A 143,611-nucleotide genomic window follows, 5' to 3' on the forward strand; every position below is an offset into this window, starting at 1 on the left:
ATTATCATGTTTTGAGAAATAGGAGGTTTTTCTGGGAGATATGTATCCACTATCATGGATTTTATCAAATGTGGACACAATGAAATGTATCTACGACTTGTACATTAATATTTAATTACTGGACAATTTTCAGATCAATATACATTTATTGTATTCAAATTATTCTAATTGTAACGATTTCACATGTAATACAGTTGCAGATTTAGGGGTACGGTTGCGGGAGGTGACCCCCATTTTTTGACGAGCCATGCATTTGAAAGGGGACAAATGTTTGGGTTCCCCCTTTATCTTGGGTTTGAAATCTCATTTTGAAAATAAATGGATCGGACCCTGTAATACCTATAATCACAAATATAACATCTGACAATAAAATGGTCCATCTATTTTATTCATTGTCTGTGCTGTTTTGATACTATTGCAGTTTGCACATTTCGTAATTGACAGGCCACAGAAAGGGCCATAAACCATACACGGAAAGATAAAATATTGATCTAAGTGTAATCAAGACCATAAATTTGGTCCCTATGATCTAAAGTTAGAAAATTAATAAAATCAAATCCATATATACTCGGCATATGCAACCTACTACCACTTCATCAACAGACCACAGCTCACGTGGAAACTTGCTTCGTGGCTTAATCCACAATGCACACTAACAATTTGAAACAAAAGGGTTCTCATTTTATAATGAAGTTTGAGGGCTTCATAGCTAGTGTAGAATGAAGAACAGCAATCGAAGTGTAGTTAAACATTAAGGTATGCTAGAAGATATGTTTCAGGTATTTGTTGAACCTGTGACATTTGTCGTAGAAAGCTTGCTACAAAGATAGGGCGGCGACTACGGCGGCGGCGTTATCTGACTTCATAAAAGCTTTATTTTTTAGAAATGGAAGACCTGGATGCTTCATACTTTGTATATAGATGCCTCATGTTACGAAGTTCCCGTCTGTTACATGTTCATTGTCTTTGACCTTATTTTCATGGTTGTGTGACAACTTGAAATTAGTTAAGATTTTTTTTAATGTTAATTTCTCTCTTAATAAATGAATATGAGTAATATGATAACTATATTTGGTATGTGCGTACCTTGCAAGCTTCCCATGCCCGTCAGACAGACTTCACTTGACCTCAACCTCATTATTTTTTTTATCAGGGAACAAGGTTAAGTTTTGGTGGTCAAGTCCGTATCTCAGATACTCTAAGAAATAGGTCTTGTATATTTGGTGTATGGAAGGACTGTAAGGTGTACCATATGCAACTATTACAGTCATAATAACGTTCGATAACTCTGCATGTGACTGGTTCAATTAGGATTTTTTTCTACTGGTTACCTGGTGAATTAAGTAAAGAAAATTGAAAAATATATTTAGTTCACCTCGGTTTATATCCATTCGATGTCTTCTTTTATGAATATAAAATAATATTGCAAAAAATGTCATAGCTAATTGGACAACACTAACCGGCATAGTTCAGTTCAGTTTCTTGTATATTCCTCCATTAAATGTGGAGCACTACCCAAAGGGTATAGTTTGAGCAACTATTTACACCTTAAAACATAGGGAAACAATTAATTTAAATTATATACAGATGACTGAATTAGGTTATAATGATCACTAAATAATAGATATCATAATTAATTCATAGGATTGTCATCATAAAGTTTTTAAAAAATATATAATAATTTATATGTGCTAGGGTGTAGGAAAGTGTTAAAAGAACAACAACTGCATATACATGTATTTACAAGAATTAAAATGGTCAAAAGTTTAAAATTACTTATAATCATAGCTGAGAGTGCTATACATATATCAGGAATAATAATGAAAATTTCCTGTAAGACTTATGTAAAGTGGTTGGGGTTTGGACAAAAATTAAGGTATAATATATACAAAAATTTTCTTTACAGTTTAATTTCTATATGGAGATCTTGTCATTACTCTTTTTAAATTATAACTGATATCTTACAATTTTAAAGTGAGGATTTATTTTTAAAAACTAATAAGCCGTAAAATCGTTAGGATGGTATACTATTTGTAAGTAACAATTTTAAGAAGTTTACTTATACTGTACTTGTGATCAGGTTTTTTATCCTTTTTTGTGCGCAGCAAGTGCATCTCATAACACATATTTCTAGCCAGAGTTTCAATGTTTTCATACACAGTTTGGTAACAGTTTATGTCCTTGCTAGTACAGTCTATTATGAGCTGCAGTAAATTCCCTTGTTGTTTGATCTTCTTGTATGTTGACGTATCAATTTCATCCATTGTCTGTTCGATTTTTGAGCAGTATTTAGATCTTATTTGTTCTAGTTCTTTGCAGTGTAGAATAAAATGTTCTAGATCTTCATTTTCCTGTTCGCAAATTGTACACATAGGGTTAACTTTTGGATCGAACTTAGCTCTTTTGGCTTGGAATATGTACGTTTGAGTACTTATTCTTGCTTTTATTTCTCCTGCCTTTACATCTTTACTATTGTTTTTTACACTTTTCCATATATTGTGAGCTTCATTTAATGGATTGTTCTGTATCTCTATGTATTTAAGTGATGTTTTTTCCATTTTTTCATTATGACATTCATTTTTCCAGTATTCCTTGATCTTTATTCCTACTAGTCTTTTCCATTCCATTTTATTCTGTGGATTTTCTATGTAGTAGCTACTGGATTTCAAATTGTATTTTGATAGAGTTTTTTCTACTCTGTTGATAAAGTCTTTTCCTCTTTGGTCTGATAATACTATTTGTCGGCGCAGAATTTCACATTCTATGGTCCCTGGATTTCGAACAATATTCATGAAGAAGGTAAGTACATTTTTGTCTAATGTGATGGCAATAGGTTCTGCTCCTACCAGGGTATATACAGCCATATTTGCTGTATTATTACATAGGTATTGTCAAAACATGCATCTACATAGGTATTGTCAAAACTTACATCGTGATTAGGTGCCATGTTTGTTTTCTTTGATCACGTTGATGTTATGACTTAATTAATATCTCCTTAATTTAGCTTTGTCTAAGGCTATTCTTATAGTTACAATAACGTTTCATATTTAATTGCAATATAAACAGTGAAAAGAAATTGAATCATGTGCATTAACAAAATAAGTGTCGAACATCCTCTACGTTTGAAAATTATTTGTTCGCCATTTTTCAAAATTTTATAAAAATAACAACAGCATGTTTAAGCTTGATAAAAAGGAACTAATTTTTGATTACATACTGCTTTAAGGTAAGGCAATGATTGAAAACGCGAGCACCCAACAGTTATTTAATTTTCATTGTAAAAATCGTACAAATTACATTTTTACCATGTCGCCCCACGCTGTCAATTTGGTCGCCATCTTGAAAAATAATAGTAGATTTTCTGAAAATAGCTTATTTTCAAATCAATTTGGAAGGGACATAATAGAAAATTAAACTATTCTATATACGGTATTTCAAATATTTATGAATATAATAATAAGCACAAAGACCCACAATTATTCCATCTGTTTTGTTTAAATCGCAATTTAAGGTTAAAGACGACAGAAAATCCAATATTTATCGTAGTTGTATGATTTAACAGTGTGAACTATCGAGGCAACAAGACAAATTTTTAAAAGCATTTGGAAGGGAGAAGATCAAAAATTAAACTATTTCAAAAGGAATATTTATATTTCTAAATATACGAGGAATTACTACAAAGACCCACACTTTTAGTATCATGAACTTTAAGTAATGTATTTCATCGATTCCAGAAAGTCCCTATTTCAATTTTTTACAATTTACTTGGGCTTGATACGGGTGATGTGTGACGTCACAAAAGTCACGTGATGACTGCTATAGTTGGATATGACGTCAAACTGACAGGTGTCATTTGACCTTGACTTCATTTCCTTGGTTTAGTGGTTATAATTATGTTTTTGTGTTTTGGTCTGGTTTTTTTTTTTATCTGTTTGCAATAGGTCTACTATATGTGATGTATGGAAGTATTGTAAGGTGTACATGTCTAGCTGGCAGGTGTCATCTGACCTTGAACTCATTTTCATGGTTCAGTGGTCACAGGTAAGTGTTTGAGTTTTGGTCTTTTTTTCTATTACTATATGCAATAGGTTAACTATATTTGTTGTATGGAAATATATCATTATGTATTTGTCAGTCTCGCAGGTTTTATGGACTTTGACCTTATTTTCACGGTTCATTGATCAGTGTTAAGTTTTTGTGTTTTGGTAATATTTTCTTTAACTATAAGCAATAGGTCAACAATATTTGATAATTCTATAAACCCTGAGTTTTCTATCGATTACATGCCAGGAAATCATCGCTTAAAAATCCGGTTGACCTCCTACGGCACCCATTAACAGATAAAGATTTGATTTTAATTAAAAAAAAAAATATGACCTGCATGTAAGTGTCGCTTAAAATAGTGTAATATACAAAACGATCAATATAAATTTATCCGAGGCAATTTCTTTGCATGTATAAATTATATATAAATATACTAAATAAATAAATGATTTGGAAAATACGTTGAAGGTATAAAAAGTCATGAGAATTCCGAATGCAATAAGGTTCTATCCGGGCACTCTGGTTCTAAACCCTGGTTCCATCTGGGTTGTTTGGTTCTGAACCTTGGTTCTTTGGTTCGAAACCATGGTAACTGGTTCAACATCCGGGTTGTTTGGTTATAGCAACCCGAATTCCTGGTTCCATCTGGGTTCTTTTCTAGATTATTCTAATGTTCCCGTTGAACTTGAAGAAGATAACCACAAGTATCCGAATAAAAAGGTAAAGTAGGTCAAAGACGCTAAAATTGTTTTATAACATTAAACATTTCAGGATCGACGGTTAAAGAAGCTGTAAGGTATTTATTTTCTCATTCTAATGATTAGGAAACTAGATAAAAATAAAGCATCGTTTAGATTTTAAAAATAAATCGAAATGGTTCATTATATCGAACATTATTTTATTTAATTCAGTCGTTCTGTTTTTATTTATTTCCTTTAATATTTCTAGACGTTTTAAAACAACAAAATTTGGAGACCTGTCGTTCAATTGGCCAACGATATATGCATCTAGCCACTTCACCAGTTGACGACTTGCATATATATTTAAAGGCACATTTAAAGTTCGAATGCATTTTATTTAATAGTTGCTTTGTAATAATATCAGATTTGATAGAAATACGTATGAAGTATATAATATGTAACAAATCGTTTTGTTCAAAACGGAATCTTAAAAGACATATAAAAAGAAAGTGATGATCAATTTAAGTTTAATTGAATAATAAGTTATAAAATATAACAAAAATGTATATGTACAATAAATTTGTCAAATTTTATACTACTTGTGAAATTAAGGCATGCATATAATCATTATAGGCCAAAAAGAATCAAATCAAAATGAAGATTGAATAGTTTTATAATAGAATTGTGTGTATGTGTGTTAATGACAGTGCTGGTGGAATGGGTAGCACCAGCACACTAGTCAGAACTTCTGTGTTGGTACCATAGAAAAGGAACATAAACTGCGGAGTTACTCTAGTCCGTTCGTCCCGAACGTCAAAATAAAAGGGTTCCGTTGTTTTAACTTTAGTGGCCCCAACCAAATACTACAAAACTTATACACAAAATAAAAAGAAGATGTGTCATGAGTGCCAATAAGAACACTCCACAAAAGACTAAATGATACAGAAATTAAAAGCTATAAGTCACCCTATGGCCTTAGACAATGAGCAAAGTCCGTACCGCATAGTCAGTTGTAAAAAGCACAGAGAAAAGAAACGGACAAATTATGTACAAAAAATGAACAAAAACAAATATGTAACACATAAACAAACGACAATTCATGAATTAGAGTCTTGTGACTTGGGACAGGTACATACAAACAGAATGCGGCGGATTAAACATGCTAGCAGGATCCCCACCCTTCACCTCATGTGGCATGAGCGCCAAAGAAGAACTCTCCACAAGAGACCAGGTAACACAGAAATTAACAACTATATGTCACCATACGGCTTTCAACAATGAGCAAATAGGTATAGAAGATGTTGTATGAGTGCCAATGAGACAAATCTCTATATTCAAATAACAATTTATAAAAGTAAACCATTATAGGTCAATGTACGGCCTTCATACGGAGCCTTGGCTCTCACCGAACCACAAGCTATAAAGGGCCCAAAAACTACTAGTGTAAAACAATTCAATGGAGAAAACCAACGGTCTAATCTAAATAAAAAAAACGAGAAACGAGAAAAACGTATAAATTTCACAAACAAACGATAACTACTGTACATCAGATTCCTGACTTAGGACATGTGCAAACATTTGCAGCCGGATGAAACATTATTGTAACATCACAACATAGAAAAAAACACGATAAAACGAAATTCAAACGATGGCACATGCATACTAAATAGGGCGGGGTTGAACATGTCAGCGGGGTCTTCACCATCTCCCTAACCTGGGACAATGGTTATTTCCACATACAAAAAAATGAATTTGAAATTTGGAAGCGTCACTTTTACCGTTCAAGAGTTATCATGTTCCTTTAAAAACATAGAAAATCCTGAATTTGCGTTTTCGTTCTTTTAAATAAGTTTGACTCAATCAAATTTTATAAACCTTATACGTAATGCGTATTACCCCATAACACAGCTCTATCAAGTTCTATATGGGGTGGTGTTACTGTTCAATAGTTATTAGATATAAGAAGTTGATACTAGTACTAATGATACAGATATCAACACGTAGACTAAAGATAGGAAAGATAATGCTTAATCTGTTGTTTCTGTTCTTTAACTTTAGTTTGCCTCAACCAAATGTTTTGAAACTTATACACAATGCTTATGGTCACTTAACAGTCAAAATTACGTGAATCCTGTTTCTATATGTGGAGTATACTTGTGTCTTCTTTTCACAAGCAGGGACATCTGTGGCCCATAGACGTATTGTACATATATTTCAGTAAACGGCTGATTTACTTCCTTTGGCTTCCACTTCTATTAGAATTAACTTGCATATTTTTTTTAGGATTGCGGTGCAGTTTGATAACAGACAGTGACCAGCATAAAAAAGTGTTTCACTAGATTGAGCTCTTTGTCTAAGTGTACTTTAAAGGTTCTTCGCACTGAGTTCAGTTTATTGATATGCGAATACCTTCATGTGATTTTTAAGATGCTTAAACAGACTATCCATATCAACATGTCCATCAAATGAAATCCAAGGTAAAATGATTGAACCAGTTTGAATTATCAATCTATCACAACTTGCAGTACATGGTGCTACTAGAGCAGTAAATATTCTTTCTAATTTTCACAGCAATAAAAAGATTTAGTTTTCATTTGATCAAAACATTCTTCATATCAAAAATTGAGAATGGAAATGTGAAATGTGTTTAAGAGACAGTAACATGACAAAAAAGCAAAAAGCAGTCAAAGGTCACCAATGGGTTTTTAACAAAGTGAGAAAATCCCTCGCCCGGCGGCGGACTTCAGATTGCCCCTTAACAAAATGTGTACTAGTTCAAACTCCAATACATAAAACCGATCTTACAATTAAAAATATACAAATATATCTAAATATTTAATATAGATATAAATATATTAGATATAAGTGCAATCAGACGATTCTCCATATACTTCAAACAGAATATACAAGTTGTACAATGAGGACAAAGGTCAAGATCATATAAAGTTTCTCGTGCCACAAGACTCACCATCTTATGACAATACATCGTCATGTTACATATTCAGAAGCAAGGTCAATTTAGAATTATACTTCTAGGTCAGGGTAATATACAAAGGAACACACTGTATCATGATTATACACCCACACTGCATAGGTCAAGAGTCAAAAAGTCATAGTCTGGTCAGGAGTTCCATGCCAAAAAAAAACCACAAAGCAGTCCTGCACGAAATTTCATAACGTATCAATGTCTCATGGCATGATGCACTACACATGCCGAATACAGCAAACATAGGTCAGGGACCGAAACAGAAGACATGTATCTAAACTCAATAGAACAGTACTTGTATTTCAGGTCACTATATGCAAGTGCCTTCAACATAGAACATAAACTCTTGCAACAATTCAAAGTTAAAACGTCTTTCACAAAAGTTTGATTAGGATTTTTTGCAACGATTACCTTACCACTGTTAATCGAAAATCGGATCTTAAAACTAGGGTTTACCATTAATTTCTAATCTTACCATGTGATATCACTATGGTAAAGTGATAGAAACACTTGATGCAGTCATGAAATTGAATATTTGCAATAGTACGACGAGAACAATACAAGACAGAGTAAGTAACAAATGAAAGTAATTATACATACGAACTTTTTATCACAATGCACAAACAAGGAACCGTAGTTTTCATTCATTTTATTCATTTAAAATGTACGCTCTCGTTAAACAATGGAAATTAACGCTGTATATTTATATAAACGGCCAATCTTGTAAATAAATAAATAAATAAGTAATTACACCTTTTTACTAGAATGAAAGATATGGCTCTTTTTATCCTAATTTTGCCATATTGTTTGTTTTATGGGCAATGAAGAAAAAAAATCCACAGTTGTGTACCTTTCGGCAGCCTGTAGGTATAGTGTCCGGCAAGGATCGATTTTTTTCGAGTGATTCGGTCCATTTTTTTCGAGTGATAACACATGCGATAAGATCAATTAACTGCCATTTCGTAATTATAATAGGTTTTTTTACATTACTACCCATCTTATATTGAATACTTTACATGTTTCAATCAAAGAAGCACAATTTCCTTGTATTTAAACCAAACATTCAGTGTTTGTTATTGTCCGGGTTTCACGAGAGCAACTGTGAAATCGTCCGGGTTTTTAGTCAAATGGTCCGGGGTTTTTACAGAAAATTTGAATAAGAAAAGGGTATTCTAGACTTTAAAAAATGACTTTTCTAGTTTATACTTGTAATTAAATGACTAAAAATATTTTCTATTCTCAATAAATATTGATCAAAACTAACCTTTTTGAATTTAATTTAAGTTTTCTGTTCGGAAATCGTTCTACCACAACTTTCCAGTATTAAATTAGAAATTATTGGATCCTTTATAACCAGACAGAAGCTAGCGAACTTATTATGGTAAAGTCTGTATCGCAGATGCTATAAGGGAACGACCATTTATCGTCAAGGGTTTTTTGTTTTTTTTCTAAAAAAAATATTGAGATGACCAATTAAATTAACCTCCTGAATCCAGATTTCCCCCATACCGTATACATGGTATAGTTTTATATTTAATGAAAATAAAAACAAATCATGCTCCATTGGTTATGCAATGTTGTCTAATTGTTACCGGTAAGTTTGGTGGTTTTATCTGTTTTTCAGCTTCTACATGATTAGTAGAGCAGTGGCTCATGATCACTGTACGTGCTTAAACGGCCGTGGGTAACTTAACTTAATAAGTTACCCACAGCCCAAGATGGAGCCACCTGGCTTCGGTTAGGAAGTTTGCTATATATGATTACAATACCATGAATACAAAAGTAATGTTCAGTAATTAAAAAGTTATATAAATCTCTTAGGGAAACTCTGCAATGTAAAACGTGGTTTGTTACTACAAAATAAACCGCGGCCATTACAGCACGATTTCCAAAAACACTTATGTAACTTCAAAACAAGTTTATCATTGACTAGTATAGGTGCCAGTGGCGGATCGAAAATGTTCATAAGTGGGGGCCCACTGACTGACCTTATAATTTATAAGTAAGAAAAAGTCAATCACCTAGCATAAAAGATTTAAAAAAATGTTTGAATGATCTTGAATTAAACATGCATGCTTTTGAAATAAATTACTATTTATTAATTAAGAAATAATTCCTTCATGTCATGCTCTATGCTCATTTTAAAATGGGTAGACATTATATTTTCGATATTTTACACTGAGCGTTAGCCCCCCCCCCCCCCCCCCCCCTCCCCCCCCCCCCCCTTTTTGGGAAAAAAATGGTTGCTTATATAGGGAATCACTGAAGCGTGACTGGAGCGGCCCCCCTCTTAGGTCAGTCAGTGGGTCCCCACTTATGAAAATTTTCGATCCGCCACTGGCACCTATACTAGTCAATGATATTTTTTTTAAAAGCACTGTTCCATCAAGTGTGCGGCACTCTTGTTTCTGTCGGTATTTGCAAGTTGGTATTTGCATAAGTCAACAGCATTCTTAAGACAAAGAGATACTGGGTAAAGTGCAAAAAACTATCACCAAGACAAAGGTCCTTTTCTTTAATATTTGAATAAAATCTTATCGTATATTTTTATGTCCACGGTCATAGTTTTAGTTTAACACTGCCCTTATGTCTATCCTGCGCTCCATAGGTAAATCCTCAATTATCTCCCTTTTTATTTTGTCACAGTTTAGTGTGTTTACACACCTCAGAGTTCAATATACATGTACACAGTAGTCAGAACAGGTGAACAAGGCAATGAAAAAAGTAAACTAGTAAATAGAGAATGGTTAGGCATTATATTTGACCATATTTTACACCTCGCTTGCTCATTTTAACATGGGTAGGCATTATATTTGTCGATATTTTACACTCAGCGTTAGCGAGGTGAAAAATGTGGTCAAATATAATGCCTACCCATGTTAAAACGAGCATAGAGCATGACACGAAGGAATTATTTCGATTCTAATAGGACAAATACAGTATTTTTATAGGTCGAAGCGTCGGGAAATACTGTGAAAATGTTTGGCTTTTCCCATTTCCTTCCCGAGGAGTCGGTGCATTACATTTCATATAAATGATAAGTTTAAAAACTACGAGCAGGGTAAATATATGTTGTTTTATAAAATGTATAATAAATAGTCATGCTAGCTGCTTAAATGTATACATTTTAAAGGATAACAATGGAAATAATGTTAATATACACAGTAAGCCATGTAAGTTCGTGCGCATGTGTCAAACATATTTTTTATGCTCTGACATTAGAACACGGCTTTGTTTACAAAGAGTAATAAGGACATCATTTTAGAATTTCTCTTAAAAACTAACACGGGCCCTTTGAACCAGTGGCGGATTCAGAAATTTTCATAAGTGGGGGCCCACTGACTGCCTCAGAGGGGGCCGGCTCCAGTCATATATAATCTACTTTATCGATTGTGACCGCCGTTTCTAGTTTTCATTTAACAAACAACAAAGTTTTAATATGTTTAATACCAAAGTTCTTGAACATGTTTGAATCGGTGATAAACATTTTGACATACAATGTACAATGTATTAGGCCAAGAACAATAATATTATAATAATCTTAAACGCAAATGTCTATATATAGGGAATATAGGGTGTGCAAATCATAACAAAATGATCATGATATTCATTTTTAATAGCATTTATATTGCAACATTGACATAATAATAATATTTATACTGCAATCGTTCTATTTGAGCAGTCAAAATGCGTTGACCGTATATTCCTATGTCATATACAGTCACTGACCTGATATCACTTTTCCTCATGAATATTTAAATAGAAATTGTCGAAATTATTCATACGACCTCTTCAATGTGTTTCATCGTGTTGTATATTTCTCCGCATGTGTGACATGAGGCTTTTTTAAAGGGGGATTTTTCCAAATATTTAACATTTTAAATCAAATAAATAACATTAACTAACTAAACAACCATTGAAAATGTTTTTTTAGATTGCAGTATAAAGACAATAAAAGTGCATTGACTTGACATATCAACGATATAAGGATTCGGCCCGAAACGGGGAAAATGCTCGGCACAGCCTCGCATTTCCCCGTTTCTAAGCCTCATCCTTATATCGTTGATATGTCAAGTCAATGCTTATTGTCTATTTATTCTCGTAAACCATAGTACACATAGTCTTTCATTTCGAGGCACATTGTTACATGTACATGTATATCTACCAATTTCAATGGTGAGTTTAAGTGAACCACATCTATGTTGTGTCATTAAGAGTCTAACATTAACATCAAGAAGTAAATATTTTTCCAAACAAAAGTCAATTTTGAACATTTTCAAAATATCCAATTATTCACAATCCAACATACTAGAATGCCAGCTTTGTATAAATTGATCATAGAGGCGTAGTTTCAAAACATCATATGAAAAAATGTATATATATTTGTACAATTTCAGGTTTTTTACCATTTTAATTTTCAGTCAGGGGTACTACTTGTACAAGTGTATTTTATTTACTTGAAGAAGTAAAAAAAAATATACACATATAAGTAAATTTGTAGGATACTTATACAAGTGAGTTTTATTTACTTGTATAGGTAAAAAAAAAATTGGCTGAGTTATATCCCTTCCACAATCAGATTTTTTTACTTGTATAGGTAAAAAAATCATCCTTTCTTCTTTTCTTGAATTCTGAAGATTTCTTTGCTCTAATAGAATTTTAAATTGTGTACCCTTCGCAGATATCTTTACTAATCATTCAAGTGTAATTTCATGGACAATGAAAGTCCCATTTGTCTGTTATCTTCTTAACACTGCTCATTTACAAGCCCCAAAGGAGCAATTTTTGATTGCCTTGCGCAAATATTCAAGATCTTTGCTCAATCAGTTTCTTTGGTGAATTAATGAGATGAAACATTGAACTTTAATGAAAAAATTTGAGAAAACCTGGGAAAAATCATTAAAGGCATGATTTTACATCTCAAAACTTGAGGATTTTTGTGGGATTGTAAGAAAAATTTACTTGTACAAGTAAATTTTTCAGAAAATTAAGGGGAGATTATTCAAACATTATTTATTTACTTATATGTGTATATTTTTTTCCACTTCTTCAAGTAAATAAAATACACTTGTACATGTATAAGTAGTACCCCTGACTGATTTTGTTCAAACAGAGACTTAATCTTACAAGGGTTTATAAAAGAATGATTATATATATTATATAAAAATGATTGTGAAGATTATTCTTGACTAATCCTTGACTTTTCCTTATAAATATGATAAATAATTTGTTAATATTTATTTCAGGATAAACTCAGATTCATCAGTATGGAGGGAAGTGTTGGGGAGAAGATTAAACAGGAGGAACAAGAAAAAACATCAGGTTATATTTTTAATAACAATACTTTATCTTTGTATTTTTTTTACTATAAAGCATGTTCAAGGGAAGTTCAGTCCAAAGGACAAATTATTTAATTATCTTAAGTTAACTTAAGATTAACTATATTTTGTGATGCAGAACAGTCTTATATTACAACTCTAGCTTCCCATGTATGGTTTCTCGGTGCATGTTTCTTTTTAAATTTTAATACCAAAACATTCACTAAATATTATAATGGATGATGGAAGAACATCATTCACAAATATCAGTCAGAGGTCAGACATAAACAAGTTGATTTTTGTTTTGGACTTAAAGAAGTCAAAACATGTATCTATCATAAAAATGTGTTTTCAATTTAAGACTCATCTAAGTCAGAAAATGACAGACTTGTTTTAAAAGGTCTATTTAATATGTTGATGAACAAACATAATTTGACTTGGTGGCCTAAACACCACCTACATGTATGACAACAAAAACCTGTCTAAGAGTTCACAAGGACTTGAGCTATCTATATTTAATTATGTAATTGAACATCCTTACTAAACACCTCATTAAGTGTGGTTCCAGGTGGTTGCATTGTAAGGTTAATTAACATTATCTTTGATTTTTTTACTCTCATTTTTCTTTAGAAGACAAAGCATTGTCTTTCAATGTTGTCATTATTTGATTTAGATGCATGACCTTTTTATGAATATGTATGGGACTTGAAATAAACCAATTTTGATAACTTTTCGAATTGTAGGAGTCCATATTTGCAACTTTTTGATTCTGGTCAATTATTTCTTGGACTTATATTGGACTTATTATAGTTGTATATTGTCTTGCATTTAAATTAGACAACTCAGACAAATCCTAAAATTTTCAAATTTAGACCTCTATGAGTCAAAAGCAGATTCAGACTTATTAATATCTGAGCTCTGACTGAATATAAATCAAAATGTAGACATCTTTCCAAGATGTCTGCATTTTGATTTAAATTCGTTACTTACACATCATTTGCACATTCAGGTATTTCACATCCAATCTAGATCTTTTATGGTAATACATGTGTACTATACAAATCACTAGAATTTCGTTATTCCTCAAAAGCTATATGTTTTCCCTTTCAAACATTCCATAATTTTGTAGTGGCAGTTTAAATTTCCTGTCCCTATACATGTATTTAGGTTGACTCCTACCTTGCAGAACCTGCAGCCTATTGTATTTATTGTTAACTTGTCTTGTCTTAGAAATTATAGGTCACCGTACAGCCTTCAACAATGAGCAAAGCCCATACCGCATATAGTCAGATATAAAAGGCCCGTATGTATGCATTGGCCACAGGTACTTAAAATAATTTATTGTTATTAAGAAAATACATGCAAAGTAAAATGGCTGTCAACCAATCAAAATCCACAACATTGTTATACGACCGCAAATTTTGAAAAAATTTTCGTCGTATATTGCTATCACGTTGGCGTCGTCGTCTGCGTCGTCGTAGTCGTCGTCCGAATACTTTTAGTTTTCGCACTCTAACTTTAGTAAAAGTGAATAGAAATCTATGAAATTTTAAGACAAGGTTTATGACCATAAAAGGAAGACTGGTATTGATTTTGGGAGTTTTGGTCCCAACATTTTAGGAATTAGGGGCCAAAAAGGGCCCAAATAAGCATTTTCTTGGTTTTCGCACAGTAACTTTAGTTTAAGTTAATAGAAATCTATGAAATTTTGACACAAGGTTTATGACCACAAAAGGAAGGTTAGGATTGATTTTGGGAGTTTTGGTTCTAACAGTTTAGGAATTAGGGGCCAAAAAAAGGGCCCAAATAAGCATTATTCTTGGTTTTCGCACAATAACTTTAGTTAAAGTAAATAGAAATCAATGAAATTTAAACACAATGTTTATGACTACAAAAGGAAGGATGGTTTTGATTTTGGGATTTTCGGTCCCAACAGTTTAGGAATTAGGGGCCGAAAAGGGACCCAAATAAGCATTTTTCTTGGTTTTCGCACCATAGCGTTAGAATAAGTAAATAGAAATCTATGAAATTTAAACACAAGGTTTATGACTATAAAAGGAAGGTTGGTATTGATTTTGGGAGTTTTGGTCCCAACAGTTAAGGAAAAAGGGGCCCAAAGGGTCCAAAATTAAACTTTGTTTGATTTCATCAAAATTGAATAATTGGGGTTCTTTAATATGCCGAATCTAACTGTGTATGTAGATTCTTAATTTTTGGTCCCGTTTTCAAATTGGTCTACATTAAGGTCCAAAGGGTCCAAAATTAAATTTAGTTTGATTTTAACAAAAATTGAAACCTTGGAGTTCTTTGATATGCTGAATCTAAAAATGTACTTAGATTTTTGATTATTGGCCCAGTTTTCAAGTTGGCCCAAATCGAGGTCCAAAATTTAACATTGTTTGATTTCATCAAAAATTGAATAATTGGGGTTCTTTGATATGCCAAATCTAACTGTGTATGTAGATTCTTAATTTTTGGTCCAGTTTTAAAATTGGTCTAAATTAAAGTGCAAAGGGTCCAAAATTAAACTAAGTTTGATTTTAACAAAAATTAAATTCTTGGGCCTCTTTGATATGCTGAATCTAAACATGTACTTAGATTTTTGATTATGGGCCCAGTTTTCAAGTTGGTCCAAATCAGGATCTAAAATTATTATATTAAGTATTGTGCAATAGCAAGTCTTTTCAATTGCTCAGTATTGTGCAATGGCAAGAAATATCTAATTTCACAATATTGTGAAATAGCAAATTTTTTTTTAATTAAGAGTTATCTTTCTTTGTCAAGTATAGTAAGCAAGAAATATCTGCAAGAATTTTTTTTAATTGGAGTTATCTTTCTTTGTCCAGAATCAACTTAAATCTTTGTTATATACAATATACAATGTATATTCACTTTTTACTACCAACTGATAAATTTAAATAATCTTTACCATTCAGTGATAACAAGCAGTTTTTTTACATCTTAATATTTTATGATGTATTTAAATGAGTAGTTATTGTTGCAAACTCCATTAGAATATTTTAATTGAAATTAGTTTTGGAATAAGGGAAAGGGGGATGTGATTAAAAAATTGGGTTCAATTTTTCTCATTTGAAATTTCATAAATAAAAAGAAAATTTCTTCAAACATTTTTTTGAGAGGATCAATATTCAACAGCATAGTGAATTGCTCTAAGAGAAAACAAAAATTTTAAGTTCATTTGAATACATTCATTCTGTGTCAGAAACCTATGCTGTGTCAACTATTTAATCACAATCCAAATTTAGAGCGGAATCCAGCTTGAATGTTGTGTCCATACTTGCCCCAACCGTTCAGGGTTCAACCTCTGCGGTCGTATAAAGCTACGCCCTGCGGAGCATCTGGTATATTTAATGAGAGTAACTTAGTTGGTGAAATTTTTTTAAACTGTTTGAATTAAGTTGAGTGTAGGATAAAAAACTATCCCAAACAACTGATTAGTGTTTAAAATCATTTATCATTTTTATGTCACTTTATAATACACTACCTTATAAATATATTGTTTGATATTGTAGTTGAGGAACCAGTCATGCAGAGCCAAAGCAACACAGAAAAAGAAGCAAATGATGAAGAAATCACAGGAAACATATTACATGATTGTGATATATGTGGTAAACAATATACATCTAATTATCAGTTCAAGTTACACATGCGACATCATGCTGGAATGAAAGTTTACACTTGTGAAGTGTGTGGTTTTGCCGTTTTAAGGAAAAATGCTTTGGAAATACACATGAGAACTCATACTGGTGATAAACCTTATCAGTGTGAAAAATGTGGAAAAGGGTTTAAAGAAAAAGATCATGTGTTGAGGCACATGATAACACATTCTGATGATAGACCCTTTGTTTGTGACATATGTGGTAAAACATTTAAGCATATTCAAAACTTAAAAAAACATGTAAAACAACATGCAAGTGCCAACCCTTACAAATGTGATGTGTGTTGTAAAGGGTTTAGTCAGGCTGTTGAGTTAGAGGAACACATGAGAACACACCCCGCCCATGATGGTCCTTTTAAATGTAATGTGTGTTATAAAGTGTTTAGTCAGCATTTTGATTTAGAGGAACACATGAAAACAGACCCTGACGGTGATGGTCCGTATAAATGTTATGTATGTTGTAAAGAATTTGAACGGAGTGAGCAATTACAGATCCACTTAAGAGTGATGCATAAATGCATTAAGTGTGGAGAAGTGTTTAAAACTTCAGCTCTCTTAAAGATACACAAGAAAATACATGTTGGTGAAAAATGCTTTGTATGCAGCATATGCGGTACAGCCTTTAAGGAGAAGGCAACCTTACAAAAACATTTTACTAGACATTCTGATGAAAAACCTTTTAAATGTGATGTATGTGATAGATGCTTTAGGCTGGATAAACTCCTAAAAACGCACTTGAAAGTACATACAGGTGATAGGGCTCAATTTATATGTAATGTATGTGGTAAAGTGTTTATTAAGAGGTGTTCCTTAAAGGAGCACATGATACTACACAGTGGTGAAAAACCATATAAATGTGAAACATGTGGTGATACATTTAGTCAGAATAGAAGTTTAAAAGGACACTTGAGAAAGCATAAACTTTATAAATGTGATGTATGTGGTAAAGAGTATAGTCAAAGTCATAGTTTAGCAAATCATGTCATGACTCACACGGGTGAAAGTCCATATAGATGTATTGTCTGTGATAAAGGTTTTATTGTTAAAGCAGCCCTTCAAAAACACATGAGAAAACACTCACAGGATCATGATGATAGACCTTACAAATGTGGAGAGTGTGGGAAGGGATTTACAGGGCCTTATTTTTTAGAGACACACTTGAGGTCCCATACGGGGGATAAACCTTATAATTGTGATATATGTGGTAAATATTTTATTTGTACAAGTAGTCTTAACACACATACACAGAGATTACATACTGCAGTCAAACCTTTAAATCCTGATATATCTGGTGAAAATTTGAGTTCTTCAACTAATCTTAATCTACAAACTACTTACCATGCTGACAAACATCATAAATGTGATATTTGTGGTAAAAGGTTCCGTATGCCAAGCATTTTAAAAATACACATGATCACACACACAGGTGAGAGGCCATATAAATGTGAAATATGTTGTAAAGGACTCTGTACTTCAACCAGCTTAAAAAAGCATATGAAATTACATACTGACCCAACCAAGATAAAAAGGCACATGAGATTACTCATCGATGCAGCCGACATGAGAAAGCACATGAAATTACACATTGACACAACCAACTTATAAAAAGCACATGAGATATCTAACTGACCCAACAAACTTAAGAAAGCACATGAAATTACTCACTAATGCAACCAACTAAAGAAAGCACATGAAATTACTCACTGATGCAACCAACTAAAGAAAGCACATGAGATTTTTCACTGACACAACTAATTTAAGAAAGCGCATGATGTTGCTCACTGATGCAACCAACTTAAGAAACCATTCATGATTATAAACTGACAAGACATCTTTGAGATGTGATTTACTTTTTGATAAAGGATAATTAGGCAACTCACATTTGAGACCACTAAGACCTTGATTAATATGATACCATTAGGATATTCGTTATAAGGTTTGACTAAAACATTACAAACACTAGCATGATTGTACACTGATCACAACACACAGTATTCTTTTCAACATAATATATTCCACCTGATATGTTTTCTTGAATCCTCTCCCCTTTTTAAAAAAAAATATTGGATCTGCCCCTGAATAGGACACATTGAAATCTGCATTTATGTAAAGCTTTTATTTTACCTCACTTGTTTTAAGAAAAATGTTTGTTATAGTCCGAAAAACCTGAATCTCACAGATGTGCTTTACATGCACAGCCAAGTTTGAAACATGTGATATATTGACTTAACGTTAAGCAGCTTTTGTATGAGAGAAATTAATACTACACTTTAACTATGTATTATTTATGTAAGTAAATGATGTTCAAATTACTTTTTTTGTCGTAACATTGTTTGAAAATAAATGTATAAACAAGTCATTTTGTTACTCAAAATAATGTATCTATAAAAATGGCAATTATATATACAGTATTTCAGATTTTTTTTAAATTTCATGTACATTTAGAATAAGCTGTACTTCATTTGAATATTTAACAGATCACAACTCGGTGCTGCTTTATACAATCGCAGAGGTCTAACCATGAACATTTGGTTCAAATGTGAACACTACATTCCAGCTTAATTTATTACAGCTCATTCTAAATATCAAACAAAGACCTTTGATTTCGTTATACTACATACATGTTGTAGAACGGTGCATTACATTTGCACACATTACCATTACATTTGCGCGCAAAAATCATTACATTTGTGCGCAGATTTTGTTTACATTTGCGCGCATTTTTGGGGGGTGAATCAGGTAAAATACAGGTTATAATGCTTATTTATTTATTAATTTGTTCAATTATTTACAAGTATATCAGTCATGTCAGTACCAATTCCGTTAATTTAAGTATGTTGTCTCTTTGACACATTCCCCATTTCCATTCTTTATGTTATCATAAGGCAAATGTAAGGCACCTATTTTGAAAGAATTTAATCAGTATTTTTTAGGGGAAATACAAGTAATAATGCTTATTTATTTATTGATTTGTTCAAATATTTACAAGTAGCAGTACCCCTTTCGTTAGTATATGTCTCATAAGGCAGGGAAAAAAGAGATAATACCGCAGATGTGTTTCGATTTTCAGATACAATTCAATAAGCCAATGGTGTATCCAAAATTTAAAGAAAATCCGTGACATAGTCCATGCATTGCAACTTGACCTCAAGCTATAACGGGGTTATACTTGGTTTTAGAATTCAATATGAACAGTAAATAATTTGATAAACAAACTATTTTCAAAATTAATAATTGATAGTCACATCCGTTATGAAAAATACAAAAAAATATAGTTATTTATAACTTAATATAATTTGTAATTATATTTTACTGGAGATTACCTTTAAAATAAATGCGCGCAAATGTAATCAAAAGCTGCGCGCAAACGTAAAATATTGTAATCCTTAATTACGCGCAATCGTAGTGTGCCCTTGTAGAAAGTAAATATTTTAATTTGATAGCAAAAAGAAGCCAGATCATTTAATGTAATATTCGGAGTTTCGTTAATATATGACCTTCCAGAACAAGAAATTAGAGAGAAAAAAAACCAGAAACAAGCTTTTTAGATTTATACTTTGGATACCTATCATTTGACTTAAGCGGTCATATCAGTACCAGAATCCATGACAAACGAAACGATTTTTATTTTGAAATAATTAATCCCCCCAGAAGCAATATACATGTAACAACTTCACTCGAATATGTGATCAACAGTTCTAAACTCATTCGGCGTTCAAGGGCTTGCAGCTGCAACCCAAGACTTTCTAAAAACGCCACAAGTGTCTGACAAATATTACAAATTTAAGTAGGACCTTAGTCCTTGGTATTGTGTCAGGTAATGTTAATGTGGAAGATTTTGATAGTGTTATGATTTATTGGGTACAAAATTTAAAAAAAAAATCGAGCGGCTTAGGAAGTGCTACGAATTTACATTTTATGAATGTTACATTTTATGCAGTTATATATCTTCCGATATATCTATGAGTTTTCCCCATATGATCTTTTTATAGTTGAAAACGGCGTAAAAAATCATCCCTTTATCCTTGTTGGCTATACGACGCTTTATCTGGCTGTACAGTTATTGATAGGGTTCTCTCTTCGAAGTCCGCGCCGCTTATATAAGTAGTGGGTAGCTATTCAGTTCCAGTTGTCATTCAATTTGTACAGTAAACAGCAGACAGTTGGAAAGGAAATAGTTTATAGCAGGCAGAAGGTTTAGTTTAAATGAAGTACTTTAAATTGTTTTCTTACTATACTTTTGTACATTTAGGTTTCAGCAGATGGAGTTTTCTAGACCGGTTCCATACACTGAGGTTACAAACTAGTGCCGTACATTGAGGTTTCATACATCGAAGGTTAGGCCAATAGTTCCAAACAGTTGGTTAAAACATGTATCAGACTGAAAGGATTTTAAACAGTTTTTATTTTCAGGTTCGGGTTAGGTTGATAGGTGTTGATCATTTCATGTAGTATATGTTTTATATTAGGTAGTGATAGCGTAAACTGTTTGACTTAAGAATTTTTGAGTTGCTTTTCAAATCCCGGGAAACTGGTACGAACTCCGGGATAAAAGTATCCAAATGTCCCTAAGGGTACACGTTACAAATGGTGGCAGCGGTGGGATTTGTCGAGCATTTAGTACGTACTTGTATTTTGTAATGAATTCATATAGGAACGATAGTGTTTTATATGATCCCGACATTAGTTTAACTGAGGAACAGTTAGTGCCCAGGAAATATCTGTATGACATTGCTGAATGCCATGGGGAAAATATCTGTATGTGAAAGATGAAAATTTATTTTGTCATGTTGAAACATCCGCACAGTTTTAAGACATAGTGATTCGGTGTTGGTTTGAGACATGCGTTCCGAACAGTGGTCAAAACAAACACTCCCCGAATTTTGAAAAAATAATGTTAGTAGTATTGTAAACGGGATTGGGAGCAAGATTTTGATCTCGGTCAGGTTTGGAACATCAACACCTGCTGTGGAATATAACAAACGTCGAAATCTTGTTTTGACCAATTGCAATTACCAATTAGTGACAAATCGGTCACAAAAAGAGCAAGTTACACTGGTTTAACTCGTGGTACTGGGTTTTATTGAGATAAACAATTCTATCTTAACAAAAATAAAACATAGATTCCTAAGTTAAGACTGCTACCTATAATTTGAAAGGCCCTTGACCTGACTTTAGGTCACATGTTCCCGAATTATATATATTAAATGGACAAAAAGAAAAGTATGTGTTTGGTCATTCCTCTCAACGGTCAGACTCAAGGTGATTTGGGTAACTTAACCCAGGAGTCTAGACAAGATTTCAAAGAACAGGTTAAGGCATTAGCAACGGTTTTTTCCCCCATTCTAACCAAATAGACCTAGAGCTGTACAGAACACAGTTCAGAGAGAGACACCAGAAGCTGTAGAGAACTTGCTTGAGTTAGGTCAAGAAATAAGAAGATTAACTAAATTTGCGTATGCAATTGCACCAAATGAAGTGTGGGAAACTTTGGCAAAAGAACAGTTTATAGACTCGTTAATCGATTCTGATATAAGGCTCTGAAAAAAAACAGGCACGACCTACTGATCTAAATGACATGCAGTTGAGCTAGACTTTCAACAAAGCCGAAGGATTGAAGGTCAGGGATTTTTACAAACAACGTTTGAAAATACATACAGTGCTGACAGCATGACACGTCAACTTTTAAAAACCATGTCGGAGACCCTTATAGAGTAATTTGAAACACAACAATAAATGTTAGAAGCAGGGTGGAGCCCCACAGCCGTTACCATTTAGGTGTTTTGGTTGTGACGAGGTAGACCACAGAGCATTTAATTGTCCTACTTATCCAAACTTTCAATAATAATATACTAGTAACAGTAATATATTCAGAACCCAGTATCAGAACAAACCGAAAACAAGGTATTACGACTTTTAAGAGAACTAATAAAGCATTAGTAGGTAGGGCTCTTGTTGAAAGGAAGGTAGGTGTTTCAGATAGGGGATAAGATGATATTGATCATAATGATCCTGGAAACCTTATAGAAAATATGTCTAATTACAGTAGCAGTTCAAATTTGGATACCTCGGTTGATTCAAATAACGATGGGCAAGTACAGAGGGATCAGTTATAAATAAGGATGAGGAGAAGGAAGCAGCTTCTCATTATAAGGTATATTTTTAAAAAGACACATCACAACAGTAACAAGGTATATAGATCATACGCTGGAGTACACAAAGAGTGACACTGCAGCAAGGCAAATGTGTGTCCCATGCCATTACCAGTGTTGGCACCAACGAAGGAAAATCTCAGTCCTTCATACGAGGGTACAATATTGAGAATGAAGCGAGTAGAAATTAAATTGAAAGTCATAAAACAGAAGTGTGTTACAGAAGAAAAAGCTACACAAACCAACATGGCAAAAGAAAGGATAATGATTTATTGAGTTCAAAATTTTAAATTGAAGTTTAAGGATGTTATAATATTGCTACAGCTACAAAATGTATATATTTTCCGATGTCTATGAGTTTTTCCCATATGATCTTTTTAATGTTCAAAACGGCATAAAAATCATCCCTTTATTCTCGAATAGGTTGATATAAGAGTCTTTACTTGTACAGTTGTTCCTAGTATGCCTCTTTCGAGGTCCGAGCTACTGGTATATAATTATCTCGGGTAGCTTTTCAGTTCAAGTTGATATTGGTACCGAAGATCGCAGACAGTGACCATCGGAAAGTTTGGAAATGAAGTAGTTTACAGCAGGCAGTAGATTTAGTTTAAGAGAAGTGAAAGGCTTGGAACCTGCTGACAGTATACAGAAAGGCTGAGAAAGTTGGTTCGGTACAGATTGTTCAAACAGGGATGTTACTAAGGTTTCGCGTCTTACATCTCTCACTCTTTCAGTAAAAAGTAAAATAAAAAATTACTGAACTCTGAAGAAAATTCAAAACGCAAAATCAAAAAATAAAGCAAATCAAACGAATGGTGCGTGAACAAAATGTCACAAAGAGAGGTACAAAACCAACACGAACCCCATAAAAATGGGGGTAATTTCAGGTACCCCAGAATGGTTAGCAGATCTTACTCCATATGTAGCACCTGTCGTGTTGCTTATGTTATTACAAAGCCGGTAAATAGTCTAATTCGGTAGGTCACATTCGTGAAAAGGGAACGGGTAATCATATGTATAACGGATATTCCATAACGGTCAACATACTCATGATGGCGTCCGTATAATTTACGAGGTGATGATTTCAACTTCATGAGTTGAGTGTTTTCTAACATACCACCTCTTCGTGCTACCCTGTTGGTCCGACAGTTATAGGCATGTTTGATTAACAAAGTTTCATACGAATGGAATTTTTTAAATGATCTGCAAATCTCAAGAAACTGGTACAAACCCGGGGATAAAAGTATTAAAACGTCCCCGCTCGGTTACACGTTACACAAGCATAAACAAAGGTTTATGTCAAAGAAGGATCGTTCTTTTTCTTATTAAACCGTTCATCGGAAGCCAAATTCAAGTATTCCGTATTAATATAACTTCATAAAAACATGACGGGCTTGGAGTATAGATAGTAGGATTCTGATGATGTTTATCTAAGTACCGTTTAATTTGTGTTATAGTGTTCTGTTTGTTCAAAGTTTCATATTTGCTTCTCTGCTGTTTAGTCCGTTTTGTGGTTATATATATTTGGCGTGGCTCGGTATTTATACAACTCGCCATTGTGAGATTGTGCTTATGTATACTAGTTTTTGATCATACCATCAAACCCATCCTATTATACAGCTGTGAGATATGGGGGGCCTTTAACCCATTGTCGGCTAATAAAATATAGAAATCGGATTTTTTTTATTTTACCATATTTACTCCAGATTACCTGCTGAAACACTTCATACTAAATTCTGTAAATTTATTCTTGGAGCTAAAAAATTAAGCACCAACTTTGCAGTATTAACTGAGTTGGGAAAACTACCAATATATTCTAACATGATTAAAGCAATGACTTAATACTATTACAGACTAGAAAAATCAGAATCTTATAACTTTCTATTGTTATATAATGCATTTATAAAATCAAGGAAATTGTATGAGTCAAAGAAACCGTCGTGGTGTACATGTGGTATATGTCATCTGAGAAACTTCTTTCACTGATTAATAATTATTATCAAATATCCTCAGACAGGGTTAAACCAATTGACAACAGAAAACTAAGAAATGCCATGTTGAAAGATTGGGGGGGGGGGGGGAGGGGGTCTCAAATCTCAGTCAGAAGAAAAACTATGCACATATGTTACCTTTAAATCAAATTTTGGTTGTGAAATATACCTTAATATTGTTAAAAAATTTGAAGAAGATAGACGGAGTCAAACAAGTTTTCGCATATCTGCTCACCATTTACTTATAGAGAGAGGTAGATATAGTAATACTCCCCAACACAATAGAATAAGGAAGAGATGTTGTAGTATTGAGGTCGAAGCTGAACCACATTTTCTTTTCAACTGTGATAGTTTATCGGACCAACGGAAAGACATGATATATGATAACAATGATAAATAATTCCTGCAAGAATTTTTAAAATCATGACCCTACCCAAACCAAAAACTGATGTGGTTAATAAATAATGAAGATGAGAATTTATTATCAGAATTATGCATGTTCATTGGATAGAGGAGGAGAATCACTATTAGAGTAATCTCATATCTGTAGCTAGTTCTGAAGGATCTCCCCTTGATGACCTTTACATTGTTGTAATGCAAAAGTCCCTCACTGTTGTGCACTGGTCATGAGAACTACTGCAGAATAATATACTATATTTCTGGTTCTATTTTTTGTCGAGCCTGCAACTTTTGTTGCAGAAAGCTCGACATAGGGATAGTGATCCGGCGGCGGTGGCGGCGGCGGCGTTAGCTAACTTCTTAAAAGCTTTATATTTTAGAAGCTGGATGCTTCATACTTTGTATATAGATGCCTCATGTTACGAAGTTTCCGTCAGTCACATGTCCAATGTCCTTGACCTCATTTTCATGGTTCAGTGACCACTTGAACAAAAATTTCAGATTTTTGTAATGTTGAATTCTCCCTTTCTATAAGTAATAGGATTACTATATTTGATATGTGCGTACCTTGCAAGGTCCTCATGTCTGTCAGACAGTTTTCACTTGACTTCGACCTCATTTCATGGATCAGTGAACAAGGTTAAGTTTTGGTGGTCAAGTCCATATCTCAGATACTATAAGCAATAGGGCTAGTATATTCGGTGTATGGAAGGACTGTAAGGTGTACATGTCCAACTGGCAGGTGTCATCTGACCTTGACCTCATTTTCATGGTTCAGTGGTTATAGTTAAGATTTTGTGTTTGGTGTGTTTTTCTCATACTAAATACAATGCAACAGGTCTACTATATTTGTTGTATGGAATGATTGTAAGGTGTACATGTCTAGCTGACAGGTGTCATGTGACCTTGACCTCATTTTCATGGTTCAGTGGTCAAACTTAAGTTTTTGAGTTTGGTCATTATATCTAATACTATATGCCATAGGTCAACTATATTTGGGGTATGGAAATATTTCATGATCTTTATGTCAGTCGCGCAGGTTTTATTTGACCGTGACCTCATTTTCACGGTTCATTGCAGTGTTAAGTTTTTGTGTTTTGGTATATTTTTCTTCAACTATAAGTGACAGGTCAACTATATACATGTATGTTGTATAGAAGCATTGTTAGCTGTACATGTCTGCCTGGCATGGTTCATCTGACCTTGCCCTCATTTTCAAGGTTCATTGGTCTTTGTTTAGTTATCTTAATTAATGTTAAGTTTATGTGACAGTTGTAATAAAGCTTTATACTTAGTACTATCAACATAATATCAAGGATTAGTACAGAAGGCGAGACATTTCAGCGTGTGTACTCTTGTTACTTTTTTTTGTTTCCCTACTAATAAACTTTATAGCATTAAATCGGCCTCATTACACTCAATGCCTCTTACCATAATTATATCCTACATTGCTCATATTATCACTTTATTACTTTGCGTATTACGTATTGTGTATTTCACTAATGTTTTATATAATCATTGTATTGTGAAGTTTTTGTATCTTGCCCGACAAGGGCCCATGATTGGTATAATAAAATAATGTTTAATGTACTTTGTCTATAAGTGTCTAAATGTCAATTTGGTTTTCCGTGTTGCCGGAATCTTTCTTTATTTTCATAGTGATAAAGATTAGATATTACACAATGCTGACTGCTGTACCGCAATTTGGACATTTTTATCTGTTATGCCTTGGTTTGTATATTTGGGTTCTCACAATGTTGTCACAATGATGCCATTCGATGCGACTGTCATACTAGTTAGAGGTAAACCAGGTTAAATCCACCATTTTCTATTAAAAGGAAATGCAAATACCAAGTAAGGAATATGACAGTTGTTTTCCATTTGTTTGATGTGTTAGTGCTTTTGGCACATGACATAGGAATTTCCGTATAAAATTTTCCTCAGAGTACGGTATTTTTGTCCTTTTACTTTTTGATTGATGTTTATCGCAACCTTCAGCACTTTCGTGGTATCTCGTTATGGTATTTTTTAATTGGTGGAATGGTCACGGTGCCATGAGAGATCAAACGACCTTTGGTAAGAAAAAGGATAATAGTTGTGATTGGAGTCGACCTTCCACATGCGAGATTCGAACTCAACCTGAGTGTTGACAGGCTGGTGATACATTTACGTATCAATATTTATACTACATATACCCCTTATACACCTAGGTCCCTGAAACACACACGTAACTCACGTTTTTCTCAACAAACCATAAATATTTTCCAGTAAAGATTTCAAATGACGTGTATTTAATTTATGGATTGACTGTTGTTTCTAATCAATGACCAACATCTAGTTGCAAACATTTCAAATTGAACTGTGATGATATCAATTTAACAAAAATCAGTTATGAGTTTCTACAAAGTAATTTTGACAAACGTGAAGAGTCGAGTCTATGTTATATGATGTATAATAGACCACCAACAATCGAACTGACCGTTGTCGCTGAAGTTTTACAAACAAATAAATACAAGGCGAGGCATGTTGACTACAACACAAGACATCACACGTTAAACGTCACCATTTAGTCCTAACGTACAGCATCAATCAAACGGACCCCTTTTACAGGAGTCAAAAATTCTATTGATGTAATTACTAAAGCAGACAATATCAACTAACATTGCAATTATATATTTGGTCATAAGTACAAGTCATATCTAGTATAAATATATAAACACAAAATACATTTTGTTTTACGTACACATTTTTTATAGCATCAAACGCAGTAAAACTGATAGATCTGATTTATAAAGTATACATGATTCGTTGCCATAAATAAATGTTCCAATTAATAAACAAATATGCCATAAAAAGTGTTCCAATTATTAAAACAATACTTAACTAAGAATAAAATAGTTTTGCTCTGAAAGGGGTCACTTCAGCTTGTTGTGGTACTAGTATATTGAACCTTCAGATAATTTAAAGACATTTAATAGTCAAATTAAAAATAAGGCACAGTAAAATTATTTAGTATGCATTTTTTTTCTAAAATGTAAAACAGCAGTATTTGAAGTTATAATGAACCTAGCACTTTTCTTGCATCAATAGTTATGTACATGTATGTAGTCCACTGTATAGTGAAATTGTAACTATGTGTTCTGAAATAGTAACCGGGATCCAAGGACTTGCTTTAAAAGGGATATGAGGAGTATGAGTACATTTCCCGACCTTTGACCTTGAGTTACAGATGAAAATGAACGAAGAAATGATTCTATTACTTTTATTGTCAAGTTTTCATTTTTCTTAACAATGTCAACTGTTTTTGCTTGACATTAATAAAAATAAAAGGTTTTCATGCGGATACATATTGCATTTACATAAGAAATTAAAAAAAGTATCAATGATTTGGACAAAATATTTGTGTGACTGATTTCTTGTTAAGTAATAAAACGCATTGCTTAATATATTAAATACTGAGCCATTTCCCACAACCCCTACAGAGGTAAATTCGTATAATAATAAAATATTTCATATTAGTGTTTGTGTTCTTCAGTGTGTTCTTTATCATGGTGTCCATGGTGATGGTGATCATCTTTATGACGACAGACGATAACTGGCACGTGCGAATGGTGTAATACATAGTCACTAACGCTTCCTAGTAAGGTTCTTCTGACCTTACCGTGACCTCTACTCCCAACAATGACAAGATCAGCATGGGCCTCCTCCGCTGCTTTTACAATTCCTTCTCCTGGTCTCTCGGCATGGATACTCTTGACCGTACCATGCACCTGAAATGAAGAACGAGTAGATATACAGGATGTCCATTTGTTATAACAACATATCAATAAGGAGGCGTGGTCTGGTTGTCATTCAAACAACCACCAATCAGAATTCAAATAACGTGGATTTCAGCAGCTTCACGTCAACTTATCAGTCGCCGTATGGCCTTCAACAATGATACAAACTCATACAGTATATTCAGGATCAGTTTTTGCATTATCGGTTTAAAAATAAACTCAGACAAGATGAGAGGTCACTGACAAATAGATTAAGAATAAGAATAAGAATAGTTTTATTTGTCAATCAGGACGCCCATAAAAAGCAGCATAATTAATACAAATTACAATTACAAATAAACTACATATGATTAGCATTGATTTTGTTGATTACAGTTGTGACAAAAACAAAAAAACAAATATAATAAAACTACAGCTGTAGGCGGAAAGTACTTCAAAACTTGTTTTCGCCAAAATGGAAAAAGTTTTCACAGCGCACCGGAATCATTAGTTTAAACATAATTATTTATTTATAGTGGTTTGGGAAACAAGTTATTGCAACTTATATTAATCCCTTTCCACTATGCGGGTGCAAAATCTAATACGCGGGTGTCTTTTATGTGCAAGATATATTGCTCTCTCTTAGCACGGGCCAGCCTTTATCGTCCCCTTCCGACGGACTCGCGTCGTTTTTCAAGAACATACTCGCAAATGGTGTCAACTGGTCAAGGGAGAGACAAAAATTCATTCTGCATCTGCACAACAACTTTGAAGAATTCAAACTAACTTATTCCTAAGGCTAGCATACATACCTTTGTTTCTCTCATCATCTGAGCATATTCCTCTAACTTATGCCTTAAAGTTTGTGCTTCTTGATCTAATAAGTTAGCAAGTGTGTCCCTGTCGAAGGCATATGGTGCTGCAATGAAATACAAAATAAACTTGCAATATAAGAGGGATACCTCAATCTGGAATATGATAGTTTACTAGGTTGATATACTAACTTACTTATTTCCTATACATTGTACTTATATAATTATATCGATCAAAGTAAAAGTTTTTGAATTAATAATATCTTAAATAAATATATATGCATTAAATTTGAAGTATACACTAATCCTATTAATTACTTTGCTATTATTTGGCATGTCATTTAGGGTTGTTTTGGAATATTCTTTATTTCGTATCTATATTTACAATGTAAAACAGAAAAATCTAAAAAAAATATGTGTCTAGTGGAAAAAAAAACACAAATAAAATTAAAACTTTCAATAGATATACAAATATTAACACAAACTTATATCGTAAACTATGATATTACATCACAGGCACGTGTCGCTAAAAAAAACCAAACATATATACATACCTCGATGTTATGTAAATAGGTATGATAGGTATTTATTTCAGAGACAAGTGCCTGTGTACATGTATTACACAAATATAAACTAAGTCTTCTATTTGACACATGGATTTGCCTGTAAAATTCATAATTTGACTACACCTTCTTACAAAAAAACAACAGGTAGATTATAAACAAATAAAATTCTCCATGTACCTGTATAACTTTTAAATTATTTGTCACTTATTGTCCTGTGACTTTTTGTCCTATCAAAGTGACTTTATGTCCGTTTAACATAATTCTATTTGTGTGATGATGGAACGTTGATTAACGTCCAGCGGCAAACCAAATGCATATTCAGGACGAGAAATGCATATTAACCACAGACCTATTAGGAGGGATTTTTAACGAGCAATTTCACAAGGTACCATTCAACAGGAAGACACATGAACCAACTCGGGAAGACCATTCAGACTCTGAGCCGACCACTCTTTGCATGTTCTTACTTTTTACTGCCGCGTGGTTCAATAGCGGAGAAGCAGACAATACAAATCTGAAAGTCTTTGGTTTGACACGACCGGGTCGAAACCCATGAAGTGAGAACACTATACAGAGACCAAATTCCTTTCGATCACACGAAAGGGGCAATGCAAAGCATGCAGCACATGGTGGAAGGTTAAACGGGAAGTATAGACATATATGGGCTGTCCTTGTACTCTTCTTGCCCAAAAGTATAACCCTACTAGGCCTTCCTAAATTAGGTTATATTTTAGACGGGATTTGTGACGTTACATGCAGTGCTCCATGTTATATTGCTTTAACTAACCTGTAACTTGTTTGTTCAGTACCATACGATTTTTACATCTTAAATCGTAACCAGATGCTCCGCAGGGCGCAGCTTTATACGACCGCAGAGGTTGAACCCTGAACAGTTGGGGCAGGTATGGACACAACATTCAAGCTGAATCCAGCTCTAAATTTGGATTGTAACTAAATAGTTGACACAGCATAGGTTTCTGACACAGAATGAATGTGTTCTAATGAACTTAAAATTTTTGTTTTCTCTTTGAGCAATTTACTTTGCTGTTGAATATTAATCCTCTCAAAAAAATGTTTGAAGAAATTTTCTTTTTATTTATGAAATTTCATTAAGAAAAATTGAACAACCCCCCCACCCCCACCCCACCCACCAAATTTGTTTATCACATCCCCTGTTCCTTATTCCAAAACTGATCTAACTTCAAATTTCTAATGGAGTTTGCAACAGTTCTACTCATTTAAATACATCACAAAATATTAAGATGTAAAAAAGTGCTTGTTTTCACTGAATGGTAAAGATTGTTTTAATTTATCAGTTGGTAGTAAAAAGTGAATATACATTGTATATTGTATATAACAAAGATTTAAGTTGATTCTGGACAAAGAAAGATAACTCCAATTTAAAAATTTCTTGCTATTGCACAATATTGTGTAATTAGATATTTCTTGCTTACTATTCTGGACATAGAAAGATAACTCTAATTAAAAAAAAATTGCTATTGCACAATATTGTGCAATTCGATATTTCTTGCTATTGCACAATACTGTGCAATTGAAAAGACTTGCTATTGCACAATACTGTGCAATTGAAGATTTCTTGCTATTGCGCAATACTGTACAATGGAAAATTTCTTGCTATTGCACAATACTTAAAATAATAATTTTAGATCCTGATTAGGAACAACTTGAAAACTGGGCCTATAATAAAAAATCTAAGTACATGTTTTGATTCAGCATATCAAAGAACCCCAAGAATTCAATTTTTGTTAAAATCAAACTAAGTTTAATTTTGGACCCTTTGGACCTTTATGTACACCAATTTGAAAACAGGACCAAAATTTAAGAGACTACATACACAGTTAGATTTGGCATATCAAAGAGCCCCATTTATTCAATTTTTGATGAAATCAAACAAACAAAGTTTGATTATGGACACCGATTTGGACCAACTTGAAAACTGGGCCAATAATAAAAAATCTAAGCACATTTTTTGATTCAGCATATCAAAGAACCCCAAGGATTCAGTTTTTGCCAAAATCAAACTAAGTTTAATTTTGGACCCTTTGGACCTTAATGTAGACCAATTTGAAAACGGGACCAAAAATTAAGAATCTACATACACAGTTAGATTCAGCATATCAAAGAACCCCAATTATTCAATTTTTGATGAAATCAAACAGTTTAATTTTGGACCCTTTGGGCCCCTTATTCCTACACTGTTAGGACCAAAACTCCCAAAATCATTACCAACCTACTTTTTGTGGTCATAAACCTTGTATTTAAATTTCATAGATTTCTTTTTTCTAATACTAAAGTTATGGTGCGAAAACCAAGAAAAATGCTTATTTGGACCCTTTTTTGGCCCCTAATTCCTAAACTGTAAGAACCAAAACTCTAAAAATCAATCCTAACCTTCCTTTTGTGGTCATAAACCTTGTGTCAAAATTTCATAAATTTCTATTTACTTTTACTAAAGTGACTGTGCGAAAAACAAGAAAATGCTTATTTGGGCCCTTTTTGGCCCCTAATTCCTAAATATTCGGATCAAAACTCCAAAAATCAATCCCAACCTTCCTTTTGTGGTCATAAACCTTGTGTCAAAATTTCATAAATTTCTATTTACTTTTACTAAAGTGACTGTGCGAAAAACAAGAAAATGCTTATTTGGGCCCTTTTTGGCCCCTAATTCCTAAATATTGGGATCAAAACTCCCAAAATCAATACCAACCTTCCTTTTGTGGTCATAAACCTTGTGTTTAAATTTCATAGATTTCTATTCACTTTTACTTAAGTTAGAGTGCGAAAACTAAAAGTATTCGGACGACGACGACGACGACGACGACGCAGACGACGACGCCAACGTGATAGCAATATACGACGAAAATTTTTCAAATTTTGCGGTCGTATACAAATTGTTCAAATGAATACTAGTAAATCGAATACATTAAATAATACATAAACACGTTTTGACATTATCCGAACTTATTCACATGTCATGATATTAACTTTCATAAGAATTTTTGAACGAATTAGATTTGAAGGTGCCATTCAAAAATGTTGTGCAACGGGAAATCCTACACTGCTTACCAATGCCACAAATATTTAAACAAGACTGAAGTTTCTGTCAAACTTGAGTATTTAATGTATATTTCACGATATACATGCAATTGAAACATCACATTATAAACTAAAGTGGTATGAAAAGCACATTCTATAATGAAAATGAACGTAATATTTAGGCAGCATCATGCGCATTGGCTTTCCATATAATAGATTAAAGCAATGTGCAGTGATTGTGGTGTAAGCTTTTATCTCTAGTTAAAGCTAAGACGAGTGAAGAAATCAATTACCGATATTTATAATACATGTAAAAATAATTTTGTTTGCAAATTACACCCATACGGGCCAAGCAAAAACACAAAATATAACATAGTTTTAACACAACAGTCAAGAATTACAAGAATAATATAAACATATAAAAAATAAAATAAACATAGTTTTGGTCATGTAATCAAGACAAAATGTTCGACTTCATAAATTTGTCAAACTAGGTTTGAAAATTTTCATTTAAAAAAAGTTCACATTGATTAAGAGTATAGTTTACGTCTGAAAAGAAGACTTTCCGAATAAAAGTGTTTATCTTTCAAGACAATGAGTGAGGTATGTCTATCCAAAGGATAGAAATCTCCATATAGAAACCGACATTTTGAGTAATTTAATGTATAATATTACGACATCATACATCAACAGTGTTTTTTATTACATATCATAATAATTAACTAGGTGAAAAATAGATTTATTCGTTAAAATCCATCGTGGGATTTGGACACTCCATGTATAGTATGGGCTTAACGTAGGTTCAGATTAAAATATAAAAAAAAAATGGTATTCATCACAAAATTATCATAACATGTTGTCGGGCATATTTCTATCTTCCAATTTCAACTTTCAGTTTTTGATCACTCGACCAAAATTTAGAGATTAACAGTCTTGTTTTTAAATTAAAATCCTTCAATAAGTTGTCCTACATTTGTGTTTGTTTTTGTCCCAGATTAAATTTTGCCATACAGATTATAATACCGAACTGTCTTTTAAATTAACTGAAAAAAGTTTATTGAAGACGAATTTAAGACCCCGGTTACACTGACAAAAGAGATCGATCTTTACTGAGATTAAGATCGATCTTTGGTCCAGTGTAAACGGGTAAGATCGATCTTCATTCGGACTTAAAAAGTCTACCTCTAGAGGTGGTTTTAAAAAGATCGATCTTATTTGAATCGATCTTTTTTTTTTGGTGTAAACGCTTAGATCGATCACGATCGATCTTTTTTCAGGTGTTTGTTATATTTAGATTGGAAAATAAAGGTCAGACCGGTTCTTTTTATGTTGTAGTGTAAACGCCCTGGATTAAATAAGATCGATCTCGATCGATCTTGCTTGTGCATTGTAAACGCGAACTGGTCTTTTTAAGATCGATTCAAATAAAGATCGATCAATATCGTTCAGTGGCGTAGCCAGGGTTTAAATGATGTGGATGTTTCGCCGAGCGAAACAAGCCGAAATTTTTTTTGGACCTTTTTATGCAGACAAATATTTTTTATTTAAGCACATGTACAATGTACTTCTCTAGAATCCGACACTAGTTAAATTTTTGTTTAAATTCAAAATACCCACCAATTCATATATTTATATTTTTAACCAATTTTTTTATTGTTTCCTCGAAACTACCATCATTCAATTCATAAATATTTGATGTAAAGTTTCCCACCCAATCTTATATTTGACATATCAAAAACGGACCCCATTGCAGCGGCACTTTTGTATAATTTAGGAACTTCTGAATATAGAAACTGAAGTGACTTCTCTTTCCATGAATTTGAGTCTGCAACCTTGGGTTTTTGATTTTTGATTACTGAGCTAAACGCGTTGCAGAAGACATAAAAAATACCGGGCGTCCGATCGTCTGGTCTTGTTAGCACTCTCATGTGTATACAATTCTTGTTAGATTAAGTGAAACTCATATCTTAAGCAATGTCTATGACAATTTGGAAAAAAGTCGTATTCAAATATTTTTAACCAGTCATGACCCTTTGAAATATGAATTGTAATGGAAATCACATTTCATTTGCTGTGAAGCTTTTATTTCTTTAAGATATTGAAAAGAAAAAAATAGAAGAAAAAATTGCTTTTTTAGTTATGCATTGTTCCTTGTCCTTTGATAGATAAAATATGACATGCAATGTGCATGGCGGGGAACATTGGATCTTTGTTCTTTACTGATTGAAAATAAAATTAGAATTTGAACCTAGATAGAAACTGGAATTCATAAGCCTCGGACTTATCACGATCTATTCCAAATTGATTTTATTTTTATTACGTCGTTTACCATGTCGCAAGAAACGATATCATGATATGGTGTTTTATTTGTTAGTTGCTATAGTCAAATGAGAAGCCATCACTCCACTAGGTTCATGATTTTTAGATGAAACATGTCCATGGGTCTGTGTATCAGTCCTTTCCGCTTGCCTTAGCCGATGACGTAGACCTTTTTACGAACAAAAGTTAACTTGGAACACTATTCTGCGATTCAATTATCTTGCTTACATAAACTCAATTATCTTAAATGAAAGACCAGGCATACTGCTTCGAAAAGGACTGGACGTTATCCTCATAGGCTCAGCCTTGTTACATTTGGATACTTCCGAGTTAAACTGCTGCTATTTTTATTTTATTTTTGTCAAAATGATGTGGATGCTTGAGCATCCGAGCATACATGCAAGCTACGCCACTGTCGTTGCCAGTGTAAACATCTGCAGGTCAACCAAATATCTGTTTGAAATTTAATATAACTTTGCTACATGGTATATCATGCGTTTAAAAATTTATTGGAATTCTGGCATTGAAAAGTATAAAGAACCAAGACCTGTCAGCATCCAAGATTGGTCAGCATCATGGTTTACTAGTATATTGTAGGGTATATATGGGGCTTGCAGAAAATTTGATAATGACCAAAAAAAAAATGAATAAAGACAAATGGGAAAACATATAAAACAATAGAGAATAATGGGATGCGAAAAGTTTAAATAATAACTGAGAAGTATAAAAGAATGAGGTAATACAACACTGATAACAGAAATGAACATGTACAAAATAAATAAATCACCAAATTACATGAAAATTTTATAGTACTTTTACAGAAGGAACGTTGTTATTAAAGGTCAGAAAAAGAAAAGTTAACTTAATGGCAGGAATCTCAGACCATTGCCACAATCCAGTTTTATTTAAGTAAGCCTGACAGTGAAAAAGTCGTTTGTATTCCCCGGTTATTTTTTTAAAGGATTTCCAAAGTTTCTTTAGACAATGTTATATGTATACCATTGTATAATTAAGTCATTGAATGGCGTTAAATTAAGTATAAATAAAGGCCTTATTACAAAGGTTCATCTTTCAAAGAAGTTTACATATCACCTTGGACATTATGTGAAACTATGTTATAAAGTGTAGGTCACCCCTATTTTTTTTAGTATACTGACAATACACATTGAAATTCGTCGACTGATGCAAAAACTCATTATCAGATACTATGGGAGAATCAAGTGAACTAAAATATTAAAAAGTTACATGTAAGCATAAAGCAAATCAAATTAACATGCAGAAGCACACTCCACAATCTGATTAAAACACAGATCACGTATCCAAGCTTTATTACTTATAAAGATCTGACAGCCCTTCATTTTACTTTCAATTCTTTTAATAATTACAGCAGCCAATGCAATTTCAACCTTCAAATTTGTGATGGTGCGTTATAATCCGACAAAACCAGACTATCCCGAAATGTCTTGAAAATAGAAAGTAGTACGAAGCGTGTTCAGACAGATCCTTGTAAGCAAAGATTGCACACACGATCTTTATTCTAATGAGCTTGCACACTCCATGAAAAGCGTTCGGAACATACCGTAATACCATTGAGAACTATGTAATACGTCATGGAATTCTACCGAGTTTACCATGACAACATTATCATCGTCTTTGTGTATTTGGTCTAAATACCCTGAAAATAAAACGACATACAATTTACATATTAGTAAGTAACATTATAAGATAGTGTATCCATTACATACCATACATCCAAGATGTTAACTGGGCGTTATGTGTAAACTCTGCAGAGTATAGCATTGTTATGTTATCATCGTCCTTGTGAATGTGATCCAAGTACCCTGAAACGAGAGTCTTATAGAGTGAAAGACGAAGAAAGGAAAGAAAGAAAAAATATAGATGAAGAAAGGAAAGAAAGAAAAAATATAGATGATGAAAAGATAAAGAATGCATGACGATTGTTAAGTTTATGTTAATTGATTGCATTGTATACTAGGTCGGCATCAGTGGCAATTCCATAATAAGGCGTAGTGGGAGTTCGCCCCCTTTTTGATCGCAAACAAGAAGTATAATGTTTTTACAATATTTATGATTTTTATAGCATTTAATAATCCAAATTGTTTTTCGCATGCTTCGCTCGACAGAATCTATTACGTTTTGTTGGTTCCTCCCTTTATAAATATTCCGGATCCGCCCTTTGATATCATAAGTCTGATTTGGAACTTGTTATTCAAACAGGCATAGTCTGAGGCAAAACACATCCTTATCCTTATACTAGGGGGAGATCCAAGTGGAGTAAAGGGATAGAGGCTTGTACGTGTAATTAAATCATGTGAATAATAGGCATGCAGTGAAATTGTTGCAAAAAAATCATGTAAAGGGCACAATGATCATTTAAGATTATCGACAAGTTTAGTTTTTATTACTAATGCAGATTTTTAAGGTGTGATTATGGTGATAACACACATACTTGGGATTTGAATCTCACTGCGTACAAGATAAAAACTATCATTTTGCCATGAACTTTGACTTTTGACAAACGTACATATTGCACTATTTATATTTACTGTAATAGATCAAACAGAAATGCGAGAAAAACAGTGACTAGTAAACAGTTTTAAATAATGGCAATATGTTTGCACTTATTGCTTAATCTTAATGACCTTGTTTTGAGTACCTCTAGGCTCTATGATGTAACCAACCTCAATGATGACATCTAGACATGATAGAAGTTCTATCTTAATTTCTCTTTCACTCTTTCGCTATATCTATATTTCTTTTCCCTCTTTTCTTTATCTTAAAGATATGTTGACTAGGCATTCGACATGTGTATGGTAATAATATAATGGTATTTGTATGATTTGGCTTGTACACTTAATTTTTTATTGCTTATAACGTCCAGTGGCACATATTTCGAAAAAAAATGTAAGTATGCATTTGAAGAAATCCTGATATTTTTACTTAAGTGGAAACAAAAACAAAATGATGCATAAAAAATGATTACAGAAATAAGATATGAGTTTTTTTTTGTCTTTGCGACATAGTAAACTTACATATCCATGACATCGTTTCTGAAACACATTGAACTGTGAGGTATCGCCGCTACATTGATAATTAATCTATTACTGGAAGTTGACGAGCAAGGGATGCGAAATACAGTATACGGGTGTATGGCAAGGCATGCTCAACTGGACAGCAAAGCTTGATTTGAAAATTCAGAAATCCCTGCTTTGAACTTCATGAGAATAACGGGTGAATTTTCGCACATGGTTTTTAAAATACTTTACATCTGACACGAAATTGTTGAGCAATGAATTATTTGCAGAAAAAGTGGCCGAATAAACTGTAACCCTAGGCTAACGAAGATGACAGAAAAAATACTATGTTTGTCGTTCATATCGATGAAGCTATAAATAGAGCTATGTCTATATTTTTTGTTTTCACACTTGTCTGCACTGATGACATTCTTATAACGCAAAAACCATCTTTACCAATAATTTGAATTTTGTAAAATTTGGTCCTTTTAAAATCAAAAAAATATGATGATTTTGGTGATAATATCATTGGAGACGGAATTGATTTGAAATTCTTCCCCAATCGAATATTCATATCATATGTAAAAATTGATAGCACATGTTATATAGGATGACCTTGATTAGATTATTATTACGACTCGATATCATTTCCTTTCAAATTAATTCAGTGCATGTACTTGAATGACAAATATACATAACTATATATATAATTATAGAGGATTATATGAAGTGCGCAGAAGTTGCCTTTAGCTGCAAAATAACGTCTGCTGTAACCTGCGTGCATAACTATATTTGTTTTAACATATGCAAAAATGTGAAAGTATAGCAGTATTATGCCTGTAAATGCTGACCATAATTAAGGATACATGTAACTATCAAATCTTTAGCCTACGAAAATGTTAAAAGTACCAACTTCTAGACCAACTTAGCTAGATGCTAGTTTTCTCATTTGACTTTCAACATTTAATCACATGTGTTTATGAATAGTTAAAATACCATAAATACATTAACATTTACGTGACATTAAATGTTAATAAGGAAATAAATCATGACTCGCAAGGCATTTATACGAAGGCTTATAATTTGGTGTTTAATTGTCTCACGGACCCCAAAGTAGACAACAAAAGGTCATCTTGACCGCTCGTCCGAACTAGACTTCTCCAATCTGGAACTGGAACCCTTGTAAAAGATGGACATCTGAATGACTAGTATGTGAGATGTATATATAGGGCCTACACATTCACTTCCTATTTGAGTGGAGATGTTAAATTCGATGTCTGGTGTAGGGATGCACGTTATTGAAATACATTAAAGAACCCACATGTGACAACCTTTTGATGGGCCCAAATCTGAACAATTCTGCTATTGCTAGACAAAATATATCCCCTTTCCAACATTTTGCAGTAGCAATCGAAATTCCTGGCTTTCATCTGAGGCCACCCACTTTGCTGACCTATCAGATTTATTATTATTATTTTCTAGTCCCAGCTGTGTTTGCAAGCACTATTCATGCTATTTAACGCTGGACGTTGAAGAAATTACAATCAATCATATCAAGACAGTTAATGTGTCCCTCGTAACATGTACAGGAAAACTTTGGATATATTTACATAATTTATCTTCTTTTAAATAATCCAAGTTGACCCCTTGAAACGGTCAACGCTAAAACTTACCTGTCCACCAACATGGTTCATACTGTACCTGATTTATGCTTTTTGATATTATTTGAAATATGACAGGTGTCAGATTTATTAAATATGACCCATATGAATAAATAAGCAAATAGTTTTAAATAGTCCACGACCACTCCAGCTTGAGATGTTAGTAAAAAATAAATGTATGTTTTTCGTTTGCATTTTTTCACTGAACTTTTGTTTATGGAAGATGAAAAATGCATAGATCAATAGATCAATAGATCTATGGTGTTACCTAAAGATATGAACTGCGTAATTAATATTATTGTGAGTGTGAAGTCTAAAATACAGAGACACGTTCTCCGAGTTCATTCGAAGTGTGTAAACTTTAAACTTCACAGAACATTTCCGAATTTTCGCGATTTGACCGAAGCTCACTTGTAATGAATACTTACATTGATATGCGTATTTAGCATAATCACTGCCATCCATCGCTATCAACACTACTCTTGCTTTGGGTTTTGCTTCTTCTGCCATTTTTGTCGATTAACTTAGCTACAAACCTAATGACATGTGTGTCAAAATTTCTCCAGGTTCTATGACCTAGTTGTTGACTGTAAACATTGAACCCGAGTCAATAAGTGGTTAATACACATATCTTCATGTCACATGACTACACACAAATTGTTATCAGCCCGCGACTTTTTGAAATATAAATGTGTTTAAATGAGCACTTCAGTAACACATACTATATGTGTATTTATCATATATTTAGTACAAAATACAGCTATTTTGTATATTTAATAAAGGTTCGTTTTCCAGTCTGTATCAACCCCGTATCGCATGGTAAAACCCGTATCGCATACCTTTTTTTTTTTTTTTTTTTTTTTTTTACATGAAGTCAGTTCTTTGGGTTTTTTGTTTGCTTAAGAAAAAAATTCTTCATAATAGGTCAATTTTTTGAATGACGTCATTGTTTGGTATGTAACGTCACGAACTTCAAGTTTTCATATTGTATGTGACGTCACGAACATCAAGTTATCATATTTTTCGGCACACTAAATGCAACTATATAAAAAATACAATAATAAACAAAATATTTTTTAATCAACAGCACGCAAATTGAAAGGTAACCCAGGTGCTTCGTATAAATAATTGAGCAGTAATTTTAAGGCTTTGAAACAAGACAAAAGCAGAACTGAAGGTAACCCAGTGCTATTGATCAGAAAACAGTTCATATAATATATTGTTTATTAATGAAATGCACATTTATACCCCTGGGGGTTGAAGGCATATACAAACAATACAATACAATATACACAATATAAAAATTAACATATCAAACATCATATATAAAGTGGTAAAACAGTAATATTTATGCAGGCGTTGTGTCCACTCCCCTCAGTGCAAATGACTTTTTAATGAACGGAACAGTAAGCTGCATAATATCAAATGAAGATAGAATTAATTGTAATCTATCTGTTTCAGACAAATTAAAGTATTCTGGACATATATTATTTATATCTTTTTCAAGCTGATTACGTAAAGATTTATTAATTTTACATTTTAAGAAAAAGTGGGTTTCATCTTCAACCGCATTTAAATTACAATGTTTACATATTCTTTTTTCTCTTTGAATTCTTTTATATCTACCCCTCTCTATTTCCAAGAAATGGTCACTTACTCGCATTTTACATAATAATTTTCTATTTTCAAAACTATTTTTAGAAATGTTTTTGTCTATTTCATATTTTGTTTTTATTTTACTGTACAAGAATATTTTACTGGTTTCATTAGTTAATTTTAATTTTTCAAAGAAAATATTTTCAAAGCTATCTTTAAGTTCTTTTTTAATATTTTTTGAGAATGACCTCTTCTCTTGTTTATAGTTTATATCCTGAATTTTATTTATGTCTAATTTATTTACATTGGCTATATTTTCTACATATGAAAACCATGAAAATATACCGTTAGTGCTAAGCCATTTAGATAAACAAAATGCATCATATAATAAAGGGTTATTTTCATCACTAGAAATTCTTGCTAAGTATACTTCAATGATTGTACTTTAATAAAGACATCTATGGGATACTGAGCTAGTTCTGCTCTTGCAGCTATATTGACAGATTGTTTACTAAGCCCAAGTATATATTTGCAAAATTTTAAATGTGTCTTCTCCACTTGGCTACTATCAATCATTGATAAAATATCAAATTTACTCATGTCTTTAATTTGAGCTCGTCTTTCAGCTCTTATTATTTTTTCATAAAAATCCATATACCAAATTTCAGAGTTATACATAAGAATAGGTTTAACTAGTGATTCGAACAATTTTTTGTATACTTTAATAGACACATTTTCTAAAGGAGAAAGATACTTAAAAATAGAAAACAAAACTTTAGTACCTTTCTTAGCCAATTCAGTGTGTGATGAAGTCAATTTCCCAGATGCTATTCGAACAATTTTTTGTATACTTTAATAGACACATTTTCTAAAGGAGAAAGATACTTAAAAATAGAAAACAAAACTTTAGTACCTTTCTTAGCCAATTCAGTGTGTGATGAAGTCAATTTCCCAGATGCTTCAATTATATTTCCAAGATATTTATATTTTAAAACGTTTTCTAGTTTGTCACCATTTAAGTAAAAATCATATTTATTATATAAAATGTTTTTCTGTTGAAAGACCATTATCTTAGTTTTTTGTGTATTTATTGTGAGCTGCCACTTATTACAATAAGAATTTAGTTTATTTATAGAGTTCTGTAAACCTTCAGGAGTTTCAGATAATAACAAAATGTCATCTGCAAACATAAGGCAGCTGATTGACATATTTTGCAGAGTCACTGGTTTACAACTTTCATCAAAAATTTCTGGTAGATGATTTATATAAACATTAAATAAGTTTGGACTCATATTATCCCCTTGTTTCACTCCTCTATCAATAGAGACATATTCAGATATATTCTCCTTTAATTTTACTGAAGCTTCAGTATTCTTATACATATTTTTTATCAAATTGTAAAATTTTACACCAATTTTCTCATTTTTTGTTATTTTGTACAAAAGACTCTTCTGTTGAAATATATGATAAAGCGTATAATACAGGGCAAAATCCGTATCACCCTCGACCAATATCATCCCTCGGGCCTAAAGGCCCTTGGGCTGATATTGATGTCTCGGGATGATACGACATATGATACGGATTTTGCCATGTATTATTCTCTATTTATCATATACTTGTATGGAACCCTTTATCGGCCCTCGTTCATGATATCAGCTCTCGAGCCTGCGGCTCTTGGGCTGATGTAATGACCTATGGCCGATAAAGGGTCTGATATGAAAAATGTCCTGTAATAATCTATACATATATAAAGTAGGCCTTATCGTATATATTACCTCCCAAGTTTTGTTTTTTTCATTATTTTTAAATACAAAATTGAATCCTGGTATCTATGAGTGACGAGTTTAATAAATTGAAGTAGGCTACAAACAAAAAGTAAAATAACACAAATACCGAGATCTGAGGAAATTCAACGGAAAGTCCATAATCAATGCTATCGTCACACAGGCACTTTTGATACTCAGAAAAAAATTCTATTAAGGCATATAAGGGGTGGGGTGTCTGAAACAAGTGCCTTTGCGTCTTAATCCCCCTGGCCCCTAGTAAGTTCATATATTTAAAGAAATGATTTAGGAACTAAGGGGACGACCATTTGATATTCTGGGGGGGGGGGGGGGCAGGAGGATTTTGAAAATAAATAACTCAGCCTTGATAATCACAAAAATAAATGGTTTGTTCTGTGGTAGTTTGAAAATAAATTACCTGACTTGCAATGTATTGAAAATAAATAACTCAGCAGGTCTAATCGAAAGTATGAGATGGCACCATCTTCTTCATAAATTCATCTTTTTTCCCAAAAAAAATCGAGAAACACTTCCCAATTTTTTTAACAATAAAAGTATAAATATTTTTTAAATATACTTGAAATGTCTGAAAATTGGTTTCATTTAACTTGAGGTATATTGTCTCAGGAAACCTTACCTCACTTTTATTTTAACAGGGCCGTAACTACATTTAAACAAATGCCTCATGTAGGAAATTTCAAAACCAAACGCTTGTCTCCATATCAAATTGTGTTCACAGCGAGTGCCTTGCAAGAAGCAAGTTCTGTTTTCTCCCAGACATAGCCCTGATTTTTCAGGATCAATGTTTCTTATTTATTTGTCTTTTGTTCATTGATTGCCCTTCTGTATTATGTTGCATTCCTTTTGTAATCTAGTAATTTTGTTATGAACTTGATCATGAGTTTAAAAAAAACAGCAGCCACAGACTTGACTATGTGAATTCCAATTTTGCTTAATCATGCACATTGGTCTTTTGATGTTGTCCCTAGAAAGTCTTCCACTGAATTTATACATTTTGCTTTGAGACCAAAATATAGTCTAAAAATTATTAAAACAAAACTTGCATTTTCAAATTATGAAAGGGTCTTCAGAACACCCAGAAAGCATGATTTTGCATCATTTTTGCTATAGCTTCTTGGGCCTTCAGTGGCTCCAAAACCCTTCAAAAAAAATTTGCCTCGCTCCGCTCGGCAAAATATCTTAGCCAATACTTTTATTAGAAGCTAGTTACAACAAAAATGTAATACTATGTATGTATGCAATACATGTATATGCAGTTGGGAATATAAAAGATTCATTTCTACAGAGGATGATGATTAACTCTGATTAAATGGTACATAATGACTTGAATTAAATGTATTATTTATAATAAACAAATCATTTAAAAATTGGATGTTTTCGAATATCATAAATATAGTTGTGAAAATGAATAATTAGTCCCTTGCTTTATTGAAAATGAAAAATCTGGCTTCAATAGTGCAGAAAATGAATAATCTGTCCTCTTAGTTTACAAAAATAAATAACCGATCAAAAACAAATCCTCCTGCCCCCCCCCCCCCCCCCCCCCCAGAATATCAAATGGTCGTCCCCTAAGGTCCCACCTCTATCAGGCAAAATGTTGAGAATGAAGTATTTTTAATAAGACGAACTTTATTCAGTTTATGTTCTTTTTTTGGTAATAAATGATCAAATTACATTTATGATTGATATTGACCCTTTGGTACTATGGCCGTGTTCGAAGCATGCAGGTCATACACTAATTTGTTGAATGAAATAAAATCTGTAACTACATATGGCATATGGGTGCCGTAGAAGGTCACCTGAATTTTTAGCAAGCATTTCTTGGCATGAAATCATATATATGTACTTGGGGACAGGATAATTATTCTTAAGTCCTCCCCCTTTTCAGTCATTTTTTTTTCTTTAAATATAAATATACTAAAAATATCATGTATTTATTATTTACTATATACATGTATCAATTCCTAGTTTACAATCCACAGTGGTCACTGATACTATAAATCAGTTTATGGAGAGAGAAAAGAGGAGGCCTACACAATTTAAAGTTATTCTGTCCCCAAGTACAGTGGAGATCAGTTCTAACCTCTCATTAAATCTGTCAGAATCTGTCAGGAGAACTGTTCTAGAACAGTACGTAGAACTGTCAGCCTGACACCTTTTAGTCAGTTCTAGGTTAGAACTGTTCTAGCTAGAACTGACCAATTCTAGCTAGAACTGATTTGGACAGTTCTACCTGACAGTTCTACCCTAGAACTGATCCTGACAGTTCTACCTAGAACTGAACAAATCTTTGGTCAGTTCTACTTCTAGAACAGTTCTGCGGTTAGAATTGATTACAAATTTTACGGCTAGAATTGATTTATAAATTCTACGGCTAGAATTGATTTATAAATTCTACGGCTAGAATTGATTTATAAATTAATCCTACTGATAAAATTGATTTATAAATTCTACGGTTAGAATTGATTTACAATTTTTAAGAAATCTTTGACTGAATATAAGGCTTCGACAAAATAGCGATTAATATTTTAAAGAGTTTTGCTATTTTGCCGGTTTTATTTCAAATTTTTCGTCGGCAAGAGAACATGTTTAACCCCGCCGTGTTCTGCATGTATGTGACTGTTCCAAGTCAGGAGCCTGTTATTCAGTGATTTTCTTTTGTTGATGTATTACCTAAATTATTTGTTTTTCTTTCATTTTTTGAACATAAATTAGGCCGTTCATATGGGGGGGGGGGGGGGGGTTATTATTTCAATTGTTTTACATTTGTCATTTCGGGAGTCAGGATGGCTCGTTATAAATAACAAAATTATCTGACCATCTATAATGTAATACGTTGTTCCGGCGGATCCAGCAGTTTTAAAAGAGGGTGGGGGTTTTGGGGGTCTCAACCCAGGAAAAAAAGGGGGGTCCAACTATATGTCCTCATTCAAATGCATTGATCGTCCAAAAAAGGGGTCGCCCCCTCTGGATCTGCCATCAATCCACTATAAACTTAAACTGACCATATTTGATTTCTTCATATAAATCTATATACATTTAGCTGCACACTGCAGGAATCCAGTTTATTTTTAGGCAAGGATACCAATTATATTGGCAAACATTAATGATTTCAAATTTTTTTGGCAATCAATTTATAATACTAGCATGTCCTCTTTTAACATGTTTAATTTAAAATATTGAATCTTGTTATACAAAAATCTTTTGACCGCATCAATCTAAACTGACCTTATTTGCTCTTTCTATCTGCAAATCTATATAGCTGCACAGTAATTCAGTTATAAGTTTAGGTCAAGAGGGACTGTAATATATATACAAGTTACAGCAATATTGGAAAAAAAATTACCTCAAATTTTTGTTCGCATGAATTTAAAGTGCCAGCATGTCCTCTTTTTATTCAAAGTATTGAATCGTAAACAAATATCAGTAGTTTTCATACTTCAGACTGAGTTGTGTAATAAAATCTTTTGACCGCATCAATCTAAACTGACCTTTTTTGTTTTTCTTCCTGCAAATCTATATAGCTGCACAATAATTATATATAATTCAGTTATAATTTTAGGTCAAGAGGGACTGTAATATACATGTACAAGTTACAGCAATATTGGAAAACAATAACCTCAAAATTTTGTTAGCATGAATTTAAAGTGCCAGCATGTCCTCTTTTTATTCAAAGTATTGAATCGTAAACAAATATCAGTAGTTTTCATACTTCATACTGAGTCGGGTTATAAAATCGTTTGACCGCATCAATCTAAGCTGACTATGCGGTATGGGATCTGCTCATTGTTGAAGGCCGTACAGTGACCTATAGTTGTTAACGTTTGTGTCATTTTGGTCTGTTGTGGATAGTTGTCTCATTGGCAATCATTCTACATCTTTTTTTTTATATATATAAACTGACCTTATTTGCTCTTTCTTTCTGCAAAGCTATTTAGCTGCACAGTAATTCAGTTATAATTTTAGGTCAAGAGGGACTGTAATATACAAGTTACAGCAATATTGGAAAACAATGACCTCAAAATTTTGTTTGCATGAATTTAAAGTGCCAGCATGTTCTCTTTTTATTCAAAGTATTGAATCGTAAACAAATATCAGTAGTTTTCATACTTCAGACTGAGTCATGTAATAAAATATTTTGACCACATCAATCTAAACTGACCTTATTTGCTCTTTTTTTCTGCAAATCTATATAGCTGCACAGTAATTCAGATATAATTTTAGGTCAAGAGGGACTGTAATATACAAGATACATCAATTTTGAAAAAAACAATGACCTCAAAAGTTTGTTCGCATGAATTTATAGTGCCAGCATGTGCTCTTTTTATTCAAAGTATTTAATCGTAAACAAATATCAGTAGTTTTCATACTTTAGACTGAGTTGTGTAATAAAATCTACTGACCGCAATAACCAAAACTGACCATATTTGCTTTGTTTATGCAAGTCTATATAGCTGCACAGTACTTCAGTTATAATTTTAGGTCAAGAGGGAATGTAGTATATAAATAACTGCAATATTGGAAATTAATGACCACAACAAAAAAATTTCATCGATTGAGAGTGCCAGCATGTCCTACTTTTATTCAAAATATAGCATCAGAAACAATCATCGTTAGATTTCATATCTGAAATTATTTGTCTGCATCAATCAAACCTGATAATATTTGACAGCATCAACCAAAACTGACCATACATGTATATGACTACATCAGCCAAAACTGACCATATTTGCTTCCCTTTATGTAACTCTTTTAGTTACATAGTAAATCTGTTATATTGTTATGCAAGGATTGATTGTATAATACAAATGATAGAAATATTGAAACACCTAATTTCTTTTGCATCAATTAACAGTGTCAGCGTGTCCTCTTTTTAATCAAAATATTGCATCATAAACAAATATCAGTAGTTTTTATACCGAAGACAGACTGGTATAACAAAATTATGTGTCTGCAGCAACCAAAACTGACCATATTTACACTTTATTATGTAAATCTTAATATATATAGATAATTATATAGCTGCATAGTAAGTCACTTATAAAATGAGAAAGGAAATGGCGAAAGGTGTCAAAGCGACAACAACCCGACCAAAGAGCAGACAACAACTAATCACGATGGATTGTATAATTCATGACAGCATGTCCTCTTTATATTCAAAATATTGAATTGCTAACAAATTTCAGTAGTTTCGATATATCAGACTGAGTTGTTTGACCGCATCAACCAAAACTGAACATATATACTTTTTCATGTAAATATATACATGTACAATGTATGGCCTCATTGTAAACCAATAATATTTCTATGTCAGGATAGATACTGCATGATAAAGACAATATTAAATTTCAAAATCGATTTAGCGCGCCCTTATTACCTCTCTGTATCGATAATATTATTATTTAAGAAATGACTGTAATATTTTTTCTGTCTATGAAGAAATAACATAAATGCACACTGAATAACTTGAGTAGCAGGTTTTAAAACAGTGTGCATGCACCACATTATTTTATGTTATTTCGAATAGACAGAAAAAAATATTAGTCATTTCTTATAATTTAATTCTGACTTCCAATTTAAACCTTGGCAAACCATGCAAAAACGTTGATGACGATACGGTCACATGACTAACTTTTTTCTATGGGCTGATAACAAAATAACGTCAGAGACCCGTTACATCCAAAATCAAATTATTAAATAATGAATCGTCACAAAAGTGTCTTTTTAAGTCAGTGTAGTTCATGATGTTTTTTTTTAAAACAATACTATTTAACGGCATCATCCAACACTCACATGACTTGACTTGATTATATATAAGGAAACACTGAAGCATGACTGGATCCCCCTTTTTTAGGTCAGTCAGCGTCCCCCTTATTAAAAGTTCAGACTAATAATATTTCGGAACTATGAGTGCAAAAAAAAGTCGCGAATTAGAGCGCCTATAAAAAAAAATGTCGCACTATATGGAAGACAAGTATTTTGGACTAGACTGTTCGAATTCAGGAGCCTGTAATTCAGTGGTTGTCGTTTGTTGCTGTGTTTCATATTTGTTTTTCGTTCATTATTTTAACATTTTCCCGTTTAGATTGTTTTACATTTGTGGTTTTAGGGTCTTTTATAGCTGCCTATACAGAATGGATTTTGCTCATCGTTGAAGACCGTAGACTACGGTGACATATTATAGCTGGTTATGTCTGTGTCATTTAGTCTCAAGATGAGTTGTCCCATTGGCAATCTTACCATATCTTATTTTTTATCTATAATAATTGATTTTGTTATTTCATACGCATTATAATTCGTATCCTTGAATCGGGTGACTCTTCATTATATCAAGGATTTACTATACAAATCCTTGATTATATGGTTTAGTTATAAGAATACAAACAAAATATATCTATTTATGCATTTGGCAACTAAGGATCATCATTGCACAATAGATACAACAGCTGCGGGCATTGCGACGTTTGTAAAAAGTCTTATATATGCACATACAGCTGTAAAAGGAGGCTTTGTAGAGGAATATCAACGCAATATTTATGTATTTGGATGTAAATATATATGATACATTATTCTGCAGGCGTAAGCACATAAATGTGGTCTATATGTTTCATGTTTTCATGTTCTGGATGGGGCTCCTTCATTTTTGTCTTCTTTAATTTTAAGCCCACTTTTTCTTACTTTTGACCCATTATTTTCTATTCTTTATATTTTTGCACTCCACCCTATTATTCTCTATTCCTTATTTGTCTTGTCCATTTTTTTCTATTCTTCATTATATTATTATTATATATATATATATATATATATTCTCTATTTTGTAAACCCCATCAATAACCTCATGAATGGTTCACTAAAAAAAAATCTTTACATTTTCCAGGAAAAAAACTTTTGCAATATGTTTGAACTTTGTTCTACTTTAAAGAACTTCACTTGTTTTTCGGGTTAAAATTACTGAACTGTTAACCTAATCGCATGTAGTATGATACATGTACATCATAAATAACTACGTTTACATTATAAAACCAAAAAATTGTGAAAAAAAATTAAAGATTTTTTTGTATATGAAAGCTCATGACAAATGACTTATAAAAACAAGCTATTATCCTTTTTTCTCACATAACAATGTAATTCTAGAAACAGACCAACAATGCATCGTCCCCTCCATCATAGCATGATGGAGAGGACGATCGATAAAAAAAAATATCTTGATATTTTTGGACAATCTTTTTGACGAATTGTTCGTTTAAATAATAACAGAACACACATTATCAAAACGAAAATGGGTGAAAAATATGCATCCCTTTGAAGCTTTTGTTTCTGAATGTTTATGACGCTTTACTTCCATTCTTTACCCGATTCAGTTTCCGTCATATTTTGTGAACTTTTTTTCTGTATCAAACATTGAATACAAATTATTGAGAAAAGAATCGAGCAATGCTTCACTGTAAAATGTCAGACTGTCCAGTCTTGAACTAACTAGAATATCCATTTGATAAAAAGGAAAGAGAAGCTAGCATATATAAACAATTCCACGTCTCTAAAACATAATATTAGCTTGCTAAGGGTTACGATACACCTTGGTGGATTAAGATGCATCATTTCTAGCAAAGGGTTACGGTCCAGTAGAGAGTAAGGGACTGGATCGTAAAAGATGGCAAAGAAATGAAGATAGTTCAATTACCCATAAAATGTGTAAAAAGTTCTCTATTGTAAAGATTCACTTTCGAGAAAGAAATGATTAATAAACGCACAGGGTGAAGTCTCCAGCTATAGTACTCAATCTGTTAATTTTTATTGTAGTTATTGCCCTTTCATTGATAGCTTAATTAGAACTACAGTATTTGAATAGTGAATACACCAATATGAGTGAATATGACATGGCTTCTAACATGACATGTCTAATTTAACAGAGAGAGAAGCTTTAATTGTTATAGCTATATGGAATGTATTGAAAACAAACGTGACTTTCCCCCTTAAAGTTCGTGCAAACAATATGTTTCACTTTACCAAGATATTATTTTCAAACATAAAGATAAATAACAAAGACAAGCATTCATTTACTTAACCTTTATCATATTCTTAATGTTTCAAAGTGTGTTTATGATGTAAATGTTTTTTTCCCCAAAGATTGACGGATTATATTTGATACGCGACTTTTTTTCTAGTAAGAGGTCGTGAATACATGTGTGTCTTGACACGCAAATTATACACGCAGAAGTACATAATACAATTTATATATAAATACCAACGTGCGCTATCTCAACCTTTCTTACGTTTTATTTGGATTAATGGTTTTTATTATCTATTTTCTGTTATCTGCATGTAAAGTGTCGATATTAATTGAATAATCTGTTATCCACCTAAATCGAGATTATGAGAGAAGTTGAACGCTTGAGATCTCAAAATCTAGATATTCACGAGAAATATTTACCTGAGTCACACATGTATCTTACTGTTTTAAGTCATAAGTGTATCTTATTGTTATTTTTTGTGTTTTCTTTTTGATATTTAGAAGATTCGTTGTGATGACGGATCGTCAATAGCTATATAGCATCTCTTAAATTTATTCACAGCTGTGTTGGACTTGAGAATTTTCAGATACTGAAAAATTGCATGGACAGTTGTCTTTTCGAAGACTATCGCCCTTTGAAAAAAATGTTATTATCTGACAATTACAATTTCTTCAAAGTACAACAGTCTTCAACAACTTTAGCATAGTCTCTAATAATTCCCTACCTCTCCCTTACGTTTTGGAGTATTTCAATAAGATGTATAGAATAATTCTGACACAGCTAAGCTCAGGCACGTGTCTCAGGATATTTTCCCCTTTATACCTTAAGGTATATAGGGGGGAAATCTGAGACAAATGCCTGTGCAGCTAAGGTACATGCAAGCATATGAAGTAGGTGTAGGTTAGCCTTCCAAGTCAAGTGATGAAATCGGCGTAACACGTTTAACAAGGAAGTATAGTAAAAATCTGTTTTAAAAAGATTTAATCGAAGAAACTGTAACAGCCATCGATCATTGTTTATTAATACCCGATTTTCAGTAGAATAACTCAAATGTATGGTTGTGAATTGTCTCTGGATGGTCTTTTTCCCTTTCGTAGCGAGGTTGTGTATGTTAAATTGAAATTGAACAATAAGGATATATTGCTTGTTTGATTGATCTGCATATATATCTTGAATTGTTCTATTTTTTTTTTTAGGCCAAATCAAATTTTTAACATTTACAAATGGATTAGTATAGCTAACAGGGCTACATACCATGAGAAGACACCACTGTCCCAGGTTAGGAGGATGCATGGTTGGGATCCTGCTAACATGTTTAACTCCGCCACATTCTTTATGTATGTGCCTGAATTGTTTGACATTAGTGAATTCGGGGTCATTTATGGCGGACTATGCGGTATGGGTTTTGCTCATTGTTGAAGGCCGTACGGTGACCTAAAGCTGTTAATTGCAGTGTCATGATCGTGTGGAGAGTTGTCTCATTGGCAATCATACCACGTCTTCTCTTTCTTTTTTTTTTTTTTTATTAATTATCATTTTTCTTATTCTTGATTTTTGCGTGCTAAGAACAGCAGGAGCAAACACAAATCAAGAGTCACTGGTTTGACCAAACCGCGGTCATCGGACATGCGATGCTACGACCTCCTGCAAGTATATTCATGCACTACAATAAGACTTTTATACATTTCTTTTGCCTATTTTGATGTACATTATGTTCTAGTATAGTCATGTTACATGTTACTGTAAATTACCTTTTATAAACAGAAATAAGAAGTTGTGGTTTGAGTGACAATCCATCCAAGTCACAATGTATAAAAATTTAACAACTATAGATCAAAGTACGGCCTTTAACACGGAGCATTGGCTCACACCGAACATCAAGAACAAAACCGCGAGTGAAAACGGCCCCAAAATGACTATTCATGACTGTTATAAAGGCATCTGGATTATAATTCTCATATTCCGTGTCATAGGATAGTACACCTGAAGTATTTGTGGATAAAACATAAATGCACGGTTTTATTTTTATTTTTGAAAATAAAAATTTATGAGGATTTGCTATATTACAAAATATAACATGCATCGAGGCTTTTAAGCATACGCATATGCAAAATATAGTTATTTGTATAATTAGTTGTTAAACTCTTTGATGACAAACTGCTACAGGGACAACTGAGTGATGGAGAATATAGTCGCTAACACTTCCGAGTATTGTCCTCCGAATAGCTCCCAAACCACGTGATCCAGTAACAATCATGGCCGCCCCTACATCTTTTGCTGTTTGTATAACTCCTTCTCCTGGATTTTTTGAATGGACGGCTTTAACCTCACCTGCAATCTGATTGAAAGAAAGAGGTTAATGCAATATCTAATTTTATTGTATACAAAAGAGATAACTAAAATAAACATTGAAAGGTTTTGAATAGAAAGTTGGTGTTTATATTTTTACGGTCTGAAATCCATTTCATCGATTTTCAACATTTAATGAAGTTTTTCAATGAGCTTACTTTTCCTAGTAGTTATATTCTTAAGTAAATTAAAAAAAAATATGCAACAACATTAAGACCATGGATAATACTGACAACATGTTTAGTGCGCAGAAGTGAGCAGTAGATATTAAAGTTATCACCCATTCCCCCCTTATTGTTTTGTTTTCCTTTTACAAGTACTTGTACACATATACAATCTGGAATATACACTGATGTCTTTTTATAAAGTTTGTGTGCTGTTAATGATTTACATCTCTTAATTTTAATACCTTTGAATCAAGCAACATTCTTGCAAATATTTCTAATTTATCTTTCAGTATTTTACGTTCAGCTGACATTGACTCTGCTAATTCAGACGTGGCTCGGTCACCATCAGCATCTATAAAATATCGTAAAACTAAATTGAAGATAAACAAACATTTCACATATATTACATGATAATTTTTTTTTAAAGTCTAGTCGAATCGCAACAGTTATTGATCTCGAAAGACGTCGAGATGCGATTTTTAATATTCCAAGTCTATGTCGTGATCGGGGCTTCATTTCTAGTTTATATTTATAAAGTCTTTCTGAATTATTTCTATAAATGCATGTCTAACAATTTGTTTTGTTGTTGTTTTTTGTGCGAGTTTGATTTTCTTACTGGTATACAAATAATCTGAAAGTATCCAGTATGGTTTGAGTTTTTAAGACATTTTATTTATTTTTTTATGTTAATGCATTGCTTATTTGTAATTTTTTAAAGTATTTGAGAAGAACTTGTTGTTTATTCAGATTTTTTACGAGTAGACGCAATTTGAATGTATATACGATGAATATTATGTAAGCTGCATGTAGCCAATGCCCATCCGTACTGTACATGTCGAGGCCAGACAAGTGCTATAAATACCTAAAGGTGCTTCAAATGAACACTTGTGTCTCATATCAAATTTTGTTTTGGAAAACACATGACACTCTCTACCAATATCTTTTTCAGTAATTTTGATTCAGAAATAAAGTCAAGTATACTATGAGAAAATGTGTTGTCTTATAAGATTATTCGGGTAAAAAATCAAAGATCTAACGTTTCAGAAAGTACCATAAGCCGATGACAGTGGATCGGTAGTACTTATTGAAATGGCTGAAATGATAATTTATTATCGTACTGTGACAGAGTATATTTTTACGTATATGATTTATTAGTATTTTACATTTTATCATATGCCAGATATTAGACTTTATTACTTTACTCTGATTATTTGATCTTTTGGTTTATAGTCTATTATCTCTTTACACTTTAAAATGTATGGAAGTTCTAGTCAGTCATACTTCATTGAGCATAGTTGTAATAGTATCTACCTGTCCAACTCATTAGTAAATTAATTGTCACACCTTGTTTACCTTTATGGTCAATTCTTATTGGTCATTCTGGACACACCTCAGATTTTGGAAAAGAAGTAATGGTGGTTAACTCTTGAAATTTGGAGACATACATATTTAATATATACTTCTTATTTAAACCGTATATAGTGATGAAAATTATATAGAGACATTATATTTAGTGCTCGTGATTACTCACTGAAGTTTCCATACTTTGGAACAACTGTAGTTATTGAAAATTACATTCTTTATATCTGGTAAGTAGATTTTATATTCTTTGTGGTGTATGAAAGGCGTATGCAGTGCATGCTATACAATTCTGCCCGTTTATAGTAAGGTTTGCCCATAGACCTTAGATATGATAGGAGTAAGATAGTTGATGTATTAATCTGAGAATATATGATTTGAATCTGTAGTTTAAATGTAGAAAGGGAGATTTACGAATGATTTTGAAAGTGACCTTGACCTTTCAGTTATGGATCTATGACGTCACATTGACAATTGCATTCATATTGTCATATATGGTTATTCTGTGTAATAGCTTGATTTTATTATATCAGTCTTTAATATGTTGTATTTTATATAAGGGATCACTATTTTCCAAGATCCTAGTATTTACTATTGTGTATTATTTTCAGGACACATAGATTATGATGTCCCTGTAACATACTGGTTGTACTGTAGATGTTAGATTTATAACCTGGTTCCACAGATTGGTAAGGGTCATATTATAGGGTTATTGCATGAATATTGGGGAATATTGTCCCGAGTAGAATTTTATATTGCACGAGCTTGCGAGTGCAATATATGTTCTACGAGGGACAATATTTCCCAATATTCATGCAATAACCCTTTTATTGTATAGCAATATAATATTTGAAAGTAAAAATTGGTTTAAACTAAGATTTAAACGTTGATGACGTCATGAATTTCGAAGATTTATTGCACTAGTGCAATATTAGAATTTATTGCACGCTAACTTTTGGTTACGTTCTGTGGGAAATATTATATTGCTATACAATAATATATTATATTGTACCTACATAGATATTATACATTACAGTAGTGCATACGAACTTAATAGAATAGAATACTATAGTGAACATATAATAACCTTTGTATGCTAAAAGGTTTTACGAATGACACTCGTTTATGAAGTACGATACATTCGACTTGTTTATAATACACTTGGTTGATTATAATGATATACTATTTGATACGACTTATCAAAAGCATGCATTTATATTTAGAAAGATATAATTGCAAGTGTATTGCATATTGTGAATGTCACCGCATTCTTGATACTCAGTATAGTTTATTGTAAATGGAATAGATTATTATTTACGATCTTGTGACATTGTTATTACGCCAGTATAATATTTATATGTTTATAGTATAAGACTTTAATAAGACTGTGATATTGATAAATGTGATAACTATATGCTATTGTTATTGCAGGGTTATTTATTTCCTATATTTACTTAATAAAGTGATGTCAAAGAACCCTAGACTTGTCGTTTATGGATACCCCGTAAAACACGACTATCACAGTACCCCGCTCCAAAAGAAGGAGAAAGACTGAATTGTTAATGTTCATCAGAAACTTCTTTCCATGCACGGAACTACAAATAAGAGCTGTCAGAAATTATGTATGATATGCCTCTCGTGAGCATGCTTTTCATAATTTACTTAAAGATTGTCACTGTTCAAAAATAAGCTGTTAAACCAAGAGTTCCAAGTGGTGAAGTCGGAACCATCCTTTTGAAATTTTATCATGTTTATGGACGGCATCACGCGTTTGTTGACTGTAGTGGAATATTTTTTTCATAGATAACGACGGATATGTTCCAATTGTCGTAATCAAATTTCCATCCTCCTTTTACCCGACTGTGACCTGAAGGGTGCCACATGCGGAGGAGGGTATGCTTGCCCCTTCCGGAGCACATGAGATCCCTCTAATCTGTGATCTGATTCATGTTGCTCACTTATCGTTGTTTATGTAATGTATTGCATACTGTAACAGTTGTTTGTCTTTTGTTCTTTTTGTTTTGGTTTATAAGTTAAGTATAAATTTGTCTAAGCCCCGCTTTTTTAAGGCATTTCTTACGCTCCCGAACGTGAACTATGTATACTTCTACTACTAGCGAAGCTGTTTATATAGTATCACTTACGGTATACCCATTTTGTCGATTCAAGCTTAGTTCCTAGTTCGACTGTATACACCAGGACCACATGATCATGTGGTTTATGCACATTGTCTTTGTACCCTGAAAAATCAAAATAAGAAAAATAAAATAAATCACTTAAGTATAAATTACGATGTGGAAATTTGGGTAACACGAGTGTACTTTTGCATCAGTTCACTGTCCGCGAAAACTTCAAGTTATCGCAGGAATTACAACAATTTCCTATAGTAAACGATACAGTAAAAATATAGCAAAAGCCCTGTCATTAAAATGTTTTAGATTTTCGAAATACGACATATCATGTAACACTCAAATTGCCAAAATATATTTGAAGGGAAGTTGAATTGCTCTAAATGAATAAATATTACAGTATTATTTAACCTGACGAAACATCTGTAGATAAAAGGATGGCATTAATGGAAACTAAAGAGATAAAGGTTAAAATGTCTATTTTTTTTTTTTTAACTCTGCACTAAACGCTCTGTTAACAATATTACCTACTGTAAATACAAGCTTGCAATAAGATAATACTTACACGTTAAAGCATATTTTGCATGAACGCTGCCATCCATAGCAATAACAATTATTCTCTTTCCTTCATTTGTCGTTCCTTCCTCAACTGAAGCCATAGTTATATAACAAATTTAGTTAGCACACAAGACAACATATAGTAATTGAATTCTTCTCTGTCATTCTACATAACAGCAGCAGATATTTGTGTAAACTTCTTGGCTCACAGCCCGACAATTTTTACTGGTAGAGAGGTTTAATATCGTAGGTTGTTAGTTTGTTTATCTTTATCTTAGCCTTTTAACACTTTCGATGAAAAAAGAACTAGGCTTTGGATACTAGTTAATTGCGTCACACTTCATTGGCAAAAAAATGCGTTATGCAGTAATCTTGAATAGATTCGGATTGTTTACTGGATTTAGATGGTTCAGTATTTTTTACCAATCAGTGCCCCTCTCACTGCAGAAAAAGATCGTATTTCTGAGTCGTATTTAGTTCAGTGTAAATAAAATAATGGTTTTCAAGGACACACATCTATGATGAACCGGAAGACATTTAATGTGTGTGTTTTTAGGAAGATATATTATTTACTATCATGATCATCTTACTTTATTTCTTTCCAGGAGTAAGTTCATCAAGTATAGCTATATATTCACCCGGCTTCTATGATATACTGATAATCAACATCTGTTCTGTACGAATCAACGGTAGAAAAAGGGGCTGATCCACAATTCTTGTGCATCATTTTTGCTTCCAAAGTTTCTGTCAATCGGTTATAGTTTTTTTTAAATAATAAGCATAACGCCCAAAAAGTGATAACAAACGTCGACGATTTAAGTGCAACAACTCCTATAATAAGGACCCAAACTGACGAATATGGCCATATTTGACTTATTCGTAGATCTTCCATACCTTGTTGATAATTAATTTATCAGCGATTTGATGTTTCTGTCTACTTGCTATAATAGTTTTCAAGATAATAGGCAAAATCACGCAATAAAATGGTACAAATCGTCGTTTAAGAGGAATATATTTAGGAAATAATTCATGGAAGCCATAGATTGTTGGAAATTTACACATGGCCTGGGCCGTGATATTCGAATTTTATCCTGAGCGTTAGCGAGGGATAAAATTAACGAATATCACGGCCGGAAATTTACACATGGCCTGGGCCGTGATATTCGAATTTTATCCTGAGCGTTAGCGAGGGATAAAATTAACGAATATCACGGCCGGAAATTTACACATGGCCTGGGCCGTGATATTCGAATTTTATCCTGAGCGTTAGCGAGGGATAAAATTAACGAATATCACGGCCCAGGCCATGTGTAAATTTCCAACAATCTATGGCTTCAAGGAATTATTTCGATTCTAATAGGACATATACGGTCATTTAAAAACTGAAGCGATGGTAGGCATGCTGTGTGTGTGGCTGTTCTTTTTTTACTCCCGGTTAAAAAAAGCTCAAACATTCATAAAATCTGTCGCTTGCATGGATTGTTTCGTGAATAACCGCTTGAAAAAAAATCTGTTTAATTCTTTAAATTCTCAAACCCAACATTTGCCATTTTTAATTCACATGTTTTTCTCGTAAGCTACCGTCAAATCCAAAGTTGACATCTCGAAACTAAGGAGCCGCCATGTTGACTTGCTGAAATCAGTAAATATGCGAAAAATGCAATAGAATAGAAAACAAAACAAAACCTACCTTACAAATCAATTTTAATACAATATTATACGAATTTCAATAGTTCACGTATCAGAAAATGTTCAACTGTAGAGTTTTCATTTGTATGACGTCATGTTTTGAAATGACTTAAATGCGTCAAAAACAATAAAAGACTTTCGCGGAATTTTATTTTATTTTTATTTTATTGATTTCTCCCAGTTTTCATGCATTTACTTCTTTTTATTATGCATCCGAATACGAATAAAAGTTATTTAGTCTTTTTTTAACTGCAATTTTTAAAACAACAAAATCGGCAAACGGTTTGCAAATAGGTTCCAATACATGTGGATTTACGTGGGAAGTATTAAAAGTAACAGTCATTATTGTGTATATCTCTGAGTCTGCGCTAAGTATAGATATATGGAAAATTTTTATCACGATGTTGTTTACAAAGCGAAAGAAGCACGTCATATTAGAAACACTAATAAAGACTCGTCAGATTATTTCCGACAGCCTTGTTGACATATTTGTAAATCTTGTGGAGCAATTTTGTTTTTTAAAGCTTCTCTTTTTCTATTGTTGTTGTCAAAATATCATGCAAAACGAAAAAAATATTATATAAAAAAGGTAAAATACGTCATCTTATGACAATATTTCCTGTACCACTTCGTCCGATAGCTAAATGACATAAAGATAGATGCAAAAGGTAGTGTAAATCATCATTCTGATTATTCCCTGCAGATTTTCTCTACTCATAGCGGTCATTAAGATAGCAAAGACAATTTGCATTTTAACCATGTGTTCCATCTTCAGCCATGTTGGCCATGTTGTGTTGGTAGGTTTGATAATCAGAGACAACTTTTAAATTCAATATCCAAATGTTGCAAATTGTTTTAATGGAAAAGTATATGGTTTTAATTTGCACAGAACTTTTAAAGGAAAATATTTTTTTTTGTGAAAAATTTAAGACGACGGACGATAAGAATAGCTCCTTTTTTTTTTCCTTTGGGCCAGGAATTAATGATTGATATCTTTAAGAATTATACAGAAATTATAAATTTAACCCTATGCATGATGATGTAACTGTAGGAGGAGATAGCCGTCTTGGCTTTATGCAGCTAGTACCAATAAAAAAACTTACGTCCAACTAACTGTCATTTTCAAAATGTTTAACAGAAATCAAAACATTGTGGCCATGCACACCTCCATTATGTGTATGAACATCCTACAAAATATTAAAGGTGTTCTCTCCGAAACTGTAAGAGGAGAAAGCCGGACAAACCATGATCTCCTTTTGCAGCTTATACCAACAAAGTGACTAAGCCGTACTATCTGTCATTTTCAGAATATTTAGATGAAATCAATATACTATGTCCATGCACACATCCATTATGTGTATGAAAATCCTACAAAATATTAAAGCTGCATCTCCAAAACTGTAGGCGGAGATAGCCGGACAAACCACGATCTCTTAATGCAGCTAACACCAAAAAAATCCAAATGTCCACCTCCCGTTCATTTTCAGAATATTTAAAAAAAATCTAAATCCTGTAGCCATGCACACCATCATCATGACTGTGTTTAAACATCCTACAAAGTATTTACATTGTACTACTAAAACTGTAGGAGGAGATAGCCGGACAAACAATGTATCCTTATCGAGACGGACAAACGATACAAACTGACGGATGGACGAACGGACAGGGGTAAATTAATACGCTCCCGACATGTTGTCGCGGGGGCATAACAATACATTATGGGAAGTGAAAAGCTTTAATAAATATTTTGAGGGATGAAAACTGTAAGACAAGTTTATTGTACAAAATTGGTACTGTCTTTTGTAAATTTTGTAGAAAAATGAAAAAGTATGTCATACTACTGGTGAAAATTCCTCAAACAATTATGTATCAGCATGCAGGTGCACAAGTTCTATATGTGTACAATCTGCTAATGAAGTTTCAAAGATCTGGCATGAAAGTATGATGAGAAATTGATTACACAAAATTGCTACCATCTTTCCAAAATTGTAAATGTTGCTGACAAAATGACAAACATTTCTGTAACAGTATGTGTTCAATCATCAATATGTAAACAATCTGTCCATGAGGTTTTAAGGATCTGGAATAAAAACTGTAAGGGGAGTTGATTTCATAAAATTAATACCATCTTCTATAAATTTTGCTGGAACAGTTCTGTTTCAGTAGGTGCACAATTTAAATATGCGTGCAATTTGTACGTGAAGCTTCAATGATCTAGGATGACACCTGTAGGAGGAGATGATCACACAAATTCCAAAAGTCTGGAAATATGACATGTGGCCTCTAACGCTTCGGGATTACAAAATAGTAAGTGCATAAATTCAAATGTGTATGTTTCTTTCGATCCACGAAAATTGGTACCCACGAAAATAAATGAATCCACAGTAGATGGTATAAAAACAAGTATCTACATATTAAAATTTGAAAAGCATACAACCTCTGGCTTTTGTTATTTTTTTTTCTTTCTTATTTTAGTTTATTTATATAATTCGCAGATTAGTGTGAGGTCAATTTTTTGCTAAACTAGTATACATTTTTGTCTAGGGGTCAGCTGCAGCCCGCCTCAAGATGTAAGACTTTCTCGCTGTGTTGAAGACTCATTGGTGGTTTTCGGCTGTTTTCTTTTCTTTGGTCGGGTTGTTGTATCTTTAACAAATTTCCCGTTTCCATCCTCTATACATTTTTGTTCGTGGGTACCAATTTTCGAAGATTAGGGGAAACTTACACTTTCGTTGACATTTAATTTCGTGGTTCTATCAAAGTCTGCAAACATTCCTTTAGAAATTATGTTATTCGTTGATTATTTAAATTCGTGATTCACCTGTATCCTCGCCAAATCAACCAAAATTGGTATCCAACGAATAATAATAATAAAATCAACAGTACTATGTTAAATAGTTCACAAGTAATTGCACAGAAACTGTTGACAGCCGACAAATTTGTCCGCCACCAAATTACCTGTAATGTTTTCTTCTTCGGATATCCAAGTGAAAAGTAGACGAAATGAGATAAAAAAAATTATTTCAATATTCCAAGCATATTAATTGTCGGAAATAATAAAAATAAAGTAGTTGTCAAAAAATGCGTGTCTGGTTCTTTGGCAAATAAAATAAAATAAAAATCTTTGTCTCAATAAAACCGTTCAAAACAATCAGACAAACATTCAATGTTTTTCCTTGTGTTTATGACACACAATTACTGGTACTTCAGCATGATGTAAAACGTAGTCACTAACACTTCCTAGGATCGTACGGCGAATAGTTCCCATACCACGGGTACCAGTCACGATAAACTCCGCCCCCACCTCCGCTGCTGCTTTAATGATACCTTCTCCTGGATTTTTTGACTCGCTAGGTTTTACTTCACCTTCCATCTATAAAGAAACAAATAAAAGATTAAAATTTCTCAAGATGAGTCTTTTTCTTTTTCTTTGCAAAATATATCTTGATTTCTGTTCACAAATGAATTATCAACATGAGTCAATAAAAAAAAAATCCGCCAAATAAAACCAAGAAATTTTAAAAATTTGCTTCGGATTTATTTAGAGCTGTTCTATCCATTTTGATAAAAATAAAAGAGCTGTAAACAAAATTCCACTCAGAATTAAATTGTACAGCGCTTTTTATTCTTTCAACACGTACGTACCTTCATTGGCTCTCAAATATTCGGCTTAGAGCGTTCCTGATGAATGTAAATCTAGAAAAGCGCTTCGGACGCATGAAATTTAAAACGTGTTGTGTTCATATTTTATACAGTTGGTGTTACCTAAACTTCTCTTTACAACAGATGATGGGGTGTGGGGTGGGGAGGGTAATGCCATGCAGTGTAATCACTCATTCATTCATTTGCGCTATTATTCTTTCAGTACATGAACTATCTAGCGTGTCTATAATAGTTTGGGTGTGTATATGCCAGCAAGAAATGTATGCAGATTCAAACAAAATTACCTGTAAATCTACGAGATGCTTTCCTATCATATCCATTTTGGTTTTGATAATTGCGCGTTCTTCTCGTATCAATGGTCCTAATGTGTCAACATCGGTTGCTTGGGGTTCTGTAAAATAAAAAAAATAAAAAATTTGAAAAAAGGTCTTTCTCAATATCGATATATATCAGAAATTATGCCTTGTGCATTAGTGTCTTGTAATATTTCATTTGATTTAGTTTTACATGAAAGAATGCTTTCAGAATTAGAACTTCATCAAGATAGATGTATGAATTCATACTTTGAAAGAAAAAAATAATGTAATGCCAAAATCTAAGGAAATTTAATTCATCAGTATGCAGTCATGTAATTTTAAACTATATGCAAATTTTAGACACGAACAACACTTCAAAACTTGTGCTATATAGTTTACAATGTATGTCACGTTTCTTGCAAAACTTCAAGGAAAAAATATTAAGAAGAATATTGAAAAAAATTCGTCAAGTACTTCCGAATATTAAAGTGAAGAAGAAATATGTCAATAAAAAGATCTAACTGAAACACTTTATGTAATAACGTTTGTATATAAATGTATTTCTAGAACCTTTCGTATTGACAGAAATGCGAGTCTGCCAGGATGTATCTCTGAGATTGTATGCGAATTTACATAGTAATCGAATTTTAGGATATCTTAAACTGTATCTTTATGGAAAAAAATAGGAAGCACCGCCATCAATATTAAAGCAATTACAAATGAGTCGAATATTACAGCAATTTTTACACGAATAATATAAACTATACAGGTTATTTTTTTAGTAATACTTGGTGGTATATTTATTACAACCTTGTTTTATTAGTTTATTTACAGTAAAGATTTGAATTGAAGTTATGACAATTCTTTAATGCGTTATAATAAATAGTATTCGTAATTCGTTATATAAATGTATTATTAGTTTATAAAATTGTTAAAAAATTACGATGAATTAAATAAAATTGAGAATGGAAATAGAAAATATGTCAAAGAGACAACAACCCAACCAAAGAGCAGACAACATCCAAAGGCCACCAATGAGGCTTCAACGCAGCAAAATAATCCTGCATCCGGAGATGGTCCTCAGCTGGCCCCTAATTAAAATGGTGTACTAGTTCAGTGAAAATGGACGTCACACCCAACTCCCAAGACATATATACAGTTTGTTTTCTTAGGTCAATAATAGGCTGTAGCTTTCTTTTTGTTAGTATTTTAAGCCACACAATATTTCGCGGATCTAACAGTTGTTTTATGAACCATGCTCACCCTCCCCCCGTTTTTTTTTATCATCTTTTCCCTGGATACCAATTTTATAACTTACCGTAAAGCCATTTTGAGTTATGAAGTGCATGTTGTAACTCTATAGAATGAACAAGGTACACATAATCGTTAGGTTTGTGTGCATTTTCTTTAAACCCTGAAAACAAAATAGATTATTTATATTTAGATATCGAGTACAAGTACATGTATATTCAATGTCAACTACTCGTACATATAGTGTAGTGTGGGGTTAATACTTAAACTATAATGCATGTTCGTCCAGTTGTAGTTTAACATGTGTCTGGACTTTTTCTTGCAAATGGTTTTCCAAATTTTATCACTCTTTGACTATATGGCTTAATAATGATGTCACGTGTTTCCTATAAGCAAGGAATGTTACATTTCAAGTTTCGTTTTAAAATTGTTTAGGAATAAATAAGTTTTTATAAATTAATACTTATACCAAGCATTGGTGAAAACATTTTTTTTTGTCATCTCTGTGCCAAAATCCGGCATCCCTTAGAGTATATTTTTCAAACGCTCAAGATATGATAAGAATCCGTAAATTAAGATACACTTTTAATTATTAAGAACAAATTGAAATTCTTTGAATAATTCAAACTCTTGAGGCTTAGTTTTTGCAATGTACTACCGATAAGAAAATCTTAAAATACGAAATGCAATTAAACCTGAAGATAACATTTCACTTCTTTCAACAAGTTTTAATTTTGTAATTTGTACATTCACTTTATCAGCTGACAATGTGAATTTTTGACAGTAAACATGATAAATCAGTTTCGCTGGTGGTCTATAGTAATAGTATATTGTATAATTCTTGTATTGGACTAACACATACGACTGGACACACGGTTTAAATATCTGAAATCAATTTGCTTTGTATTTTTCTCGTGCTAAATAACACCAAAAAGGCAAAGAACAACCAACCAAACAGATATAAACTATAAGTTGATAAGAGTATAAGACTAGAAAAAAAACTGTTGGTGTCCCCGTCCTTGCTAAATGCTTTATTTTCCATGTCCTACTGTATATTTTATGACTTTTGGCTAAGAAAAAGTGCAAACATCTCTGAATATTTATCACTTGCTGTTGGGAATTGACCCCCCTTTTTTTTAAGGTCCCCCATAATTTCTTTTTACCCCCCCCCCCCTTTTTATCCAAAAAAACAATTCTTTCCAGGATATGGTTCAAATCTCAATTCAAATTTCCAATGGAGTTTGCAACCATAATTACCCATTTAATAATTCAAAAGCATATATATATAATTCAAAAGCAGTGTAAGGGAGGTAATCCAAATTTTACTTAAAAGTAATTGTCCATTAACCAGGACACCCTTGTATTCCCCCTTTTTTGCCCCTAATTCCAAAACGGTTTGAGTCATAACCCACCAAAGCCGATCATAACCATCCATTTGTTATGGAACCTTGTCGTATAATTTCAGAGCGATCCATTATGTGATACGCGAAAAAATTGTCATGAAACTTGAAAAATGCTAATTTGGGCCCCATTTTGGCCCCTTATTTCTATACTTTTAGGACCACAACCCTAAAATCAATTTCAACCTTCCGTTTATGATTATTATCGACTCCTAGGAGTCAATATTAAGAATTGAACGATGCACAGTGAGTGCGTGAATTTTTCTTGCTACCTGATTGGAAGATATTACGAGACGTGAATAATCAAAGTATAATTGATTGGTTAGGACAATCCAAACCTAGTAAATGTCCTTCAATCCTGTAGAATATCGGAGTTGTCCTCTCTATATTAGCAATTAGATTTTGCCTGGTCATTAATCATGCATATTCATGATATTGGTACACAGGTAACTTTTATCTATAAATAGTCGAATCGTCTTGAGTTTCGTAAACATCAACGTTAAACGATATACACTACTTCATAACGTGTGACCTCACGTGTGTGGTAAAATTTGTTGATTGATGCACGTGGCTATTCTAGTAAATGAATTAATCTACAAAACGAGAGCACTTTCCATTTTCATCAGCTAAGAGTCGACTATAGCCCTTTTTGAAAAGCTAAATTTCATAGATTTCTATTCACTTATACTAAAGTTATTTCCGGAAATCAAGTGTCTTCGGACGACGATTACGACGACGACAATTTGATGCAATATACGATTTGCGGTCACGAGTATAAAAAAAAACAGATTTAGTCTCGGAAAATTGGGTAGAATCATAACCCTTCCAGGAGACTGGATTAGGCTCAAGGTTTAAAACATATTATCGTATCTAGCAATTAAAATAACTGCATAACTGTAAAATATATCATGACATACTCATAATGTGCATGCAAACTAAACTATAAAGAGGGCTTCGCAAGGTTTTTGTAATTTGGTTGATATCTTGTTGATGAAAATTCCATATCTCATTTTATTCTTGGCCTAAATTTGAGTGTCACAGCACAGGCACTAGACGTTCTGTCAAGTGTATAAAAATATTGGCAATGGGAAGAAAATAGTGTCCATATATATAAACGAGAGGCTCTAAAGAGCCTGTGTCGCTCACCTTGGTCTATGTGAATATTCAACAAAGGACACACTGTTGGTCATATTGACTTATGTTTAGGTCTTACTTTGCTGTAAATTATTGTTGTTTAAAGTTTATCTCTATCTATAATAATATTCAAGATAATAACAAAAAACGGCAAAATTTCCTTAAAATTACCAATTCAGGGGCAGCAACCTAACAACCAGTTGTCCAATTCATCTGAAAATTTTAGAGCAGATAAATCTTGACCTGATTAACAATATCAAATCCTATCAGATTTGCTCTAAATGTTTTGGTTTTTGAGTTATAAGCCAAAAACTGCATTTTACCCCTATGTTCTATTTTTAGCCATTGCGGCCATCTAGGTTGGTTGGCCGGGTCAACGGACACAATTTTTAAACTAGATACCCCAATGATGATTGTGGCCAAGTTTGATTTCATTTGGCCCAGTAGTTTCAGAGAAGAAGATTTTTGTAAAAGATAACTAAGATTTACGAAAAATGCATGGTTAAAAATTGACTATAAAGGGCAATAACTCCTAAAGGGGTCAACTGACCATTTAGGTCCTGTTGACTTATTTGTAAATCTTACTTTGCTGAACATTTTTGCAGTTTACAGTTTATCTCTATCTATAATGATATTCAAGATAATAACCAAAAACAGCAAAATTTCCTTAAAATTACCAATTCAGGTGCAGCAACCTATCAACCAGTTGTCAATTCATCTGAAAATTTCCGGGCAGATAGATCTTGAACTGATAAACAATTTACTCCATGTCAGATTTTCTCGAAATGCTTTGGTTTTTGAGTTATAAGCCAAAAACTGCATTTTACCCCTATGTTCTATTTTTAGCCATGGCGGCCATCTTGCCAATTTTTAAACTAGATACCCCAATGATGATTGTGGCCAAGTTTGATTTTATTTGGCCAAGTAGTTTCAGAGGAGACGATTTTTGTAAAAGTTAACGACGACGGACGACAGACGACGGACGACGACGACGGACGACGGACGCCAAGTGATGAGAAAAGCTCACTTGGACCTTCGGGCCAGGTGAGCTAAAAAGAGTATATATGGACACTATTTTCTTCCCATTGCCAATATTTTTATACTATTGGCAGTCACAGGTTACAATTTACGAAACTTCTTAATTTAATAATAAAAACATTTATTTTCATTTGGTGCATTACACATGTTACACATAACATATGAACGTGAATTTGCACAGGTACATAAAACGTGTATACGTGTTGACAGACATCTAGGCCTAATTTAAAACGATAAATATTTAGATATGCAGTTTAGATGAGGAAAGAAGAATGTTCATAAAAACAACATTATTCCGATCAATAAAAATATAAACATATATTTGTGAATGAAATCTGACTTCCTTTCTTCGTTTCCGTTTTATCGTAAATAGTTAACTGTATATTGACCTACTTTTATGAATTATCACTTTAAATATTTGCAGTGTAAAGTACTCACAATTTAATGCATACAAAGCATGCTGGCTCCCATCCATAGCTATAACAACTTTCCTCTTGCCTTCCATCGCTGCAGCCTCCATCGATTACGTGTTTGTCAGTCTTCAGTGGAATCAATAGAATGATGTTTTGTGGAAATGCTAAAAATAGACGGAAAGTTTCCTGATCTTTCCAGATCAACTTTCAATGTGCAAGAATTTAAATTTAATTGGTATTTCCGGACACTTGATATATGAGCAGTTTTCGTTGAATCTGCACACACATATATGTTATAATATATAATATATGATGGTTTTAATCTGTCAAAGGTTGATCTATTTTTTTTTCAATAAAATACATAAAAAAAGGAGGATTTATGGGCCACTTTTTATGCCACTAATCTGGAAAAAAATATGAATCATTTATGGCTATGATCGGCTATCAAAGGCATTTAAGACTCTCATTGGGAGTTCAATGTCGCAAATTGAAAGAGTCATTAAATTGTTATTTTTAGACAATATATATATACACTAGTATAACAAATTATCGCTATTTTGTGCATTTTTCCTTTGATCTTTTTTTGTGATAATTTTTAATTTCCTGATTTAGAGTAATTTCTCGCAATTTGATTGGCTGATATTGATATTTCAGTACATTTTTTTATTACGTCAATTGGAATTATCTCCCTTATTTATTACGTCAATTGGAAATATCTCCTTTAAGTATACATACCATTGACCTAATTAAAAAAAAAATTGAGTTGCTTTATGGTCCTAATATTTTTAATTTTTCACGGTTTTAGATTTAATCTTAAATATATTTGGTGGATATTGTCCTAATATTGAATTTAAAAAATAATATGTAATATAACAAAATCAGGATAAATTCGTTACACAGTGTTCAATTGTCCTAAAGTAATACGAAATTTACCGGTTCAATGAATTTTATTGACCCGATTAATTCTCGTATTAGGACAATTGTACACTTTGTAACTAATAATACGATGCTACTCGCTTGAGATGGAAAATTATCGCTAGAAACTAAGGAGGCACGTGGCGTTGCTAATGAAATTGACAACGTCGTCATAGGTAAAATAGCGATAGACAGCTTATCATTGGTCATCTCAACTCGATTGCTTTTCTCGCTTTCGCCGTACCGGCTCAAGCGAGAAAGTCAATCTCGTTGAGATTATCAACGATAATCTATAAATAAATTGATGATTCAGAAAAATTTGTCTCGACTGTCGGGTAGAAATTTCTGCGGAAAAAGACAATCTGATGGACAACAACATTGCTAATAAATTCGAAATTGCTGGGCCATGACATAGAAGGCAGCGCGTTAAAATGATTGTCAAACTGAGGTGTAATTCGAACTACTTGGTAATTTTAATAACAAAAGTCATCACCGAAATGGGGGAATGTAAGAAATGAACAGTTACAATGCAATTCGTGTGGATGCAAGAAATTTATAATTGATTTTTTTTTAAACAATAAACAAATAGTACTAGTCGTCAAACTGATCTCTTAGAAATGCAATGTTATAGAAAATATTTCTGATCAGTGGCTGATCCAGAAATGCAATTTTATAGAAAATATTTCTGATCAGTGGCTGCTCCAGGGGGAGGGGGTTCAGGGAGTTGAAACTCCCCTTTTTTGGACCATCAATGTATTCTAATGGGGACATTTACAGTTGCAACCCGCCTTTTATCTTGGGCCTGGACCCCCTCCTTTTGAAAATGGATAGATCTACCACTGCTGATCTTTCATAAGCAGTTTATATAAAACTGAATTAAGCAATAACTTTACATTGAAAACATTATTTATTGTTGACCGTGACTATATTTTGCCTCGAAATAGTCGTCAAACTGATATGTATTGAAACTTTATAGAAAATATCATTGATTTATCACCAGTTGTTCTGATCCTTTCAAACTAACGTATACAGAAAACTTAACACTGAAAATTGACTTGTTTATTAATTGAAAGTTGTTTGACCGTGACCTAGCGAACAGGGCCAAGAAAAAGTCGTCAAACTGACACTTACAACGTATAACCCATTTAATTTAATTTTTCCTGAAACGGTACTTTTGATTTAAACAGCTCTTAAAAATCATAGTCATTTTCATTTATTTTGTAAATTTTCAGTCTTCTTACTGCGCTTTCATTTAATAATTCTTTATTGAATAGCACTTTACGCCCACATGGGCCAATGGCTTAAAACATTAAACATAATATACAGTTTACATAAAACAATGAAAATAAACAATGGAGACACTTTGAACTATAAACACTGGACACTTTTAATTTGCAAAACACTCATTTGCAAATCCGCCGCCGCCTCAAACAAAAGCTACAATATCATGTATATAACCAAAATGTGCGGAATTACATGGGATTCAATAATTTCATTGGTTTTCTACTGTTTCTTTCATATTTATTTTGCAATTTCAATTATAAAAACATGGGATTTTCAATATCCCATGGGACAGGGCAAAATCCCATGGGATTGACCATTATCCCATGGGATTTTGGTTAAATCCCATGGGATTTTTTTTGGTCCCATGGGATAATTGTAGTCCCATGGGATATTTGTTGTCCCATGGGACAAAAAAAATCCCATGGGATTTTTATTATCCCATGGGATTTTCAATATCCCATGGGACAAAATAAAATCCTATGGGATTAAAATTATAATTATATATATATAAATATAAAGTTATGTGTATGTTACAATGAATGCTGTTTGGTAGTAAAATGTTTTAAATGTATACAAGTTTTTTTTAATATATTTTTTATATATACATATATATAAAAAAAAATCATTTTGTCACATACATGTTTTTTATTTGTTTATATGACAATAAAGATTAATCTTATTTTGGAATGTAAAATAATATTTACAGTCAAAGAATAGTCCTTTCACTGAAACAAAATGATGAAATGTCTAAATAAATGAAAAAAATATTGTTTTGAAATCTTTGTCTTGTTTATTCTATTATGAAAAATAGAACTGAAAAAATATTTTATATATATATAATATTTTTATTCTGACTGAATAGTTTACTCTTTTCATGAGGTAATATTTTCTTTGTTATAGTTTCATTGCAATACTTGTATATGCAAACAATTTGAATTATATATACTTTTGTGGTGTACATAATAGTATGCTTATATTTGCAAATTTATAATATAAACACTTTTTGTTAAAGTTTTTGTTTTCTTTATTCGCAACTTGCTATGTACAATTATTCAGTCCACTATATAAGAGTGAAGTCAATAAATAATTTCATTCACTAGAATATTCTTGCAATTCTTAGACAAAACATTTTTTCAATCTGTTCTTCAAAGATCTTCCTCTGTACATCTTTATTGAATGGTTCAAATGAGAAAACAAATCAAGTTTATTTGGACAACAACATTCTAATATTTTGTTCATTCTTCCATCTTTCAATTGATAATTACATTGTTGTATTTATATGATCAAGTTCTTGTGCATCAATGATCGTGTTGATATGACTCCTTTGTTTATAGTCATCATGTTGAAATTTCCTCTATCAAATAAATGTAGGAAAAAACACGTTCCATTTCAAATTAATAAAAAAGTCGGCACTATGGAGAAAAATATCAGCTTTAAGTTTTCTGTTCAGTATTGATCTGTGAATGATGACCATGAAAATCAAGATGTCTGACCTACAAATACACAAACTCAAAAATTATCATTGAAGAGATCAATAAAATGGCTATTTTATCATGTTTATGATTATTATGATAAACTTTCATTTGAATATTCAAGTACTAAATTACAGAAATCGCTTGACTTTTATAAAAGTTTAGTTAAAGTACTACTTTATTAAAAATGATAATAATAAACAAGAATTCGTCCAAAGTACATGAATGCCCCACTCGCACTATCATTTTCCATGTTCAATGGACCATGAAATTGGATAAAAAATATAATAAGGCATTAAAATTAGAAAGATAATATCATAAGGAACATGTGTACTAAGTTTCAAGTTGATTGGACTTCAACTTCATCAAAAACTACCTTGACCAAAAACTTTAACCTGAAACATGCACTTTCATTTTCTATATTCAGTGGACCGTGAAATTGGGGTCAAAAGTTTAATTTGGTTTAAAAATTAAAAAGATCATATCATAAGGAACATGTGTACTAAGTTTCAAGTTGATTGGACTTCAACTTCATCAAAAACTACCTTGACCAAAAACTTTAACCTGAAGTGGGACAGATGGACGAACAGACAGACAAACGAACAGACGGACAAACGGACGCACAGACCAGAAAACATAATGCCCCTCTACTATCGTAGGTGGGGCATAAAAATAAAGGCCACTGATGAGTTAAAAAAGATATTCCATTTCAAATGCCAAAAAATGGCGTTTTTGCACCAAAGGGAGATAATTTAGAGCTTTTTCAATGATATATACATTTTAAAAGTCATCTGGGGCCAAACCGAATTGATTGTTTTGAATGATTTGGTGTACCATATGATAAAGTAATAAATAAAATGAGTTATGAAAAAAAAATATTAAATATTTTTCTGAAATTGTTATACCCTAGAGCCTCTTTAAATGCCATTTGATCTCTATTGGAGAAATGTCTCATTGGAAATCAGACTGCTAAGTGTTTCTTATTTTTATATCAACCCAGACATATTATACCTGTCCAATATCAGGAGCTTGTACATAGTTCAGTGGTTGATGTTGGTTCATATCAGTCATTTTTATTTTTCATAATTTTTTGTTTTTATAAATTAGTCTGGTATATTTGACGTTTGAATTGATGCTCTGTTTCAAATTTGGTTAGTGTTGTCTTTTATAGATTACTATAACATGTATAGGGTATGGGTTTTCTCATTATTTACACATGTTACAGGTCATCAATGGCCTCTAATAAGTAATTACAATGGTTACATCCACTAAATTGAACTCTGATGGATAGTTTTCTCATTCATCATACCACATCTTATTTTAATAAATATTTTATCATTATTCACGGACAAAAACTTTTATAACAGTGGACTTACCATTTAGGCTTTGTTGACCTCTGTAAATCTTATTTTGTTGATAATTTCTTCTGTTTATAGTTTCCCCTTTATCTTTAATGTTCTTGCCCTACACATAAAAGGGTAAACATCATTTAATGACAAAAATAACTACTATATCATAATTAGTAGGTAACTGAAAATTTTGCCTTATTTGTATATAACATCAACTTACTCATCATTCTTGCTGTTCAATATCATGAATATTATCATTATTCTATGAATCAGAGGTCACAGTAAAATTAATCTTGGCAGGCAGACATATTTTTTTATATGATACCTTGTATTCATTCCATTCAACAACAAGTAGACCTATGCTTAGAAAAACTGATAAAATGACAAAACCAAGAAAACTTATCATTGACCAAAGAACAATAAAATGCGGTCATGGTTTATATATGAATCTGCCATTCAGACATGCACAAGGGGCCTTATTGCTTACAGTATCCGGAAAAAAGACCAAAGCACAAAAACTAAACATTTTCAAAGTTCCTTATACCCTGCCATTTTGTTATGGATGTGCCTGTTCCAAGTCAGGATCCTATAATTCAGCACTTGATTGTCGTTTGTTTATGTGAAACATATGTTTTTTATTTTTTTTTGTACATAAATTAGGTTGTTAATTTTCAACTTTCAACTTGGCTATCATCATGATCATGTGTAAATTCATACAAGTGTTCGGAAAACAGGAAGTTGTGGAGTGATGAATCTGAAAATGCATCACACGGTATAGCTGACTTATTTATTAAACCCTGAAACCAAATTTCAGAAATCCTTCTATTGTAGTTCCTGAGGAAAATGGGACGAAAAATATTCATTTACTGACGCAAGGATGGATGGACAGACGGGGGTAAAACAGTATACCCCCCCCCCCTTTTTTTAAAGTAGGGGTATAATTTTAATACGGGGTATAAAAACCCTTGCAAGATGTCAAAACAAAAAGAAGTAACCTAATTCTTACTTGTTAGGGCTATTTATTTATTGTCGGTTATACAAATAACAATACAACATAAGCTCTGAAGAGCTTTTATCCGACATACACACATGACAAGCACAATACATTTGTACATGAAACATAAAGCTCATCAATGAGATAGTAGTCTCAGATAGAGAGAGACGGGGTCAACCAAACTCCCCTATTCAATCTGAATGAAGGACAGAAAGTCACACACTGTCACAGGACAAAAAGTCACAATTTAGTTTAAAGATTATTTTTCTTTGAACAAGAAAACACTCTTTTTGCATTTTTCTTGAAGTTTTACACATGAACATGATGTAGCAACCTTGTAATTAAAATTTATTAAAAACAAATAAATCAGTGCTTTAAGTTTGCGCACATTACCATTACATTTGCACACAAAAATCATTATGTACAATGTGTGCAGCTTTTGATTACATTTGCACGCATTTTTTGACATGTAAATATAAAAAAAAGATATGGTATGATTGCGTTTTACAGCTGACTATGCGGTATGGGCTTTACCTCGGCTTTGCTCATTGTTGAAGGCGGTATGGGCTTTACCTCGGCTTTGCTCAGTGTTGAAGGCTGTATGGTGACCTATGGTTGTTAATGTCTGTGTCATTTTGGTCTCTTGTGGACAGTTGTCTCATTGGTAATCATACCACATCTTTTTTATATTGGCTCATTGTTGAAGGCCGTAAAGACCTATAGTTGTTAATGTCTGTGTATTTTGGTCTCTTGTGGACAGTTTTCTCATTGGCAATCATACCACATCTTCTTTTTTATAATATGAACTAGTCCAAATAATTATGACGTCTGGGACGGCTATTTTATTTTTTTTCTGGGACGCCTTCCTACGACAGTTGTAGGAAGGCGTCCCAGAAAAAAAATAAAATAGCCGTCCCAGACGTCATAATTTTTTGGACTAAATATGAACATGATGAACAATCATGACAATTTCCTTAAATTAAAAATGAATATATGTAATAAAAAGAAGATATTTCAAAATCTTTTTTCGTTTACATTCAAACAATTGTCAACAAATTGTTTGTGACTTTTTGTCCTATCAACTTTGTTACTTTATGTCTGAGTCTCACTGACATGTGTTTGACTTTTTGTCCTGGGACTTTTTGTCGGAATGTCCTTTGACTTTCTGTTCGTTTACCTTCCATCTTAATCAGTGAACTGAATAATTGCTTTTTGCAGAAGTCCGGGTAATGTTAAAAGATCTTAAAAAATCACATGTGCTAATTAAGAGTCAACACTTACACAGGGACAACACAATACTTTTTTAGAATGTCAGCAAAAAAGGATCACTGGTGACAGGGGAGTGTAACCGATGAATTGATTTAGAATCAGATAAGATTTTCCCGGTACGTCAAACACCGCTCAGGAGGACCTCCTTAGTGCACACATGCAGGGCATACAAAGTGCACTCATGACAGACCCTATATAGTCGCCGTATCTGCACACATGATGGATGTACATATTCGTTATAGATCGTTATACACTTCTCATTTTAGAGTTAAATTTGCAAGTAACGGCCGGGGAACCTCTTCAGATTTTAAAATAATAATGCTTCTAAAAATGCTAATTACGCACCATTTGCTGAGCAGAGAATCATTCTAAGCCAGGAACAGTCTATACTAACTGATAACAGTAAGAATAGAAAGTCTCTGTAAAAAGGCAGTCAAATCCTAACAGAACTGTAACTTAATGATACATATGTACATCAAGTTCCAGCACCTCACCAAGCACCCTTGCCTTGCATACTGAGATGGCAAACTGGTGTGTGTCAGTATTTTGATATATAATTTTACAACGATCCTTAAAAAATAACCAAACAAACGTTGAATCAAACGATATGAACCTACGCAGTTTTATCTAAATCTTTGTTAAAATACGATTTTAAATTGTTCAATTCTTTCTATTTCATAATTTTGTCAAAGTCTACTTTTTAAAGTTTTAAATTTTAAAGAAAAAAATAATATTCCATTTTGATTTGAAGAAAATCTTTTTGAACTGTTATGACATGGTGTTGCAAAGCTGATTACAGGTAACTAACATACAGTATTTTTCCATTACGACAGTGCGTGTATTCTCGGGTGTGTATAACGTATAGTTTTCTAGAGAACATCCTGTCTACGTGTAATACAGATTGATGACATTATACAACATTTCTTTTGTTAAATGTGATAAGGTATCTGTGTCCATTCGCTATTTCAACACCACTAATTTTTCGACGAGAAAAAATTAAAAAATAATTTATATGAAATTAAGAAGAAAAGTAGCAAATATATATAAACTTCAGTAATTACGCATTGAGTAAACATGATTTCAATATTGCATGAACAAATCCGTGAGAAAACGTATACATGTATGAATTAAGATGTGTTTAAAAAGACCCCTTGGCTTTATTTTACACTAGGACCTAAGATAACTAGAACTAAGCAATGTTTGATGGTTGAGTGGGGACTCATTGACTGCCTTAGAGGGGTCACGTCCAGTCACGAAATCCGCCTCTGCTAATTGGGAAGTCATTTGGTCTGATACACACATATATATAAATATACCTCTGTGGCGGATCCAGCCATGTGAAAAAGGGGGGTCCCAACCCAGGACAAAAGGGGAGGGGTGGTTCCAACCATATGTCCCCATTCAAATGCATTGATCGTTCAAAAAAAGGAGTGGTTCCAACCCCCCGAAACCCTCCCCCTGGATCCGCCACTGATACCTAGTATGCATATGATTAAAAGAACAGCTTTAAATATATGCATATAAAATAATGGTACGTCTAAAAACCGTTCAGGATCTCTTGGTTGCACACAGGACATTAAGTAACTTAGGACATGTATATATAATAGCGAGAGTTCAGGGTATACATTCGATTGATATAAACTTATTTTATAATTTTGTAATTTTTGTTTTGGTAAAATCAGAGACATTTAATACATGTATTGAGACATATATTATACACGTACATATAATACATGTGTTTCTGAAAAAAATCAAACCATCTTTAAAGAAGTTATTTCAGTTTGAATCGACTGTCTTTTGCATTAGGATTCCAAAACGTTAATGTTATTTACAAATGCCAAAACCTGCAAATATTTTTTTTTTTTAAATATTAAAAAGTACATGTACATCGTTTTTTCCAGATTTGTATAGTTACTGGTTTAATTAAGTCCCCTTGATTTAAATTGCGAGACGCTAATTAATAAACTATCTATCTATCGGCATGCGCCGTTATTTGGGATACGTCACGGATGACCTATGGTCATATTCAATACGATATAATATACAGTCATCATTTGAATTTGGTCAATTGATCTTTAATAATTAGGACTAATTGGTGATGGCAGAGAATATGTCGCTGGTGAGGGTTAAAAACATATAGAAGTAAACTTTGCCAAAAAAAGGTTTCCTTGGAAAAAATTATGAAAATATATGAATATGCTAAATATTTTTTTCTTTCCGAAATAATAATTAAAGATGTTTAGAAATTAAAAAATTTCACAGTTGGGAAATTTTCAATTCAAGTTATTTCATTTTGAAAACGTTGAAAATATAGATCTTATTCGATGTACAAAAATGTGGGCCGCTTGGATATCAACTTGTGAAACCCTGCTTAATTAGGGTTTGTCTACTTTCGTCTTTTTATATTGCCAAACATTCTATAATCAAGGATTTGTACAAGGCCTTGTTATAATATAATGAATCTCATCGCCAATATCACCATAATTACATAAAGAACAGATACAATATTGTCCTAAAGAGTTTGCCATCTAACAATTCAAAAAGAAATGTTGAGTCGAAACTGAGGTACCAAATCTATAAAAAGAATCACTATTTTAGTCGAAATTAAACTGTATGTATTCTTTTTTCAAAACTCCTGAAATAATTTAACATTATCTATAGAGAGCTTACATATGCAAATCTTTTTAGAAGTATGTGAGCGTAAATATAATTTGTTTATTATCCCCCCCCCCTTTTTCCTTTTATAAAATTTAATTGTAAACGATTTTCTTTCTTAATATGTGTTTGCTCATTAACTTGGGTTCAGGCTGTCAAAAAACAAAAATGTCTCCTTGTGTATAAGTTATTGATAAGAATTTTTTTTTTTGAAGCCGCCAGAAGAATAACGGTACGCCTAAACACCGCTTGAAGAACCTCCTGATTGCACTAATGACATATATACGAAGTGCACTCAGGACCCTTTAAAGTCATCGCACACAGGATGGATGCATATATTCGTCATACCAGAGACATATAATACATATGTCTCTGGTTATACGCTTCTTAATTTACAGTTAAATTTGGTAGAATTTGAATTCGAACTTAGATAGATATGTTAATTCTTATAAAATAATGAGGGCACGTGTCACTGATTACACAACTACTGAGCCATGAACTATCCAATCAACAAAATTGATTTGATTATCTTTATTGTTGTTTATAGATTGTGTTGTTAGTACAGTGTGACCATGCGGGAAGTAATATTGTGACGTTTAAAATGAATATCACGATGATTTAAGATTTACGTATTTTAAAAAAAATTTCGTTCCATTAATTTTTAAGTTTTATTCTTAATTTAATTATCCTGTCCTGGACCAGTAATTAATTCTTTGTAAGATTTTGAAAAGGGAAATAAATGTTCATACTTTTAAAGAATTTATATTAATTAAAGTTTGTATATGGAATCCGTTTTTAACTGTAAAAGACGTACTTTTCAAACAATCAAACTAATATACGTTGTAGTTAGATGTTATTTCTCATGTTTATCGAACTTGTCCAGGAATTTTATTTTTGAGTTATACGAATGTTTTAAGAAATCCGCATTTATTGAGGTTTTTCTCTCTAATTAAAGTCGTTTTGTCCAGTTTCACAAGCCTGAAACGAATTTCAATGTGAACATAAATTCTGAAAATGAACTTGTCTCCGTTTTCGTCTCCTTTTTTGAAAATTATGATATTTTGAGTATAATTATTTCTAAACAATATGTAAGTTAGATTGTAGTAAGATTCTAAACTTAATTTAAAAAAAATGATTTTTGTTACAGCGAGAAAGATTTTTTCGAAGACAGTCTATTGACACGAAATCCGTTCAAACCACAACTAAGTCTTCGTGCACAGATTTCCGTTAAGGTTAAACTGAATATTGTACATACTTGTCTTCTCTTGTATAATGGTTTGTTGAGATTAAAGATATACAAATTCAATAAAATTTGATATTCAGTCAACATTGTGTTTGTTTAAAAACTTGATTTAGAGAGAGAGAGAGAAAAGAATCACACTGAAAAACAAAAATCGAACTTGTTACAGAAAAAAACTACAAAATAATTTTCTTTATTCGTGAACTGCAAAACACAACAAATTAATTTACCCGTCATCATGAAAAATAAACTGAAAAAGTACATCGAATGAGATATTTTATTTTTTCTATATATATATGCAAATTCATGTTAAAGGTAAAACTGAACTAACAATACAATTCCTAAAAAAAATCATGGCTCAGTAGTTGTGTAATCAGTGACGTGACACGTGCCTTCATTATTTTATAAGAATTAACATATCTATCTCAGTTCAATTCAGGCGGGGATCCAGAGGGGGGGCGGGGGGTTCCGGGGGTTGGAACCCCCCTTTTTTTTGGCCGATCAATGCATTTGAATGGGGACATGTAGTTGACCCCAACCCCCCCCCCCCCCCCCATTTTGTCCTGGGTTAGGACCCCCATTTTTAAAATGGCTGGATCCGCCCCTGCGATTTCAAATTCTACCAAAATTTTACTCTAAAATAAGAAGCGTATAACGAATATAAACATCCATCATGTGTGCAGATACGATGACGGTAATGGGTCCTGAGTGCACTTTGTATGTCCTGAGTGCACTCAGTAGGTCCTGAGCGGTTGTTAAGACGTACCCGAAGAATAAATCATTTCCTGAACCTAAAATACATTTAACTGTAATTAAAGAAAATTCGCCTAAAACATTCTCTCATATATTTAAACAATTGTAAAATAATTAATCCAAAGACTTTCTGTCTGTTTACTTATACTTTTCTTGTTCAGTTTTTGTTTATACCCCTAATAGATGAAGTTTTTTTTTAGGAAAATTTACAACTAGATGAACGGAATTAAGTACTTTTTTAGGAAAATTTACAACTCAAATTTTCAAAAACAAAATCCTACACTTTTTACCTAGATTTTTTTCTCTGTCTCGAAGCCGCAACCGGTGACCCCGTATCAAACATAGCGACCAACACCTCACATGACGTATTCTCGATGTTGAGGTATTGACAATATACAATCAAATTTATCAATATACAGCAAGTAAGTAATTTGGTGTTGAATGCCAGTAGATCAGAATTTATTAATTGAACTTTACCTGTTTAAGGGGCACTAGCTGCCAAATTCATGTTCTTCATCGATTTTAATAAAATTCACATAACGTGTATATAGTGTTGAATTGTTTATCAAAATGTGACGCACAATCTTGGCTGATATGCATAAAACCATTATATTTCATGACACTGCATGAAAAAGAAATTGACTTATCGCATAATACCAGAACCAGAGACATATATATTGTATCTAATATCTCTGCCAAAACTAAAAAATAAACTACCGTAAGTCCACATAAGAGGGTATGGATGTGAATTAACAGAATAGAGAACAAAGGACAAAGAATAAAAGGAATAAAGAATAGTGAAAGAAAGAGAATAATGGAAAAAAGTGTAAGTTATTAAAAATATAACTAAAAAAAAGACAGAAAAAAAGACACCCCCGCCGAGACGAGCCTTACATGCAACTGTTATTTGACGTTGCCGAGTTATTTTAAGATTAAGACATGTATTAGTAGTCAGCCCGTAAAGCCTCTTGCACAAATTTGAGGATTACCCAAGGCAGCCAGGGACATATATATTATATGTCTTATATTATATGTCTCTGCCCAAGGTTAATTTTACGGCGGCTCATTTTATTTTGGCTTAGAAATAATCATAATTGACAAGTTTCCTTCCCCTGCACTTTCGATCCCACATGTAAATAGCACGGTGATTTCAAATAAGACATTGATACATTACAACACTTGCCGTCAGTATTGGAATATATTGATTAAGAAGGTATAGAAGATTAATGCACGCACACTATTATCCACCACTGGCCTAAATAGTTAGTCCGCAAACAACGAGGGTCATAAAAACCCAGCACTTTGAACACAGCCACCGACATGGTGTGAATCTGAAAGCTTCCCACTATCCATTTCTACCAAAACTTTTGCCTTTCATTTATCAAAAATGCAATATGTTGATATTAATGGTATACATGTATAAGAATTATTGGGGAATTCAAACCATTCCTATTGTAAGTGATAAAACTAAATTTATATCAGGGTGATTGAAATGAGGGGAAAAAAGAGAGGATCAGGAGTTAGGGCCCCCTGTTTGGGAAAAAAATTGGTTGATTAAATATGGAATCACTGTGGCATGGCAGGAGCAGGCCCCTCTTAGGCAGTCGGTGGTCCCCCAAAAAAAATTCTGGAGACACTACTGTGGTCTTCAGTTGTATTATCTTTTTAAAAAAAAATTACACCTGTGTTTAGTGTATATATATCTAAAGTGTAAATCAAGGGAAAATAATGTAAGCTATCTGTGATATGTGACCTATTAAAAGATATTGGGGGGGGAGGATGAGTCCATGAGAGGTAATCCCCACCCCCTTCAATTTGAGAATATGCTATTATCTTGTAAACGGTACGGATCCCCACCCCTAAATCAAATTAATTCTTTAATGGGACGATAAAACAAATGAAATGAAATTAAAAGGAGGTCTTTGAGGGTTACCCCACCCTGTTCAATTTGAGAATGAGCTCTTATCTTGTGAACGATCCAGATCCCCACCCCTAAACCATATATATTCTTGTCGGGGACAATAAAATTAATGACATAAAATAAAAGGGAAGTCCCACCCCCTCTAGTTTGAAAACTTGTAAACGGTCAAGATCCCCACCCCTAAACCATATATATATATTCTTGTATAGAACAATAAAACAAATCAAATGAAATATAGGGAGAGTCCATTGGGGTCACCCCCACGGTCCACCCCTACATGTTTGAGAAACTTTTAAATGGTTGAGATCCCCAGTGGTTAGGTGAAAAAATTTCCGGATCCCTGTTTCCCACCCTCAAACCATCTATATTCTTGTATGAGACAATAAAACAAATCAAGTGAATATAGGACCATCCCCTTTGTCTTGGGTTGGGAAACCCCGCTTTTTAAAATGGTTGGATCCGCCCCGGCATACCATCTAGCTAGCTATAAAGGCTTTAAAAATATGAAATCAAATATGGAAATTAACAGTGAAGGCAACTGTTTTGAATTTAAAAAAAAGCCTTTTACATAAATATAACAATGTTAAATTTTTTGTGCATTTATTTTTGCTTACCGTATTTTCAATAATGGACAAAATTGCATGATTCAATATTGTAATTTAAGAAAAATCAGCATACATGTTATAAAATGGGAAGTGGAAACTAGGAATTTGACAAAGAGACAGCAACCCAATCAAAGAGCAGACAACGACCGAAGGTAACCTATGGGTCTTCAATGCAGTGAGAAGATTTCAGCACTGGTCTTCAGCTCATAAATATGTATCAGAAATGAAAATGAGATACAGCTTTCAGTTGTATTAATAAAAACCTCACAATAAGTTCTGAATATCAGAATATACAGTATTGCAAGATTTTCTCAAAATGTACACACAGAGCTAAAAAACTGTATAATTAATCATGCTTATTTAACATTAAAGTCCATGGAGTCCATCTAAATATGCATACTCTCGTACAAAGGAATATAAGTATGCAATAGACATCAAGTTTTCAAAAATAAGAGTATCTATGCCATTAATTTACGACAAGATTTTCAATCAAGTAATAATTTTGGTTTGTTTAAATATTTTGGAGGTTAGTATGACCTTCTTTTTGGTGATGATATTTTCGTTTTAAAGTTGAGAAAATTATTTGTACCAACAAAAATAAAAACGCAAAGTCAATCTAGAATTATGTTTTTATCATTTTTTTTATGTTAAGGTTGTCAGCAAGATGAAAAGGACAAGTATGCAGTTCAAAATTCAAAATGTGGATAAGCTGAGGTTCAAGGTCTTACCTTTGCAGATTTTCATATTTTGCATGAATGAATTCAAAGGTTATATGATGGATGGCAGAGAAAGAAAAAAAAAACTTTTCAATTGTCCTGCTCCTGGATAAATGTAAAACATCTTGTTTTTCGGTAAGTTTTATGCTCTGTTTTGATAGTGTTAGCGCATTCATCTGTCCAGTCTTTCCTCTAAATTGTATCCTCTTAAGTTTTTGGTGAGTGTTCACCATGAATTTCAGTAAGTAACTTGTGGATTTACATGTATATACTCAAAATTGAGTACTAATATTAATGGGATTTTAGCATGACATCCTGCCAAATGCTTGTTAATCATGTTTATGTTCCAGAACATACGATTATTTGGACTGTACGCATACAGTCTGCCCAATTTTAAGAAGTTGGTCAAGTTTATTAGAAACAAATGTACAGTACAGATCAACATAACTGAAATCTTTGACTTTAATAGATTAATACAAAAAGTTTAATTGCAATTAAAATAAAAACACATGTTTGGGCGAGCTGGTACCAGACAGTACAAGTATACTTAAATGGTCTGACTGTACAAATATGGTGGGACTGTAAGTTCTGGACCGTAAACGTAAGATCCAAATACTGATATGGTCTGGAACATTGATACATGTCTTAAAATTAATATCAAACACATTGGTGTTTTTGAACTTGGTAATAAGTTATTTGATAGAACTATAATGTTTTGGGATATCAAAATCAAAAATATCCCATTTTTACTTTTAATAAAGAAGAAGATTATTGATGTATGTATAAATGTATATTAAAATGAGACAGCAAGCCAACAACACAAAAAATAAGGATGAAACATACATAATTTTTTTGTATCAATATTATAATTTCCAATATGTTCAAAGAGTTCAAGGTATTTTTTCATTGAAATAAAACACAAATTGTAATCTGTCAGAACTTCAAAAGCTTAAAGAAATATTGTTTCTGTTGTCTACATTTTGTATAATATATTGCAAATTCTGGTGAAGATTATGAATAATGGAATGTTATTATAGTTGTCAGTTTTAACATTGATCTTTATACTGTATATTCATAAATATTGCGTGCATTTATTATTGCGATTCTGTCATTTTAGACTTAAATGCGATTTTAAATTTGACGATTTGAGAAAAATCTTGTTTAATCCATATATAAAAATATTTCATAATGCGAGTTTAAATTATTGCGTTTACAACTCCGTTGCATTTTTCGCAATAAAAAAAAACTCACATTAATTCTGAATTTACAGTATATATATTATGTATATAACTTGGGAAAATACCCAAATGTTATCAAGAAGAACAAATTAATTGATTGTTATATGGTATTAGAATAGGAAGATGTGGTATATATTGCTAATTTGACAACCCTCCATCAGAGACCAAAGGATGTAGGCCGTTAGCAACTGATGACACGTGGACAACCTTTAACAATCAGTAAAATCCATACCGCATAGCTATTTTTATTGAAAATCATATTATTGCTACATGTATGCAAACAATTTTGTATTATAATAATACAAAATTGTTTGCATACATGTAGCAATAATATGATTTTAACAGTATAATACATTACTTTAGATTTTATTGGTTCTTTTTCAGAAGGATTGAAATTCACCACCTAGAATAAATGGAGAAAACATAAAAACAAGACCAGAATAAATATAAAGACAAAAGTTGGATCAGTTATTATTTACATCACTCAGTCAATGATTTGAAGTTCTTTTAAATACAAAAAAATATTGAAACCAAAATAATGTCAAAGTTCTGTGCTGAATGACCAAAAAGTGGACTATACCATCAAACAATGCTGGATGATAAGAAACTATTAATGTTTTGTGTTGAGGGAAATTGTGAAAAAAAATTAGATTTACTTAAATAGCTACTAGTATTTTAAGCCTAACAATAGAGTTTTTATTGATTTCAAATGGGAAATAATTGTGTTTTAAGAAAGTATTCTATAATTCATGAATAAACATATATTGATACTTACATTATCTGCTTTGTTGTTTAAAACTTTAGTTTTGAACAGTTATAGAACAATATGCTAAATTAACATTTCCCAAGAAAAAAAGATATTCAATTAAAAAGATTCATTTTATAATAATTTACTACCAAATAGAATACATTGTAACATACACATTACTGTATGTTTATATCTATATATTTACAATTAGAATCCCATAGGATTTTAATTTGTCCCATGGGATATTAAAAATCCCATGGGATAATAAAAATCCCATGGGATTTTTTTTGTCCCATGGGACAACAAATATCCCATGGGACTACAATTATCCCATGGGACCAAAAAAAATCCCATGGGATAATGGTCAATCCCATGGGATTTTGCCCTGTCCCATGGGATATTGAAAATCCCATGTTTTTATAATTGAAATTGCAAAATAAATATGAAAGAAACAGTAGAAAACCAATGAAATTATTGAATCCCATGTAATTCCGCACATTTTGGTTATATACATGATATTGTAGCTTTTGTTTGAGGCGGCGGCGGATTTGCAAATGAGTGTTTTGCAAATTAAAAGTGTCCAGTGTTTATAATTCTTTAATGCAGATCTTTATATCATTGTAATTTACTTGTATGAATATTAAAGGCAAAATGATTAAGAACAGTTATGAATTTGTCGCAGTCGATAAGTCTGAAAATTGACTGAACATAACTTAATAATGTATTGTTCGCTGTTTTAGGAGGTTGTTAAGATTGGCAAGAAAATTTAATTAAGACTCAACATTCATTTAAATGCTCGATATGTACCGATAGTAACGTCATTTTTCACAAAATTGTTCCTAAATATATCAAACTGACTTCATATAGGCAAAAAACTAAAAAGATGTTGATGGCAACGACAATTCCGTCGCTACCGGTAATAAACAACAATGGCTCGATTATCCTCGCAGACGATACTAGTACAATGACAATCAATGTTGCAATCATATAGGGATTTTTTAGATTTTGTATTGCTGATCAGTTTTGCTGTTTAAAGTATTCTCTTTAATTATTAAGAAATATTATGATATATTTCATTTTGTCTTCTTACACAGGTTTAATGAATTTCAGCGGAGACTTTATAGTAGCCTTAGCTTCCAGTAAAGAATATATACCAAGTTGAACCCAAGTATATTTTTTTATGTTAAAAAGGGAATGGCATTCTAAATCTTTAATAATGACAATAAACGATAGACAACCGATACAAACATAAAAATCCAAGAAAACAAGAACCGGTAAAACAGGACGATAGACAGTGAACGCTTATCCTAAATCCTTTTGACACTATGGACTTCAAACCAAAAACAAGTAAAACTGGGTATACTGAACAGCGAGCAATCGGTACTAGTGTTAAATATATAATACATCGAACAGTTGTTCTGGTGTTGTGACCAATCAACTGCAGATTAAATACAAATAACAGCTTTCGAAATAAGCTAGCCGTCTCTTTGCTGATAAAAGTGGAAAGTGTTCTCACTTTGTAGATTAATTCATTCAGAATAGCCTTGCATATTAATCAACAATTTTTACCACACATGTTATGAAGTCGTAGTATGTCGTTTAATGTTGTGTGTCAAATAAGGTCCTTATCGTACTATTCCTTCAAATCATGGTTGTAAATGCTTTACTTGTTTGTCAAACAATTCATTCTCTCATCATGGAATAGCATAACCATGTTCAAGTTTTCTTATGTTTTTCATGTATAAAATGTACGAAACAGTGAGCGATTGGATTGAATGTGAAACAATCATGTGCGTGTTTACGTGTTTGCGATTTTTATAGATAAAGGTTACCCGTGTATCGTCATGAATGATTTGTGACTAGCAAAATATAATTGCTAAAATAGTACAAATCCGATACTCTACGGGATTGAAAGACATTAACAAGGTTTGGATAGCTCAACCAATCAACGAACTTTAATTATTCACGTCTCAGTTATATATCTTCCAATCAGGTAGTAAGAAGTATTCAGGCCGCAGATTGTCCATCGTTCTATTCTTGATAACGTCTCTGAGACGTTAATGAGACGTTAACGAGACGTTAATCAGGTACATCCAAGTACTTCTTGAGAATGTTTTAAAAAGGAAAGAACACGATCCTTATCATTAGATGTGCCTTTTATTGTATCCATAATATTCGAGAGTTTTATATTGGGATTTCATTTGATATACCACATATATTATATATATATAAACAGTTAGATCTTATTTTATTTTCAAGAATCATGAAAAAATCGATACAACTCACCAAGGATTCATTTGATACATCGGACAATTGTATACAGTAAATGTTTAACATGACAATGACGTAATAAAATTGTAAGTTATATTTCATTACATTCAAAAATCACTTTAAAATCATGGCATTTTAAAGTTCTGATTTAATGCTAAATGTTATGGACTATATTCCGATGCAGTTTTATGTTCGTAACACGGTCCTGTTAATTCTTGGAAACAAACTGGATTCCTACTATACGTTTCAATGTTTTTCTTTCTTTTTATGACAAACAATAACAGGCACTGAAGAATGGTGTATGATATAGTCACTAACACTTCCCAGAATTGTGCGACGAACTTTCCCGTATCCTCGGGTACCAGTAATGATTAAATTGGCACCCAGTTCATTTGCTTCGTGCACAACACCTTCTCCCGCGCTTTTGGCTTCAACTGGTTTAGCCTCGCCATCAATCTAAAAATAATAAAGGAAAACTTATAACTAAATCAAAAGTGCAATTTAGGGATGTCATCAATCAAGGAAAGTTGACCCAGAATCTCGATAATTGACTGCCATGAGATAGAAGTTTCAATATGATATATAAGATCCAAAAATAAAAGAAAAAATCTGGAATATTATTTCCAATATAACCTAAACAAATTTCTATCGACAAAAACGGTATATACACTGTCATGATGTCTTCCAACAGGAACAAGTGTTATGGTGTTGTTGTTTATAACAACAAAGTTTGAAGAGAAATTTCTGTCAGATGAAACAAACATGACGTTAACAATTGAATGAAAGAACTTCGCTCTCAAGAATTTCAACTTATTTTCGGATTTATTTTTCTTATCGTCAAGTCCAGTTTACTTTTGTTCAATGGTTGTTATGCCACTAGATGTTGCGCCAATAAAACAAAGCTAAATAAGAAGCTGAAACCTTACCTGGAGATCTTTAAGATGCTGTGAGAATTTTTCCAATTTATTTTGAATGATTACATGTTCTTCTTTTATCAATGGTCCTACAGTTTCAATGTTGTTATGTTGTGGAGCTGAAAATTCAAATAATATAATGGATATATTTATGATCTTTCTATGTACGGTAAATGGACATATTCATTTAATATTTATAGGGAAAACGGTAGACTACTAGTATTACATTTTCCCAGCATTAGGTTGGCCTATTGTGTACCCAAGACTGGTGAAGGAAGTCAACTTAGGAGCGCTGTGATTGGATGTAAGGGTACAATATATTTTTTTATTTATCTATGAATAACTGCAGTGTGTAAATTTACAATATAAATTTTAAAACCGATTGAAATATTTTCTAGAGAATTATTCGAAAAGGCTTCCAAAATTTCATAAATTTGGTGCAAAATGACGGTGGGCATGGATAACATAAACAAGCTCCGTTGGAAATTGGTCATGATACTATTTGGCTTCAATTTTTAGAATACAGTAATGAAGTATTAACATCCCACATAACTGTTTTATCCAGGTTTTTATTATAAAAACTGGTAAGTTTAGAAAATGTTAGTATTGTCGCCTATGGCAGCATAAATAGTACCGTTTTCCCTATTATATAGGACACACCAAAATAACATAGAATTTATTTTGTTATATATTTCGTATCAAACGGGAGGTAACTCAAATTCGAAAACTGGTTAGTCGCCTATTACATTGCATTATTTGTATGTATGTGTCAAGTCCGATACTTCGTTAATAAATCAAGCAGAATATGCTTTTATTTTAATAGGTGTAGATGCCCGGATTTTATTGGGAGGAAGCGGGGGCAATCCTTACATTCATTAAAAATTGGAAGTGAGAGGACCATGTTTTACCATTGGAAAAATGGGCCCCTTGAATCAACGCCTGTTAAATGAATAAATGAATACTTTATTTTCTTAAAATAATTGTTACAGAGAACATAATACATATTATCATTATACAAATTCATATAGCATGTGCAAATTAAATATACATGTATAAAGTAATACTAAGAAGTTCTAACCTAAACGAACGATCATCTCTATGCCGTTCTTTATAAATTTACACATTGTTGGAAGCAAATATAGCTGTCAAACTTATGAATGCGCTTCTCTTGATTTCTATTACCTAAAGGTTGCTATTGCAGTCGTAACAAACATGTACAAAATAGAGATTGCGTATTATATTTATTCTTCATTATTTATTACTGTAAGTAATTAGCTTTTACTCGAACATTTAAAAATAGTATAATACATAGTTTCAAAGAAAATTTTCACACGACGCCTAATTTTCTGGATTCAATGTTTTCTGTTTCGTTACAAGTAAAAGGTGAATTGAAACTTCTATCGGAGTGTAATAAATGTTGCATCTTTTCGGGGACATCAAATCAGGAAAATGGAGCGATACTGTTTACGAGTCTTATAAAAACAACAAACAGAAAGGAGAAAAACAAGAGTGCACACGCTGAAATGTCTCGCCTTCTTTATTAATCATTGATGTTATGTTGTTAGTTCTAAAATAAAGCTTTATTACAACTGTCACATTAACTTAACATTAACCAAGACAAGAGTGCACACGCTGAAATGTCTCGCCTTCTTTACTAATCATTGATATTATGTTGATAGACCTAAATATAATTAAAAGCTTTATTACAACTGTCACATAAACTCAACATTAACCAAGAAAACGAAACATTGAACAATGAACCATGAAAATGAGGTCAAGGTCAGATGAACCATGCCATGTACAGCTAACAATTCTTCAATACAACAAATATAGTTGACTTATTGCTTATAAATTAAGAAAAAGAGACCAAAACACAAACACTTAACACTTAGCAATGGACCGTGAAAATGAGTTCAAGGTCAAATAAAACCTGCGTAACAGACATATAGATCATAAAATATTTCCATACACCAAATAGAGTTGACCTAATGCATAAAGTATTAAAAAAAAAGACCAAAACTCAAAAACTTAACTTTGACCACTAAACCATGAAAATGAGGTCAAGGTAAGATAACACCTGTCAGCTAGACATGAACACCTTACAATCATTCCATACACCAAATATAGTATAAGAAAAACAGACCAAAACACAAAAACTTAACTATAACCACTTAACCATGAAAATGAGGTCAAGGTCAGATGACACCTGCCAGTTGGACATGTACACCTTACAGTCCTTCCATACACCGAATATACAAGACCTATTGCTTATAGTATCTGAGATATGGACTTGACCACCAAAACTTAACCTTGTTCACTGATCCATGAAATGAGGTTGAGGTCAAGTGAGAACTGTCTGATGGGCATGAGGACCTTGCAAGGTACGCACATACCAAATAAAGTTATCCAATTACTTATAATAAGAGAGAATTTAACATGAAAATGAGGTCAAGGTCAGATGAACCATGCCAGACAGAAACGTACAGCTGACAATTCTTCCATATAACAAATATAGTTGACCTATTGCATATAGTTTAAGAAAAACGGACCAACACACAAAAACTTTACACTGAGCCATGAACCGTGAAAATGAGATCAAGGTCAAATAAAACATGTGAGACTGACATATAGATCATATAATATTTCCATACACCAAATATAATTGACCTTTTGCATACAGTATTAGAAAAAAAGACCAAAACTCAAAAACTTAACTTTGACCACTGAACCATGAAAATGAGGTCAAGGTCAGATGACACCTGCCAGCTAGACATGTACACCTTACAATCATTCCATACACCAAATATAGTACACCTATTGCATACAGTATAAGAAAAACAGACCAAAACACAAAAACTTAACTACAACCACTGAACCATGAAAATGAAGTCAAGGTCAGATGACACCTGCCAGTTGGACATGTACACCTTACAGTCCTTCCATACACCGAATATACTAGACCTATTGCTTATAGTATCTGAGATATGGACTTGACCACCAAAACTTAACCTTGTTCACTGATCCATGAAATGAGGTCGAGTTCAAGTGAAAACTGTCTGACGGGCATATCAATAAAATTGAGAATGGAAATGGGGAATGTGTCAAAGAGACAAAAACCCGAATATATAGTTAATTGGTATCAAATATAGTTATCCTATTACTTATAATAAGAGAGAATTTAATATTACAAAAAATCTGAACTTTTTTTTCAAGTAGTCACTGAACCAAGAAAATGAGGTCAATGACATTGGACATGTGACTGACGGAAACTTCGTAACATGAGGCATCTATATACAAAGTATGAAGCATCCTTGTCTTCCACCTTCTAAAATATAAAGCTTTAAAGAAGTTAGCTAACGCCGCCGCCGTAGCCGCCGCCAGATCACTATCCCTATGTCGAGCTTTCTGCGACTTCAAGGTTTTTTTCGTGGCATGAGGCGATCATCACAAATTCATATTACTATATTCATGAAATTTCCATGGAAAATGTTTCCTATGAATAGCATTTTTATTTTCCAAAAATTCAAAGAACAACTGTTTTGAATGTAAGCCTGTGGCGCAGTCAATTATAGGATAGCATGCTGGATATATTAACTATTTTTCACGAAAACAGCTTTCGGAACAACATGCTAAGTAAAAAATTGTCCTTTGCGCTAATATTACTTGTGGTTATTAATGGACAGTCACCAGACAATAATTCTATATAGTTAATTGGTATCAAATAGTTATTTTTATTGACTTATGAACATTTATATGAGTATCATGTCAACCATTCCCTATAAATGCATAATCTATTTTAGCAAATCGAATAAAAGTAGAAATTCAGTCTGTTTGATACAAAAGCGGTCATAACAAGTCTGGAATATGAAGACGATCAGACACTATAACGACTTGTATAAATATAATATTACCATGGTGAATTTAATTTGAATTCATTCTATAATCAAACAAATTTCAATATTTGGTTTATATGGATAAAACGATAAACCTCGGATGGTGTTTGGTTCTTTATTTTGCGTCGTCAGGTTGCTGTAATTTTGTGAATTTAATCACAAGGACTTCTAGAATGAACATCCTTTTTTCCCTTTTTAATTTAATTTTTAGTAAATTTGTTTTTAATATTTTTCATTTTATTTTCAATAAGGCCGAGCTTACTCTGCTCGACTGTTTTGCCCATGAGACAATCTGGGGCCATTGGACGACAGAGCTCGTCCCATATCAAAAAGTTGATTTTTCCCGTCAAAAATGGACCATTCGTAGCTACTGAAGTCGAATGACGGCCTTGGATCCGAATAAATTGGGCTTCAATTTGTTCTTTTGCATGTATCTCTTTATATATGTAATTTTCATTTACCTGCCACCCTTTATTGTTTCATATTAAATAATTTGGGCAGTTTTTATAATGACCCATCGATTCCGGCACTTTTTCATAAACTTACATGTAACAATATTGAGCTATGTAATATTAGGAGGACAAAAAATTGTAATACTTACAATATTGCCATTTTGAATTAGTACGTCACATGTCTCAGACGAGAAAGAACTGAGTAAGACTAACACTATGGCCATTTTGAATTAGTACGTCACATGTAGTATTCAGACGACAAAGAACTGAGTAAGACTTACAATACTGCCATTTTGAGTAATGTATGTCACGTGTGGTATTCAGACGATATAGAACTGAGTAAGACTTACAATACTGCCATTTTGAGTTAGTATGTCACGTATGGTATTCAGACCACAAATTACTGAGAAAGACTTACAATAATGACATTTTGAGTTAGTATGTCACATGTAGTATTCAGACGACAAAGAACTGAGTAAGACTTACAATACTGTCATTTTGAGTAATGTATGTCACGTGTGGTATTCAGACGACATAGAACTGAGTAAGACTTACAATACTGCCATTTTGAGTAATGTATGTCACGTGTGGTATTCAGACGACAAAGAACTGAGTAAGACTTACAATACTGTCATTTTGAGTAATGTTTGTCACGTGTGGTATTCAGACGACATAGAACTGAGTAAGACTTACAATACTGCCATTTTGAGTTAGTACAATGTATGTCACATGAAGTTTTTGGACGACAAAGAACTGAGTAAGACTTACAATACTGCCATTTTGAATTATGAAGCACGTGGTGAAGCTCTATGGAATGTATCAGGTACACGTAATCAGTTGATCTATGGACGTTTTCTTTGTACCCTGAAAAATACATTTTAAAATAGTTAGTTCTTTTGATAGAATTGTGCATGTTAATTTGGTTGTTGTAATACAATATTCAATTATCTCTCTTCTTTGATGCTACTACATAGGTTGAACTGGATATATAAAACAAAAAATTAAAAAGATGTGGTATTGTTGTAAATGAGACAAATCTCCACCAGAGACCAAATGGCATGCATAGAAGTTAACCAACCCTTGCATCAACTCTTAAGAGTGGTTCAAATGTGGCCTGCTGCACGGCTAACTTATTTCCAAAAGTTCTGGTTTTCCAACTCTGCAATCTCGTATAAATAATGGATATTTTGTAAACTTTTGTAAAGTGATGAAGTATTTGTCACCGGACGTTAAGAAAGCGACAACTATAATCCTTTATGAATGCCTTTTTATAGATATAAATTAAATTTGTTTTTTTTCCCTATTCATAGTGTTTATAAATTTTATACTAACATGACTGTGGACTGCAAATAATTACAACAAGAGTGCACACGCTGAAATGTCTCGCCTTCTTTACTAATCATTGATATTATGTTGATAGACCTAAATATAAAGCTTTATTACAACTGTCACATAAACTCAACATTAACCAAAGAAAACGAAACATTGATCAATGAACCATGAAAATGAGGTCAAGGTCAGATGAACCATGCCAGACAGACATGTACAGCTATCAATTTTTCAATACAACAAATATAGTTGACTTATTGCTTATAAATTAAGAAAAACAGACCAAAACACAAACACTTAACACTTAGCAATGGACCGTGAAAATGAGGTCAAGGTCAAGTAAAACCTGCATAACAGACATATAGATCATAAAATATTGCCATACACCAAATATAGTTGACTAATGCATAAAGTATTAGAAAAATAGACCAAAACTCAAAAACTTAACTTTGACCACTGAACCATGAAAATGAGGTCAAGGTCAGATGACACCCGTCAGCTAGACATGTACACTTTACAATCATTCCATACACCAAATATAGTAGACCTATTGCATATAGTATAAGAAAAACAGACCAAAACACAAAAACTTAACTATAACCACTTAACCATGAAAATGAGGTCAAGGTCAGATGACACCTGCCAGTTGGACATGTACACCTTACAGTCCTTCCATACACCGAATATACTAGACCTATTGCTTATAGTATCTGAGATATGGACTTGACCACCAAAATTTAACCTTGTTCACTGATCCATGAAATGATGTCGAGGTCAAGTGAAAACTGTCTGACGGGCATGAGGACCTTGCAAGGTACGCACATACCAAATATAGTTATCCAATTACTTATAATAAAAGAGAATTCAACATTACAAAAAATCTTAACTTTTTTTTCAAGTAGTCACTGAACCATGAAAATGAGGTCAAGGACATTGGACATGTGACTGACTGAAAGTTCGTAACATGAGGCATCTATATACAAAGTATGAAGCATCCAGGTCTTCTACCTTCTAAAATATTAAGCTTTTAAGAAGTTAGCTAACGCCGCCGCCGCCGGATCACTATCCCTATGTCGAGCTTTCTGCAACAAAAGTCGCAGGCTCGACAAAAAGGAATTAATCAAAGGGTCCAGGGTTTTTCCCTAGACGAGGTGTCAAGACAAAACTTATTGTCACAGAGAGTAGGACAGCATACACAATAATTCTTTTTGAGTATATTGATAGAAGACATGTACATTTTCATGCAATTATATTGGGCTCAAATCGGATTAGCGTACTGTACTCGCGCTGCTCCATTCGGCGAATTTTATCATTTTTGATTTTTTTTTTAATACCTGTTTCCATGCATCGCAGAAAATGCTGACTTTATTGTGACTGATTGTATTCGGATTATAAAAATACAATTACAATATCTTAAACACTGTCGATTGATGCATTTTCTGGAAAATCCTTTATCATTTTTGCACCACCAATATACGAACGTCTTATCAAATACAAAATAAAAAGTTTAAGCCGAAAAACTCACGTGGAAAAAGACTAATGGTATTTTGTTCGTTAAGAATTATGGTAGAAGATTAGACGATTGCACTAAAATGTTTTATGATCCATATTTTATTTTTAAATTAAATTAGACATGAAATTAGGGTGGTTTCGAATTACAGTTCACGGAAATTACCAAGAGACCGCTAGGGTAAAAATAATCTCCTAGCTGACTTCAAGCCACGCAGTCGTTCGTCTTCAATCCAAATTCCCACTCTATTGGTTAAGAAGCAGCTTAGGCTAATTTTTAAGTCTGTGTTTGGTTCGGCCGGAGATCCAACCTAACATGACCTTCCACACTAATGGCGAGTACGTCACCATGTGACTAACGAGGCAGTTATTAACTTTAATATATCTTTATTTTCAAAACATACAAAAACCAATTTTGGTTGTGGCAAATAACAGCTACATACATGTATTATACTTCAATTATTGTATTGCCTGCATTGGCGGATCCAAAGGGGGGGGGGGGGGGGGTGTCCGGGGGTTGGAACCCCCCTTTTTTTGGCCGATCAATACATTTGAATGGGGACATATAGCTGGAACCACCCCCTTTATCCTGGGTTGGGAACCCCCTACCCCTTTTTAAAATGCCTGGATCCGCCCCTGGCCTGCTATGCACAATAAACAGAGATTGTATGTAATCAAAATGAAATAAAGTGTATGCACTGCATTTATGTAAAATAACGTTAATTAAATACGGAATCAGTTATTTAGACTAATTAATTAATTGTTGTTTGCTTAACATCCAGTGGAAAATATTTCAAGCATATACAGACAGGAATCTCAAGGAAGAGGCCGGTTCTGCAAAAAATAGTCAATTAAGATGGATATATGCCATACTGGCACTAAAAAGGGATTAAAATGTGCCTTGCAATAGGTCGACCACCGACACGTCGGATAGTAACTTATTCATTTGACCAGATATTTCACTGAATGTGCAAAAAGCAAAACAAAGAGAAAGATACCAATTAAGGGGGACATTCGAAAATCATAATCCCAAAGAAAACAGATAATACATTGTACCATGGATAAAACTAAAAAAAAAAAAAGACAAAGTGCAATCCACAGTAACAAATATACAACGAAAACATAATTGAATTTCAACGTCGTCTGTGACAGGAAATAACTTAGCCTCTAGACCTTAGCCATATTTTACATTTAATAAAAAAATCTAATCGCTAGGATATAAATGGATTTCATTTATATCAGTATATGTTTATGTCCTCAACACGTACAATATGTAAAATGATAAAAGTATTGATCGCGTTGAGAGCAAAGTGCATACATTTATAATAGTTAACAAAATGACAATACAGTATTTATTTAAAACCCCATGGCTACGTTTGTTTACATACTGCACATCTGTAGTGCATTATGAATACGATGCACATTTAATTTCCTTCCGCTTATATTCCAATTCAAAAATCAATTATATGTTAAATAAAAATTATATTATATACAATTTCATCACTAATGTTTTCATAATAATCCTGTAAAAAATATTGCGACAATATTTGTCAAGTATAATTACTTACATTGTAATGCATACATAGCATGTTCGCTCCCATCCATTGCTATAACTACTTTCCTCTTGTTTTCCATCGCTGTTTCTTCTTCTGTGGACCCCATGTTAAATGAACAAAGAGTCAATGTTGACATTTCTGCAAAAGGTTTTAAAATTGTGTTTCACTACACTGCATTAAAATAAAGGATGACTATACATTATCAAAACATCACAAAAACTTTGGTCAACTTGTCAACATAATCGCTTTACACCATTATCCTATTGTTATTATATATAAACACTTTTATAACTCTATATTATGTCTAGGTCGTTATTATTGTCCTCGCTGAGCTTTGATCAAATGAAGTTCCGCTCTTCGTCGAATTTGAATCTAGGACCATCTAGTGTCTTCTGTCAGGTCTTTGTTGTTATCGGTATATCAAAATTTACAATCGATTAACAAGGGCGAAACGAAACTTAAATTCTGAGGTAAGCGTAATATATGACCCAATTTACAATATCCACAGGCCATTCAATGCATGTATATACACAAGGAACTATTCTTTTATTATGCACTTCTTTCTATTTTCGAGTTCATGATAAAATAATCAAAATATTATTTTTCAAATGTCTTGTCTATTGTATTGCAATCAGCATGAAGGCTTTCAATTTGTATTTTTTTCAAATTTAGAATTTAGAATTAGAAATAGAATAATTAAATTAACAATGCATGCTCATCTTCCATCATAAAAGAAATTGAAAAAAAACATGGAAAGTCAAAGAATTACAAAAACGTGTGTATATTTCAGACAAGCTCATGATTGTGTTTTATACATAAATTTATAATTGAACTTTTAAAATATGTTCTATTATATTGTATTGTATTGCATCGTATTTTAAAATATTTAAAATGTATATTTGTTTGTTTGTATTGCTTGACCCTTATGGGTGTAATTTTGCAATAAAGATTATAATTATTTTGTTGACAAGGCCAAGAGCCTAAATTTGTGCATAGAAATTATCATGTTTCACAAAACCGATATAGTGCCACCCGAAGATCCCCGCTGTCTAATCGACACATTCGTGTTTTGCCGTTCAGTTAAAAATCGGAGTTTCAAATACAAAATCCCAACTTGACAATGCAAAAACTTAAGAAACATGTAATATGAAAGAACAATTCAAATAGACATTAAAAGGTATGAGTGCCAGTGAGACTTCTCAATGCAAGTCATAATTTGTAAAAGTAACACATTAAAGATAAAAGTACGGTCTTCAACAAGGAGCATTACTTGTCCCATTGGCACTCATACCACATCTTCTTATATCTATAATTAACAATAAAATAAAATAAAATTTTCGAAAGACCCATTCCTAACTTATATTAAGCTTTTATTTTTGCATTAATCTTGGTGTTTACAAATAAGTTACAACCAATCGGACTAACGCCCTAACGAGTGGTATCTAATAATATCTAACATTTTTGTTTTTGGTCACTGAATAGCGTCATGATTTCACGATTGTAATGTTTCAATAAGGACTCATGGTATCGATTTCGTCCACTGGATGATTTATTTTCATCATGATAGTTTGAAGATGACCCCGACAGCCCACTGAAGGACACACTACTAATGAATAACAGGTTGGTTATCTTTTAAACGTACTATCAATATAAGGACATCTTACAACGCAAAAAAAACCCACTTATGTTTACATTAAAAATATGTCAGATTTATGTTTTCTTTTGGTTTTACATATCATTGAATTATAAATCAAACAAGCTTGGCCTTTCATCTTAAAGTTCAGATACATGTTCAACTTTGTACAAATACTATATATATATCATGTAAAACTTCCTTTAACATTGTTGTGGTTGACGGTCTGTTTCGATAGCCTGTGACCAATTTCATGTTACACATGTAATATTCTGAGGTATGGGTAAGGAAGGTGGGGCAGCAGGAAGGATGCAATGATTATTCTGACCTGGGAAAATTATAACATCGGAAATCTCGCGCATTTGATTTTTTTAAGGTTTTTAACAGCATGTATTAGAACAGTAAACCTCATGTCCTGATACCCCTAGCTATTTCCGGTTTCGATATGGAGCGAAAACATCCTAATTTACATATGTTAAGACGTTCAAACCATTTTTGTCTACTGGTATACATGAACCATATGGAAATTTTCTTACCTTCGTTTGTAGGAGATAAATGATTAAAACTAAAGTCCTAAGCAATCGCAAGTTGGTGTCAAACACATAACACGAGCTTATTATGAGGTTCTAATTATACATAGCAATTGTTTAGAGTTATTTGTAGTCAAAGTAGTCTAAATTCATAAATGACTAGCTGTTTCATTGTTTTATTGTAACATAATTATGCACTTCCTATGCAATCGATCATTCAATGTGCAATTTTATCTTTCACAATTATTTTCTTTTATGATGCACACATAATGCAACATCAATAATGCAGCTCAAAACATTGGAAAAAGTTCCAATATTGTAGATTCGTATTTAATGAAGAAGAAAAAAATGTATACATATGTATACATTGACCTAAATTTTCTTATAATAATTAAACTGTCAAATGAAAAAGGTAATTAATCGAAAACATCAAAATTAATATTTTGCTGGTATGCTACTTAATATTATTCTTGCATTTTGACATTTGTTTATTGTTTAGACTACGGGACCGGAGAAAGGGGGAGGATGTTAAAACATATTTTTTGTTGACCAGTTTGCAGTTTTTATTGCAGAAAATAAAACAACAATTTTTACTAGAAAGAGCGAAAATTGTACTACGAAAACTTCGAGAGAGGAGAAAACTGTCATTTTAGATTCCAGTTACATTAGAGACAAAGCTCTATTGGTATAGTCTTACTGGTAAAGTCCAAATTAAGAACAAAATTATCATTTTTTTTTCAAAGTCCTCTCATAAAAGAGAATCTCTGAAGATGATCTTGTGAGAAAAAGAAGTGTCCTGTGTTGTCATAAGCTGTAATGATACCAACACCATTTAGTTCACTAACAAAAATATCATACTAGTAACTGGAGAGAAGAGTCTTCATTTAGAAAATAGATGTACAAGTAAATACATATCTATAATTTTATTTAAAAGATCAATGTTGCTGTTATTGAAAAAATAAGGTTAACAAAATAGTAGCAACTTAGCAACTTCAAGCAATCTAGATCTTTTATAAAAATCAATTCGCACAAATTCATTCATATTTGATTGCTTGAATTTTGCTTCCCTAACGTCTAGTGGCAAATATTTAATGCATATTAAGTTTACGACAAAAACAAATTACAACGAAAGGAAGGTTCTACAATGTTATTCAACCGGGTAGGAAAAACGGGACGGACTGCCTCTTGAAAATTAAGGTTTAGTTGGACAGTGCCGATATTTCGTTTCAAACAAGTCAACAACGTACATGTTAGGTCCATCAGAGAGTGTTTTCTAGCGGTCTTTAGTTACTTTTAGATATAGGGTGTCACTCCCTCTGCAATGGGCATTAGATATAGCATCACCTATTTACTTCCCAAAGTTAAGAAATCAAATGATATATACAAAAAAAAGTCATATGTATGTACAGTCACCTTTTGAGGGTAATCGATGTGTGATGACTGGCTTCACAATAAATCCTCATTGATGACAATTATTAGAAGAAAACTCTATAGATACATTTTCATACATGTATTTGGTAGATTGAAGACAAGATAGGATATTACATGGCTCATTATTTTAAAGAAAAAGGTGGAAACAGATCGACAGACCGACAGACGTAATTTTATATATCAATATAGAAATAGCAATATTCAGGATCCCTGATTTATTTATTATGTAATAATAAAATGTTATATAATTATTGTTTTAACTGTCCTCTATATCTCACGCGTTGCTTTGTAAAACCAATTGAAGAACTATGTTGCTGATTAAACCATGGAAATATTATATTGACAATAAGATGATTATATTGAACATCGACTATTATTACCGACATTTTACCAACACAAAGTGCATTCCACTTTTTATGGTTATCTATTTGAGCTTCTTCATCGAAAAACAAGCAAACTCCAAACTCTGATTATGCAGATTCATGTGGGATACAACATCGAATACACATGTATATCCTTTATTAACTGTTTTAAAATTGTACCTTTTGGAAATTGCAAACATTTGATTACCATATCCAAACCTAAAGAAACCAATAGATCACTAGCTTTCGAGTGATGTCCTTCACCGGAAAAAATCGTCAATTATGCTTGCCTTTATGACATAAACACCAGATAGAGGGTACCGCCTGCATATATCTCTGCACTATTAAAAGTTTATCATTCAAGCGTCTTCATGGCTAGAAATGACGGTAGTGCTGATTAAATCAATTACAAGAATTTAATTTGCCAAAAAATTCGTTCAATATAGCATTAAAATATTTATAACCGCTCGCTCAACATTGGAACGGACAGATGCTCCTACAAACGCAGATAGACTACATGTAACGTTACGTATCACGGGCCTAGGCCTAGGGTAGTAGAACTTTTCTGCAAGCGGATTTTTTTTTGTTCTAAGTTTAGTATCGTTTCTGTTCCACTTACAGCTTGATAAATATTTTGAAAAACTTCTGAACGTTTTTTGTTTTTTGTTTTCCGCTTACAGAAATTCTATGAAAAGATAATCACGCCAAAGACATGATCTCGTGTCTGCGTTGCTTCATAAAACGTAAAGTCAATCAAAAACGCAAGAATAATGTTCGCTAAGACCAAATTTTTGACGGAAATGCAACGAACTCGAAATTGGTCTATTACAAGTAGCAATAGAGATCATTGAAGGAGATAATTAAAGGCAAAATATAACCTTTTATGTTGGTAATTCAATCTCTGGAGGGTGAGGACACTTCGCACCCCATACATGACGTGACGCTGGAATATGTCACATTTTAAAGCTTGAATATATGTGAATAGGTCGGGGAAAACTATCAGAATGTTAGGGGACGACCATTTGATATTCTGGGGGGGGGGGGGGGGGGGGCAGGATTTATTTTTGATCGGTTATTTATTTTTGTAAACTAAGAGGACAGATTATTCATTTTCTGCACTATTGAAGCAAGATTTTTCATTTTCATCAAAGCAAGCTGGGACTGATGATTCATTATCACAACTATATTTTTATGATGTTCGAAACCATACAATTTTTAAATGATTTGTTTATTATAAATAATACATGTATAGTCAAGTCATTCAGTACCATTTAATCAGAATTAATCATCATGCTCTGAAGAAATTAATCTTTTATATTCCCAACTGCATCTACATGTATTGCATACATACATAGTATTGAAGTTTGTTTGTAAAATTATATAGCCTCTTATAAAAGAAGTGTCAAACATATTTCGCCGAGCGGAGCGAGTCATTTTTTTTAAAGGGGTTTGGAGCCACTGAAGGCCAAGAAGCTATAGAACAAATCATGCTTTCTGGGTGTTCCGAAGACCCTTTCTTAATCTAAAATGCATGTATTATCTTAATAATTTTTTGACAATATTTTGGTCTCAAAGCAAAATGTATAAATTCAGTGTGAGACTTAAGTTTCTAGGGACAACATCCAAAGAGCAATGTGCATGATAAAGCAAAAATGGAATTCACATAGTTTTTAAAGTCTGTGGCTGCTGTTATTTTTTAAACTCATGATCAAGTTCATAACAAAATTACTAGATTACAAAAGGAATGCAACACTAACAGAATACAGAAGGGCAATCAATGAACAAAAGACAAAAAAATAAGAAACATTGATTCCGAAAAATCAGGGCTACATCTGAAGGAAAACAGAACTTGCTTCTTGCAAGTCACTGACCGTGAACAGAATTTGATGGAGACAAGCGTTTGATTTTGAAATTTCCTACATGAGGCGTTTGCCTCAATGTAGTTACGGCCCTCTGAAAATAAAAGTGAGGTAATGTTTCCTTAGACAATATACCTCAAGTTAAATGAAACCAATTATTTATACGTTTATTATTAAAAAAAAAATGGGAAGTGTTTCCCGATTTTTGTGGGGAAAAAAGATAAATTTATGAAGAATCTGGTGCCATCTCATACTTTCGATTAGACCTGCTGAGTTATTTATTTTCAAACTACCACAGAACAAACCATTTATTTTTGGGATTATCAAGGCTGAGTTATTTATTTTCAAAATCCTCCTGCCCCCCCCCCCCCCCCCCCCCCCCCCCCCCGAATATCAAATGGTCGTCCCCTTATCGTGACAAAATCAGCTTCTGCAAGATATCACCGGCCACACGGACATCGGGGACTTCACTGTAAGCCTTAACCCTCTTGCTGCCGGAGGGACACATATGTCCATGGCTAAATGTATGCAAGCTTCTCATCAATGCTGTATCTCCCATTTTTTTTAGGCCCTATAGTCGCCGTCAGCTGAAATTCGTAGCGGTTATCAGTTAAAATAATCTAAACTATCAACCACGTTCACTCGAGATATAGTTTTTCACATTCAATTCATAAATCGCAAAAAGAAAAACCACTACTGACCTACCTTTTAAGTGATTGCACTGTGATAATCCTGACCTTCACATTTTCCAAGACTATTTTGAATGGTGGAATCCGCCATTGTTTTTTCCGGAAGTGTTCCCGTGGAGTTCAATTTCATAACATTTGCATAAAGCGCGGGAAACCGTATCACATCAATGAAAAGAACATTTCAGGAAACTGCGTAAATGACGAATTTCACATGTAAACAAATGATCCTCATAGAAACGAAGATGGCGGAATTACAATGGAAAACATTCTGGAAAATGTGAAGGTCAGGATTATTACAGTGCGATCACTTAAAAGGTAAGTCAATAGTGGTTTTTCTTTTCGCGATTTATGAATGGAATGAGAAAAACTATATCTCGAGAGAACGCGGTTGATAGTTAAGATTATTTTTACCGATAACCGCTACGAATTTCAGCTGACGGCGACTATAGATTCAATCACCATGTGTCATTTTACTGTATTTCGATTCACACACCAGTGTAGCCTAAACCTGCTCATCAGTATGATTTTATTTCGTACCAGGTTATCAAGGTTATGTAAATATATAAACAGTTACCTTATGATTATAATTTATAGCAATTCTTTAAGTTTGTTTACATTTAGACATTGTTGACGTCACAATAAAATTCATTACAACAGGACCAACATCGGAAACGTTTCCGTATTTGCGTTTCTTTTCTTTTCCAATATATTCTGAACTTAAAAAAATGTGGAATAGATTATTTTAACTCTTGACCACGGATTATTATATGTTATTGACAGGTTACCTACTTTTGGTAAGACATACTGTTACTATGTCAGGTAAGAACAAACGTATATTGGTGCAAATTAGGGAAAAGTTGACTGTTTTTCGATGATTTTGTCGGGCTTTTGTCGTCTATATAAAACAGTTTAACCCACCTTCCAAAAAATTTGTTCAAATTGTAAGCTTTAGTTTACTTCTTTAAGTTGCCCTTACTTGACCGAGTACTAGAATGTTCTACCGCAGAGTAGGTAACCTGTCAAAAATATAAACTCAGAAGTAAAAGTCAGACGGTAATACCAATAAAATAAATGCGTTCGAATACTTTACTAATTATCGTGTGCTGTCAGTATTTATACTGAAGCCTGTTGTTCTCACTGATCTATCTAGTTTGCTCCAATAAAAACTGACTGCCACGAGATAAAGCAATAATGTTTAAAATAGCGTTAACCATCAATCAAGCTTAGGAAGCAAAAAAAAACAAAAACAAGCAAGCTATCAATCTAATCTTTTCAAAACTTAGTTTGAGAATGTCCATTTTAAAAAAAGATAGACCACTATAAAACTTAAAGTAGTTCCTAGAGGTAAAAGGATAGTGACCAAAGTTCTTGACTTGAGATTTATAAGCAGTATAATTTAAGTAATAAAACAACAAACTCTTTCGTATAATTGTTTTTCTCACATGAATCAATCAATAAGTAAAAAGTATGGATAATGAGATTTGTATCTCCCTACCTGAAACTAAGATGCATGAACACGTTAAAAGCAATAATCGATTTATCATTGCTAATATTTCAATATTAAGTATATGAATTATAAAAATTGCTTCCACACTAGCATTCGCTTATACGAATTCATAATAATTCTGGTTCTTTTTAATTTTAGTTTTAATTATAAATCGGTAATAGTCATCTAATTAGTCGAGTTCCTACTGTCAACACTTTTGTTAGATCTAATTTTGCAATGAATTAGTGACAAGTTTGGAATATTTATTGGCTGAAATTGCACAATTTTAGTCCAGCCAAACTAAGATTTAACCTAATAAACTAATTGCAACAGAACATGTTTTAGTTCTAATCTATAGCATTAAGTCCTTAATATACACAGAAAAAAAGTCCCATAAAATCTAACTTGAGGAAAACTCAAAATCAGCTTTTTTAATTTCCTATGGAAATTAACATTGAAAGGGGAGATTATTCTGCAAAAATGAGGTTTTTTTTTGTAATTTTTTGGTTGATTTTCTTACAATTTATGTGAAGTATGATACTTTGAGTTCGAATTTGATTGAATTATTTTTTTTTGTGCATTTTTCATTACAAAAATTGCAAGTTTGTGGTTTGTGACCATTTTGAAAAAATAATGTGAAAATTTGGTATTGTTTATATCTGTGTATTATATTTTTTCAGTATCTTACTTGTTTAAAGAAACTTTAAACCACAAAAAGAAGAATACATGCTTAATTATTTTTATTAAATTTGAGATTCTTTACCTTGACATGTTGAAAAATTTAATAAATGGTCAACTGTGAATTTCGAAATCTAGATTGTAGCTTGATAAATATAGATTATAACATGGCATTTTTCATATCAGACCCCTTATCAGCCCTAGGTCATGATATCAGCCCGAGAGCCGACAGGCTCGTGTGATGATTTTGACCATGGGCTGATAAGGGGTCTGATATGAAAAATGACATGTTATCTCCTTTTTATCATGTACTTCAACACAAGACATACAGACAAAAACGATTTTAAAAACTTTGAAAAAATTCTTTTGTTGTAATATTTGTCTTGCATTTTTTAATAATATATTTTCCTGATTCCTTATTTATTTTGTATCCAACCTTGTTATGTTTTACTCAAAGAAACGTACCAGTGAAGTATATTTTCCGGAATTTGTCGAATGACGTCGATATGTCATCCGATAACGTTACAGCAAAGCATGCGATAATAACCGGAAGCAGTTGATAACGAAAGCAGTTGATATAAACCGGAAGCAGTTCATAACAAAAGTCATGTCACACGGCTAAGGCAATTCTTCAAATTTAATGAATAATATATGTACAAATAAGTTTTATCATGGGGTACAATTATACCATTTACAAGTATATGATAAAAGATGTGATAACACCTTTATAGTTGTTTGTTATACTCTTATGACGGCTAAAAAATCAAGAATCAATACATTCTGATGAATAGAAGCAGTAAAGTTATAATTTTGTATCAATTTGTATTGATATGTCTGTCTTTTTTGCAGAATCATCTCCTTTTTCAATGAAAATTTCCATAGGAATTTTGAATGGTGATTATTTTAGTCTTCCTCAAGTAATATTTTATGGGACTTTTTTCTGTGTATATTTGGGGTATAATGCTAAAGATTAAAACTTTAAAATCTTCTGTTGCAATAACTTCAAGGTTAGGGTCAAATTTATGCTAGATTGACTGGACTATGTTGGGGTTATATTTTAAACCTTTTAACATTATGTCTTTCTTTTACTCAACTTGGGCTGATAATAATCCTAAGGCGAAATAGATCCTTATGGATTTTGCGTTTAATGGATAAACATATCAAATATTAATTTATCCTGTGACAGAATAACATTCAGGTACAATTTTCTATTTGAGATTTCGAATGACATCTTTTAAAATTTGTCCAACCTTCCACAATTAAAGTTAGCTTGAGATTGTCAACTCAAGAAAGACCACTGTTACACTTAGTTGCAACCTAAAGCAAAGACGGTTAATAGCCAAAGTTTCTGACCTAAGTTTAATATGCAGTATATTTAAAACAAAAACTCTACTGTATAACTTTTTCCTTGCATGAATCAATCAATAAATAAAAAATTATGCATAATGACATTTTTATTAACCTACCTTGAACTTAAATGCGTTAACACGTTAAAAACCAGTAATTAAAAATCAATGTAATATTGCTGATATTCCTATAGTACATGTGTATTAAATATTGCTACCACTCTATGTATATAAATCAGCTCATCAGCTGAAGTCCTACTGAGACTGGCAACACTTTTGTGAGAACTGATTCTGCAATAAATAAGACAATTTTGGCCTATTAACCTGATATATTGCATAAAATCATTCGATCGATAACAATACTCACCATTAAACATTCGTATATGTAAATTAAAAGTTTCTTAGGCAACAATTTGATCTTCATTATCGAATGGAGGATTGTGGAAGAGTCACTTGAAACGAAACAAGAACGTCAACAATACTTTGTTTTCTTAAAGCATAGTCTAAATATTAAGTGAAAGAAAATACGCAAACCACCTTATACAATAATTTCGTGTATCCATACTTTAATGCTCTATTCGAAATCCTTTGAGATCCGGAGGAGCCGAGCATCATACAAGCTACAAGTACAAACAGATAACACCAGACATATACATATATTATACGTCTCTGATACTATGCATTATAGCAACAAATGGAAATAAAAGCTTTCATTCCAAAAATAAGAAGACTATATTTGTGGTTTAGTGATGCTTGGTTACATTAAGAGTAACTGATTCCTAATATACAATAACTACATTGATACTAGCACACTTTTAGAGATAATTAGCTTTTCTTCAATTTATATTAAATCCCGAGACTATTTGTTGACTGATTGACCGAATAAACAACGAATCAGTCGATAGCTATTCCCAGTACAGATCGAATCACTTAGAATCAAATAGCTGTTTAAGAAATAAGACATTAAAAAACAAAGAGGACAATAGAAAGAGCAGCTAAAGAGTTATGCACGACAGAACGAACAAGTAAGATGTTTTGAAAGGGCACCATTAACTAAAGTTTTTCAAAATCATCTATTTTGAAATTTTATGGGGTTTCTTTCACAAACAGAAAAGATTCTTCAGTTGTGTATTATGATGTAGGAAATGATATGTGCTTGAGTTAAAAACATTGTTTAATGAAACTATTAAATCTAAGAACCACTTCGACATAAAAATCATTTTTCTGGCACATGAAATCTTCCATGGTTTTTTAAAGGGTTCGTATTGCTCACTCTTAATTTTTTCTTGGTTGTGATTTGAAAGATGGTCTCTGAATTATCGTCTGAAAATATACCTGTTACATTTCAATTTCATATACTTTTATTACCTCCCTTGGAGTGTATCTTTACATTTTCTCCTCTGATAGTATCGTTCAGTTCGAAATTATATTTTCCTAAGTAATTTTGTATCTATATTTAGACCATATCAATATTTCATATCGAACATTTGTGTGCCACAGACAAAAATAATAAACTTTTTCAGGTGCTCTCACTATCGTATGTGTTCAGTGCGTCCACCATTTCTGTTATAAATATTCATAACGGTAAATTCGCAACACAAATAACAGGTCAACCAATAACATTGGGATTATTTGTAATTGTAAAACTGAAATCCCCTGTCCCCTGCTTCAATGTTGAGCAAGCAGTCATCGTTTAAAACTATATCGATTGTTTTGAAAAAAGTTAAAGACATTTAGAATCAATCAACGAAAGCTTTAAATGACAGGTTTACATTGGGGGATGCAAAATTCAAACAAAGCCAAAGACGTAATTTTCTGTATAGATATAAAAATAACAATATTCAGAATCCCTGATTTTGTTTTACCTTTAATGTAATCATAGAATATAAAGTAATAGTTGTTTTATTAAACAGTCCGCTAATTATCACGCGTTGCCTTATAAAACCAATAGAAGTACTACGCTGATGATTAAACCATGGAAGTATTATATTGTCAATATGATGATTAAATTGAACATCGACTGATAATTACCGACCATTTATCAACACATAGTGCATTCAATTTATAATAGTTCTTAATTTAAGCTTTTTCATCCAAAACTTGAAACCTTGATTATGCAAATTGAAGTGGGATAAGTCATCGTGTTTCCGTTATTAACTTTTTTTTATACCTTTTGAAAACTGCATACATTTGATTACATATACTATTGTGCTTTTTCGTGAAGGTCAGTGTTTATTGGTGTAGAAGGAAGCCGGAGCGCCCAGTGAGAACTACCGATCTTCGCTGAAGACTGACATTTAACACGAAGACGAGCGCTCCTATCCTGTGCGAGATTTGAACTCACAACCACAATATTGACTGGCTAATGATATAGAAGGGCGACTACTAAAATCACTCGGCCACGGATGCCCACAAATCAGAATCGGATGACCATATTGATGTTAAGGTCAAGAAATCAAAGGTCATAGCATATTATGTATATAGTTATAGATGTTTATTGCCAGAAACTGCAAAATGTTGGTCATGGATGTAATCTTTTGAACGGTTTATAAATAAACGTTGGAGGTAAAAAGATCCCCATTGATTCAGAGGTTAACGGGTGAAATGTAAATAGACAAAATAGACTGAAACTAAAGTAACATTTGAGAATCCGAACTCGATCTTTTGGACCATATGTCTAATCTTTCCCAGGCAGTCGAAGTACTGTAACAAATGCCTGTCAACACTGAGGTTGTGAGTTAAAATCAGTGGCATTGTTCGAATCCTTTATAGACATGAGTTTTCAGTATTTATACCGTAGGTCTGTTCTCTCAGTACTATCCGGCTTCACCCAACAATAAAAACTGCAGCCCCGAAGTTGCGTTTAACATCAATCAATCTAACCTGTCACAAAACTTAGTTTGATAATGCCATTTAAAAAAAGATAGAACACTATACAACTACATTGTTACTAGAGGGTAAAGAGTAGTGACCAAAGTTTCTGACTTTATATAATATTCAGTATAATTGCAACAAAAAAGGCCTTAAATAGTATATATATTTTCTAATGAATCGATTAATAAATAAAAAGTATGGATAATGAAATGGTTATATTCCTACCTTGAGCAAGCATGCATCAAAATGTATAAATCACTACTTAAGAATCGATTTAATCTTGCTTATATTCCATAATTAAGTACAGACAAATGTATATATATACAAAATTCCATCCTCACAATAATTAATATTTCAATTAGATAATTCTGGTTAGAAATCACAAACAGAGTCATCTAATAAGTTGAGTTCCTACTGTCAACACATTTGTAAGATCTGATCACGCCATAAATAAACAAATTTGGATTATTCATTGGCTAAAATTGCACAATTTTGATCTTGGATTTTTCACTTTGAATATCATTTCTTTCTGTTACTAACATTGGGTTGATAATTACCCTTAGGCGCAACGATCCTTAATGATATTGAGGGGTTAATGGATACAAATGTCAAATGACAATATAAAAAGTGATAGACTAAAATTCAGTTAACATTTTCCATTTGGGATTCCGGACGATATCGGTTAAAACCATATGTCCAACCATTTAAAAAAAAACACTGTACTATAAACTGAGTCGTTACCTTAGAGGAAATTGGGTAATGACCAAAGTTTCTGAGTTAAGTTTGATAGACAGTCATATTAAAACAAAAAGTCTTCAGTATAATTGTTTTATCGCATGAATCGATCAATAAAATAAAAATGCGTATAAAGAAATTTCTATCTTCCTACCTTGAAATAAGATGCATTAATTTAACACGTCAATACCACCAATGAGAATCGATTCAATGTTGGTAATATTCCAATATAAAATATAAAATAAAATGCTACCACACCAGCATTCACTTTTACGAATTCATAATACTCCGGATCTTTTTTATATAGATAAATCAGCTGATTAGTTGAGTTCTACTGTAAACACATTTCTGAGAACTGATTCCGTAAAATATTTTGGCCTATGGACCAGATGTATTGCATGGAATCATTCAATCGATTGCAGTACTCATCATTAAACATTCGTATATATGTAAATTAATAGTTTCTTAGGTAAACAGTCGATCTTCTTTAGTATTGAATGAACGATCGTGGAAGAGTTAAGACATTCACTTAAAACAAGACGAGAACGCCAACAGTAGTTTATTTACAAAAGTCAGCATCTAAATAAGTTACAGAAAATAATATGAGCAAAACACGTACTACAACATTTTCGTTTATCCTTACCTACTTTAACGTTATATTTGAAATCCTTTTATGTACAGCAAATCCTTTTAGATTCCGTAGAACAGAGCATTACACCGGCTTAAGTACAACCTAATAACATCAGACATATAATACAATTATATTGTCTCTGATACTATGCATTATGACAACAAATGGAAATATAGCTTTCATTCCAGAAAAAAAAAGACTACATTTTTGGTTTGGTGATGCTTGATTACTTGAAGAGTAGGATAATTCTTAATTTGCAATAAAAACAACGACACTAGTACACTTTTGGTTATAATATGCTTTTTTCCAATTAGTATTTAAGAGCCAGAGACTAGCTAATGGCTGATTGATCGAATATACTGAACGTCAATCGATAAGAATTTTCAGTACAGATCGAACCATTCCGGTAAATATAGTTGAATAAAAAGGGGAAAATGAAAAGAGCAGACTAAGAGATAATTATGCACGACAGTACAAACAGCTGTGGACATGTTTGGAAAAGAGGGACGAAAGATACCAGAGGGACATTCAAACTCATAGATCGAAAATAAACTGACAACGCCATGGTTAAAAAACCAAAAAAAGACAGATAAACAATTAAACAAAAGACACAATATAGAAAACTAAAGACTAAGCAACAGGAAAGGTAACCACTTACAACTTTAAGTTTCTCAAAACAATTATTTGGAATATTAAGGGGGGGGGGATCCTTCAGTAAGCAAAAGAGATATTTCGGCTGTATATTAGATTGTAGGCGACAAAATTAGGATGATTTAAAACATCGTTAAAAGACACCATACCTGAGACACACTCTGACGAAAACTACATCAATATTGAACGACTCCTTTGTATTAAATTATAAGACAATATATACAATGCATTGTTTAAAGTTTGAAAGTTATTTCCCTGGCATTTTTTTCAAGTAAATATGAAGGAGATGCAGTATGATTAATTGTCAATGAGGAAAATATTCCCTGAAATTCTTTTATATTTATTTGCAACAGAATGGTCTTTTGCACCGGTCCCAAGTCAGGAGCCTCTGGCCTTTGTTAGTCATGTATTATTTTAATTTTAGTTTCTTGTGTACAATTTGGAAATACGTATGGCGTTCATTATCACTGAACTAATATATATTTGTTTAGGGGCCAGCTGAAGGACGTCTTCGGGTGCGGGAATTTCTCGCTACATTGAAGACCTGTTGGTGACCTTCCGCTGTTGTTTTTTCTATGGTCGAGTTGTTGTCTCTTTGACACATTCCCCATTTCCATGCTCAATTTTATTTCAACAATTAGGAAACCCATACTGTATAGTCGTATTATAAGTTATTTTGTTTTAAGACTTTGCACGCCCGTTGTTGAATAGTTATTTTTCTTTCAAATTTTCTAGTGATGATTAATTTTTCAAGTGACATAATGTATCTATATCATGAATAGAAGTTTAAGTTCTTTATATGGTCATTAACATTTACATCTAACGTTCATGTGGTGCAGGGTCTGCATAATATTCCGGATCAAATGATATCTTCACCAGTTTTTGACAGGGCTCGTATTGTTCAATCATAGTTTTATATGTTGTGCATGTTCTGGAAAATTTCTTTTAATTTTCTTTGTTTTTCTTTCATCTTCTTTAGTATTTTAACCATGGCATTATCAATTTGTTTTCGACTAATGAGTTTGAATATCCTTCTAGTATTTCCTGTATTACATTGTTAGGTTTATGGCTGAAACGTCATCAAAGTGCAGATATCATTAGCTATTCTAGAGGTAACATAAATAGTTTAATATTTGAACAAGCTGCAAGAAGAATTTAAGGCAAACAAAACGTTTATACATTTTAACTTATAAAATACTAGTAAAAATTATTCCGCTATACAAAATTCTTGTCCTCAATACCTATCATTCTCAACTTCTTGTTTACTTTGTGGAACATATCAACATTTCAAATTTGAAACTTTAACATTCTAAATTGACGCCTTACAAGATTAGAAAGTAAAGTTTCGTGGACTTGTCTATTCAATTTAACACATTCATCAATCGCATTGCATAATTCAATTCTTGAAACTTTAAGCATAATAAGAAATAGAAAGAAATGCATAACAATATATTTCAAGCGCAATTGCTTACTTTTTGAATGACAATAGTTAGACATGTAAGGTGTTTTGTACGCTATGACGGCACACTTACCCTATTATTTGAGCCATTTCATTGAAAGTACAGAAAAGAATTAACTAATACAGTTTTCAACATATACTTCCTTTATGGAAAATCGGTGTTCAACAAAGAAATAACGAAATACGAGTAGTTTTTGAGAAGTTTTATATAATATGGCTATTAAGATGATCACTCAATTATCAAACTTTTTTCTATTGTGCACACATACATTTCTAGTCAATAAAATAATTAAAATTGATGGAAAAAAAGACAAATTGAAGAATTTTTACAAAATATGGAAAAGTTGTCATAGTTTGCTTCCATTGTTATTCTGTCAAATATGATGTATTATTACCTATAATACCAAAAGTCAGTTTTGACGTATATAATAAACTTCATATGTACGGTAACTTTGAAATTTTTGAAAATGGTTTAGGAAATAAGCATCATCAAAACATTTTTGATATAAACATGTGATATAGGCACTTAATTTGATAAGATAAGACAACCTGAAAAGTGAAATCATGGAACTGTTCAATATTGGCTCTCTTCATCTAAATTGGATTTATCTGCACATGTGAAGCAGGATCTGCTTACCCTTCCGGAGCAACTGAGATCACCCCCAGTTTTTGGTTGGGTTCGCGTTGGTAATGCTTAGTCTTTAGTTTTCTATGTTGTGTCTCCTGTACTTTTGTTTGTCTGTTTGTCTTTTTTATTTTTAGCCATGGCGTTGTGAGTTTATTTTTAATCTATGAGTTTGACTGTCCCTCTGGTATCTTTCGTCCCTCTTGTCAAACTGATGACATGTGTTACAGGAGTACACAATTGTTGAAATATGACATTCAAATGTAAACTTTGATATTTATTTGGAAATCTTGAATTGCGATCCAGAGCACCTCAAAATCTGAAATCATTCACTCAATCAATCATTCAATCACTCAATCATTCAATCTAACCTTCCTCAATCTTAGTTTAAGAATGTCCTTTTATAAAAAGATAGACCACTATAAAACTAAGTCGCTACTGAAGGACATAAGGTAATGACCAAGTTCCTAACTGTAATTCATCAAGCAGTATAAGTTTTACGAAAAACACTTTAGTATAATTGTTTTCTCACATGAATCAATCAATAAATAAACATTATGGATAATCAAATTGTTCTCTCCCTACACTGAACTAAGATGCATTAAAATATATCAACATTTAAAAGAGCAATGTAGTTGTTGGCTAATTGGCCGAACTTACAGAACGCCAATCGATAACACTTTGCAGTACAGATCGAAAAGAGGGACGACAGATACCAGAGGGACAGTCAAACTCATAAATCGAAAATAAACTGACACGGCCTGGCTAAAAATGAAAGAAAACAAACATTCAAACAATAGAACACATGACACAACATAGAAAACTATCGAACCATTCCGAATCATATAGTTGAAAAAAAAAAGAAAATTGAAAAGAAAGAGGACAATAAAAATAGCAGACTTAGAGATTTGCACGACAGTATGAACAAGTAAGGGCATGTTTTGAAAGGACACCAAGTACAACTTTAGTTCTCAAAATGTAACTTGGAAAATGTATGGCTGTTCCTTCGTAGCAGAAGAGATTCCCCAGCTGTATATTATGATGAAGGCGATTATATGTGTTTGAGTTGAAACATCTCTAATGAAACTATTATACCAAAGAACCACTTTGCCTAAAAAAACATTGAAAAGAAATGAGAGGTATAAATGGACCAAAATAAACCTTATAAGGAAGACAAAAAGGGTCCATAGTGGTAAATATCTTTCTAAAGTCATCTTTAGTATCATATGCACTTGTTTGTAGGCAGATGAGATAAATATTTGATAATTTATTGGTCCACATTATTTTATATCATGAAGCAGCTTGGTTTGGATTATTCGAAGAAATTTAACTAAAATCGCTGTAGATTTTGTCTTTATACGGTGTACTAGATGTTTCGAAACATATTGAACTGATTATGACAAAACATAATTTGAATGCTTGAAATAACCAGTATTCAAAGGGGGAAAGTCACATTCAGTTTATTAAACAAATGAGTCTTCTTTAGGGAATAGTTATTTTTTTAAATTTTCAAGTAACTTAATTTTTCAAATTAATAATGTGCTATTTCGATAATAAAAACATTCGGCGTATTATATTGTCATGTGTGCGCATTTAAATTCCATGAGGCAAATGATCTGCGTACCCTTCATGAGCACATGCGATCTTCCTCAGTTTTTGGACAGGGTTCATAATGCTCACTCTTAATTTATTATACATTGTTTGTATTTTTTTGTAAAATGTTTTTTGAATTTTGTTCGAATGTTGTTTATTTATTTTGGCAATGCCATTGTCAATTTGTTTTTAAATATAAAATCAAAAAATATTGCGCTGAATAAAGTTCTTGTCCTGGATACCATCTTATTTTCAATTTCTTGTTTACTTTGTTGGCGAAATTAATATTTCAATTTTAAAACGTTAAAATTTCAAATTGACGCCTTGTACAATTAGTGAATAAAGGGATGTAATTGTTTATTCAATTTAACACATTTATCAATCTAATTTCATAATTCTTGGAACTTTAAGCATAACAACAAATAGAATTATTGCCCATAAAAGTGCACACACAATAATATATGTGAAGCTCGATTTGTTTGCTTTTGAATTATAAAATGAAAATAAAAAAAATGATGATTTTTACGCAGTTTTCCACCTGTAGTTCCTTTGTGGATACACTTTGTGAAACAAAGAATCAACAACATAATTTTGGAGAAGTTTAAATAATTTAGCAATTTTTATATTTCCCGAAATATAGAATTGTTTCTTTGTTGCACACATAATTTTCTAGAAAATTATAAAATTTAAACTGATGTAAGAAAATTCATGAAATTTTACAAAATATGTATAAACCTCACCTTGCATAATGCCATTGCTTGGACCAATTAAGGGTTTTAAATTTCGAAAATATAATGGCCAAACATGGACATTGAAGCAACATCCAGCACTTAATACAATTATCAATACATAAGAATATGTAATATACAATCTTTACTAAATATATAGTCAAATTTCAGTAGGATTTGTAACCCTATAAAATGTTTAAAATTAATTTTAGACGGTGTCCGTCAACAATGGAAGTGACCGCATTTGTGTTCAGTCTAATTATTTGAATGTAAGTTGTCTTTGATGATAAAACATTACATATATAAAGGTTGAGACTGAACACGGATGCGGACACTTTCTTTTTTCACAAACAAAATAATTTCTATAGTTTTTTTTTCATATTTAAGCTTGAATCTTGGTGCTTTTAATAGCTAAATCAGTTCAAATCAGTTCAAATCTTTCAAATCAACTAATTGAATTGACTGAAGAAGACACCCAAGTGTTTTAAAATTGTTCAAAATCTTTCATCAGGTGTACCTGAAATTTACGCCAAAATAGGCCCATACCAGACTTAGTCCTCTGACTTACTTCTTTCCATCGACATCTGATTTATTTGCGCTTTTACAAATTGATAACCTGTGTAAGAGTGGTTCAATGTTTTAAATTTTTATAAAAAAAATATCGAATTGTGAACTTGAGCATCTCAAAATTTGAAAGGTTTGAAAATTTCCAGAAAAAAACTAAATGCTAAAGAAACTGCAAAATATTTTGATTCAAAAGAAAAATAAATTTGATTCTATTTTTTCTTGAAAGGACAACACACTTCGATGATACGATTTTAGTACCATTCAGTATAGAATACATCACAAACGTAAATCCTTGATGACAGGAAGCTCATATCAACTGAATATCCTTTTGCAATATTGCAGTAATTGTCTCGCAGATGCTTAAGAAACAGAATCAGCAAGATGTTTAATACATCAAGCTCTATTTATTGCATTGAATTACAAAAACTCACACAAAGAAAATTTTACAAGGAAGACAATTAAATATTGCATTTGTCTGTTTAGATGACACATTGACAAATGAAGATTAAAAAAAAGACTTCATTCAGAGACCGTCTAGGAGGCATGCAGATTCCAAAGGGAAAATATTATTTGTCTATTCATTTTCTGTAACGGTTCAACTACATTGATCGAGTTTAAAAAGGGAAGGGTTGAGATGTAAACAAATTTTTTCAGCTAATTTTATTTTATTATTGCATCAATGACATGTACCTAGCATTTGTCACGTTTTATCAGTCTATAACATGTTGTCAAAACAATATTTCTACGAATTATGCATCACTCCTTTTTCAATAACAACAACCACACCAGCATCCAAGTGGGTGTACATGTATTAAGGACAGTTTAATATTACATAAGTTGTCAGTCAAAATGATTTTTAGTAAAATAAATTACAGGTTTGAAAGCAGCAACACACTACTTAAACCCTAAAGTTAGCTGTTTATGGAAAACTGAATATGCAGTACCAGCAACACCAAGCCCTTGTTATGAATAATACTCATATTTGTTTATGGTGGCAATTTGTAAAACAACGATATAAAAGATGACCAGAATATCTACCTTTCTTCTGGATGAAATAATTAATACACAAATAACAAAGTGAATATTTCATTTAGTTCACCGAAAAAAGCCGATCAAATAATTCTACGTGGAATAATAAAAGTACGCTATAGTTAGGGAACGACATTTTTAATTTCAAGGGATGGGGGGTGGGGTAGAATGTGAAAGAAAAAGTGTGGTCAAGAAAATGAGAAAAAAATTATCCTGAATCCGGATTTTTTCCATACCTTAAAGTGATAAATAATGGAAAAAAAATCTAGATAGCATCTTTGGCGTCGAAAAAAGTCAAATAATATTTGCGCAAACAAATTTATTGCTAAGACAAAATACCAGAACCCCCTCACCCCTTGTAGTAAAATGGTTGCTCCTTTGACCATTTAATAATCCGGGGAGGGGGACAGGATTTTTTTGGGCGGATTGACATTTCATTTTGATCTGTAATTATAATCCTGGTACCTTTTATAACTATCTACGCATGCTTATTGCTTTTATTTTTGTATACCATTGTCCCCTGTATTTTGTGTTGCAGAATATAATAATTGATGATTATCCTTCTAATGTATGTGCAACTATCTTCACCATATCAATCAGTTTTTTAAATCTGCCTGCCCTCAAAAAATTAAACAGTTGTCCCATTACTCCTTTTTTTCAAATTTGGACGGAAACACATTTTCACTTTTTTATTTGTATACAATTTTCTAAGCATATTTAAAAGTCAAAAAATCGTGTAATACATCTCATACGCTTCTTCAACTGTAAAATGAATAAAATGGCATCTTTCCGTCAGTTTTAAATTCTAAATTTCAAGAAAATGAAGTTATTTTTTTTGTCATAGTCATAAATAATGTGTATACTTTATCAAACCTAACCGCCAGTCAATATCCGCACAAATATCATATTTTATAATACAATTAATGTGTACTGCTAAAACATTTCAACATTAAACTATGTCTCTGAAATAACGAGAGGACGTTTGGACATAAACAGAAACAAATGAAGCAATGATGAATTGTGCTTTCATATTAAGGACGACATCAATGTGGTTTAATCATGTATACTACCGTATCAAACTGAAACATGAGATCATATTTGAATTATTGCTCAGATCAGAAGTTCCTGTTTTTTGTAGTAACCAATCATCCGTTAACCAGTGCCATCTAATAATAAATTGAATTTTCAGAACAATCATGATTATGTATAGTTTTGACATAAAATTACAGCAATTTTATTTGAACTTATAGAAAAATAAATATTAATTTGCGATTAAGTGTCCATTTTCACATTCTGATTGAAAAGAAAAACAATTTTAGAGAGTGCACATATTTTCCTTTACTTTTGTTCATGTTAAACAATAAGAAACGCTGGAAGATCAATTTCTTGTTAAATCGTTTGGCATATGGAATATCTGATTACAAATTCATTTACTAAATCTTACAATCGGTTCATTTCTATAACGAATTCCGCTAATGATGGTATAACATGAGAATAATCTGCTTACTTGAGTTTCAATGAAACAAAATGAAGAAGATTGTAAACTTTCTCCATGACAACACCTTCTTAACATGTTGATACGATTAAAGAATCCTTATGGTCGTATGAAGAGAAAGGTACAACTACCTTTGTGATGGCCGTTTAAGGCCATTTCGGTTTTTTTTTCGATTACGTCTTTTCACCAACATATTCGATAAGACAAAAGCGCGAAGTGAAAAACACATGGTTTCGCATCTCGGTTCTGCGTTTTTATTGTTGCGATTTCTCGATTTCGCGTTTTCGAGGTTGTTAATTACTGCCTACTTCTGCTAACTTCTGTCAATCATTCCGTATTTTGTTTTATCTGATTGGATGATGACTAACTTGAAGATAGCCTGACTGGATTATATTATTTTTATGTACTTTGAATTTTTAAAACAATCTGTACGGTAGTTATGTATGTAATATTTATAGTAATAATACCTTTAGTTAAAGATAGTTACTCGTTTTGATTTAACCAATTTCCAATAGGCTCTCTTATAACAATAATAGTAACATGAATAAAACATAATCATTCTTGAAAAAAACCATACTACAGTCACCATAATAACGATATCTAATACTCTTTAGGACTAGGAATTTTGGATAATAAGTTATGTCCTTGCAGCATTGCAATCATTTTACTTATTTTTCTAAATATGATGATATCTCATATTCCTATATCTTCACATTCCCTATGGCTATAATTTTCTAAATAATTGTTTTCACATGCAATGTTTGAACGATAATTAAAAAAAAACTTTCCCATAATTTCAATCATCGTTGTCTAAGTTTTAATCAAGCATTGCAAAATCAATTTTGTCACATAACCCTTATTCTCTTTTTAATATAATAGTTGATGTCTCAAAGGGCAGGTGTATTAGCCGCATTATCATGATTTTTCTTAAGTATTCTGGATTAAACAGAAATAGCATTTTTCAATCAAAATAAATCATTATATTTTTTCTATACGAAAATAAAATCAAGCCTGCAGTAAAGGTAACTTTAAGTAAGCTAAAGCCGGTCATGTCTTGCTGCAACCGATTTAAAATATATTACAGAAACAAATTGCACCATTTCCTAAAGAATATTGGTTTGTTTTAAATCAAGGAACAAAGCATGACATATAATAAAGTTTGTATTTAGATTGTAAACGGAAAATATTACAGATTCATTGCCATGGGGATTCTGTAATTTTGGATCCTCAATGCTCTTCAACTTTGTATTTGTTTGGTTTATAACTATTTCGATATGAGCGTCACTGATGAGTCTTATGTAGACGAAACGCGCGTCTGGCGTACTAAATTATAATCCTGGTACCTTTGATAACTATTTACACCACTTGGTCGATGCCTCTGCTGGTGGACGTTTCGTCCCCGAGGGTATCACCAGCCCAGTAGTCAGCACTTCGGTGTTGACATGAATATCAATTATGTGGTCATTTTTATAAATTTCCTGTTTACAAAACATTGAATTTTACAAAAAACTAAGGATTTTCTTATCCAAGGCATAGATTACCTTAGCCGTATTTGGCACAACTTTTTGGAATTTTGGATCCTCAATGCTCTTCAACTTTGTATTTGTTTGGTTTATAACTATTTCGATATGAGCGTCACTGATGAGTCTTATGTAGACGAAACGCGCGTCTGGCGTTCTAAATCATAATCCTGGTACCTTTGATAACTATCAGCCATAATACTTCATCGATGGTTTCATGAAAAAACTGATCGGGTAGCGTGCAGCAGGTCATAGGTTCGACATTAGTGTACGTCAGATCTTATGATTTGTATTGCTGCTTCTCGGATAAGTTGGCAGCGTGTAATTTATAAAATCTCTGAATTTAAAACAACACGAAAATTGGAACAAATGACGACCACGCTCTACATTGAGATACACAGCTTTAAAATATGTGTCCGAGAATCCATACCCCGACCAATATTGCTTAAAATAGTACATGGCGGTACAATACAATTTAAATGCATTTCTATTAAAAGCGGTAACGGTAGAGACAATCTGAGAGGAGGAGCATGTTCAGAATGTCTGGACCAACATATCTTACTTTGAAGAGTGTTCATTGTCGAAGATACACATTGATCAAGGTGAGTGACAATGGCTCTGCGGTTAGTTTTCAACGCACAAGCTGACGCGATTGGTAAAATCAAATAACGATTTCGTGTTAAGATAAATTAACTTTAAGATTTTTTTAGTCCGTTTTTTCTAGGAAAAATTCTATGAGAGCAGTCAATACCGAAATCTTTAATCCTTTTGACATATTTCATACCCAATTAGAATAACCAATATCAAGAAAGTGGGAAGTATTATATACAATTTCAGTTATAAATTTATCTTATAGTTACAGATCTGTATTAAAAGCTCAATGATAAGTTAATAATGATATCAAAAGACTTCCGAATAAAAAGAGATGTTGAGATCTCCGAGCTCAAAGGGCATTTAGATCGATTTAGGACATTTTGATCGATTAAGGACATTTAGATCGACTTAAACTAGATCAGTTCACTTTAGTGACTGCCCTCGTTGTACGCTTATGATTTATTCCACTCCATGTAGATTTTTTTCTGTTTTAATCCTCTCCTCCTAGTATGGTTGGATATGATATAATGTAACCCTAATGTGGACTACGTTATGTTATGTTCAAAAAATTTAAATGCAAAGAGAAAAATAAGGAAAGAAATGCTGAAATTAACACTTGAAAATTAAATTTAAAGATATTGGTAAATGCCTGAGATAACTATCAACTGAAGACGAATGATGGTACATCACTGAATGGTGCTGATTAATAAATTGCCCCCTTGATGTCCAGTGGCAAATATGTCATGCATATTTACGACGAGATGTAAAGTGGATCAAACAAAAGCATATCAGAACATCACTTTAATCAGATGGAGCGTTGACTAGAGTTGAACCATGATCAAAATCGTAAGTTAAGTTATGAGCCCTCCCATTGTTTTTGTCCGGTAGACAAATGCCAAAAAACCAAACGATATGAATGTCAATCAATAACGGCCACTGTAAGTAAATGTGATATGGACTTATTTTGAAAAAAAAATCCTTTTGCAGCCTGCATTTCCCGGTTTCGGATATGTTTGTATTTCCACTCAAGTACCGTTTCATTATTGACCGAAGATATTAAATCAACCAAAAGCACTTTGATTCTCTGCAATTGTACATAATGGTATTTCATTTTTTACCCGATCCTATGTTGGACCCCCCGATTTTAAGAGGGTGTGTCTAATAAGTCATGCCCGATTGACTTTGAGTTAAAAAAAAACTGCAACTTAAAGTCATATGAAACGAGTGACTGGTGAAAAATAATGTTTATCCAATTCTTGAACCAATGCATGTATATATCATAAACTTAGTCTTCTGTACACGATTTTATCCTTTTTTACGCAAACATATCGTATAATTGTCAATTTTTTCTCTCTCTGTCTGTTGTTAAGTGAAAATATGGCAGCTAAATAATTGTCGTGTCATGAAGCCGTAGCTAGTTTACCGAATGTCACCTTATAGTAAACAATCAACAAAGAAGCATGGACATTGAGCACGTGTATAACATGTACAATCAATTAATAGTTTATTTCTGTGATAGATCCATGCGTATTGCGATCACCGGATTTTTACTAGTAGGGTCACGTTGCGGTCACTTGCATACGGAAAATATGTCGGCGATTTGCTTCCTGGAAGCAAGCAATTAAAAGAAGTAAACGTCTTCTAAATGTGGACAATAGAAGAATTTTCTTCCGAAAAAATATGTATATAAGTTTAATAATGAAAACATTTTGTTATACAAACATATGCAACATTTTTTTTTAATTTGAGGTTTCATATGACTTTAAAGACCTACACCGGGTTTATAAGTTCGAGGTACAATAGGTAAACAAAGATTGCAGTAATTGTCTCTCAGATGCTACAGAAACAGAATCAGCAGGATGTTTAATACATCTAGGCTCTATTTAATGCATTGAATTACAAAAACTCACGCATAGAATATTTTACAAGGAAGACAATAAAATATTGCATTTATCAGCTGTTTAAATGAAATATTGACAAAAGAAGATTAATGAAGATTTAAAAGAGGACTATAGTGAGAGAGCGTCTATGAGGCATGCAGTTTTCAAGGGCAAATATTATCTGTCTATTCGTTTCACGTAACTGTTCAACCACATTGATCGAGTTTAAAAAGGGAAGGGTTGAGATGTAAAAAAACAAATTTCAGCATATTTTTTAATTTTTTTATTGCATCAACTTACATGAGCCTAACATTTATTACGTTTTATCAGTCTATAACATCTTACACTACATCACTCTTTTTTCAATAACAACAACAAAACTAGCATCCAAGTGGGTGTATTAAGGACAGTTTAATATTACATAAGTTGACAGTCAAAACGTTTTTCCGTAAAATAAATTTAAATTCAAATTCAACAGCACAATTTGTTTTAACAATAAATAGTTTACTGTTTAAGAAAAACTAAATTTGCGGTACGAGCAACACTATTACAGCCTTTATCATTTCAAAGATTGTTATAAATATATCATATTAATATTTGTTTAAAGTGGAAATAGTAAACAATAACATAAAACAACTCGAACAGCCACTCTTCTTTTGAATAAAATAATTCATACACAAATAACTACGTGATACTTCGTCTATAAGTCATCCTAAGTCAATTATTAATCCATATATACACATCAGCCTATATGCGACGACCGTTTGATAATCTTGGGAGGGGTACAGAAGTTTTTTTTGCGGATTGACTATTAATTTTCATCTGTTTCTACGCATGCTTTTTTGTATTCATGTATTCAATTGTGTTCTGCATTTAATTTTGCTGAACATGATAATGGTTGATCATCCTGTGACAGTCGTATGCCAGGGTAATTGTTTTCAGCATACACTTGTACTAAATAGTTTTTAAAACCATCCTCTGTCCAATACAAGTAAATAGTTGTCGTACCTAACTGCCTATCAAAAATGATAATATGACTAAGAAGTAGCCGCAAAATTATCATATTCTATAATACAATAAATGTGCACTGCTATAACATTTCGACAGAAACATGTTTCTGAAATAATGAGAGGAAGTTTTGACATAAACAGAAACAAATGAAGCAATGATGAATTGATCTTTCATATTAAGTATTACATTAGTTTGGTTTATTCGTGTATACTACCGTCACGGCTGGTAATATCTACACATGCAGAACATTTAGTTCTGCAATGAAAACCGTGAGAGGATTTTCCGGTTGTGCTTGAGTGGAGTAGTTGTCTACGCTTCAAAAGGTATGTACATTTTTAAATCGCAATTTTCTAATTCAACTGATCAAATTATTGAAAATCGGAGAATGCTATCTTTAAAGAAGAGATACATGTATCATTTACTGTTGTACAACTCCTACAATCTCAGTTGTCCCAAGAGAAATTGGCGAAAAAAGTGACATGTCCTCAATCAGAACCGGTCCCCTCACGCATGAAATAATGAAAAGTTGTTGTTTTTAGATTTATTAAGACGTCTTTCAACTTCGGACAGCGTCCACGCCACCCAAAACGACATTCATACCCATTGACCGAAAAAAAAATTAAAAAAAATTTGAACTTGTAGTTCTGTTAATAGAAATATGTCAAAATTTAAATGTAAATTTTTTTCGCTATTTTCTCGTGGGACAACTGAGATTGTAGGAGTTTAACTCCATGTACAACAGTAAATGATACATGTATCTCTTCTTTAAAGTATTCACCACAGAATAGCATTCTCTAATTTGAATATTTTGATCAGTTGAAATAGAAAATTGCGATTACGAAATATACATACCTTTTGAAGGTAAAGAAAACAATTTTAGAAAGTGCACATATTTTCCTTTACTTTCGTTCATGTTAAACTATAAGAAACGCTTGAAGATCAATTTCTTGTTAAATCGGTTGGAATATGGAAAATCTGATTACAAATTAATTTACTTAATCTTAAAATCCGTTCATTTCTGAAACGAATCCCGCTAATGATTGGATCACATGAGAATAATTAGCTTACTTGAGTTTTAATGAAACAAAATGATGAGGATTGTAATCTTTCTCCATGACAACACCTTCATACATGTAAGGTGTTGATATTATTAAGCAATCCTTATGGTCATCAGAAGAAAAAGTTACATCTACCTTCATATGATGGCCGTTTAAAGCCATTTCTCGGGGTTGTTTTGGCGATTACGTTTTTTCACCTTTCATATTCGAAAGGACGAAAACGCGAAGTCAAAAACACATAAACGCGGGTTTTTTTCCACTTGTCAACAATTTCGCTTTTTTTTGCAGATTCGCGTTTTCGTGTTTGTCAATTACAAAATCTTTTATCTGATTGGATGATGAATAATTTGAAGATAGCCTGACTTAATAATATTAGTAACATGAATAAAACATAATTATTCTTGAAAAAACAACATCCTACAAACTGATGCAATACAAATTGAAATTGAAATGACATCATGCAGTTTTACATGAACCATAATAACGACATTTTATGCTCTTAAGGACTAGGGATTTTTAATATTAATTTATGTCCTTGCAGCGGAAGTTTGGATGATAATTTTGTCATTGCAGCATTTCAACCATTTTACTTTTTTCAAATTTGATTATATCTCATATTCTTAAATATTCCCTATGGCTATTATTTTATAAATAAGTATTTGCACATGCAATGTGTTATCGACAATTTGAAAAAAAAAACTTTTAATTTCAATCATCGTTGTCTAAGTTTTGATCAATCATTACATAATCAACTTTCACTTTTTAATATGATAGTTGAGATCTGAAAGGGCATGTGTATTAGCCGCTTTTATCTTGATTATTTTTAAGTATTCCGGACTAGACAGACATAGCATTTTTCAATCAAGATAAATGATTTTATCTTTTTATACGAAAATAAAGTCAATCCTGCAGTAAAGGTAACTTTGAGTAAGCTAAAGCCGGTCATGTCAATGCAACCGATTTGATATGCTACAGAAGAAACAGCATCATTTCCTAAAGGATATTTGTTTGTTTGAAATCTAGTAAAAAATATAACATACTAGTAAATAATAATTTGATGACATTTGTAAGTTTTTATCGAGATTATAAACGTAAAATATTACAGATTCATTACCAAGGTGATTCTGTTTCAGTCGTATTATCTTAAACAGGAAAAACCGCATCGATTGCTTTGTGGTAGCGGGATGGAACAGCGTGCTGCATGCTAAAAATTTGATCCAAGGGCGAGTTCAACCAATAAGATAGATATTTCCTGCTACTCGAATAAGCTTGCAGCATATAAGAGAAGAGAAACGACTGATCGACACAGAACTGAAACACACATACATGTGAACTCTTATTTCTGTGAAAGCAAGTTTAAAGTCTGGGTCAGCATGTCAGTTTAACATTAAGCAGGGTTGATATTAACATCGTATAGGCCTGGATTACATGTGATATAGACCACAGGACGTTGAAACAGTTCTTCTACAGGGTGAACGTTGTTGCATTTTTCAGTGAAGAATTTTAATTGATGTTAAAGCGTTGATCGTGCGCACATTTTGTAATCTGAAGCGCACATATGATTCGATTAACGCGTGTATACCCCAATAAAATAAATCAGCTGAACCTAATTGTCCATATAAAATTTATGACTCTAAATACAGCAAATTTGTGAATAAAATATCAGAGACAGTTTAAGAACTGCATCATCACTCTTAAAAGACACAAGTTGCCCAGCACATACTTGATATTTACCTATATTGGATTTTCTTTAAGCTCACATTATCAAAAAAGAATCATTCTGTGATATTGTTATCACTTTGTGTCAGTTATCGACGTCCGTCAGTTTCCAAAATTATATCCTCCTCTGCGTTTGAAACAACACGGACATTGGAACCAATGACAGCCACACTAAACATTGGGATACATAGATTTGAAGTATGTGTCCGATAATCCCCCCCCCCCCCCCCCGACCAATATTGCTTAAAATAGTACCTGGCGGTAAAATGCTAGTTACATGCATATCTATTAAAAGAAATTGACAGGAGCAGCATGTTCAGAATGTCTAACCCAACATACCTTACTTTTATAGAGTGTTCATTGTTGAATATACACATAGATCAAGGTGAGTAACACTGACTCTTTAGAACAATTAATTTCTTAATGCACGAGCTTACGCAATTGGTATCATCAAACAACGATTTCGTGTTAAAATAAATTTACTTCTTAATCTTTTTAGTCCATTTTTACAAGGAAATATTCTTAGAGACCAGTAAATACCAAAAAGTTCACTTCTTTTGAAAAAGTGCAAACACCCATTAAGAACAACCAATGTCAAGAAGTTGTGAAGTTTTATATACAATTATTTCAATTATTTATTTACCATCAGGACATTATGACAATACATAAATGTAGAATTGTCTGGATAAAAGTCGTTTGGGAATTATATCAGAAGAATTATTATAAGGATGAACAAACTTTTACACACAATTGAGTCATCTGGACAGCTTTGATGCGTTTAAATGTATACACATCGGTTTTGTCAATTTCTACCGTGACATGATATATATTAAGTGCCATCATATCATTTTGAATTATACAGACATTTAATTTATGTTATTACTATTATTAAAAAATCATGAGTGCATTTCAGTAACTTTAGGTGTAGATGCAAGCAAATAGACATGAAACATGACCGTAAATTAAAGCTTCACAGATTCAATCATAGGACAAGTGTGTTTCAGATAAGATCCTCGAATAATTTAAACAAGAACATAATCAAGCGCTGTAAAACATTAGGGAGCTACTATTTGATTTTTAGGGGGAAAGGGGGATGGAAGGGGCAAGGATGAACAATTTTGACCTGTATATATCAAATGGTAGTTCCATTATCATAACAGTATTTTGCATACATCGACCAAAGTCATTTCATGTACAAATAACTTTCATGTCGATAAACGATTAGTGCATCATCAGTTTACCTCTAAACTCTAGCAATAAAAACATCTAGTCAGTTATATTTTTCTAAAGGTTCAGAAAATAAGATGTTTGACAACTATTTCATTTGCACAAATTGTTTAAAAATGCATAGAGCCAGAAAATATAAATGCAAAACATTTTACCTTAGTCTATTAATTGCAACTTTTAGTATATGTATCATATCTTTAAAATTTGCAGCAATAATTGGGCTAAATAAAGGCCTTATTGCCCCTACTTCGAGCAGATTCTTGATTTCTTTTTTGATTTAACTAAGAACATCCTAAATATGAGTCCAATTAATATGAGTTCAATTTAGAAAAACCGAATTGATATCAAATTTAAATTCCACAAATGACAGAATACACTGAGAGACAACTGATTAATCTACTCATGAGGCAATACATGAACAAATTTTCAATGAATTAGCTTTCTTAGGTCTCCATTTTCCACATACAAATGTACCAATCTACATCAGTTAAACAATGAAAAGCAAACAAAAGAATACACAGAAAATTCCTACTGTTATGCATCTAAATATTGGACATGTTAAAAGCCGATGTCAATTGTGTGTAAATGTGAAAACTGAAAAATGAGACTTCAAGGTTAACTTAAAACAAAAGCATTTCGTTTTTCCAAAAATGCTGTTTTTTACGTCCTGTCTTGACGAGAAAGATTCCCTTTTATTTTCAATGTTGTTCATAGTTGCATTGTATTTACACTTGATTTTTATTTTTTTTAAATTTCGTGATGGTTTTGTATGATTCTATGCATATTATTTATCAAAAACAGTGTAGGTTTCTAGTATTTTATTTTTTTAGACAAAGAGTGGATTATAACAGGTAATTTCACATTTCGCAAAGAAGTGTTATTGGCAAAGTGTAGGTGCACCAGTGATAACGTTGCCAGTTGTATTATATATGAATGGGAATTAGTAACGGTGCAATAATAATTTTTAGAATTGAAATCGTCAATATTGAGATCCTGTAACCTATGTATGTAATTGAAAACTAAGTTGAATTCAGTTTGGTATAGGTATAAGAATGGATAAGCACAGATATTTGAAAAAGGAAGGTGTTTTCGAGTGAAATGATTTATGATGTAGGATATTACCGAAGTTGATGCCATTGAGACCTTTGTTGGCAAATGAAAGTTTAGACAGATCTTTTCTCCTTTTCTTCTTTTCCAATGTGAGCTGATTTGAAAAGTCTGTGACCGGCTTATCCGATATGACAGCCTAAAGTTTGTATTGGTTGGAATGGGAGTTTGCAACAGTGATTTCAAAACATAAGTTGGACAGAGAATGAAGTTTTGAAAAGGATATTGAATAAAGCTTCGTGCGAATGGAATGACATTTCAACGGTTTTGTGTAAATGGCAGAAAGTCAAAAGTAAAGACATCTTAGATTAGATGTTTATTGACGACGACAATGACTGAGTCTACCTCAAGAAGAGTTGAAATTGTTCATCACATTTATCGATCTTTAGGAAGGACTAGACTAGTAAGATTGCAACCATATGTCGTCGTTGTTTTCAATACTTCAATACAAGTAGTCACCATTTTGTCTTCGGAGATGTGTTGAAAGATGATTATTGTTATTTCTATGGTATATTGTTTTGATGATGCAAAATTGGTTACAAGGAATGGAATGATCACGCTGATTAAAACGGTAGAGACGAATGTCATTTGCATTAATGTTTTTAAAGCCTGATTCATTGCAGCATATAGTTTGTTACGGATTCCTTTTCTTTCACCGATATCAACCAATCCTCAAGGGCTACACTATTATATGTAGACGAGATTAGGTGATTTACAATGCAGATCATGGTAGCTTCTGGTAAAGTAAGATTTTTTACTTAAATTGCTAGACAAGTAAATTTGTATTATTAAAATTTCATAAGGTTTTGTTATAATTGCGACAGTGTTATACAATTAGTCTACTTTAAAAAAGAATGTATAGTACTGTTGCAGACTCAAGACAGTAAGATTTCTAAAGATTGCAAAAGAAATTCCAATTAACCAACTTTTTCTGTACTTGAGAATAGATTTTATGATGTTTGTTCAGTATTTTATTGTAAGCAGCTGCATCTCACCTTATCGCAATCAACAATGAGCATGGTTATTAAGATAAACTGTGATTGCTACATTTACAGATAAAAACAATTTGCATTTTTGAATAAACCATATAACGTTTAGTTATTTGTAAAAAATGATACAATAGTAAAATGAATTCAGATTCCGTAAATCTAAAATTAAGTCTGATCATCGTTTACATATAAAGCTAAAAGTTGTGTGGAAATACTTCCCTTCGTATAAAAAGCACTGTTGCATAGTTAACCGCTGATCATAGTTTAAACCACTCTCTTAATTTCTAAAAAGACGAAGGCAACACAATGATTTACACAAAATAAATTATAAAAATATTGGGATATTTATACTCAGCAAACATTACTATCCCATTCAGTTATTATTCTAAACCATTATAATTATTCATGTGTATTCAATCTGGTAAAAGCATGGACATCAGGACAAAGAATAAATGCATCATATTATAACAGGGACTTTTAAACAATATTATATAATTTACAATAAAATAATTGCTGTTTATGTTATAAAAAAACCAAGCTATTGGTTTCAAAAATGTCGTAGAATGTATCAGATGCAATCATAGCTACGAAGCAACCTTTCAGAACATGCCTTAAATTTTTTTACTGATGTTTGATGAAATCAAAATAAGGGACAAAAATGCCGAATCGAGGTAGAAATCGGCACAGAAGATAAATACAAGAAAAAAACATCGCTATTTATCTTCTTGACGTGTGTTTCCTGTTTCAACTTGAATTAATTGTTATGATTGACAATATACGCTTTTAGAACGTACTGCTATAATTTGGTTAATTCATAGAAATGACAGCAAATGTTGCTTAAGAAATAAATTTTACGGAAACAAGATTGACTAAAATAATTGCATTTATAGCTCCCCATTTTCATGTGGAAAACATTTCATCAACAGTTGTAAATATATTATTTGGTTTTTTTTTATTCAGAATTAAAGAGATTGTGTTTTCTATCGTTAAAATTTTACTGACAGTTGATCATTGGTGTTATTACTGAACTAAGGTTTCCTAATCTCAAGGCTGACATTAACTAATAAAAATCTTTATGGTACCATCATGACTTACTCAACCTTTGTTAAAGTGCATTTGTTGGGGACACGGATATGGCATTATTTCACTAATGGTTAAAAAAGAACGATAAACATTTGGGATTCTTAATTCAGTCTTTTATATGGCTTGTACACATAAGAATAAAACGGCTTGATCATCGATAAATAATTTGTTTATCTATTTCTATTATTATACCACCACATAAATGTGTTAATGTCAGACGCTAAGCGGCATTGATGTGCATACACAAAGGAGACTTTATTTTTTGGTTGGTATATTTTCATTCGTTTTCTAAATTGTGTGACTTCTGACGCAGATTGTGAACAGCAGCATCTTCCAGAGTTCTTTTACAATATGTTCCTGTCCTAGAACCATGATGGAAACTACAATATTATACATCGGAAATGTTCCTTACGTCGTAACTACAATCCCCTTCCCTTTCATGAATGTGACCTACCGAATTAGACTATTTACCGGATTTGTAATCACATAAGCAACACGACGGGTGCCACATGTGGAGCAGGATCTGCTTACCCTTCCGGAGCACCTGAGATCACCCCTAGTTTTTGGAGGGGTTCGTGTTGTTTATTCTTTAGTTTTCTATGTTGTGTCATGTGTACTATTGTTTTTCTGTTTGTCTTTTTCATTTTTAGCCATGGCGTTGTCAGTTTGTTTTAGATTTATGAGTTTGACTATCCCTTTGGTATCTTCCGTCCCTGTTTTACAATATTATACATGTTGCAGACTTGAATTAATATGTTGCCGCCAAATTAAGAGAATAAAACAGTTCTATCATAACTGCAAAAAAAAGTCAAATAAATGAAGCAATATCACAGTGAGTAACATATCTTTAGCCATTATTTAAGATAGCATGCTGATCGGAATTAAGGGACGTCTTATAATTATAGGATATTGAGCGTACAGCCGTATTCATACTTAGTTAAACTTACATATGTTGGAGAAGCATGTATATAGGAGCAGCGGAAAATGCATCAATGAAATAACCACACAAAATGTCTAACTCAGAGGTCAACACACATTCTTCGACAAATGTCTATATAATATGTCGAGCTGTAAATGGCTGCGAGTTTAAACAAAAGTTGTGAACACGACTTATCATGCAAGCTCGTTTGAAATAATATTAAAAACTGAAAGATCAAAATTGATATTCGTCACTTGTAGAGCTGTTTCTTTTTAAGCCACATTAAGCTATGTTTCGATTGTTATATTACCCAAAGACAGTTAGAATAAGAACAACTAAAATCATTTGTTAACAATGACATTTCGCAATAATGTAAAAAATATCCAATAAAGCAAATAATCCGCAGTGGAGAATTTTGAATAGTTTTTTTTAATATTTGATCAGTGTTCATATTTCTAACTTCTTCTTAAAACATATTTTTTTAAATCTTTAACCCAAAACATGTCAATATGCCATGCACAAATATGAAAAGATGCAAACTCATTAAAATTAAGTCTCCGCACTTGCTCCTCGTCGTTTATATGTCGCGCTCCCTACGAGGAGCAAGTGCGGATATTTTATCTTAATTAGATTGGAAAAGATGGGGGGTGATTGCTAATAGGACAACTATTTATCTGAGACTAAATGGCAAGAATATAAGCAACTGCAGCTTACCGTACGGCCTTCAACAATGAGCATGACTATTGAGATTATTTGAATATTTGATTGCCTTTTTTCTATACAGACATTTTTATATTTGACGCAGTTATAATCAGAGTAATACAGCTTCAGAAATTGAAAAATTGATACAAAGAAAACAAGCTTTTACTTTTATTTCTGCCATCTTTCATTTACAACTAGATTAAAACACAAATAACCATGTCATGTTATATATATAACAGTGGTTTTAACCTATTTTACAATTCCTTCCTCTTTATAGACGAATGCAAAATATTTTTAAATGTTACATTATTTTAAAACTGTCAATTAATGAAGGTACATGTAGGAAAATTTGTCCAATGTCATGAGTTTAAAAATAAGTTAAGTTGAATAAAATATATGTTTAAAAAATATTTTACTTGTATATATAGACAGTAGTAAACATAAAAATAAACATGCTAATTTTAAGATATGTGCTTAGTACTGCTTATCTTGTTCTGATGCTTTTATCCATTCGTTTGATGTGTTTGAGCTTTTGATTATGCCATTTGATTAGGGACTTTTTGTTTTGAATTCTACTCGGAGTTCAGTATTTTTGTGATTTTACTTTTTCCTTCTATATACTCGTGTTTCCTTTTTCTGTTAGTAAACTGATAGAGTAACTAGTAAGAGGAGGATTGATTTCACATAAAATCTAGTACAGACCCGCAAAATATTCATGTCGTAATCATTTTTTTGAATTTAGAGGCAGTTGGTGTTGATAGCAGACCACGAGTTAACGTATTCAAAACATGATTAGACAGCTTAAGACACGCGTATGTTTGTTGACCTTTGAATTCAGGTTTTTATATCGCTATCTTATACATCAAATGATCATTAGCTTTCAAATATTCGGTTTTTTTTCTACTTTCAGTTAGTCCAGAAACGGGTTTTATGATTCATGAATGCATGCATTTTATAAAGTTTTGTTTTCATGTTTTGGATTGATGTCTCAACTCAACTTCATTAATTTATATGACAGTATCAATTCACAACAAAAAGAAACCAGGGAAGTACAATATTTATGAATGCAATTACAATTTATTATCTCAGTGTATTCAATCTGGCAAACTCTTAGATATCGAAAAAAATGCATTATAATGGGACTAAAGTAACATTGTATAGGCCTAAATGCTAGATTTGTAATTGTAGTTACATACCAACAAAAGTACATACAATATTGCCCACTAATTTTTCATTAAATCAAATAAGGAAGACACAATTTAACGTTATGGGATGAACATGAACACCTAGGAAAAAGCCATCTTATTTGCAACACAGGTCTCCATTAATCTTATTGACATGTGTTTCCGGTTTCAACATGAAATAATTGTTATTATTGACAATATACGCCGCTAGTACTGTGTTTTATATCTTCAAGTTGGTTAATACATAGCCCTAAAAGCAAGTGTTACTTGAAAAATGAATTTTACGGAAACAAGGCTGACGAATTATTTAATTAATAGCTCCCCATTTTCATGTAAAAACATTTCAGCAGCATCTGTAAACAAATTGATGCAGAATGCAAGGGATTGTTTTTCCTATCATAAAATATTTGACAGACAGTTTACGGCCCCATCACGACTTACTTAACCTCTATTAAAAGGTTTTTGTTGATGACATGGATGTGATATTATTTCACTCATAGCGCATTACAGACGGTAAAGGTTTGGAATTAGAAATTTATTCTTTAAAACGTCTTTTAAACATGGGTAAATAACAGTCCTGATCAGCGATAAATCACACGTTGGTTAACATTATCTGCTAAAACTGCTCACTATATCTATTCGGAACACTCGCTATTTTGCCAATAAAACAAAAGAGAAACATATTATACCACTTAACTTAACTCATGAAAAGATGTATTTATTTTCGAACTGAAGTTCTTAACCTTAAGAATACTCAGTGTTAAAACGTATTATAGTTATGGGTCATATAAAAAATATCCAAGAGAAATATACAAAACAGAATTATAAAATACAAATATTGTTTTGTCTTTAATGCTTAGCATCTCAATTCATTCACTTCTGCTGTCTGCATTCTATTACACATGGAAGAAATGTTTTAAACACGAAATAGAAGCATGCAAGCTCGTATGTAATTAATACATAAAACAAACAGACATTTTTCACTTGTAAAGCCGTTCTTCTCAAGTTATATTAAGCTATGCCAGACGAGTACAATATTCAGATAACAATGACATGTCACAATAATGTAAAAATATAAAACCCCAATAAACCAACTTAATCCGCAGAGCAGAATTCTTAAAAGCTTTTATGCTATTTGATCTGTATTATTTTAATTATCTAACTTCTTCTAAAAAATATGTTTTTTTTTATCTTTAACCCACATAATGTCAATATGTCATACACAAATATGAAATGATGTTGGATGATTGCTAATAAGACTTCTTATCTGAGACTTCATAGCATCAATGTAAGCAACTGAGTTCACCGAACGTCCTTCAACAATGAACAAGATCATTTATCAATTTACGAATATTTTTTGGTATTGTTCTTTACAGAAATTTCATAGTTGACGCAGTCATCTTCAGAGTGTCCTTATTTCCTATATTCGTTTGTTGTGTTAATAATATGTTTATAAAACTTGTAATGAACTTCAAAAATGCAATTTAGAAAATGTTTTTGTCCAGATTCCTAATTTTGCTTTTTTTGGGCATGTTAAAGATTATCTACAGCCACAAAAAAGACATAATGTATCTTAGAAAGCTATATTGTCTTATCATTGTGTGTGCTGTGTTGAGGTTTAAATTCCGTACACCAAAACAACTTGTTTCATAAAAGTGAGGGGTTTAGCTTGCTATAAAACCAGGTTTAATCCACCATCGTCTACATAAGGCCTGTACCAAGTCAGGAATATGACAGATGTTTCCATTCGTTATCAATGTTTTATATTAGTTTTGGATTTTGCTATTTATTTAAAGACTTAATGTTTTTTGTTTCCTTCGAGGTTGTTTATAGTGTTACTTTTTCTGGAGACAGTGCTTAAATACAAAACTTGTTTTCAACATATCATATTTAAATGTCATATTCAAACAAAAATGTGATAAATATGGGTGCAATAACATTTTCAATTAAACAGTTTTATCTAGAAAAAACGTGACTTCTCTTAAAAGGCTCATTTTTAATGCATATGAAAACATATTAGGAAATAACATTACTTAACTTCAGTCATTAATGATTCAAATCAGACCAAACCACCATTGAATCATGGAGTTTTTGCCAAAGTCATCTAAAAAACAATATACTTTGTAAACCTAGACAATTTGGTCAATACGCGTTTTCAATAAGTAAATAAGAAGATAAGCAGTCAATTCAAAATATTGCACTGATAAATGGCTTACTGATCTGTACTAGAGGATTTCAAACCTTTCAAAATTTCCGATTCCTACATACTCTTCAATTTGCATTTTAATTGTTTAAATTCGAATGTCACTGATAAGTCTTTTGTCAAGTAGTCTTACGAATGAATGTTACGTGATTGTCTAAATTGTTTCTAACATTTAAATCAGTCTTTAAAAAATGCCGTATATTTTTGGACCTGAATCAGCCTCATAATCGTATTTAATTTGCACTTTCAACCTTTTAAATCCGAGCTTACACCATTATTAACCTGGTATCGTTGATAAGTTTTTTATGGCTTTTTTTTTCTAAGAAATGGTATACAGGAGTAACAATTAATTCTATGGTCAAGTTTCGTTATTATTAGACAAGTTTTAAGTCGAAAATTGTTTTTCAGTGCTGTACTAAAGTATAAATTAAGCATAAGGGGTTTGAAATTGATGAATAATTGCACGTACTAGCTATAGAGGCATGGAAGAATTTTTTTGGCCAGGATTAGGAAACTGACAAGCTGATTGATACACAAAAATCCTAGTACATATACACGTTCTGTATACTAGTGTATTGACAATAAGTGTTGCCGACTAACACCAACTAATCTTTTAAAGATACTCTTATGTCACGTTATATTTGTGTAGGCTTGACAGTTAATTAATAGTTTATCATTCATTTATAGAAATAAAAAAGAGGGTATTGCGCTTATGAGATGTACTTCGGAAGCGTATTAAATATTTTTTCCTATGTTTGCGTTGTAACGCAAACCTTTGTTTTATCTTATTTCTTATTTAAGATTCAAAGGAATCAGCAGTTATTAAAGGAGGAGGCGGTATATATTAAAGTTTATCACCTTTGTAGTCATTGAAAAGTTAAAGGATTGAATAATTAGAACATATCATTGGCTAAATAATGAGAATATTAGAAAATGTGGTATGAGTGCCAATAAAAAACTCTCCATCTAAGTCACTATTCGTAAAAGTAAACCATCATAGGCAAAAGTACGGTTTTCAACACGGAGCATTGGCTCACACCGAACAGCAAACTATAAAGGCCCCCAAAAACGATATCCATGTTACTACTAGTATATGTATCACAAAGAAAATTGAGTTAATTGAAGTTATACCAAAGAAAAAAAATCAACCCCGCTAATATAGCTATAACCGAATATATATATACGTCCAAAGTAAGCTCTCGTTTGAGAACTGTGTAAAGTTGGTTAGATTCAAACAAGCTATTTTTTGCAATAAGTGTATAGAATGAAGATGTTTAATTAATAAAATTATATTCTCACCATTCAAATTGCTACCCAAGCATCTTAAAAATACTTCACTCTATTGAAATAAAAATTCAATGACTTTCTATCAAAGAATCTTTATCATATTCTGAGATTTAAAAAAAACCAGAACACACCCGCGAAATCGCGGGCATATACAGCTTGTGAAATGTTGTAGGATGATTTTTTGTAAAAGATATTATGTATGGAGAATTTCAGAAAAGGTATCAAAAGCCCTCTCCCTTTTTCCAAAGTCCGATATTTGTTTCCTTTCTGTTAAATTTTATTATTTTCGTGTTTCTGGCCTCGGACCACAATTATTCTTCTCCTTTGCAACAATGCATCTTTTGGTAAAAGTCAAATTAAATAAAAAATTTCATACGCTTCAAACAAGAAATAAATGTAACTGCTTATATATAGACCATTATTTATTTTAGTCTAATAAAATATGCTTCTATGACAATCCATCAGTGTTTTTCTTTTCTTTTGAGAGCATTATTAACATGCCAATGGTAGGATATGAATCTTGTATGAATGATTAAGAACGACTAAGGCTAATTTGAGGGGTGGCAGTCGGAGGGGTTCTGATCCCGAAATCCAAAGCTTAAAAACATGAAATCCCGAGATGCAGAATTTAAAGAAATTCATATCCCGAAATCCCGAAATCGAAAAATATATTCCCGGATCCCGTAAGGATCAATCCCAAAATCCCGAGCTTAAAAAACACCCGATCCCGACGTCCCGAGAAATGTCCTATCCCCTCTAATCTCTACCCTTCTTTCATTTTTGCCAAATCACTACTTTCACTTTCAACAATAAATGTGTATGCCCCATTTATGGGCATTATGCTTTCTAGTCTGTACATCCGTGCGTTTGTTCGTTCGTTCGTCCCTTCAGGTTAAAGTTTTTGGTCGAGGTAGTTTTTGATGAAGTTATAGTCCATTCAACTCGAAACTTAGTAAATATAGGGCCGATGTGGCATCCGTGTACTATGGACACATTCTTGTTTCCACATGTTTTACTTATTTTAATATATGCACTACTTTCACTTTCAACAATAAATGTTTATGCCCCATTTATGGGCATTATGCTTTCTAGTCTGTACATCCGTGCGTTTGTTCGTTCGTTCGTCCCTTCAGGTAATTACCAGGCTTCTCACAAAAGAACTCAAAGTTACTCAATTTTATTACGGCACAATATATATATACACAAGACAAATAAATATATTTCACAGCACAGGACAAACACTCGACTATACCACTGACAGTCACATATAACAAGTAAAGTTAATGTTAAATATAGCGTCTAGCCATTAGAAATGTTCAATATATTAGTCCAAACAGTCGAATAAACACATGAGCTAGCCACAGTATACATAAGCACATCTTATATATAAGCACATAAAATACAATAAAATTAATAACTAACAAATAATTTCAATGAAAATTTTCAAATGTACCGCGAATCCCGAAACAAAGAAATATATAAGAGCGTCCTGTATCCAGGTAACAAATTAACCAATCAAAATAGAGAATACTCGGAACAATTTCTTCCGAGTAAATGTAAACAGTGATTCACGTGGTAATTATCCATTTTTATAAAATCAAAAATTACACTAAAGTTTTTGGTCGAGGTAGTTTTTGATGAAGTTATAGTCCATTCAACTCGAAACTTAGTAAATATAGTGCCGATGTGGCATCCGTGTATTATGGACACATTCTTGTTTCCACATGTTTTACTTATTCTAATATATGCAATTGGTATGACCCCTTAAATAGTAAACATTTCAAAGAAAACAGTAGACAAAATACAGAGAGTCTCTATATATTAAAGTAGTATAATCGTTGTTTACATGTAGATAAACGCGAAAAATAATTGTCCTCTCTAAGGAGGTATAATAGTTGTGGTTCTTGCGATCTAAGCACCATGATATGGAGAACGCTTTTATTGGCTTATTTATTTTTCCTTTTTGTTATCTATCATACGATTGGTTGTACTTGTGCATGTTTCTAACCGGAAGTATTATCTATGACTTAAAGTCAGTCTTATGACGGAATCAATATCCGGACTACTTTTTTGTCGTTTTTCTCCAAAAATAACTCAATCTGAATAATCATAAGGATGGATGACAAATGCGACTATGCATGTTACCTATAGAACACAGAGGCATGATGATTAATTTATCGTGGAAGGAAGAGAAGCGACACACAAAATGAGGTCTTCTCATTTAATAGTATAGATATTAATAATTCATTTTAAAGCAGAAAGATCATTTTGTCTATTTGATTTGGGTGTTTCACAAATGAATGACATTATTTTATATCTTTCAATTTAAATATGCTTATATACTATACTATATATATTTCTTATTAAATTATATACTTTTTTGATACACTCAGTCTTTATGCATAATTGCACTTCAAGTATTCCATTATTACTATGCATATTTATTAAAATGATTTGGCCTTGTATGTATGTTTCTTTTTTTATCTACTAGTAAATCACAACCCAAATGAATGACAGACGGACATATATACAAAACTTACTGAATAATAGAAATCAAAATATTTGCGTTCTAACGCAAAGGTTTGCGTTGTATCGCAAATGTTTGCGTTATAACGCAAAAGTTTGCGTTATTTCGCAAAGGTTGCGTTATATCGCAAAGGTTTGCGTTATAACGCAAAGGTTTGCGTTTAACGCAAACATAGGAAGACATATTTAAAAAAAAAAGTTGTGTGTTGCTAGTACGCTTCCGTAGATGAGAGACGTTCCCTTATTATTTTATTTTTGCAGAATGAATCTGCTCAGATGACTGATCCGTTTTTATCCAATTTTTTGTGTTGTGTATTATGAAGGTAATGTAAAAAATACAACCTTACACATTCAAAATTAATTCAAATGAATTAAACTCCAATTATTCAATTCAAAAGATTTTCAAAATGATTGATCTCGGCTTATACCCATGAAAGACATTATTTAGGAAGTTCACCACTAATTCATGGTCCCATTGCTTTCTATGTTAAATTCCTCCTTTTCAAGCAGGCACACCTCTTTTGTTTTAAGTTCAAATAAAGTGGCAATCATTGCATTTCAAGGCAACAATTTATGGTGTCTTGTACTGAAAAAATTAACATACCTTTAATGACATCTAAGAAAGAACTGGTTCCCGGAACTTCAGATGTACCAAAACAGGTACTTGAGATTTGACAAACAGACAAAATGTACCCTCTTTTTAAAATTTGGTGCAGTTCTTTTAATATTCAAAATTAAAAGTCCAAAAGTGTTCTACAATGATCACCAGTCCTTCAGCTTTCATTTGATACCAAAAAATACCTAAATATTCTACATATTTCTAAAATTACACTCATGCGTAGGAACTATTTTGTGTTAAATATGTACTACTTTCTGGTATGTGCTTTCCGGCCGGGCCCGAATTAGTGGTGTTACACCTTTATATTGTAACGAAACGATACCAGGAAAGAGCCTTACATAATTCAGAGTAATCATATTAAGTTATTGTGCACATGGAAGTAGTTTTTAGAAGTGTTATATCACAATATACAATTATATTTTGGAAGGATAGAATTTTAGGTCAATGTGTTTTCAAAAAGTTAACAAAAACGTACAACATTTATGGTCTCATCCTCATGAAAAGTTAATTTAAAAAAGTAAACACATATAATAAATATAATGTTGAAATAGGATGATATATTTGATGTTTCAATTCGATAGAGCAACGTAGCTGGTAAAAAAACTAATAGAGGGGCAAATAAAAACGCACTTACTCAACATTTTAATGAGGTGATTAAAATTCAATTCTTGATTGGATAGAAATTTTGCAGGATTGTCTGATTTTTTTCTTAGTGTTGACGCTATTTTATAGCAATTTTTAATAGTTATCCCACGAGGACGCGGTGTGTCAGTGTAAGATCACCCCGATGGCCGGAGGCCAGAGGCTGATCTAACACTGACTCACCAAGTCCGAGTGGGATAACTATTTTACATTCCAGTTGTTTTAGATTAGACGAAAAACCAATTACAATTCATAAAATCTAGTTTAGAACGCCACACAACCATTATAATACAATTTTTATATAACTGTATAATATATACCCTTTATGACCCACGGACACGATGAGTAGATAAAACAATGTCAACTCGACCCACTGACCAATCGGCCCACACTAGATCGCCACTTTATAAAAGAATCGACCCAATCTTGTTTACCGACTCGCCCCACTTTTGAAAAAGTGTAAAATCAAATTAAACAATCAATCTGACAACTTACTTATTAACGAAAAGGGTTTAAACCCCACTGAATAAAGGTCTACCAA

General features: G+C 32.4%; 5 protein-coding genes and 3 long non-coding RNA genes across 17 annotated transcripts; 3 read left to right on the top strand and 5 right to left on the bottom strand.

The window, feature by feature from the left end:
* Nucleotides 1–10,278: 10,278 nt before the first annotated feature.
* Nucleotides 10,279–18,900, top strand: LOC134701059 (zinc finger protein 234-like). 6 transcript variants are annotated; one of them, XM_063562204.1, is made up of 3 exons: nucleotides 10,279–10,318; nucleotides 12,957–13,032; nucleotides 16,562–18,900. In XM_063562204.1, the coding sequence occupies exons 2-3, from the start codon at nucleotides 12,978–12,980 to the stop codon at nucleotides 18,310–18,312; spliced, it is 1,806 nt and encodes a 601-aa protein (XP_063418274.1). In that variant the 5' UTR covers nucleotides 10,279–10,318; nucleotides 12,957–12,977; the 3' UTR covers nucleotides 18,313–18,900. The 6 variants fall into 6 exon arrangements, with proteins under 6 accessions (XP_063418274.1, XP_063418273.1, XP_063418270.1 ...); XM_063562203.1 differs by lacking the exon at nucleotides 10,279–10,318 and adding an exon at nucleotides 10,345–10,413 and having other exon boundaries at nucleotides 16,562–18,899; XM_063562200.1 differs by lacking the exon at nucleotides 10,279–10,318 and adding an exon at nucleotides 10,356–10,434.
* Nucleotides 18,901–27,906: 9,006 nt separating this feature from the next.
* Nucleotides 27,907–41,105, bottom strand: LOC134701051 (universal stress protein Sll1388-like). Of its 2 annotated transcripts, none has more exons than XM_063562194.1 (4): nucleotides 40,886–41,105; nucleotides 37,507–37,602; nucleotides 29,820–29,926; nucleotides 27,907–29,019 (listed from the first exon to the last, which is right to left on the bottom strand). In XM_063562194.1, exons 1-4 carry the CDS (start codon nucleotides 40,965–40,967, stop codon nucleotides 28,765–28,767), a joined length of 540 nt encoding a protein of 179 aa, XP_063418264.1. In that variant the 5' UTR covers nucleotides 40,968–41,105; the 3' UTR covers nucleotides 27,907–28,764. The 2 variants fall into 2 exon arrangements, with proteins under 2 accessions (XP_063418264.1, XP_063418263.1); XM_063562193.1 differs by lacking the exon at nucleotides 37,507–37,602 and adding an exon at nucleotides 37,341–37,436 and having other exon boundaries at nucleotides 40,886–41,101.
* Nucleotides 41,106–53,913: 12,808 nt separating this feature from the next.
* LOC134701072 (uncharacterized) lies at nucleotides 53,914–58,683 on the bottom strand. The gene is made up of 4 exons (XM_063562217.1): nucleotides 58,440–58,683; nucleotides 57,890–57,985; nucleotides 54,629–54,738; nucleotides 53,914–54,208 (listed from the first exon to the last, which is right to left on the bottom strand). Exons 1-4 carry the CDS (start codon nucleotides 58,531–58,533, stop codon nucleotides 54,008–54,010), a joined length of 501 nt encoding a protein of 166 aa, XP_063418287.1. The 5' UTR covers nucleotides 58,534–58,683; the 3' UTR covers nucleotides 53,914–54,007.
* Nucleotides 55,511–57,277, top strand: LOC134701074 (uncharacterized). Its single transcript, XR_010104030.1, has 3 exons — nucleotides 55,511–55,975; nucleotides 56,357–56,434; nucleotides 57,177–57,277. It is a non-coding gene; the product is annotated as an uncharacterized LOC134701074 (long non-coding RNA).
* Nucleotides 58,684–63,125: 4,442 nt separating the features above from the next.
* On the bottom strand, nucleotides 63,126–69,556 carry LOC134701076 (uncharacterized). The gene is made up of 4 exons (XM_063562221.1): nucleotides 69,342–69,556; nucleotides 65,399–65,494; nucleotides 64,069–64,175; nucleotides 63,126–63,494 (listed from the first exon to the last, which is right to left on the bottom strand). Exons 1-4 carry the CDS (start codon nucleotides 69,421–69,423, stop codon nucleotides 63,285–63,287), a joined length of 495 nt encoding a protein of 164 aa, XP_063418291.1. The 5' UTR covers nucleotides 69,424–69,556; the 3' UTR covers nucleotides 63,126–63,284.
* Nucleotides 69,557–72,924: 3,368 nt separating this feature from the next.
* On the bottom strand, nucleotides 72,925–82,196 carry LOC134701077 (uncharacterized). 2 transcript variants are annotated; one of them, XR_010104033.1, is made up of 3 exons: nucleotides 81,538–82,196; nucleotides 74,364–74,451; nucleotides 72,925–73,008 (listed from the first exon to the last, which is right to left on the bottom strand). It is a non-coding gene; the product is annotated as an uncharacterized LOC134701077 (long non-coding RNA). The 2 variants fall into 2 exon arrangements; XR_010104032.1 differs by lacking the exon at nucleotides 81,538–82,196 and adding an exon at nucleotides 76,612–76,722.
* Nucleotides 82,197–82,374: 178 nt separating this feature from the next.
* On the top strand, nucleotides 82,375–86,487 carry LOC134701078 (uncharacterized). Its single transcript, XR_010104034.1, has 3 exons — nucleotides 82,375–82,460; nucleotides 84,426–84,624; nucleotides 86,112–86,487. It is a non-coding gene; the product is annotated as an uncharacterized LOC134701078 (long non-coding RNA).
* Nucleotides 86,488–88,706: 2,219 nt separating this feature from the next.
* LOC134701075 (uncharacterized) lies at nucleotides 88,707–105,575 on the bottom strand. 3 transcript variants are annotated; one of them, XM_063562219.1, is made up of 5 exons: nucleotides 105,478–105,575; nucleotides 98,412–98,537; nucleotides 94,774–94,869; nucleotides 89,673–89,779; nucleotides 88,707–89,202 (listed from the first exon to the last, which is right to left on the bottom strand). In XM_063562219.1, the coding sequence occupies exons 2-5, from the start codon at nucleotides 98,533–98,535 to the stop codon at nucleotides 88,993–88,995; spliced, it is 537 nt and encodes a 178-aa protein (XP_063418289.1). In that variant the 5' UTR covers nucleotides 98,536–98,537; nucleotides 105,478–105,575; the 3' UTR covers nucleotides 88,707–88,992. The 3 variants fall into 3 exon arrangements, with proteins under 3 accessions (XP_063418289.1, XP_063418288.1, XP_063418290.1); XM_063562218.1 differs by lacking the exon at nucleotides 105,478–105,575 and adding an exon at nucleotides 100,361–100,465; XM_063562220.1 differs by lacking the exon at nucleotides 105,478–105,575 and adding an exon at nucleotides 98,692–98,837.
* Nucleotides 105,576–143,611: the final 38,036 nt, after the last annotated feature.

Source organism: Mytilus trossulus, unplaced genomic scaffold (assembly GCF_036588685.1).
Source record: "Mytilus trossulus isolate FHL-02 unplaced genomic scaffold, PNRI_Mtr1.1.1.hap1 h1tg000211l__unscaffolded, whole genome shotgun sequence".
Taxonomy (NCBI): domain Eukaryota; kingdom Metazoa; phylum Mollusca; class Bivalvia; order Mytilida; family Mytilidae; genus Mytilus; species Mytilus trossulus.

Excerpts from the sequence above, each read along its gene's own strand:
- LOC134701072 (XM_063562217.1), bottom strand. The coding sequence starts at position 58,533 with ATGGCTTCAGTTGAGGAAGGAACGACAAATGAAGGAAAGAGAATAATT. Across the intron at positions 54,739-57,889 it reads ATCGACAAAATGGGTATACC|ATGCTGATGGTGACCGAGCC; the intron begins GTAAGTGATACT and ends GATATTTTATAG. Across the intron at positions 54,209-54,628 it reads GAATGTTGCTTGATTCAAAG|ATTGCAGGTGAGGTTAAAGC; the intron begins GTATTAAAATTA and ends TCTTTCAATCAG.
- LOC134701076 (XM_063562221.1), bottom strand. The coding sequence starts at position 69,423 with ATGGAGGCTGCAGCGATGGAAGGCAAGAGGAAAGTTGTTATAGCTATG. Across the intron at positions 65,495-69,341 it reads TGCTTTGTATGCATTAAATT|GGTTTAAAGAAAATGCACAC; the intron begins GTGAGTACTTTA and ends TTTTGTTTTCAG. Across the intron at positions 64,176-65,398 it reads TAACTCAAAATGGCTTTACG|AACCCCAAGCAACCGATGTT; the intron begins GTAAGTTATAAA and ends TTTATTTTACAG.
- LOC134701059 (XM_063562199.1), top strand. The coding sequence starts at position 10,745 with ATGATAAGTTTAAAAACTACGAGCAGG. Across the intron at positions 10,772-12,956 it reads GTTTAAAAACTACGAGCAGG|GATAAACTCAGATTCATCAG; the intron begins GTAAATATATGT and ends TATTTATTTCAG. Across the intron at positions 13,033-16,561 it reads GGAACAAGAAAAAACATCAG|TTGAGGAACCAGTCATGCAG; the intron begins GTTATATTTTTA and ends TTGATATTGTAG.
- LOC134701075 (XM_063562218.1), bottom strand. The coding sequence starts at position 100,394 with ATGCGCGAGATTTCCGATGTTATAATTTTCCCAG. Across the intron at positions 94,870-98,411 it reads TGCTATGTATGCATTACAAT|GGTACAAAGAAAACGTCCAT; the intron begins GTAAGTAATTAT and ends TGTATTTTTCAG. Across the intron at positions 89,780-94,773 it reads TAATTCAAAATGGCAGTATT|CTCCACAACATAACAACATT; the intron begins GTAAGTCTTACT and ends TTGAATTTTCAG.
- LOC134701051 (XM_063562194.1), bottom strand. The coding sequence starts at position 40,967 with ATGGCAGAAGAAGCAAAACCCAAAGCAAGAGTAGTGTTGATAGCGATG. Across the intron at positions 37,603-40,885 it reads TGCTAAATACGCATATCAAT|GGTACTTGGATCACATTCAC; the intron begins GTAAGTATTCAT and ends CTCTCGTTTCAG. Across the intron at positions 29,927-37,506 it reads GTTAACATCTTGGATGTATG|CACCATATGCCTTCGACAGG; the intron begins GTATGTAATGGA and ends ATTTCATTGCAG.